General features: G+C 32.8%; 2 protein-coding genes and 1 long non-coding RNA gene across 5 annotated transcripts; 2 read left to right on the top strand and 1 right to left on the bottom strand.

The window, feature by feature from the left end:
- Nucleotides 1–3,781: 3,781 nt before the first annotated feature.
- LOC127723584 (testicular haploid expressed gene protein-like) lies at nt 3,782–70,528 on the bottom strand. Of its 2 annotated transcripts, XM_052230256.1 has the most exons (8): nt 70,346–70,528; nt 68,765–68,817; nt 67,651–67,704; nt 63,037–63,117; nt 30,824–30,887; nt 17,376–17,440; nt 8,974–9,037; nt 3,782–8,070 (listed from the first exon to the last, which is right to left on the bottom strand). In XM_052230256.1, the coding sequence occupies exons 1-8, from the start codon at nt 70,360–70,362 to the stop codon at nt 7,521–7,523; spliced, it is 948 nt and encodes a 315-aa protein (XP_052086216.1). In that variant the 5' UTR covers nt 70,363–70,528; the 3' UTR covers nt 3,782–7,520. The 2 variants fall into 2 exon arrangements, with proteins under 2 accessions (XP_052086216.1, XP_052086218.1); XM_052230258.1 differs by lacking the exons at nt 63,037–63,117; nt 67,651–67,704; nt 68,765–68,817; nt 70,346–70,528 and adding an exon at nt 30,976–31,096.
- LOC127723583 (uncharacterized) lies at nt 36,831–38,817 on the top strand. Its single transcript, XM_052230255.1, has one exon. The coding sequence runs from the start codon at nt 36,836–36,838 to the stop codon at nt 38,777–38,779; it is 1,944 nt and encodes a 647-aa protein (XP_052086215.1). The 5' UTR covers nt 36,831–36,835; the 3' UTR covers nt 38,780–38,817.
- A 429-nt stretch (nt 70,529–70,957) lies between the features above and the next one.
- On the top strand, nt 70,958–111,487 carry LOC127723587 (uncharacterized). Of its 2 annotated transcripts, none has more exons than XR_007992137.1 (3): nt 70,958–71,037; nt 108,901–109,085; nt 111,072–111,487. It is a non-coding gene; the product is annotated as an uncharacterized LOC127723587 (long non-coding RNA). The 2 variants fall into 2 exon arrangements; XR_007992136.1 differs by lacking the exon at nt 70,958–71,037 and adding an exon at nt 90,686–91,036.
- The last annotated feature ends 597 nt before the right edge of the window (nt 111,488–112,084 follow it).

Raw genomic sequence — 112,084 nt, forward strand, 5'->3', positions numbered from 1 at the left:
GCCCCAACTGTTCAGGGTTCGACCTCTGCGGTCGTATCAAGCTGCGCCCCAGCGAAGCATTTTATTAGGACTTGGTTGGGTCCCATGGCCTTCAGATGTTAGAGCAATCTTGGACTATGAACACAGGTACAGGACATTTTTGTTTTTTGTGACCTTGCTTGTTCTGAACTGCCATGTCTTATTTTCTTTGGTTAAGTATTATATTATAGCTACCTTTTTCTAGGTGATATATATATTTCAGTTTTGTAATTATGCCCAGACCAGCAAACTTTCCAGATTCATCAATCATGGGGGATTTCCTCAATCAGACGTCCGGTGTTGACCTGATTCTTGAAATCTTCCACTGTATAAATTAATACACTAAAACAGGCATTCAAGGGAGTTACAATAGCATTTGAAGACAATAAATTACTCATTAAAACCATTATATTAGATTTAAATACTTATGACATGTATAAGAGATTAATGAGTTCCTCAGGAGCTTAATATCCCCACATGAAGTTTTAGCCTCTCTAGTAAGGAACCTTATCAAAGAAGACCATGGTATCCTTGATATGTCATGCCCTGGTGTCATTGTTTGTAGGGTTGCTGTCTCATTTAAGTACACTTCACATCTCTTCTATTTAATAGAAATAAAAATAATAAACATTCAGGGGGGGGGGACAAGATCACAAGATCATGAACATGATGATAGATAAATGTGTTCCTTACACTTGTGGTTCTGAAGTAAATTATGTATTGTATAACAATAATGTCTTAAAATAAGACTGTATTTATTTAATAAATGTTTTAAAGTAAAAGTTATTGTGTTTTAACCTTTTATCCAACAAATTAAAACATAAATGTGGATTCATTTATTTTTTTGTGGATTGATGAAAAAAAAAAAATTTTGTGGATACTTGATTTTGTGATTATGCAAATGCTGCTTACAATTCCTGTCATGTAATGTTGTCATTTTAACGGTGTTTTTAACATTGCCATATAAGCGGAAAGTTTGGCTGGCCATAAAACCAGGTTCAACCAACCATTTTTCTTAAAATATCCTGTACCAAGTCAGGAATATGGCAGTTGTTATCAAATAGTCCGTTTCTATGTATGTTTGCATTTGTTTTGATTGCAGTTCAGTGTTTCTGTTGTTCCGTTGTTTTCCTCTTATAGTTGATGTGTTTCCCTCGGTTTTTATACCACCGCAAAAAAAATTTTGCAGTCGTATATTGGTATGACATTGGCGATGTCGTCGTCGTCCGAAGACACATTGGTTTTCGCACTCTAACTTTAGTTTAAGTTAATGGATCTCTATGAAATTTTACCATTAGGTTCAATACCACAAAAGGAAGGTTGGGATTGATTTTGGGGGTTATGGTACCAACAGTTAAGAAATAAGGGGCCAAAAATAAGCATTTTTGTAACTTCCAGACATATTTTGTGTGTTAGTGTATGGATCTCTCTGACATTGTACCACAAGGTTCCATATCACAAGGGGGAATGCTGGGATTGATTTTGGGGTAATTGCAACCAAATTTTAGGAATAAGGGGCCAAAAAAGGGGCAAAAAACAAGCATTTTTCTTGTTTCATGACAATTACTTGTGTGTAAGTGTATGGATACTAATGAAATTGTACTACAAGGTTCCATATCACAAAGGGAAAGCTGAAATTAAGTTTGGGGGTAATTGCCCTAAACGTTTAGGAATTTGGGGCCAAAAAACAAGCATTTTTCTAGTTTCCAGACAATAAATTGTGTTCAAGTGTATGGATCTCTCTGAAATTATACTGCAAGGTACCATACCACAAAGGGAAGGCTGGGATTGAGTTTGGGGGTGATAAATCATAAGGGGGTTTAAAAAATTTGGGGGGGGGGATTTTTTTGTCCTTTTTTTTTCTTTAAAATTTTCCATTTTAAATTGGTTATTTCTGATTTATATATAAAAGCAAATAATAATGATATGGTTTGAATAGGTAAATATAAAATTTTTAAGTTCTTAGACCACATTCATTCTGTGTCAGAAACCTATGCTGTGTCAAATATTTAATCACAATCCAAATTCAGTTCTGTATCAAGCTTGAATGTTGTGTCCATACTTGCCCCAACTGTTCAGAGTTTTGACCTCTGCAGTCGTATCAAGCTGCGCCCAATGGAGCATTCTATTGGTTTGTGACCTGGATTTGTATTGCTTAATCAGTTTATGACTATTGAACAGCTGTATACAACTGCTGCCTTTATTTATTTACAACCTATTGAAAATTTGTACTTCGTTTAACATTTAAATTTGTGGTTCACCTGAACCCATGAAAATTGGTATCCCAAGAATAATAATGAATCCACAGTAACCTTTAATACAACAACATATTTATATTCTATAAAGACTGTTGCGGTCCATTCAGAATGAAAATTCTGCCTGCTTTATTGACATGACTGATCATGATTGAATATTTAGTCTTTATGGTGACAGTTTCGACAGCTTTCACATCATCTTCACATGATCAATGTAAATGAGGGTAAGGTCAGATACAATTTACCAGACAGACATGTGAACCTAACAATCATTCTATACACAAAATAATGTTGACTTTTTACTTATAGTAGTATCTGAGAAACCGTCTGAATTACAACTACTTAATGTGGACCAGTTTACCATGAAAATGCACTATACCAGCTGCATATGTTCACCTTACAACCATTCCAAACACCAGATATAATTCACTATTGCTTATGGTATATGAAAACAGGAAATGATCAGTAACTAACCTTCATCACTGATCCATGTAATGAGGTCAAGGTCAAGTAAAACCCGACAGACACAGAGACCTTGCAAACGATCCCAAATACTAAATTTAGTTCTATTATTTACAGTATTTGAGAAATTAGCACAAAACTACAAAATAAGCTGTTGACACAGAGATATGTCTCACATTTTGTAATTTTGATAGTATAATGCAAATGTTGAAATAAAAATGGCAATATTTACACATGTTAACTATGCAAATTATTCAAAGTCCATGAACCATTACTGAAGGCGCAGAGCCAAACAACCTCCATGGAAATGAGTAATATCAATGCTTATAAAACTGCATATCAAATACCATTGACTTATTATTAGTTGTTCCCTATAAACAAACCTAAACTTGTAAACTATGTTAAAGTTTCAAAGTCAATGAACCATGATATGGGGCCATATAATCTCCATGGAAATGAGACATGCAAATGCCAATACATCAGCATACCAAATATCATTGACTAAACATTAATGGTTCATCTTAAACTTATCTAATCACAAACTCAACATGTTTAACTATGCAAAACATTGTCTATAGACCATGATTGAGGGGATGGGCCAAATAACCCTCGAGGAAATGAGATGTGCTAATACTAATACATCTGCATACCAAATATCATTGACCTACCACTAATGGTTCCCTTTAAACTGACCTAATCACAAACTAATACATGTAAACTAAGCAAAAGTTTCAAAGTCAATGGACCATGACTGAGGGGATGGGGTCCAATAATCTCCACGGAAATGAGATCACAAACTAATACATTGTTGACGCCACTGGTCTTTGGTGCAGAGTTGTCTCATTGGCAATCATACCACATCTTTCTTATTTTTATAGAGATCACTCTTAATGAACAACTTTAAGACTTCTTGGTCACCAAGGCCTACAAGTGCAGGCTAATAATAGTGGAAACCGTCAAAAAAATAGTGGAACAAAAGATACTCTATGGTTGATGTTTACCACACATCTCATTTATTCAGACTATTAATGAATAAAATAAAGGTCAACATTACAATTTTTATTCTGAGTTTTGCATATACAAACATACTCAAAGATAAATCTCTCTCCATGTAAATGTAAAAACAAATATCACATATACGTCATAAAGCAGTTTCAAGTTTACCACCAAAAGATCTGATGACACAAAGACCTACTTAAATTCAAAATCATCAAAAGAGAGATGCAGAAAATAAATCCTGAATATCAAGTAAATACAAGCTCAAATTGTAGGAATATCTTTTGAACCAGTTTGGTGACATTCGATATCTACACAGTGCATATGCATGTATCTGTTATTTCAATGAAAATTTTAAGCTTCTGTGTTTCTGCATTAAATTGGTCTGCATCAGAAATCATAATTGGTGGTAAAAATAACTACTTAAATGTATTTATCACATATAAAAAAGTTCAATATCCAGAACAACTATAATAGAAATAGACTTTATAAAACAGAAATAATGTATAATACTGTGTGCATTGATAATACTGTGAGGTTCATACCTAATACATATATATAACAGCAATGGTGGAAAGATTTTGACCTTATGCATCTCTTTACAGGAAGAAAAGGGAGGATACTCTGACAGATAAGAAATCTTAAAAAATAAAAAAGTTTATTCTTTGCTAAATTAACCTATTTTAATTATCCTTTTAATTTGTATTTATTTTTAAATATAAAGAACTGCTGTCAATTTCATGCAGATGACTGACTATTTGTTTGTTAACGTTCAGTCGCAAATATTTCATGCATATTTTCATTCATTTATGTGGAAGATTGTTTGTTTGTTGCTTAATGTCAAGTTACAAATATTTCAAACATGTTAGGGAGATTTATGCAAAAGAGACTTATAAATAAACTTTGATAAATTCAAAAAAATAAAATGCATAAGGTCAAAGTTTTGTCCAATACAATTCATTTAACAAAATAAAAAAACATTTGACAAAATAATAAATACTGAATGAAAATAAAGTCCTCTAAAAAACTTAAAAACTCTCTTCTATACATACTTTTTTTTAATAAAACATCAAGGAAATGGCTGACAAGTGATTAGGTTTTTTGATTATTTTTAATACCTATGAAATTTTTTATTAAAAAATTAAATAGTAATCAATGTTTACAAAGTTAATAGCGTACACAAAATCTTGCCATGATATTACAGTACTAATTATGCAAAGAATAGTTCAGTTACATTTGAATAATTTGCAAAAAGCGAAAGCACCAATCAACAACGCTGAAAAACACTACAATCAGCCTAACTAATATTTTCTTCTACAAAAAAGTAACAAAAAAAAATTAAAAAAGGCAAGAAAAAAACCACATAATACTGAAAAACTGAGAAATGAAGGCAGTTAAATAAAATGGTAACATCTAGAATTAAAAATGCTAAATTTCACACACATTTTAACACTTTTAGATCTTTTACATTTGCTTAATATTTTTCATAACTGGTTAAATTTTGTAGAAATCTTAATGCATTAATATAATCTTTGATATGGAATAAAATTTTGAGGAACATCTACTTCTAGTGTAACTGTAATTTTTCATATGTTGTACTTTAAATTAAATATGAAATAATAATTTATTATTTTGACATGGTTTGACAGTTGATCTTCTATATAAAGAAACGTTATGTACAAACTTTGAGCAAATCTCAGGTTAACCGATAGCACATCAAATCACTGCAAATTAAGATATTCAAAAAGATTTTTGACTGCTACTTTACATAATAAACATGATAAATACTATAAGTTGTTGTATAAGAAAAATTTCAACTTTGTTGTTCAGATACTAATTATTTTCTTGTGAATTGTCGAAATACGAAAAGAATAGTACTTGACAAGAAAATTCATATTATTTTTTTTAAATTGACAATATTTTAAACAAATTCAATAAAATTATATTATAGTATATTATGTCATATGCATTATCAAATTGGTAAAATCTGAGAGTCAAATACACAAAAAAAGATAATATAATATTTTGTTTACCCTAGTATTAAACTTAAATGTTATAAATAAACAAATGTCTTAACAATAAAATCTTATTATGCTTAAAGTTTCTACACATTTTCTTAAATCTAAGATTTATTTTTCTAAACTCAAGATTCATATGCATACAAACTGTTTACTATACAAAGTATATTTTTTTTAACAATTACATATCTTAAACTGCATTAAATGCAAGATAACTAAGGACTATTACAACTTTTAATAGTAAATGCTTTTTTATTATAAAAATGTAAAATCTTTCCATATAAGCACCAACAGTCACAGTTTTGATCTAAAAAATAAGCAGTACCCCTAACAAGCAAGATGAGTTAAGTTAAAAACTGATCCAAAAACATACAACATTGAACAAACAATAAAACAAAATACTAAAATAGCAACATGGGTTCACTTATACTTCCAAAGAGATAGTCATAGGATAATTGTTGAGCATTCAAACTATCCATGATATTCACTCTCTACTCCAGTTTTACCTGATAATCCAAATCACAAAACCAGAAAATTTTCATTATGAAATATTTCAACCAGTAAATAACTCAACAAGGTAATAAAGTGTTAAAAAAAAAAAACATGGACCATCCCATTTCAATTTTGGAATTGTGATAAAAAAAAACACGGACCATCCCATTTCAAATTTGGAATTGTGATAAAAAAAAACAAAAAAAACACAGACCATCCCATTTAAATTTTGGAATTGTGATAAAAATTTAAAAAAAAACACAGACCATCCCATTTCAATATCAAAAGCTTGTCACATGATTGTTCACATTCAAAGTATAAGTGATACTAAATACATATAATACTGAGTAAGGGCATCGTCTATTATAATAGTATACTGAATGTCAATATAGTTCTCTTTTATAAAAAAAGACACAAGTTTTAATTAAGAAGATGTCTTTATACGAAAAATAAAAACAGGAATGGGGAAATCAGTGTATCACTAGATTCTTATTCTCTTCATAGAAATTTTCATAAGTGACATAAGTGTGTTCTCATTTATAAAAGACAAAAAAACATATCACAACCTCCCCCTTTTTTTGTGGATCTTTTCTTCTAATTTTTGTATATATGTAATCTTGTGTTCATAAAAGCAGAACATTTTCCCTCTTTTATGCTGGAAATCACTCCTCTCATTTTCAGGCTTTAACTTATTATATTGAGAGTGCAAATACAGCCTTTATGTATTTTTATACATTTTGGCCATGTTACATTTTCAATGATGACTGATATTCAAATGAAAAATTTGGCGAAATTTTAATACTGAATATATTAAAGTAGTTAATTCATGGAGATTTCAACAATGATATATATTTTGTCTTGACAAATAGTTCAACAGTGATCCTTGAAAAATAAATTAAAGATAATCTACTACTGTTGAAGTAGATGCAATAAAACTGTTCATCAAAAATTAGTATCAAGATATGTAAACCTTCCAATATTATACTAATTAATAAATACACAAATCGTGTATCTAGCCAAAACAGCTTCGATATAACTTGTGGAAACTGGCACCCATAAACATAACATGAATTCACAGTTAATAAGATGAAAATTAAGTACAATTCATCATGAGAAAAATATGCTAAATATCGTCAATAAGCTACAATGTAAACAGGCTAAATTCCTTAGCTTCACACTTGTTCTAACACTTAAAAATAAATAAATGCACATTTTAAACTAATGACTTCATTCTTACAAGATGATTAGAAAAAAAATTCCAATTAAAAAACAGCCAAAATTAAGCTGCTTTCTTCGGTCTACATTTTCTTGGCAGAGGTACACAAAGTTCGTCAAGCCTAGGTGTTGCCCTTGCTCTTCTAGCGGCCAGGGGAACTTTATAAGGATCATAATCGTCTTTAATCATAGTACGACTGCGGGGACGAGCTAATTTTTGTATTTCAAGACTAGCGATTGCTTTCATGGCCCCATCATCAACAGGCCACTGTACTGGTTTCTCGTTCTGAAACATTGCATGATATCTTTTAGATTCCGCTAAACTTTCAATCCTTCCAGAGGCTGTTGCTTTTTTCGCTCCTTCAGACACAGGAAAATACTGACCCCATTCCGTCTCATCCATTCCAAAACGATCTTGTCTCATCTTTGGTCTGCTTAGCATTTCTATGCGTTCGGTTGATGCTGCCCTCTTGGCCCCTGGTGAAACTTCAATGTAGGCTGTCCTGTCATAAGCATGCTGTGGGTGGGCATTTTTATGCATGGATAACTGGTGAATTCTCTCTGAGGCTTCTTGTTCTATCGCTGTCTGTTTGACTGGCCATATTGGGGAAGGCCTGAAACATGAGAAAAAGTAATCAAATATTATTTTTTTTCATTTGAAGGGATTCAATTTCCTTAATTGAACATCTATGAATTAAACAGTACAGATCTTGAAATGATATGTTAAATTTGCACAATTTACAATACAATTTAATAACAATTCTTTGCCAAAAAAAGTATGGTATTTTTTTTTGGGAGCTTATACTCTTACATATTTATGTTGGATTTTTTGAAAGAATAGATATAAAATGTTCTGACAAGGGAAAGAAAGGAGTATTCAGAATTGTATAATAAACTTTGAAGAAAAATAAAGATAATAGAATCCCAAAGTTAACTTAATTAATAAAACATAGGTGGTTGTGGTGACAACAATTGAACATATTTGTAATGTTGTCATCTATGAAACAGATATTCTATAATGGTCAACCAACTCTTGATGGCATTCACAAAATTTTACAACCACTGTATTATTAACCTAAGCTGTATTTGGCAAAACATTTTAGAAACTTTTGGTCCACAATGCTCATCCCCTTCATACCTTTTTTGGCCTTTTTAACTTTTGTCACTGATGAGTCTTTTGTAGACCAAATGTGTGTCTGGTATACAAAATTTTACTCCGGGTATCTATGATGAGTGTATTTACAGGCTCATGGCCCAAAAATATAAAGGTAGGTCAAGGTAAATATAACTATTCTAATTTATTTTTGAAAATTTTTACAGATTGTGAAGGGAAATGTTCTGAACTTTAAAGGTATTTACCCAAAAATGTTTGCACTTAAACAGTGCTTACCCAAATATTTCCATAAAATTTGTTAGGGTAGGCATGAAAATTTAGGGTACATTAAGGCAAGAAACAGAGCTATACTTTTTTTCGTCCCAAGCTTAAATCTATTCTACTGTGTAATTATGTTAATTACCTATCTGCTTTATACTGATGAGGTATTCTGTGCTGTGCCAATTCTGATACTCTTTTTGTTGCCACTGCAAAGATAAATTTTAAGCTTAATACAAACAAACAAAACAGATTTGTGAAAGTCGAATAGGTTCTTTTTTTTTTTGTCTTCTAGAAAAAAGGTGGTATACGATAAGTCATTATTTGGCTCCTGAAAAGGTGAAAATAGTAAAATCATTCAAGCCTTTCAAAATTATGAACATATATATTGAAGTATGTCATTAGGACAGATTGATAATTACATGTATTCTTTGTTTTCAAATTTTGCAACCAAAATAAAAGGTCTTTCATACCTTGTCTTTTCAATCTACCCATTCTTTCACATACATGTCTGAGAAACGTGTTAAATTACCTATATGGAAATATGGTTCTTATGAAAGTCCATCTAGGAGGCTATTTTTTCCAGTTACAACATTTCAATGAATAAACTGTTAACAGAGATATGTCTCGCCTATTTGTTATTTGATAATGCAAATGTTGAAATTAAAATAGCAATACTTTAACATGTAAGTTATGCAAATATTCAAAGTCAATGAACCATGACTGAAGGTACAGGGCTAAACAATCTCCATGGAAATGAGATGTGCCAATGCTAATACAACTGCATACCAAATACCATTGACTTTTTCATAAGTTGTTCCCTTTAAACAAACCTAAACACAAAATTTAACTTGTAAATTATGTAAAAGTTTTAAAGTCAATGAACCATAATGAGGGAGTGGGGTCATATAATCTCCATGGAAATGAAACTTGCAAATGTCAATACATTTGCATACCAAATATCATTGACTTTACATTAGTGGTTCATCTTAAACTGACCTAGGGGGACTCGGTGGCCGAGTGGTCTAAGTAGTTACTACTGTAATCACTAGCCAGTCAACTGTTGACACCGAGGTTGTGAATTCGAACCCCCCTCAAAGGTGCACTCGACTCCAATCTTAATTGACTAGGATTGTCAGTTTTCCTATCGAAGGTTGGTGGTTTTCTCCGGCTTCCTCCAACATTAAAAACTGGCCGTTACAAAATAGCCCAAAAGCCGTGCTTAAAAGTGGCGTTAAAACACCAAAAATAAATAAATAAACTGACCTAATCACAAACTTAATACATGTAATCTAAGCAAAAGTTTCAAAGTCAATAGACCATGACTGAGGGGTAAGGACCAAATATTCTCTATGGAAATGAGATGTGCTAATGCATATAGTTTCAAAGTCAATAGACCCTGACTGAGGGTGCGGGGCCAAATAATCTCCATGGTAATGAGATGTGCCAATGCTTATAGAACTGCATACCAAATATCATTGACCTACCACAAGTGATTCACCATAAACTAGACCTAATCACAAACTAATACATTGTTGATGCCGCCATCGCCGGAAACAGCATACCTATGGTTCGCTTTTTTACTCTGTCAAGGCAAGACAAAAAATGGTCACTGAATGTTTGATTTCAATTTACTGACAGACAACATGTAGACATTTAAGTGGGGGAGGGGGAGGATGTCATCCTGAAATCATGGAAAAGAAATACCGAATCAAAAATAAAGCAGTCTTTCCCTATCTCGAAAAATTAGTAATTAATTTTGAGTCCTGATTAAAGTGTAAATACCAAATTCCTCCAAAAATAAAGGCCCAATCGTGACGTCCCAAAAAAGGTCCTTCTACCCCTTATCTAAATATATCTGGGTTAACTAGTTGACAATAATCTCCCTCGTTTTTCCTCTTTAAGCAACATTTTGTTAACATAGCAAACAAAAACTGAAGACAAATGATAAAACCCAATATAGGATCAATTTATGAGGTAATTTTATGTACACAAAAGATGTTCCACTATTAGTCAGTGCTAATTAAGGCAAAAATAAAATGATATTGTTCGAACAAAACTTACTTTTTGATCATCTAAGTCCCTAGTAACATCTAAATCATCTAATATTGAAAAAAAACATTTATATTGACTTCACCTGAAGTAAGTCAACAAATTTATCCATATTATTATATTGATTTTAATCAAGTCTTCCTATTTCAAATGGTCATAATTGGATATTTAAAAGGTTTCCATTTCACACGCTGGTGAATTTTAATATAAATATGTTGCCTTTCGATGATGTACATGTGTGGACATATTTTAATGATAGTTTTAAGTCAATATATTGTTTAATTAATTCCATAAAATATTTTAATAGCTTTTAAATACTAAGGCCATGCAAAAAAATATTGTTGGTTTCACCTTGTTTGGTCTGTTTTTTTCCCTCTGGGTCAATTGTTTTTATTAACAGGTGAAAAAAAGAGCTAGAGACTCTTTTTAAACAATTATCAATGATGTTTTAATTGTCTGATAATTTCTTAAAAAATGTTTCATTTATCATTCTTAAAGTATAAAACAGCTTAAAATCATTTAACAAAATAGATCGATATATTATGTCAAACAAGTTTTTTCAGTGGTTAAAGAAAAAAATCTCTGTAGAGCAAAACTGCATATGCAACTTTTGATTTCCCCCAAAAAATTCTTAAATTAAATAAAAAAGTTTGTCCTGCTTGCCGAACCTTTAAAATTTTCTTGTGTAAGGGCAAACCAACATTCAATTTGACAGCCGATTTCAATGAGTGTGTAGGCAAAGGTAATATCTTTGGTTAGCTTGCTTGCTAGCTGAATTGTGAAGTCATTGTTAGGTTAGGTAAACTACCCTCCTTTAAGAGTAGACTAGTCCGACAGATAATCTGTCTGTTGGACTAAGCTACTTCGAAAGGAGGATAGTATACCTTACCTAACTATGACTTCACGGTTCATCTAGCAAGCAAGCTAACCAAAGATATTACCTTTGCCTACAGACACTCATTGAAATCGGCTGTAAATGGCCTAAGATTTTAATTTGTGTCCATCTGGAAAGCTACAAATCACTGCTAATGGATAGACTGATCAATTGAAACACAATCTATCATTTGAATTCAGTTTAACTTTTTTTTAGTTCAAGGACTTTAAATTATTATAATAATTTTCCACAGGAATTCCCTTTTTAATCAAAAGCCAGTGAAAATTTTCTGGCCACATTTGATGCTTCTGCTCCTATCAAACATGTATCCTCTTTTTCAAGTGGAATTCCTTCACCCTAGTTGACTCACTTTGGAGAGTCAACTATTTGATTTATAATCAACTGGTTCTAGTCATGAATTTGGATGAAAAACCAGTATTTGCCACTGCATGGACATTAAGAAATCAGAAGGTGTTATGTAGATGAAAAAAGAAGATTTGTTCTGACTGGTAGTTTGCACTTAAAAGGACAAATTAATGAACACCATATGAAAAGAATATGCAACAAATATCTGCTACTGGACATAAGTTAAATATCAACCTCATGAGACAAAAAATGCACCAAATATCTACCACTGGACAAACAAACAACAATCAATTCAAACATCTGATTGAGAAGGTGCTATAAGTAGTAATACCACCATTGTTTTACCCTATTAAAATTGAGAATGGAAATGGGGAATGTGTCAAAGAGACAACAACCCGACCATAGAACAGACAACAGCAGAAGGTCACCAACAGGTCTTCAATGCAGTGAGAAATTCCCGCACCCGGAGGCGTCCTTCAGCTGGCCCCTAAACAAATATATATACTAGTTCAGTGATAATGAACGCCATACTAAACTCCAAATTGTACACAAGAAACTAAAATTAAAAATAATACAAGACTAACAAAGGCTAGAGGCTCCTGACTTGGGACAGGCGCAAAAATGCGTCGGGGTTAAACATGTTTATGAGATCTCAACCCTCCCCCTATACCTCTAGCCAATGTAGAAAAGTAAACGCATAACAATACGCACATTAAAATTCAGTTCAAGAGAAGTCCGAGTCTGATGTCAGAAGATGTAACCAAAGAAAATAAACAAAATGACAATAATACATAAATAACAACAGACTACTAGCAGTTAACTGACATGCCAGCTCCAGACTTCAATTAAACTGATTGAAAGATTATGTCTTCATCATATGAATATCAGGCACAATCCTTCCCGTTAGGGGTTTAGTATCATACCATCATAACATATATGAAAAGAACATAACCCGTGTCATGCCAACAACTCGTTTTTAAATAAATGTGTTTAGTGCCGATGCAAAGACCCTATAAGTGAATCAATATTAACGCCAAAATATGCAATCTTTAATGACCCGACAACAGTATCGTAACTATATCCCTTCTTAATAAGTCTATTTAAAGGTTTTTGTTAGCTTCAGAGGTGAATACTGACATTTTTGTGCTTTATAAAGAATATTTCCATAAAAAATTGGATGTGAAATACCTGAACGTGTAAGAAGTCTGCATGTTGAGCTATATTTAAGAATGATGTCCTTATGCCGATGATAAAATTTAGTAAATGTTTTGACTAGTTTGTGATATCGAAAACCCTGGTGTAATAATTTTTCAGTAATACATAAATTTCTCTTGTTAAAATCTAAAACATTGTTACATACACGAGCGAATCGTACAAGTTGAGATATATAAACACCGTAAGATGGTGACAAGGGAACGTCACCATCTAAAAATGGATAATTAACGATAGGAAATGAAAAATCATCTCTTTTATCATATATTTTAGTATTAAGCTTTCCGTTAATGATATAGATCTTTGTTAAATGGGCACTTTTTAAAAAATTGTGCAGAATTTATCCTTGTTTCAAATAAAGAAATACTTGGCATGAGTAAAGTTTTATCCTGTCCAGTACTACAAACAAAATTTCACATAACATATCATTGCATATAAGATAATAACCATCACTGGAAGTTAACCAATCAAATGTTCACCCCTTCTTTACCTGTTTACAAGCATTAGTAATAATGTAACCTGAAGTTTCCAAAATATTTGATAGAAACACCAAATAAAAAAAGAATGGTGCTTTGAAACACCCAAGATATATGTTTATGATTCAGAAATTTTTTACTGCAATGAAATGTTGGATTAATTTCCTACAACTGTCAAATTCAAGGGAATTTTTTTTTTCGACCCTTTTTCGTATGAAACCGGATGTGACGTACTATAATTTGGTTGTATTACACCTATAAAAGATGAAGAAAGATTTATTCTGAGAAGTAACTTTCACTTAAATAAAAGATATTAAACCAATTAACACCTTCTTATTGACAAAGGTGAATGAATTATGCATGATATATTTGCCACTGGACTTCAAAGCAAACTACCATCAATCAATCTGTTGCAAGAGAGTTTGTTATGAAGATTAAAAGATTTGTTCTGACAAACAATTTCATTTAATTAAACATTAATTAATCAACACCTCATTGATGAAATACAATGTTTCCCTACAGTACATGCCCATTAACAGTTGATTAATCTTGTGACAACCATTTTAATTGTGTATTTAATAATTCAGTGTAATGTATTGATTCGTCTAATTCAATTAATCAAGACAGATATTTTTTAGTCTCAATAATATCTGAATCCTGAAATCTGAAACATGCTGCATAAGTGTCTATTTACAAAAAACAAATATTTTTAATGTTTAATCAGATATTGTTAAATATCCTACTGTACACAATTATTTTAAAAAAATCAATTTTTCTGTCTGCCATTTCATTTAATGTACATGTATGCCTTAACAGTTCAAATATTGGACCACTTAAAAAGACTTAATTCAGTAATCTTAAATGGAAAACCTATTGATATTTATCTATATCTAATTCATATCTTTAATTTGACCTGTAGTAGGTATTTAAATAATTGTTTCTTATACTTATCACCTGTCTAGAAATATACGAACACTGTTTGAAATTTTACTGGTGTCATAAGCTGCATCAAAACATTATATATATTCAAGTTCCTGACGCAGATAAAATTGGACCTTAATTAAGTTCAAGTCAGGGTCTACTGGGATAAAAAAGTTAAGCAGGTTAATTCTTGTTTAAAATAAGAAAATTTGGTATGATTGACGATGAGATAAAATATCCAAATGACGTGGATTTAAGCAATTATATATCATGATTATAAGTCATTGAATGGCCTTCAACAATGTTTGTAGTGCAGAATGATAATTATTTTCAGGCCCATAGCCAGAATGTGTCGAAGAGGGGTAGAATTTTCAGACAACAGTAGCAAATAAGTTCAACTACTTCCCACGGTACCTTATTTTTCATAAAGAATCATATATCCATCAGGATGATAAAAAGCAAAGTAAAAAATAAAATCTGAAGCAATCACAGGCACTTTATAAGGATAAAAGAAGGGAGATCAGCTGCGTTGAAAGGGTAAGCATCTCCTTTTATTTGATTGCAAGGTTAGTCAAAATATTGGGAATAGGAAATTTAGACCACCGTTCAATGTGATTTGAGACACAGACACATCGTAATGGGGCCACCCTTAACAAAAAATTCTTTGTTTGAAGTTGCCTACTCATGCCTTATAGGGTTAGGTAGGTAGGTAGGGATTTTATTTTTTTGGGCCAACATCAAAAGTTAGATGTTTTAGACAAGAAAATGACGTTAGAGCACAAAATTTATTTTTCAAAAGTTTGAAACGATTTGTGTCATAAATTTTTTCGGGTAGGCTGCTTTTTACTTTTGGCCTGGTCAACCAGTTTGTGATGATGACAAGACATTTTTCCTCATTACATTCATAAATATAAGCTATCAGAAACCTACAACTGTTACTTCATGATCTACTGATTCATTTATTTTTGTGGATCAAGGAAATAAAATTGAGAAATGAAATGGGGAATACATTTTGTATGTCAAAGAGACAACAACCCGACCAAAAAGCAGACAACAGCCGAAGGCCACCATTGGGTCTTCAATGCAGTGAGAAAATCCCGCACCCGGAGGTGGTCCTCAGCTGGCCCCTAAATAAATTTGTGTACTAGTTCAGTGAAAATGGACGTCACACTAAACTCCAAAACATATAAATGAACTAATATTAAAAAAACATACAAGACTAACAAAGGCCAGAGTCTCCTGACTTGGGACAGGCGCAAAAATGTGGCTGGGTTAAACATGTTTTGTGAGATCTCAACCCTCCCCCTATACCTCTAGCCAATGTAGAAAAAAGAAACACATAGCAATACACACAGTATAACTCAGTTTAAAAAATGTCAGAGTCCGATGTCAAAATAGGTAACAAAAAAAACTAAGCAAAATGACAATGATACATAAATAAACAAAGGACTACTAGCAGTTACTGACATGCCAGCTCCAAACCTCAATTAAACTGATTGAAAAATTATGTCTTCATCATATGAAACTCAAGTACAATTCCTCCTGTTAGGGGTTTAGTATCATACCATCATAAAATATATGAGAAGAACATAACCCGTATCATGCCAACAACTGGTTTTAGAATAAATGTGTTTATTTCCCAAGCAAAGACCCTATGAGTGAATCAATATTAATACCAAAATATGCAATCCTTAATGACTTGACAACAGTATCGTAACTACATCCTTTCCAAATAAGTCTGTGTAAAGGTTTGGTTAGCTTTTGAGGTGAATGCCGACATTTTTGTGCTTTGTAAAGAATATTACCATAAAATATTGGATGTGAAATACCTGAACGTATAAGAAGTCTGCATGTTGATTTATATTTATGAATGATATCCTTGTACCGATGATAAAATTTAGTAATTGTTTTGACTAGTTTGTGATATCGAAAACCCTGGTGTAATAATTTTTCAGTAATTACAGAGATTTCTTTCGTTGAAATCAAATGCGTTGCTACATACACGAGCGAATCCAACAAGTTGAGATATATAAACACCATAAGATGGCGACAAGGGAACGCCACCATCTAAAAATGGATAATTAACAATAGGAAATGAAAAATCATCTCTTTTATCATAAATTTTGGTATTAAGTTTCCTGTTAAAGATAAAGATATCAAGATCCAGGAAAGGGCAGTGTTCATTGTTTGTATTAGCTTTATTTAAAGTCAGTTCGGCAGGATTTGATGCTAACAGTAGCTACAAAACGAGATTTGACGAATGACGATAAAAAATTAAGGCTTATTTGATGCTAATGATAGCGAAAAACGGACATTTGACGATAAAGGGATAAAGGGCATTCCTACCCTCATAGTAGCCAAAATAATTGCTTTAAATTTTAGATCCTTTTATATATGCTGTACTGGAAGATAAAGATCACAGCAGGTAGTTTACCCATGTTCAAGCTTTGTATGTGGATTAGGAAGAGACAAATCAAGGTTACACAAACAAAAACTGAGGGAAATAGCATACACTCAAAAAGGAGTGAGACCAGTTGTGTTGTCTCCGACAAGTAATAACATTGTATGCTTAGGATTCAATGAGTCCCTTGTTCAAATCTTTGTCTGGAGCCCTGTTTCACATATAATTTCGTCTAGAAAGCTTACCTATAACTGTTACTCCATTAGGACCAGGGGTTGGTGGATTACTCTCTATCCAATAAACAGACCGTCTGAAAAGTAGAATAAAATAAAGTTTTAAAAAAGCATGGTGATGGATTTTCATTAAAACTACTAGGAACAGTTAATTCTACAAAATTCTTTTTTATTAAGTCACTATAAAAAGTACCATGTATTTTGTATATATATATATATATCATGTATATATCCAACATCCAGTGGCAAATATTTTATGCAAATTCAGGATGAGAACTTTTAAACATTTATCAAATATGTAGGTTCTCCAATGTAAATCGACTGTTTTAATGGTGGCAAATTTTGGATTGCCACTAGGAAAGAGGGGTCTGAAATTTCCAAATACAACAGGCCAAATGAAATCATAATATATGATAAAGAACTATAACGAAGGGAGTACTTGGAAGCATCTCTGCCAACCTTATAGGCACAGTGTATAATATTATAAAAGGCAAAAGTTTTGCTTTTCTTTTCTTTTTTTTTTGTCTCTTTGATGGTACATGTACAGTGATCGGGAAGGACGTGCGCCTTGCGCCAATTGCGCTTATCGACCAGAAATGGCGCATAGAGTGACAAATGTAAGCGCCCGCGTGGCGCATGATATTTTTCACTTCGTTTTGAAACGTTGAGATATTGTCAAATGGATTTCAGATCGTATTTCGTGCCGCCATGTGTGAGTACACAACTCCAATGATAGGAGCACCTATATATTTTTGGGACGTCTCGGGTGTTTTCCTATGGTAATAATAGCAACATGCGGTATGACTGATTACCCAAAAAACGTAATTAACCATCATTCATGATATAATTTTTTATAAACAACTTTAAATTTGTGAAAATTGGCTAGTACAGTCGATAATTCTTCTCTAATTATAATATTTTAAGTAAGCTTGCTATTATTTCGATTGAAAAATCCAAAAGCCTTTTTATGAATAGCATAGTTACGGAACGTCTGGAATAAGTATGGTATCGACGAAGACCCAAATTTAATGTAAAAAAAACATGAACATGAACAAGGGAACAGTACCAGTTTTAACATTGTAAATAAAGGTTATCGTAAATATTGCCCGGTTTGGAAGAAGTTATTGTATATTCATTGAAATTGAAATAACAAAATCACAGGTACAATTTCCATGATATTAATTAGAATCATACTTGTAAGTACAGTGAAATATACACTTTTTTTAATTTTTTTTTTATTGTTAACGAATGGCCCACTCATTTGACAACATGGCCCATTAATTCTAAAAATGGCCCATGGAATTTATTTTGGGGGGGCCCTGGGCCCACAGAGAAAAAATCCTTCCAGATCACTGCATGTAGCATTTGCCTATATATCTAAGGGAGGTAATAATACAAATACAAAAAATATATTTAAAAAAAAAATCTTTCTAAACTACGAAAATTTGGGATTTTAAAGAGGACTTTGAAAATTTAGACTTACACAAGAACAGTATATCCTTCAGATTTATATTTTTTAGGTACATGCATATAAAGATATCATTTACTCTGAATCTTACCTGGCTAAAAGTGGATTAGCATTTAGATACATCACTTTTAATCCAAGATCTATATAGATCTAAAATTCTTTTTCAATAAAGTTAAAGTTGTTTAAGTATAAAATTTTCCATTGCATGAACTTTTACAATGCGAATTTAGTTTACAAATTTTATGCAACATATCTGTAATTATAAAACGATCAATAAACTGTACATTTTCCCACAGTCATTTAGACCCCACTGTTAAACAATATGTTTATATAGACTTCCCACACATACATGTATGACATGCTAAAGTGATTATAGATTATTAATTTGCGTCAGGGTGTGAAAAGAGTTTACTCTAAATTATAAATTGAAAAGACAAAAACATAATCATAGGCACATATTTTTTTCTCTCAATATTATCACACACCATTCTGAACCAATGACTTTCTAAGAAAGATTTATTCTCATACATTTATTACAAAGAGAACTTATTTATGGTAACAAAATCCTAATTGACGCCCCATAAAAATCAATTAAAATTCAGTTACGAAATAAATCAGACACTTTAATTACATACAACGTAAAGTGTTGAACATGCTCTGACAATTATTCATAATCGGTTATTTTATATTAAGAGAACAAAAGCCAATCTCCCCACATCACTTTATTGCTTTGATTCAGAGATAAAATTCTGCACTTGTTTATATTACAGGTAATTATATGTTAAATACCCTGAATAATACTATCTGGCTAAAGTAACTCATTCAGAAAAATATCAACAGGTGTTAACATTGGTATTTAATTATAAAGCCTGTCAACATTTACTAAGGAGAACTGTTCTTTTTTAACTACTTACATGAAAACAGAATTTTTTTTAACTACTAACATGAAAACAGAATTTTCTACACTTAATGGACAATCAAATGTCAGTCCCAATAGACCATCTGGTCTCATGTGCAATAGGTTGTCAATATTTGCTGCTTGTCCATTAAGGATGCTGCATTAGGCATTTACATGTAGCAAAGACTAGTCAGCCAAGAGTCAAAATAATGTGACTGGGTAGGATGACATGTTCTCCTGCAGATTGCTACCTTGTGAACTAGCACAGTAAAAATCTGACTCACTGTGTCAGTCTAGTACAAAGCAGGGTTAAAACAAACAAACATGTTTAACCCCGCCATATTCTTTCTGTGTCTGTCCCAAGTCAGGAGCCTTTAGTTCAGTGTGGTAGTTGGTTCATGTCTGTAATATTTGTTTTTCGTAAATTGTTTTGTTATAAATGAGACTGTTTTCTCAATTGAATTGTTTCATATTTTTCATGTCTGGGCCTGTTATAGCCGACCATACGGTATGGGTTTTTCTCATTGTTGAAAGCTGTATGGATGCCTATAATTGCTTACATCCACTTCATTTGAACTTTGGTGGATAGTTGTCTCATTGGCAATCATACCACATCTCCTTATTTTTATATTTCATATCACATTATCATTTTTTTGTCCTGAATATGGATATAATTTGCCACTGGATGTTAAACAGTCCTCCAACCATCATTGCCCATCTATCACAATAGGTGAAGGGGATTGTTAAAATTATTATTGGTAATGTTGGTAGAATCACTGCAAAGCTTGGTGATTGCTGGTGGTTGGAGGATATCATACTCTGATTTAAAACTCTCATATATTACCAATATTGCACACACAGAGTTCTAGAGTGATTCACACACAATCAACAGCATTCACAAGGACATTAATTTTAATCTGAAACCAATTAGGATAAAACATCTTAAGTTTTGTTTTAATAGACAACTTTCGAGTTCATTGCATTTCCGTCAAAAACTTTGGTTTTAGTGAACATCATTTGTGCGTTTAGGGGCGTCGTCACTTCTGCTCCCATGTTGAGCGATCTGTTGAAAAAAAAATATGATGCTATATTGCACGAATTGGTCAGCAAAGTAAATTCTTATAATTGATAATCAGCACTGCTGTCATTAGGGAAATGTGATTAAGTGCCTACGGTACAAACAATGTTTCTAGTTTATCCTGCATAATGACGATCACGAAGACACTTGATGAACTTTAATAGATACAGGTGATCCCCTCGATCTGGTAAATGACGTCATAAAGGCACACATAATTGACGAACTTTTCCGGTGAAGGACATAACTTGAAACTTGAAAGTGGTCTATTGGTTTAGTGGTTCGGAGGAAAGCATCTAAGAAAGTAATTACTGTGGATTTATTTTTGTGGGAACCAACAATTGTGCATGGAGGAAAACTTGCATTTTAGTAGATACTTGATTTCGTGGTTTTGCCAAAATCTGCATACATGACCATAGAGAATTTGTAATTCGTTGAACATTTAAATTTGTGGTTCCCTTAGGCCAAAAAAAAATATATGTCTGTTTAAGGTTACATCCTTTAAAAAAATAGGGTAGGTAGGTAGGTATTTCCATTTTTTTTTTTTTTGGCGAGATGTGTGATGTTGTTACATGTTGTTTTAACTAATATTAAGTGACTATATTAACTTTTTACTGTCATATAAACTTAAAATAAATTTTGTCCTTTCTAATATATAGGTTTATTAATGTACATGTATGCAGGCATATATGCAGAAATAAATTCATTATGCTGTACTGGTGTATGAATAATCAATATATATAAACAAGACCCATCAGAAACGAGGAAAGATGACAGAACCTGCACTTATACATATGAACGTACTGGTTCAAGTTTTGGGGGTTGTACCAACTCCTTGTATTAAAGAATGTTTCTTTCACTTTTGCAAATTTGATGCATTTAACTTTTAATAAATTAAATTCTTTTATACCATAATAAATAACCTTCCCAGGAACATTGCTGACAATTTTGGTGCTGTTTTTTATTTTTAGAAGACAAAGAGTAGACACCCCTGCAGACCATACATGTTATTAAATATGTGGTATTTACATTTATTTATGAGAGGTTAGTCTGAAATTATCTATCTGTCAGTATTTGGCTAACCTCTACAAGTACTGACACTTACCTGCAAAATTAATAAATAGAAAAAGAACATGCCTGTTTTAACAGGTTCAATTCCTGGTTTGAAATATATTTGCAGGGATAGGTGTCAAAAGGGTGTTGTCAGATGACTTTTAATATTTAAAAAAAGTTGGGTATGCTCGTTCTCCAGCCATCATAACTTGAAAAACATTTATTGCAATGTTGGTAGCATTGTCTGCCGCTGTTTGGACAATAGATACCAAATTATTGTTGATTTCCTTCTCTCATAAAATATCTATACATTTAACATTGAATTTATCTACAACATCTCCAACAGTTAAGTTCCTGTCAACAATAAAAACGTCACCTTGTTGAATTTCAGTCTTGCAAGTCACTGTTACTTTGTATGTTTTTGCAGGTTGTTTACTATGGTACTGATCAAACACATCGGTACCAATTATTAATTTGTTTGGTAACGTTGTCATAATAGATTTTGTAAGCATGTGGTCGCATTTTTTTAACTTTAATGTGAACACGCTTGCTGCCTCAGCCTGTTGGGGCCATACAAGCTGGCCCGAGAACACAGTTATTTCGTAGTGCATTTCTTTTAGACAATAAATTCAAATTAAAAAAATCGCACCTGCTCTATCTCAAAAAGATTTTTACAGTGTAGTGTACTACTATTGATACAAATAATATCAAAATTATAGAAACTTCTACCAGCTCTAACTCAAAATATTGACAGTTCTGTGTTAAGGGGGGCTAAAATTCAGTTTGACAGCTTCACACATTCTAATTTTTGACCTTTTTTAACTGGACCAAATCACTACTAAACATAAAGATTCAGCACCCAAATTTTTTTAACATGTAATTTCATCCCCTTACTTAATATTTCATGCATAAAATATCAAGAAATAAATTGGGAAAGTGTATCAAAAAAAAATGCAAGTTATACACAGTTCACACTAGGGACTATATTTGTAGACAACGAAAACCAAAGGACGACAACTGTGTCCTTGGACCTAATAGGATAGAAAGACTTGACCAATTTTAATAAAACTTTGCATGACCTAAGCTTAGGCAATTATAAGATAGTTGACCAAGTTTCATGGCCATAGGATATATATTATAGAAACTAGGGCCATTTTAATATTGAAATTTGTATGTTTATTTTTGACGTTTAAATCAAATATTTTCAACTGTCAAGATTTTGGCCTAAAAAATTTAAATATTGCAAAAATTTGCTTTTTAAATACTCTTGAATTTAATATAATAAGTATTAAAAGCAACGGAACACTCATTTGATTTATCAGATTTATTACAGTTATTCAAAAGTCAAATTTATATGAGCCTGTGCCTGAAAATAGAGAATTTCGAATTAAGGGAAGTCTTACATAAACATGCATGTTTTTCAACCAATTTGAAGTTTTGACGTTTTTTAACCATACATTATTCTTCCATATATATTAAATGTACTTTAAATGTAAAATAAAGTTACAAAAAGCATACCACATGAGTATAAAATGGTCTTAGGCCATGTAAGACTGAGAATTATTTAGAGTCGATTTAGGCCGTAGCCCATATTTACATATAAAAATGCACACAGAGGCTATAAGAAATTGAAATTTGTAACTTTTTGCTCATTTCTATGCTAAGATGTCATGATACAAGAAGTCTAATTGCAAAAGGACTCTTGAATTTAACTTTTTTTGGCAGACAGTATGGTCTGATGACCAGTTTTTCACTTTTCAATGGAAAACTTGCATGTAGTTTTAGTCTCATTTGGCATATATTTGAACCACTTACTATCCTAAAGAAGAAAATTATGGTAGCATATGAAATGAATAGGGTGTACTGATCATTGTAAAGTGTTTTTTTTACAGATTTAGTGAAATATTTGTGATTGACTACAGATTTTATGTACAAAGCTCTTCACATTTCACATACATCTAACAGGCCGTTTAACCAGGGACATAAATACAAATATTCTGCACATTTTTTCTGTGATAATCTACTTTTCTCTAGATTCCGAGTTCACAAATGGTTAATTAAATTTGATTTAAGCATAGAAACACAAATATCAGGAACATAAAAAGCTGTCAGATGGAAAGTCAGCATGGCTCTTAAGCATAAAATGGAAACTGCTTTAAAATGCTTATTTTAGCCGTATAATGCCAAAATGGGACATTTTAACAGAATTTCTGTCAAACAAAGATGTAAATCCTTTACTTTTATTGAGTTTGACAAATTGAAACCAGCAAACCATTCCGGAAAGTTGCCAAGTACAGAATCTACATTTACGGAATTCATCTCTTAGGCCCGAGAACAAAGTTATTTCGTAGTGCATTTCTTTTAGACAATAAATTCAAATTAAAAAAATCGCACCTGCTCTATCTCAAAAAGATTTTTACAGTGTAGTGTACTACTATTGATACAAATAATATCAAAATTATAGAAACTTCTACCAGCTCTAACTCAAAATATTGACAGTTCTGTGTTAAGGGGGCTAAAATTCAGTTTGACAGCTTCACACATTCTAATTTTTGACCTTTTTTAACTGGACCAAATCACTACTAAACATAAAGATTCAGCACCCAAATTTTTTTAACATGTAATTTCATCCCCTTACTTAATATTTCATGCATAAAATATCAAGAAATAAATTGGGAAAGTGTATCAAAAAAAAATGCAAGTTATACACAGTTCACACTAGGGACTATATTTGTAGACAACGAAAACCAAAGGACGACAACTGTGTCCTTGGACCTAATAGGATAGAAAGACTTGACCAATTTTAATAAAACTTTGCATGACCTAAGCTTAGGCAATTATAAGATAGTTGACCAAGTTTCATGGCCATAGGATATATATTATAGAAACTAGGTCCATTTTAATATTGAAATTTGTATGTTTATTTTTGACGTTTAAATCAAATATTTTCAACTGTCAAGATTTTGGCCTAAAAAATTTAAATATTGCAAAAATTTGCTTTTTAAATACTCTTGAATTTAATATAATAAGTATTAAAAGCAACGGAACACTCATTTGATTTATCAGATTTATTACAGTTATTCAAAAGTCAAATTTATATGAGCCTGTGCCTGAAAATAGAGAATTTCGAATTAAGGGAAGTCTTACATAAACATGCATGTTTTTCAACCAATTTGAAGTTTTGACGTTTTTTAACCATACATTATTCTTCCATATATATTAAATGTACTTTAAATGTAAAATAAAGTTACAAAAAGCATACCACATGAGTATAAAATGGTCTTAGGCCATGTAAGACTGAGAATTATTTAGAGTCGATTTAGGCCGTAGCCCATATTTACATATAAAAATGCACACAGAGGCTATAAGAAATTGAAATTTGTAACTTTTTGCTCATTTCTATGCTAAGATGTCATGATACAAGAAGTCTAATTGCAAAAGGACTCTTGAATTTAACTTTTTTTGGCAGACAGTATGGTCTGATGACCAGTTTTTCACTTTTCAATGGAAAACTTGCATGTAGTTTTAGTCTCATTTGGCATATATTTGAACCACTTACTATCCTAAAGAAGAAAATTATGGTAGCATATGAAATGAATAGGGTGTACTGATCATTGTAAAGTGTTTTTTTTACAGATTTAGTGAAATATTTGTGATTGACTACAGATTTTATGTACAAAGCTCTTCACATTTCACATACATCTAACAGGCCGTTTAACCAGGGACATAAATACAAATATTCTGCACATTTTTTCTGTGATAATCTACTTTTCTCTAGATTCCGAGTTCACAAATGGTTAATTAAATTTGATTTAAGCATAGAAACACAAATATCAGGAACATAAAAAGCTGTCAGATGGAAAGTCAGCATGGCTCTTAAGCATAAAATGGAAACTGCTTTAAAATGCTTATTTTAGCCGTATAATGCCAAAATGGGACATTTTAACAGAATTTCTGTCAAACAAAGATGTAAATCCTTTACTTTTATTGAGTTTGACAAATTGAAACCAGCAAACCATTCCGGAAAGTTGCCAAGTACAGAATCTACATTTACGGAATTCATCTCTTAGGCCCGAGAACAAAGTTATTTCGTAGTGCATTTCTTTTAGACAATAAATTCAAATTAAAAAAATCGCACCTGCTCTATCTCAAAAAGATTTTTACAGTGTAGTGTACTACTATTGATACAAATAATATCAAAATTATAGAAACTTCTACCAGCTCTAACTCAAAATATTGACAGTTCTGTGTTAAGGGGGCTAAAATTCAGTTTGACAGCTTCACACATTCTAATTTTTGACCTTTTTTAACTGGACCAAATCACTACTAAACATAAAGATTCAGCACCCAAATTTTTTTAACATGTAATTTCATCCCCTTACTTAATATTTCATGCATAAAATATCAAGAAATAAATTGGGAAAGTGTATCAAAAAAAAATGCAAGTTATACACTGTTCACACTAGGGACTATATTTGTAGACAACGAAAACCAAAGGACGACAACTGTGTCCTTGGACCAGCTGCCATTGAGATCTAGATCGTAAAAATGCTTCAATATCGAGTCCGCGATTTTAAAATTAAAGCGCTAATATGATCATGCACCTACTGTCACTTTTGTTTTAAACTGAAAGTATGTATTTCCGGCTTTGTACTTTCACTTTCAATTTCATTTTGAAATAAAATGACATAGGGTCGGCACCCCTAAATAGGGACGATCCGGCAACCGTAAACAGACATATATTTTTTTTGGCCTTACACAAAATTTAAGTTGTCAAAAGAAACAACTACTAGAACCTTATTTAACATGTTTCATAAATTCCAATATTCGAGAGAATAAACATTAGAAGACAACAACCAGAGGTTACCCAGTTTTGATTGTTTGTTTGATGGTGTTTAATGCCACTATCAGTGACCTTGGCTATATTTATAAAAAAAGATATAAATTGTCAAATGTCCAATTTCTAATCTATAGATTTTTCATTAAAAAAAACATCTTGTTGATGTTATGCTTATTTCAACATTTTGTGGTATTTTTTCAAACTTATACATCTTATCATTAAACTCAATTTTAAATTGAGATAATTTTTTTTAATTTTCTGAAACATTTATTTAAGTCCAGATCTGTCTGTAACATATGTATTGTAAACACAGCCACAGTTGTCAAACTAGTACACCTTATCGCTATTTTGTCCATTCTGGAAAAAAACAGTCATGTAGACGACTTCCTGTTTGGGTCAAATATTGCAAAACCAAAGGTCATCAGCAATGAACTGTCTAAGCGATGAAAATATTTGGAAAGTGAACATTTTAAAATTTTCATAGTTTTACTTTATGAAGCAATTTTTAAAAGACAAATTACAGTCATTTAAAATGTTTTGTTTGATGTATTTACGATGGTTTAAACATTGTCTTTATGAAAAGTTTTATGCACAATATATACAGTCCGCCAAAAGTTAAGCACCACCTATTTTTATTGCATCGAAATTTTTTTCATTTAAAAAAATCAGATAATCCTTGAAAAAGAGAAAATATTCATGTAGCAATTTTGCTAACATATACCATAAACAAACCATAGACTTAAGTTTGTTCACTTATGCAGGTTCTATGCATTTGAAATTTGCGTTCATAGAAACGTGAAAATTACACAAATCAGAAACGGAATTTAAGTTTCACTGTGTCAGATTTAATTTTTTTACAACAATAAATCACCCAATATCATTAAAAGTCTCTACAAATAATCTTTGGTATGTTCGGCAAATTTAATGTCAATATTTTAGTCAATAGGATGTTTAACACCCTCTCTTCCGGTACAGTTCCATAACACGGTGTCTCATACTCTATCTGTACAAGCCTTCTGAACTTTAGTTGAGCAAATTTATTCCATTCAGCAACAATTGTGCTTCTTAAATCGCTAAGATTTTGCAACGGTGGATCTCTGCGATTGAGATTTCTGCCAATGGCATCCCAGACATGTTCGATAGGGTTCATGTCTGGAGACATGGAAGGCCAAAAGATAGTGTCAATGGCTTTTTGCTCTTTGTACTCTTTGTACTCGGTTACAATCCTTGCCCTGTGTGGTCTAGCATTGTCGTACATGCACAAGGGTCTTGAAGCAAGTGGATGATTATCAAAATGAGGGACTACAATGTTTCTAAGCACCAAATCCCTGTATGTCTGTCCGTTCATGTTACCCTGCAGAATATGCATACCCACCGTACAACAGTATGAGAAGAAACCCCATACTGTAACACCACCAGCAACGTATGCAGTCGTTGGGCAAATGTTGTTTTGGTCATTAGCAGTTTTATTTCCACGACAAACTCGTATTCTGCCGTCTATTGGTCGTAACAGAAACTGACTCTCATTTGACCAATGAACATTTTGCCAGCTTCGATGGTCATTAGCCCTTTGAAACCTGATTATATGGTGCCTGGTTGTTAGGGCAAGTCTCTTGACAACACGATGTGCTCTTAGGTAGCCTCTATGAAGTCGACGGACCAATGTTCGAACACTAACATGACCACCTTGACACCAGTGGTGTCTAAGTTGTGGGGCAGGAGTAAATGGTTTGGCTTTAGCACAACCAATAAGGAGTCTGTCATCATGATCGGTTGTTAAACGGGGTCTTCCGGACCTTGGTCTATCATTTACAGTTCCTGTGTCAACATGACGTTGTAAAAATCTGACAATGACAGGGTGTTTAACATTGAAATGGTTACCTATGCAACTAGTGCTCCTACCGGCATTTGACATGTCAATTGCTTGTCAAGGTTCAGTCACATATAACTTAACCCTTGCCATATTTCACAGTGACTTGGTGAAGGTCAAATTTCACCTGTACGCGGGACAGTAGGAAGATGATTTAAAGGCATCGAAACAGTGTATTCGAAAAAGTGCAGATGACCTTTAATAAAAAATTGCTTGGCGTGTTTATCGGAGTTTATTTTATTTTGTCGTGATGAATTTTCTTAGTGTATGTTATAGGCAATTCATAACATCAAACATAAATATTTTTTTTCGCAATAGTTGAAAAAATATTGCCAGTTATATTTAGGTGGTGCTTAACTTTTGGCGGACTGTATATTATCTATCAAGATGCCAGATAGCTTCAACTGGTTAGAAAAAGATGTGTACTTTTAGAACTTATCCAGATTGGCATATCAATAGCGATAAGGTGTATTCCTAAAGAAGCTTAAGAGAGGGTTGGAAGAACTTTTTTGGGATCGTCAGCATTAGACCGGCTTATTGAAACGGGAAGTCAGGATTTTCCCTAATTAGGATTCTGGAATTCGGATTAATTTTTCAGAAATTCAGGATGACACCCCCTCCTAAGATCACATGCACTTATGTTAAATTTATCTGTAATGTCTATCAATATTTTAATGCATTAAATACCAGTGAATGGCTGGTAATCGTTTCTTCATCCTCTGTTGATATCTAATGAGCACAGACAACAATGAATTGTTATGCAAAAGGAAGTCTTGCTCATAGTCATACCAACCTCCCAAGGTAAGGGGACGACCATTTGATATTCTGGGGGGGGGGGGGGCCAGGGGGATTTGTTTTGGATGGGTTATTTATTTTTGTGGACCAAAAGGACAGATTATCTATTTTCATTTTGGCCGAGCGGAGCGAGGTGAAATAAATCAGCGAAGAGTGTGGGGTTCGCTGCAGGCCCCAAGAAGCTTTAGAAAAAATGGCGCAAAATCATGCATTGTGCGCGTTTCCCAGACCCTTTCTTAATCTGATCGCAAGTTCTGTTTTAATTTTTTGACAATATTCTGGTCTCAAAGCAAAATATTTAGATTCAGTGTAAGACTTTTAGTTTTTAGGGACAACATCAAAAAACCAAAATGTAGGACAAAGCAAAAAATGTTTCAGCTTGCAGAAAACCTTTTATACATGTACCTGTCAATTATGTTTTTTTTTCAAATTAAGTTAAGAGGGGGCTGATTATCATTGATACATGTATAACTATGTCAAATCAGTTTTTATAACACATTTTAATTACAACTTGATGTAGTTCCTAATTGGGATACAATTTAAAGTAGTTTGTAATAGACAAAAGGTCCTTAAATATAATAAAACTCAAGTTTAAAACATAATTACTAAATTACAAATAGAATGCAACACTAAGAGAATAGTCATAAAGAAGGGCAATCAATGAACAAAAGACGAACCCGGGAACAGATAAAACACAAAACGACAAACATTATAGACAATCAACACTGAAAAATAAAAATAAATGAGAAACATGGATCTAAAAAAAAACAGGGGCTACGTCAGAGGGTGAACAGAACTTGCTTCTTGCAAGACACTTGCCATGAAAACAATTTGATATGAAGACAAGCTTTTGTTTTGAAATTTCCAACATGAGGCATTTGCCTCAATGTAGATACGACCCTGTAATAAAAGTGAGGTATATGTTCACGAGAAAATATACCTCAAGTGAAATGAAACCCATTTTCAAACATTTCAAATACATTAATATTTATATTATTAAAAGATTTGGGAAGTTTTTCCGGAAAAAAATATGAAAAAAGACGAATTTTGGAAGAATCTGGTGCCATCTTATACTTCAGAATAGCATTTATAAAATGGCTTAAAAGACCTGCCAAGTTATTTTCAATACATTGTAAGTCAGGTTATTTATTTTCAAACTACCACAGAACAAACCATTCATTTTTGTTATTATCAAGGCTGAGTTATTTATTTTCAAAATCCTCCTGGCCCCCCCGGAATATCAAATGGTCGTCCCCTAACAATTAATGGCTTCCCTTCAAGTCTGTATGCTCAACTCCCCCTTTCAATCTTGTCTGCAAACTCAGACTTTCGAATCTGTGTTCAATATTACGAAAACAGACAGTTTCTGCAATTATCTTTTGATCGAGGTTAACATTGTCGGTTGAGACTGTCAACAAACACGTGGCTTACTTCCCCCTTTTTTGCGTGTTTACATCTTACCTGTCATCTTGAAATTCACTTGGTACACGTTTTGGCTTTGCCAAGGTTTCTATTCGCCGTTCTTCTAAAAATAAAGAAAAGCTTTCATTTAAAACCGATATCTTATTGTTGAATTTTAGAATAGTTTAACATTAAAATGTGTATTTACAAACCTTTCGCTGTATCCGACATCTTTTCCCGCGTTGTTGTCAAGCCTCACGTTGTCAATGACTCGCTTTCGATTGTTTTCATTGGCTAATTTCACTTCATTATCACTAAGCCGTTTTATCCCACAATCAATCAATCAGCTGATCAAGTGACACAACCGCACAATGATTAAAGCCCTTTCAATGTTTAAAAGGACTCATAATCTTTAACAAGTTTAATAAGAATTTATTTTCATTGTGTAAATAGTTGTTTTGCGTTGACATGTTAGCTAATACAGAAAGTATTGATCATTAATCTTTATATTAAAATTGATGGGAAAATATGGATTGTTCCAACTTAATTGTTCAAAATAACTGGGACTATTATAATATATATTATGTCCGAGAAAATAAATAGCGGCGGACCAGAGACATATACTTTTGTATTACAATTGTATTTATATTTCTCTGGCTGGGCTAAAAGTGGAGAATATAATATAAAATTTTAAACAATTGCAACTATTTGAATTTCCCCCTCAAAAAAAAAAAAAAAAAATAGATAAATAAATAAATATACATTTATAAAAAATATTGAAACTTCTGTTGGAAAACTGAAGTTAATATCGCTTAAATATATATTTGTATACAATTTTTGTGCTATGTTTTTTTAAAAAAAAGTCAGTATACCATGTATATTAATAAGTAAAGAGTAATAATTAGGTTAAAATATTCAGAGAGCGAAAGTGTTTGCCCGGCATTGAAAAATAAAAATTCACTGAGATGGCCAGCTGGTCGGATTGATATACCCTCAACACAACATCTCGACATGTCGAATAAAACAAATAATTATTTCTTTATCATATATTAGTCAACAAAACTGGGAATAGTTTACTAAGTCAATATCAGGGAATAGTAAAGTATTATGCCCCACACAAAAGTAACAATACATAAGTTGAAATCCAATTTATCTTACACTATTATAAGCAGAAAAGGTGTTAAATTATCTAATGCGCGGAAAATCACACAATTGCAAAGCAAAAACATACGTTTTAGAAAGGAATAAGTTGGAAATCCGGGGAGAATCCATGGCCGTATAAAAAAAGGGGGGGACTTGAAAGCTTTTGAACACAGGTGTCAAATCTATTTTGCAGAAAATGCCGGATCGGCACCCAATTATAAAGATGAGAATTAAGTACTTAGTATTCAAATATCTGCGGGGGCATTCAAAATTTTAATCAGACCATGTTCATGTTTCAATTTTTAAGTGCTAATATTTCCGTTTTTTTTTTTGGATTATAAAAGAATCTGGGATAAAATAAAAAAATGATATTAAAAAAATAGCACCTTTGTCGTAAATCATTTGCTTTTATAAGAAAACGACATTTTGTAAATATTAGACCAATTGAGCAATTTTCTTTAGCTTGGTATCGCGTGTATGCAATTTTATTATATACGGAAAATGAGTTGCACATCATTCAAGAAACAGGGGTCGATCCAAAGGAATTGTGTGAGGTTGCCGGACTCTCCCTTAATTATAATACTAGTAGAAAGTTTGTGTGTTTCGATTATTTTTTAATTTCTGACTCCCGTCGGGCTTCCACTTATTTGTCGAATGCCCCAAGCCCCATCCCAATTTTGAAAATCCCGGATCCGCTATTGGTTGCTTAATGATGCAGCGTTTGATTTTTTTTATGGAGTCTGAAACTCCCATATTTTTGATGTTGTTCCGATGTTTGATGCAATTGGGTCCGACTTATGGACAGTTATCAATGAGATATTTGTTTAATTGATTTTTTCAACCCACTAGCACAGAAGGCTGCCATGGCTACCACTAGATGAGGCAATGCATATCAAATAAATAATATGAATAGAAAATGTCATGACAGTTAATTAAAAAGAATGGATGGGACTGAAAAGGAAAGGAATTTTGACCGCCACAAGAAATACACGAAGAGTCGAGAAGGGATGAAATCTTCTCCCTTATATAAATTCACGTGAGCCACCATGGCATCTCAAACAAAACAAAAAAGATAACCCAATCTAATCTGACCCCGATCCCACCAGGTTATGCTCTTACTCTTGAATACCGCAATCTAAGCTGGCGAAGAAGCAGCAAATACCAATTGCCAAGTCTTTCGTATGACCTTGTGAAGCGAAGAATCAACAACCTACTACTTATTCTAAATACTAGTAATACAGTTTCAAAGGTTTAAACTATTCAACAATATGATATGTCTAAATATCAAATAAAAGTATGACAATCAGTACTATTATAAAATGTTTACTTATGGCATATCGCGTCTTTATTATATTCAATATAGTATTTTTTAAAGATTTTTTCTCATGGTACGTGCTACACCAGAAACATTACACCCAAAAACCTTCCGCAAAAGAGAAACAGTAGTAATAACTAAAAGAGCAAGGTCATAACATCAAAACTAACAGTAATAACCAGATAACGCAAAGAAAAATTACATAGACGCAATCATGTCGCATAATCCATTTCGTTGATCTAGATCGTTGAAAAGGTGTTGTCACAGGCAATATATATAAAAAAAAAAACCTGCATTAGAAGTCAAGGTTCGATGATGTCATCAAAATGTAAAAGGTCATATTGTTTTTACATGATCAACCCACATGAAGAATACCAAAAGCCTGTCAAGATTAAATAAAAAGAGAGTAACAGCCTGGACAAGATCCTGTCACTGGAAAATGTGGCTCTCAATTGATTTTTTTAAAAGATTTTCATATTAATTTTATATTCATTTCTTATTTTGATGGCGGGCATGCTAAACAGTGTTTGGGTCATCAAATTGTATTAAAGAATATCACTTATAACATTTTTCGTAAAGAACGGTAGAACTATATACCGTCAATGATTTTTTAGATTTACTTTATAATTCATCAAACACCAATGATTTTGTAACGGGTTAGGCAAAGTTTACTCGAAACAGGGTCTTCTAAGAATAAGATTTTTTTGAAAATCTTTTTGTTTTCAGAGGTTTTGATTGAAGTTATTCTATTCTGTTTGTAATTATCATATAAGAGCATGATATTTAAGCAATGTTTTATTTGTAGCAGTCCTATCAATAAGTTTTGATATACACCAATTTAGATTTAATTTAATCAACAGCCGTGACAATTTGCGTTGAACTTTACGTCATCAGACAAAATTCTTCAAAAGGATCTCAAATCTATTATTTTCGTAATGTTGCGGCTTTAATATGCTCTTTACATGAATGTACATGTTTCATGAAGGTTTTATCGATTGTGAACAAATTTGTTCTATATAAAGTAACAACAGCCATCTGTGTTGAGTGCAAGAACATCGCAATTTTTTTTAAATGATAAAATGAAAAAAAATGTTTGTGAAAATTTTGTTGTGCCAATTACATGATCTAGTAGCTTTTTACAGAGGGAAATAAGAAGACGATGGGCTGATAACAAGTATTGTCAGCACGTCTTTTAAAATATTGTATGTAAAAATCTACGTCATTTGGTCTTTGGTTGAGAGTATATACCATATTTTGTTAATTGTGGTATGCATACAAAATATCACTTGACTACTTCTTATGTACGATTACTTTAGTATTGCGAATCTAGTGTAGATAGGGAAAAAAACTTGTAGAAGACTCAGGCGAATGTTTGCGGAACATTCAAGTGCAAATATATCTTAGTAATATTTTTGGAATGTTTTCATGTATTTTGATCCTGAAACATTTGAAAAAAAAAACACTTGAATAAAACCTAACATTCCATTGTCCATTTTATGGGAGAGACCTATCAGTTCAAACGGTAGTGTTCCGTTGTTTTCATTTTCTGAAATAGACACTTCCATTTCCATTCTCAATTTTGCTGATGAAAACAAAGCCGTAGGTGAAATATGCGATGTGCGATGAAAATAAATTCACTCCATGTGATTATATTGCAATTAGAACATGTGCAGAAGTTGGCATGAGTACCATTTAAGAAATAAAACAATAGGAACACACAAATTAAATGAAAAGGTGAACACATAATTTACAGTAAAATGTAACGAGCACATGAAGTCCTTTTATTTACTGTAAGTTATGCAATTTGCCTTTGTGCGAAGTGTGGCAAAAATGAAAACATACTGGCCACACAACCTGTCATTTAGATTAAACTTTCAGAAACATGATCTCAACTTTACACCAGATATATAAGTCTAATATAAATAAAACACCCTTTATGTTCTAGATAATACAAAAATGCAAAAGAAGAAGAAAAGAGATACTTCCCATACATTAGACAAACAAAAACTGAACTGTAGAGTGTGGCTTCGAACATGAAAGAGTCGAATGGTATGATATTGTTGGACACTGTAAACAGCTAAACAGCTATGAATATTCTCCCAGCTCAGATAGGAGTTCAAATTTATATATCATGGAAGAAGCTGAAGTTGATCGTGTTGCCATGAACAATGCAGAAATTAGAGAGATCTAAATTAAATCTGTTATCCCATCTAAAATAGTCAAATACAATAGTGATCTATGCAGACAGTCAAACATGTACGGTGCTTTCATAATAATTTAAATTCCACCACAGAAGAGCTTGCTAGACAAGCAAAAGAAGCAGCAGTAAAGGGCGAACAGGGAAAAATTTATAAAATTAAAGACCAATCTGTGGCACATTTCGTAGCGCTAACGATGTCCCTATAAAAGACAAAAATGGAAGGCTATTGACAACAGAAGACGAGCAAAAAGACAGATGGGCCGAACACTTCAAAGAAGTACTGAACAGACCACCCCCAGATGACGAAGCAATAATAATTGAAGAAGTTCAAGATTTAGAAATAAACATTTACTTACCAAACAGGCAGGAAATAATAACAGCAAAAAAATCATTAAAAAATAGAAAATCACCATGGCAGGATAATCTTAGTGCAGAACTTTTCAAAGCTGACCCAGAACTTGCAACTGAAATTCTTCAATTACTATTTACATCAATATGGGAAAAGAAAATCATACCTGACTATTTGACCAAAGGTGAATTGATAAAGTTAGTCAAGAAGGGATCTCTTAGTGACTGCAACAACTGGCGAGGTATTACCTTCTTGTCAATTTCATGTAAAATCATGGCCAAATTTATTATCCAAAGAATAATTGATGCAAATGATAAACAACTAAGAGAGGAGCAAGCAGGATTTCGTAAAGGTAGAGGATGCATTGATCAAATATTTGCTTTACGTAACATCATCGAACATACAGAATGGCAAAGGCAGCTTTACATCAACTTTGTGGATTTCCAGAAAGCTTTTGACAGCATCAACAGAAAGAGCTTGTGGCAAATACTTAGAGAGCATATTTTAACTGATCCTATCTGCTTAGTGTCATGTGTGATGGGAGAAAAAATGTGTTGATAAAAATACCTAACTCCAAAGTAAATTCAAAATAAGGAAAGTCCCTAAAACATAACAAAACCAAACGCTCGACAAAACCAACCAACAAACCAACCAACCAAATGCCATATTCCTGACTTGGTACAGTACAAGCATTTCTAAACACGGCGAAAATGATAGGCTAAACATGAGAATGTCTGTAAAAAGATCGTCTGCTTTGACAAACATATATGAATACACCGTAATTTGAACCCTTACATGTTCTATCTATATTAGAGTTATATCATTGAACTTATTTCAGAATGATATAAACATAAAATTCTTTTGTTTAACATTTTTACGGATTCTACGAATGAAACATTTTTAGAAATAGTTATTTGCACAGTTTAAACATGCCCACCCATAAACATAATGATCTTCAATCAGGTAACCTTGAAATCAGATATGATAAAGACATAAGCTATTTAAATCTATTTGCGATTATCACGTGACTAGCTCTTGCACACGTATAATTGATCAACAAGTGTCATGGCGTCTAGGCAATCTGTGGAGGCCGAGAATTTTTGTGGAATATGTAAGTCTGCATATACATCTCCAAGAATTCTGAACTGTTTTCATGTATTTTGTACACCTTGTTTGGAAAAGCTGATAGAAAATACTCAAACATTCCGATGTCCGCTTTGTAGGAAAGACCTGCCTGTTCCAATAGAAGGCATTGAAAAATTTCCATTGTGTCCATTCATGGAAATATGTAATGAAGAAAAAACATCTGATTGTGAAATAACTTGTGAAATGTGTGACGAAATCGTAGTTCACTCCAAATGTGTTGATTGCGATCAGAACATGTGCAGGATTTGCCATGAATACCATTTGAGAAATAACACTTTCCGAAAACATAAATTAATTGAGAAAATGAACCCAGAAATACCTGTCGAACAGTATACAGGGACACAGGACAACGAACAATGCAGTGAACACGGGAAGGAATTTTCAATTTACTGTAAGTCATGCAATTTGCCTATTTGTGATGAATGCACACAATCCAAACATGCTTGTCACAAAATTAAAGATTTAGAGTATACTGTCAAAAACATGATCTCATCTTTGGACATGCTAGTTATAAATCTTCAATCAAAAATACCTTTTATGGACAATATAATACAAAATGCAAAGGAGGAAGAAAAGAAATACTGTACACATATTAAACAAACAAAAACTGAACTGAAGAGTGTGGCTTCAAACTTGAAAGATATGATGTGCAAGTCAATTGATATGATGTTGTCGGAGAGCATATACGACTTAGAATCTTTTTCCAAAGCAGATAAGAAAATTATTCAAACATTCATAGAAGACTCTGAACTGAATCGTATTGCTATGATTAAATTACTAAAGACAATCGAGGGAACTATCAGATGTGGCGTCGCATCCAAAATAGTTGGATATAGTGGTGCTCTAGGACGACAGTCAATCATGTACGATGAACATCTTTTTCAGTTTGAGATGAAGCTAAGTATTCCAAAATTTCATGCGGGCACGTTTTCCCATCACCAAATGAAAGATTTTTTTGGGAAAATTAAGCGAGAAAAAAGCACAAAAGTCTTAACAAAAACACAATTGCCATCCTTCCAAATCCCCGTCTTTGGAAACATCTTGAAAATGACAAAAGTGACGAACTTTCAAAGTGAATCTGACATGAGAAGTATTATGTCTATAGGCGATTCGCATGTGTATGTTACTCATCTGAAGTATATCCGTCGTCTGATTCAAAATGGCGGCCCTTACTATAATGCCAGAGTTATCAAATTTGATCTAAATGGACAACAGAAAGAGGAATCAAACACATTACATGCAGAGGGAACCAGATTTACAATAATTGGAATGAATACCAAAGGTCTCTTCGTTTGGTGTGACAATAACATCAAATCAGTACCAATGGAAAATGGAGATATTATTGGCGCGCCAATAAATCCGTGGGAAAATGATGTAGCCGATCATTGCCAAAATAGAATTGCATGCTTTATGGATAATGGCAATATGTTTATTATTTGCGACAGCAGATTTTTTGAAGTCAATGAAACTGGTAAAACAATCCGAACTTTTATTAGTGCGGACATTTCTAAAAAAGGGAGTAGTTATCGGGCAAATTTTGTTCTATTTAGTAAGGCAAAAGTCTTTCTTATTGCATATTCTAAAGAGATATATACAATTTCTTTAACTGGGGACCTAAAACATTTGCATAGAAATGAAAACTCCGATTTTGTAGCAATGTGCGAAGATCGTCATGAAAACGTGTTTGTGGCTGATAAGAAAAATAATAGCGTAGCGCTTTTTACATCAGACGGTCATTATGTTCGTGACATACTGACCTCAAAAGAAGAAATTGATGGACCAAAGTCTCTGACCATTGACGGAAGAGGTAACTTGTGGGTTCTTATGAATGAGGATAAAATTACGGTGAACTCATATTTGTAGTGAATTTTGACTTTACATTGTGATAATAAAATTAAACATTTGAAGTATTGAATTCCAGTGTACAATCAATGTTTTCTTCCAGTTAACTGTTGATAATTAAGGTATTGCAAACTTAAGTGACATACATTAAATATTTGAGGATCCAAGCTCTTTTCCAAGCTAATCTAAAAAAAATCTTCATCCCATTATAATATAGGATAAGGTATGATAAGGCCACTGTTTTGGTCCCTTGAAATAAAAAATCAACCAGTTCTATGAATCCATTAATTTTAAATATTATCAATCATTTGTACAGACGATATTAGTCTGTCAGATATCAGTATTTATATTTTTAATAGCGTCTTAATTTATTTGCATTAGGGTTTCGAACGTCTTGTATTTAATGTAAAGCGGCAAAAATAAGCCCCTATACAGTTCCTGTTTTTGCGATTGAGATATAAGCCAAATTAAGACTACGGTAGTTACCGGTGTTGATATCCCATAAATTGATTAAGAAGACAAATCAAGGTAACACCAAAAACTGAGGGAAAAGTAAAAGGAGCGAGACCGGGTGTTTCAACAGGATAATCGTCTCCTGCTATGCATCACCCGCCATGCAAATTCACACTCTGTCAAAATGTCACAATCGGTACAATAACAGATTCGATGACTCTTCTGGTATCTTAAGATCTAGGACAGCATCAACATATCGCTAGTGAATTGTGACATATGCATATCGTATAGGCGATCCAATTCGCGATGGAGACCGTAAAGGTTATGCAGTGTGGATTAAAGTCCTTATTCCTTATAACTTTGTTACAAAAAAGCCTTTTAAAATCAGATATTTCACTACAAGATATCTTATACTATCGTACATCAAAGGGCAATATCCCATTATATTATACGCAAAAATACTACTAATGAGAACACCACCGCAACAAGGTAATGAACTCCTATGGATTGTGAAATTAAAAGATTCTTATTGGTGTTAAATAATTTTCAGTGGCAAATATAACATGCATATATCAGGACAAACACATGTTAATGTTATTGGAATATGAACCCTGCTTATTCTAGACAGACATGCTTAGCCAGATTTTAACGTTCAAGTTCAAAAGGTAACATTCCGTAAGAAAATATGACTCTATTCCCGCGCACAATATTCTGATTCAGGGTGGGATCCAGTCTTTGTTCTAAGACCTAAATGCCGAGTTATTAGCTACAAATACCAATTTTTAAGGCCTTTGTTTGACCCGGCAGGTAATTGAACCAACAATATCATTCTCTCGAGGCTACACGTTTCCATCATACCATCGATGCGAATGGTGATAGTAAAGATATTATGATAAGAGGGAGGGTCGACAAACATATTTAACCGCCACATTCTTTTTTTCCTGTAATTAAGTGGTTGTCGTTGATTGTTTTCTACCATTTTCCCCGTTAAGTTTGTTTTAGTATAAATCAGATCGTTGGTTTTCTGAGTTGAATTGTTTCAAATTTCATCATGTAGGGGCTTTTTATAGCATAAGAGTTTTGATCATTGTTCAAGGCTGCACGGTGACTCATAGTTGCTTACATCCACTTCTATTTGTCTATTGTGGATACTTGACTCTTTGAAAATGATATAACCTCTCCTTATTATTATATAGAAAGCTGGCAATTTTAATTGGTTTTTAAAAAATGTAATACATATACACTGCTTACCAAAATCCTGAGAGTGAAACAAATTCAACCTCTTTTAATAAATTTGAAATATTTTACAATGTGAAATTTTCTCCAGTGTCAATAGAAAAAAATCTTATTAGTTCAGTAGCACTATTTGTCCTAAATTTCCCCTCGACAAAAGTTCATTGTAATTAGCATTGTGTCCTGAGATATAACACTGACATGCTTTAATAAGAGACTTAACTTACAAAGAGAGCCGAAAGATACATAGGAAAATTCAAACTCATAAGTCGAAAACAAACTGACAATGCCATGGCAAAAAACGAAAAACGACGACAAAACAAACAACAGTACACAAACACAACATAGAAAACCAAATACTGAGCAACACGATCCCCACCAAAAAACCGGGGTGATCTCAGGTGCTCCGGAAGAGTAAACAGATCCTGCGCCACATGTGGCACCCGTCGTCTTGCTCGTGCAAGTAAAAACCAGGTGATAAGTATAATTAGGTAGACCACATTCGAGGAAAAGGGAACGAAATTGTGGTTACAACAATTGGCTCATTGTCCGTTATCATCTATGAAACAAATATTCCATAACTGTCAACCAACTCGTGATGGCGTCCGTAAAATTGTCGCAGGATGCTTTCAACCTCACCTATTGAATCTCTTGGTTCAATAGCTTCCTTTAAAGCAGCCATCCTCTATCAAGGAAATCATGAGAGGAAATGCAAATTTTGGAATATCGTATCAACTGGGAGATGTATACTCCATATACAGGCGCTACTGGAATGTTGCTACATATAAATGGAAAGTTCACAACTGGGAAGCTGAAATCATCTTTTTTGTTGAAAAGTTTTGTTCTCAACGGACCCTCATTGTCAATTTCTAGATGCAAGTCAAGATATGTGGCAGACTTAACTGTATCTGTTGTATCCTTTATTTCAAGTTCGATGGGATAGATGCGTTCAACAAAGTCACCAAACTTTGAAATACTAGTATCTAGTGAGAGGACATCATCTATGTAGCGGAATGTAAAGTTAAAGGATAATGCCTGCTTGTTTTCATTCTTCATAAGAAGCTCCTGTATGATGTCATCCTCATATGAATAAAGAAACAAGGCGGCAAGAAGAGGAGCACAGTTGGTTCCCATGGGAATGCCTATGGTTTGTTGAAAAACACGTCCTCCAAATGTAACAAATATGTTGTCAATCAAGAAATCAAGCACCTTGATAATGTCAGTTTCAGAGAATTTTTGTTTGCATCAGAGTGATTTTTTGGCAAAGTACGATGTATCCCTCCCTGGGGCAAGATACTTGTATCTACGTTGGTCATTCTTTTTTATGAAACAAAGCAGGACCAATACTTTAAATTTGTCTTTTAGTTGGAATGGGGAATACTTGTATAAAGGGTAGAAAATATGAAAACGAACATGTGTTTATTATTTTGAAATTAGTTTATAATGGCAAGCAAACAACATAACAATTCTCTACAAATCAGATATCACAGAGAAAATTAATGATTGAACAACACACGCATTACCAAAAATTAGGGTGCTACAGGCGATATATATTTTCTGTTCCGCTATTTCAAAATGCTGTGATAAGTTGTATTCGATGAGAAGTTATGACTCAAAAGAGGGACCAGGATTGTGACTACAACAAATGGTTTCTGTGACACACACATGTTATCATAACGTTTAAACATGACACGCAGGCGACCACGAATGTTTTCAAGTGATGACAAATGGAAACAAACTCGAGAAGAATTTTTGGAATAAGCATACATGATAAATCTCGTTCGTTGTGTGACAATACAATAACACCTTATCAGTGGAAAATAAGGAAATAAATGCATTGGAGAGCTTACGTGTCATATCACGCCTCTATGATAGTGGGGTGCTATTTACAAGAAAGCTTTTGAATCAACAGTTTCAAGAAGCAAAATTGACGTCATCAGTCGCAAGATTTATGGACGCCATCATGAGTTGGTTGGCCGTTATGGAATATCTGTGTCTAAGATGACAACGGATCTGGCCCAATTGTCGTAGCCACTCTTCTGTCATCTTTAAGATGTATTCGCATTAAATTTATGACTAGAAAAAGGGACCAGTATAGTGACTACAACAAATGGATTATTTGACACATGCACAACAACGTTCAAACAAGACGCACAGGCGACCACGTGTTCATTTTGAAGTGATGATCATATTTTTATATAAACGGGAAAAGAAACAATAAACAAGGTCATTACCATGAGTCCCTTAAAAATATGTACAATTATTGAACACATGGTAATTTTTTTCGTAGGGTGACAAATCAAAGACATTATAAATGGAAAATGAGACATTGTTAATGTTTGAATGCATGGGAAAATATAACTAATTTTGGTCGTTTGGTTGCTGTCTCATTACATCATATATAGTTTACTGCCCATAGCTAACAAAAAACAGATTTAAGCGAAGTATATACTTAACAAATTAGAATATCATAACCAAAAGAGAAAGATAATATCTTCAGTAGGAACCATACATACATATTGTACATAATGTAGTTTAGTATATATAACCATGTAGATTCTGAAGGAATTTACCCTTTCCACGACTTTTAATATTTTCGTAAATTATTTTGAGTTAATTTCCAAATTTTGATGATAATGATGTCCATCAATGACGGCAGTTTAGGGCAATCAACCAAATGTACCATTTAGTTTGTACAAAGAATCGTTAAGTTTTCTAAGCGACTGGTAGCAATTGAATGTGCCATGTCAAATGGTAGATTTTTGCGTACGCTACTTGAGGTCCTTTTTCGATTTAGATCATCATCCTAAATACTTAGGAATGCCAATGTCAACCAAATGAGTCATCAAGAATCATCAAGCATAATATTGAAAGGGAATCACCAATCAATATAAAACGTAACGATTTGCTGCTTTTTATGTACATTTATGAATTCTTTTTATTGGGAAAGCAAAAAAGCAAAAAGTGGGGTACGTCATAGATATATTAATACAAGGACAAATATATTTATTTAGCCAAACTGGACCTAACAATAATACTTTTCATTCATTTATTTTCGTGGTATCAATTTTCGCGGATAGAGAAAAAAAGACATTTTGTGGGATACGTAAATTCGTGGATCGCTGTTTCAAAAATGAAAAACAAAACAAAAGTTACTGATACTCAATTCGTGGATCTCTGTTAGAAAGATAATAAAACAAAAGATAAAAATTCATTGAAAATGTTTTAAAATGTCAAGTCAGCGCTTGATCATCCTAGGTTAAAGTGTTCATTTAAAACTTGGATCGCAAGCGAGGACAAAGGCAACTAATTATTTGTTTGTTTAACACTTTATATTTCCTCAGATAGAATGTTCTTATAATTTGCCAAAATGGAGATTTTGCCATGCGTTTTTAAAAAAATATAATCAAAAGTATGGGTCACCGTGAATAACAAAAGAAATTTATGAGATAGAATTTTGAAATAAATTACGACAAGATAGCTTTTATAATATGCTTTAAGAAAATACCAAGAACAAAACGGTGTCTTCGAACTTCTTCTCCGAAGTACGAAATGAAAATTTCACTATCATTCCAATGTAAAAATTTTCAATAATCACCAATAAACCAAATTATGACAAGGTAATTAACAACTTAGTTATTTCCCATGAACAATTTTAATTGATTTAAAAAAGTAATTTCTCATTGATTTTCTAAAGATTTCAATATTTATTTAATCAAAATACTTTTATATTTTATTTCAAAAATACGTTTTATGTTACTATGTTTTCGCAAGTCAACACTATACTAGAATTGCACAACATAACCGGAAATAAATATCCGACTCAATACACATTTCTCGGGATTATTCTTCCTTGTATTCTTAATTTTGTGGTATTTTGTGACCCACGAAACCCACAAAAATTGGTTTACCACGAATAAATATGAACCCACAGTAGACGAAAATTTGCTTAACTACTGTGACTGAGAACATGATGACGACTATAGTAATTGAAAAAAAATGAAAAAATATTTTCGTCTGAAACTTTGTCACAACGTACGGAAAATTCATGACCCTGACTATTGGGTAAATGTTTGCCAACGGCCATATTTTAAATTTTTTCATATTTATTTGTAGTGGCCATGTTAAAACTATTTTACGAAGACATGTTTTAAGGAGAACCGAAACCATATTTATTCGGTACTTATAATTATAATTATTGACTCTTTTCATAATTGTATAGATTTTAAAATACATGTATGTTGTATTTTAGTGTAGCATCTGATTTTGTGTTGATGGCGCATAGTTGATCGTCCCTGTTTAGCTTGTTAGCATCAATAGAAGTTGTCTGTAGTTGTCTCAAAATACTGTGGATTCATTGATTGTCGTGGGTACCAATTTTCGTGGATTGAGAAAGCTCTGTATTTTCGTAGATATTTGATTTCTTGGTTTTACTAAGGTCTGCATACAAGCTTATAGAAAATTTGTACTTAGTTGAACATTTAAATTCGTGGTTCACCTGTAACCACGAAATCAACGAAAATTGGTTTCCAACGAATAATAATGAATCCACAGTAGATAACCTGCTTTCGCACATTGACACATGTTTAATTAGTACTTTTTACTTTTGTATCTGTATCATGTTCATATAATGAACTATTATAGTTTAAATATTAATTTGATACGGATACCAATTCTTTTGTATCTCAGATTATACGGATAACTTAGGAATGACGTAACTTGTGAATGCCAGTTAATGAAAGATTACAATATTTTGTAAAAATGCAGATTTGGCAATATGTTTGGTAGAAGACAATGCATTTGTTTATCCTCATGCTTGTTATGTTGATATGGAAGCCTAGCAACCATACAATGCAATTTCCGCGTGACAACCTCTTGCATACTGTTATTGCAAATCAAGAGTAAAGAGTAAATATGGCGAAAAGACTACTGGCTGAAGAAGAGAATTTTTGTGCAATATGCAACTCGCAATATACCTCTCCAAGACTTTTGGACTGTTTTCATATATTTTGTACGCCTTGTTTGGAAAAACTTATAGAGGGTAAGCAAACATTCCGATGTCCGCTTTGTAGAAGAGACCTTCCAGTTCCAAAAGAAGGCATTGAAAGTGTTCCATTTTTTTCCATATACGACGAAGAGCAACAGTGTTAAGACAAACGAAACAAAAAGAACATGCGAAATGTGTGATGAAATTGAAATTCATTCCAGATGTATAGACTGTGATCAGAACATGTGCAAAAGTTGCCATGACTACCATTTGAGAAATAAAACTTTCAGGAAACACAAACTAGTTGAAGAAAACACAGAACTTCCTAAAAAACAAGATGGAATGCGACCGGGAGACATACAATGCGGTGAGCATGTGAAGGAATTTTTATTTTACTGTAAGTCATGCAATTCGCTTATCTGAAAGGATTGTAAAGAATCAAAACACTTCCTTCACAAAACCGAATATTTAGATTTTGCTGTTAAAAACATGACCTTATCTTTGACTACGTTGATTACAAGTTTAAATTCAAAAATACCCTTTTTGGACAACACAATAGAAAATGCAAAAACAGAAAAAAAGAAATACCAGACACACATAGAACAAACAAAAACTGAATTGCGGAGGGCTGCATTCAATTTGAAAGAATGGATGTGTACATCAGTTGATATGATTTTATCCGATTCTTTGCAAAACCTAGAATCTCTTTCGCATACAGATAAGAAAACTCTGCAAACCTAGATAGATGAAGCTGAACACCACCGTATTGCTATTATAAAATTCAAAAAGACAATAGAAGCAATTATTAACTGTGGTATCCAATCCAAAATAGTAGAATTCAGCAGTGCCATTTGCAGACAATAAAAATGTACGATGAAAACTATTCACTGTCCGGGATGATGTTAAAATTCCCTAAATATAATCCAGACACGTTGTCGTTTAACCATATGAAAGATTTTTTTGGATCAGTCGAAGCAGATGAAAACACAACAGTTTTACCTACAGTGCATTTCCCATGTCTTCAAACTATTGGTTTTATGAGCATAATAACTTTTAAACAAGAATTTAAGTTTAAGGTCGAATATGGTGCATCAAAATTGATGACAGCAGGCGGACCTCACGTTTGTGTTACACACGAAAGTTGTTCTCGTAATGACAGGAACTATCTTTGTAAAGTCACAGCTTATGACTTAAGAGGTAAATCAAATGTAATTTCGACACAATATGTAGACATTGGAACCACACTTGAATTCATTTGTTTTAACAACGGAAAATTCATTTTATGGTTCGGACCAAAAATAAGAACCTTAGATGAAAAACAAATTGGAGGAGCAATTTCCACAAAGTATCTTTCATGGGAAAATGACCTACCTAATCTTTCCGAACAAGGCTGTGCATGTATAATAGACAACGGAAACATGTTATTTCTAATAAACAACACATTTTACGAAGTTAATAAAACAGGTAAAACTGTTCGAATGTTTTCTTGCGCCTATATTTTGGAACGCATTCATAATAAGGCAAAGTGAATTTTATATACACAGACAAAAACAATTGTAGTTGCTTATAGTAACGAAGTATTCGCGATTTCTTTAAGTGGTGACCTCAAACATTCGCATAAATATGAGAAAAGTAACATTGCGTCAATGTGTGAAGATCGCCATGTTAATGTTTTTGTGGATGATTCAAACAAACACCGTATATTCTTGCTGAGTTCAGATGGCCATTATGTTCGAGATATATTATATGAAGATGTAATTTTCAGACCACAATCTGTAACCATCGATGGAAGAGGCAATTTGTGGGTTCTTATGGATCGAAAAGCTATTGCAGTATTTTCTTACTTGTAGTGAAAAAGTAACTAGCGTTTTGAACAGTTCAAACTTTTCCATTTAAAATCGTTTAACTTATAGTGCCTCAAATGTAGAAAAAAGAAGAAAAAAAATTTCTCAGATATATTTACCCTACTCATGTTACTTGTTGCTGCCAAAATATGTTACATGCACAGATTTTGATTTATAAATTTGAAATATTTCATGTCATAGATTATTTTCATGTACATCAGCCGGTTGTCTTCTTTCAAACTACTTATTATTATACAATTTACCAATTGAAGTAAACAATTAACTGATTGTGCCCTATTCCCGATTGTGACAATATGACTGATTAAAACATATATTGTAATGCCGTTTAAGAACTTATAAAAAAAACTGCTTCCAAAATACGCAAAATACCCAACATGGAGGGAATATAGAAGTGATTATAACATTTTGCTACACAAAAATATTTTTCAAATTTTCGATATGTATTCATATACACTTGTTAAGATAATGAATAAGATGATAAAACTAGCGTTCATCCTCCAATTTCATCATGACGATTGAAACAACAATTTTAAAAGATACATAGAAAATGTAGATTATAAATATGTTCAGAAAAGCACTTAACTCTGTGATGACACAGGCAAACAAAAATTAATAATTACGCGTATCTAAGAATGCTATTTGATACTGAAAAAGGTTAATTAAGTTAATCTGTTGGTACATAAATCTCACCATCCTACACTCTAATATAGGCTACTCATCCTTTACTTTAAATAATTATACATGAAGGGTTTTCAAGATCTGATATGACCTTTCGCACCTTTTGTTTTCATTGATCTTCAACGTCTTAATTGGTTATGCCTTCGATTTTAAAGCAACTAATTAGTCTTATGAAGACTGAATGGCCAAGTTATGCCAAATTGATATTACAACAGTATATTTATACTTTGTCTCAGTAAATCTATTATGCCAAAAATTAAGAATACATTAAGAACAACTTACAGTTATCGTTACCATAAAAACACAACTTGTCATTGAAATGCTGCCAGTGTACTCACATCTCCGCTGTACATCAACATTTACTTAAATATTTGACAAAACATATTATAAGTGGTGACCATTTACCTGCTGAAAGAACTTATATTTACGTCATTAAAAAGTCAAGTCAGTAACTTTTCTTTTGTCTTTATGTTATTTATTTTTGCGTTCCGTTCCAATTTGATGCGTCCAGGTATTTCTTACTGATTTTTACAGAGAATGAACATTTTCCTAAGTTGCACTTTAAGCGAATGGCCAAGGTCGAGGAGTGATCAGCACTCACAAACATATTGAGGACCACCCATTCTGTATGCGCCTGGTCAAAGTCAGGAGCCTGTAATATCGTGACTGTTGTTAGTTGCAGTCTGCCGAAATTGCTTTTTGTTAGTTGCAGTCTGCCGACATTGCTTTTTGTTCAATGATTTTAGCACAAATCAGCGCCTTTAGCTTTCTGTTATGTTGAGCCCCACCCCATTCTGTGTGTGCCTGGTCAAAGTCAGGAGCCTGTATTATCGTGATTGTTGTTAGCTGCAGTCGGCCGAAATTACTTTTTGTTCAATGATGTTAGCACAAATCAGCGACATTGGTTTTCTGTTATGAAATGGTTCCCATTTTGTAAATTTGGGGCATTGTGTTGGGCTTTGCTCATTGTCGAAGGCCGAACGTTAATATGTTGTTGTTAAAATCAGAAATGGATCAAGGGGTGTCACCGAGTACACGCGATTGAGGCTGGCAAACATGGTGCACCATATAGAGTATGATTGAAATATGTATTTATTTACCAATTAGTCTATCATTGATAAACTTTTCGTTCTAATACTAATACAATTGATTTACCTTGTTATGTACCTTGACATATGTTTTTATATAAATGATTTGTTATCACCGACGTTCATTGCTTATTCTGTTCTTTTTATATGCAGGCGTGAAAATGGAGAGACGATTCTCAATTTTAAACGTTTTTCGTTCTTCAATTTAGATATATTTATATTTGAAATGTTTAAACGTTTTTTTCCAAATTACTATTCGTTCTGATTATAAACGACATCAACAATCTTATACTCTACCCTTTATGAATAAAGGCAACAGTAGTATACCGCTATTCGAAATTCATAAATCGATTGAGAAAAAAACAAATATTTTAAATTTAGAATTTTTTACATGTTTTGAAATTTTGTACCCTTAATAGGTTGCACAGCTGATTCAAAAAACCACGCATCTTTTGGGGAGATATTTGATATTCATAGATATTTTGTTTTGTTTACCTAGTGGTTCTTAGATATGATCTCTTTGTTTTATAGAGACACAACTTGGGAATTTTACCAGTAAAACATGCAGTTAGAAAGCGGTCAAATTGAATTCTCAGGAAGACTCAAAGTAGAGGGATGGGTAGCAAAGAATTTAGGTGTAAGCGTACAACCTTGTTCGACCTTGAAAAATAGTAGTGCATGTGATTTTTCCGTTCCAGGATATATTTTTTAACGAAACTTCATAGTGAAAGTGGCACAATTTTAGCCGTAAAAGGACTTCCTATTGGAAATTGCATTGTCTGTATTTATAAAAGTGCAACCTTTAGTCAGGAAAAACCACAAATCAGCCGAATTCTAAGTACCAACGAACCTTAATGGACCTATCATGTCATGAATCGAAAGCATACAACTGTTCTTGAATTTTATAACTTCGACAACTGGGCATTCTTACAGAGTAAAAATGTGGTTTCATTTCTGGCAAAATACAAAACAGACCATGGCAAAGTTAGAAACTGAAAACCTTAAGACATCCATCAAGTTTGACCGCCTGAACATCGTTATCTTCTTAGAATTGTTTGCAGGACAGTAATCAGTTGCGAAAGTGAGCGATCAAAAAGTTTCCTAGTGTTCATGAAAATCTGTTTACGTGCAACAATAGGTAAAAAATGACTACATGGATTTGCGCTGATGCATGTACATTATGCTTTGCACTTTTATAAGATCTTTTAAAATTTTGCTCGCAGACATCAAAGAAAAAAAAAATGATGATAATGATGATTTTGATGGAAGATTTTTTTTAACATCCAGTGGCAATTTAAATGCATATTCAGGACGAGTATATGGTCATGTGATATGCATATACAAACTGCTTTGTACTCAACCAACATGTAGAGTCGGGTGCTAGGAATTAATCCACAGGAAGGCAGGCTACCCTATTAGGATACATTATTCAGCAAAACAGTCTTTGTTCTTTGTTCTTATTTCTATATGGCGCGAACAGAGCAGAGAAGCAACAAATACCAAATATCATTGTTTTCGGTTTGACCCGCCGGTGTTCGAAACCACGACCTCCCGCAGTCGAGGCAAGCTTGCTTCTACAAAACTCCAAAGGCGGTCTAAGAAAAAAGAATTTGCCTTTTGGAATCAATTTTGTACACCATGTGTTTCAATTTTTTTTAGACCTTAAAGACGTTAATTTGAATGACAAAATGGAAATATTTTGAAAGTGCGTTTTGTTGACTTAACCCCACACCCGCCCCCTGAAAAATTTCTAGATCCACCCTTGAACATCCTTGTCCTTTTATATCTTTCGGTAGTCATGTATAAATAAAGATAAAATTGTATACAAGACAAAAGGAACCGTAAATTGCAATTTGAAAAAAGTGGAAATGCAATTTTTATGCAGCAATTTTATTTCATTATCATTAACGGCAAAAGAAATCATGACTTTTTCTAACAATACTTTCGTCATTGTAAGCCATATTGGATATGCATACGGATCTATGATAAAACGCCTATACATGAAGGTTTGTAAGTACAAAGAGCAAGAAGATAATTTTGAAGAAACGCAATACCGGATCGATATCAGTAAAAGGTTTGATAAGGGTATACGACATAACTAATATGTCTCTACATTTGTTTTATGATACAGGTTTAAAAGATCTTAAAGGCCTGTGAAACAATAAGAACAACATCTTTCGGTTGAATTAATATTTCAATAGACCAATATACTATGTATTTTTAAATATCACGTGACTACCATCACATACATTGCTTTTATTATTAATGCATTAAGTGTCAATGGCGGAAGGACGACGTCTAGAAGATCAGGACTTGTGTGGAGTTTGCAAGTCAGCATACACCACTCCAAGACTTCTCGACTGTTGTCATGCTTTTTGTTCACCTTGTTTAGAAAAACTTATTGAAAATGGGCAAATATTTCGGTGTCCACTTTGTAGAAGGGAAATGCCAATACCACAAGGAGGCGTTGATGGATTTTCTTTATTTCCATTCATCGAAATAAGCAATGACGAAAACAAAACCAAAAAAGAAAGAACTTGTGAAATGTGCGATGAAACAGAAGTCCATTCCATATGTGAAAATTGTGAACAGAACATGTGCAAAAATTGCCATGAATACCACTTGAAAAACAAGACGTTCAAAAATCACAAAATAGTAGACGACAAAAATAAGGAAATGTCTGAAGACAAAACTGAACGGATATAAAAAGACATTCAATGTGATGAACATACAAAAGAATTATCTTTATATTGTAAGTCTTGCAATTTACCTATTTGTGAAGAATGTCATGTCATAAATCCATACATGCCTGTCACAAAACGGAAAAACTAGACATTGTTATTAAAGCCATGAAATCAACCTTGAACACTACGATGATAAGCCTTAAATCAAAGATACCATTTCTTGACAACATTGTAGAAAATGCAAAGTCCGGGGAAAATAAATACTGGAAAGATATCAGACAATTGCAGGCAGAAGTTTGGAATGAAGCTTCATCCTTAAAGGAACTGATGTGTAAATCAATTGATATGGTCATGTTCGAAAACTTAGATATTTTGGAGTCATTTTCGCGTGTTGATAGGAAAACAATTGAAACATACGTTGAAGAGGCTGAACTAAATCGACTGTTTATTATCAGATTAATCACAGCAATTGAGGCTACCATCAAATATGGCCATTCAAAAGAAACAGTAAGATTATGCAGTGCTTTGTGCACAGACACACGTATGTATAACGACGAATATACTGGTTCTGAGTTGAAATTACATAGACCTATGTTTAAACCAGGAACGTTGATAGATCATCAGATACATGATTCTTTTGGCATAATTGAACGAGATAATAACATCAAAGTTTTACTGAAACCTCAATTTCCATGCCTTCAAATTCATCGCGGTCCAAATGTTAGACATTTTACGAAGGAGTCAAGTTTTCAGAGCAACACTGGTCAAACAGGTACAATAGGCGATTCCCACGTATGTGTCACAAATATGCTTTCGCAAAATTATGGATATACTGGAACTATTAATATTTTTGATATAAATGGAAAACCAAAACAACTACTTACGCCCAATATTAATGGAAGCAGGTTTGACATCATTGGGGTAAACGAAGGAAAAATCTGTTTGTGGGATAATTATAAAATTGATTGCATACAAATACAAACAGAAGAAAAAATTTCGACAACAATCGATTCATGGGAAAATGACATACAAGGTCTTTCTCCGAAGGGTCGTGCTTGTATAATGGACAATGGAAATATGTTGGTTCTTTTAAAAGACAAATTCTATGAAGTTAAAGACACTGGAAATACCATGACAAAAATGATCTTAGAACATTGTCTGGAGACATACGATATTCACATAAGTTTAATGGTTCGATCGTTAATTCTATGTGCATTGACCGTCACGGAAATGTATTTATGGCTGATGCAAATAATCATGGCATATAGAGGCTCACTTCTGATGGTCGCTTTATTCGTAGTGTGTTGACTTCCGAAGATGGTATCACTACACCCTCGTCTTTGACCATCGATGGAAGAGGAAATTTATGGATACTAACGAGTCTGTATAATGGAAATAATAATATCGCAGTGTTTTCGTATTTGTAGTGACAAATATCCAACTTTCAATTATGCATTTACAAAGTACTGCATGAATACTCAATAATATTCAATGCACTTAGTATTTTAAGGAGAACATATATCATATATTAGAAAGGTTATTTTTGAAAAAAGGAAAACAACAATTGTCATACTAATTTGAACAAATATTATAAAATCAATGTACAAACCAACAATACAAAACCCTTTAAATCTGATTTACGCAAATAAATATATTTGACTTCCATTGTTCTATTAGGTTTTGTACTATATTTATGAGATAAGCCAGTAAATAAGAAAATAGAAAATATCTATTATTGTTGTTTGATGGAAGTACAGTGCCAAATATATCATGCATATCCAAGTCGAAAATAAATACAATAAATTAGTTTGGGAGGTTTTTCAAAGTGGATTAACTGGTATAAATCGCGGTGGATTTGGAAATGCTCTTAAATATGTTTGATAGGTTTACGAATCAGTTGACCGATACTACATGTTGGTGTCTTAACTCATTAGCCACATGTTTTCTGGTCAAAGATCTTTAGATACCACTAAAGTCGACTGATCTGTAATTTTACTGATTGTGTCCTATTCCTGATTGTGACATTTTTACTGAGGTGAATTATCATTGCGGGTAATGCAAGAAAAGCAGGATATGCTTATTAAGTCGACGCAAATGGTGTCGCCTCCCATGGGCTTTATGCAATTCCCCAAGTTTCTGTCTGTTAACTAGATTTGTCTCTTCCTAATCGATTTATGAGTGTTGACGCCTTATGTTATACCACTTACGGATCAAATAGATCTGTCAAAGAATCATTAACACACTAGGCAATGGTACTCTTCTAACTCGAAAAATCAATTTCACGTTCATATATCGACCGGACGTGGCTATGTACTCCTGGAGGGAGAACTTGATTCCAACTGAACGTCGAAAAAGTCCCTGTATCTTAGACGTCAAAATACAAAAGAATACACAATGCAATGTCTATATTATAGGACAATCTCTAATATCGTCCCAAGTATTGAATGAAGACTACCAACACCAAATTCGGTATAAAACCACAAAAAAAAAACCAACAACAAACGAAACAACAAACGAAACAAACGACTAGGAAATAAAAAAAAAAAAAAAAACAGGAAAAAACACATAAACAATTACCAACTGGCTAATTATAATAATCCACTGGTGAGGACAATATTTTGGGTCTGGCATTTGAATATATTGTGATGTTAAAGCATCTCGTAAGTACCGGGCCTTTTTATTTTCGCGCATGGAGAAATAAACGGCTCGTAGAAGGACGTACATTAACAATCGCTTTAAGAAAACAAAGCTTTATTATAGGAAAAACTTGGTAAAGTAAAAGTAAGCTAGGTTCATTGTCTTAATTTGCTGATACAGAAACCATATATGTTGCTTCAAAGTAAACGCATAAATGAATTAAGCGGCAATAACATTTTGTATTTACATACCTTTATACAAGCTGATGAAATTTGGAAAATGTTCCAAATCTGTACAATTATTGGAATTTACATGATAACTCTTTTTTTCTTTATGTGACAATACCATAAAACCGTATCAATAAGAAAGGAAGAAACAACTAACGGGTCGAATTTATTGGGCAATAAAATAATAAATAGAGAATATCATATGGCTTTTTCAGTATCACATCCGCATCAACCCGAGACACCAATATAATCCCAAGAGCTCTGAACGAGAGTTTATATTGGTTGAGGGTTGATACGGTGTGATATTGAAAAAGCCATATCATATACACTTTATTATATACCTCTGGTAGCTATTTTTCACGTGACATGACGTAATACAGATTAGGGGTTTGATAAATCCTTTGCAACCGTGGCTGATATCGATGACGTGACGTCATACAGATTAGGAATGTGATAAAGCCTTTGCAACCGTGACTGATATCGATATCATCACGGACGGCTGATACAGCATGATTGCCATTGATCGTATTACACATACAATTTATCTGTATTTACTACTAAGTATATTATAAAAGACAAAGGAATCGCTGTTTATAATAATTTGGGTCATTCGAATCACAGATTTTTAACTGCCCCCCAAGCGTAAATATTAAAAGGGTATGTATTAAAGTAAAAATCCGATAACCACAAGAAAACTAAAGATGATTTAAAACCAATTGTTCTCAGAAGGTCTTTCCACCCAAGTTCACTTAAAATAAGAAAATTTGGATAAAAAATATAACTGTGGTGTTAGAGGATAGCTCATCTCATACTGAGTCCCAAAATACAATGTTTAACTCACTTTTTTCATAGTTATTGGAGATAATTAGCCACTTCTGGTCATATCAAAGTCACTTTCAGTGTCAACTAATAGCTTATATTACGCTGATTCCACATATATATGGTTTCGTTGTATACTTGCTTGAAATAAGGGAGATAAGGTAATACTTCCGGTTTACAAAAATTCACTTTCGGAATCATCTAATAGGTTACTTCGCATTGATTCCAAAAACATATTGTTCTACATGTTCTAGGTAGTACTAAATGAAATAGGTGCAACAAATGGTTACTTCCTGTTTTCATAAGGTCATACCTGGCTGACTTTTACAAGGTCATATGTCTACAAACCTAATGGGAAAGATCTATTGTTTAATCATGTATAAATATCTCTGTTATATATGGTTGATGATTTATATCACAATACAGATTAGAGAGGAAATTCCAATTAAATGTCAACGCGCCCTTTTAACCAAAATATATATGTAACGACATGTTGCAACTAACAGTTAAGTAAAAACATTTTGTCGATATCTTATACGGTATCTGAGGAGAAGCAATAATAAGCTAAACTAAGAAAAATTAAAAACATGAGCTTGACCTTTTGATTGACCTTATTTTCTTTTTAGTGGACCAAGAACCTCAAAACTATAGACCTTGGGTCTCTATCAATTAAGGTTTACCAGTTACAAAAACAACTCACTTATATCAAGTACATAAGGGAAAATAACTCTTATATGGAGTCTACGGACAGCTTATTCGGTCATTTTTCCATGGAGAAGTGGAAAGACCAAATAACTTAAGAAAGAACCTTGCAATAATATGGCAGTTTTAAATCAAAATTTGCATTTACTAGCTTTCTATATTTACACAATGTGGAGAACCAAATATATGGATCAAATTTGAACTTGGTTGGTTAGAACTTCACTTTTGTGCGAAAAGAAAGATGTGTGAATATTAAAACTCGTAAAATAAGTAACAACACGTTTTTAAAGTTGATTTCAGTCTGATGTTATCAATTAGGATAGCATTAATCAGTGTCGTCTGAGTTGTGGCTATTGTCAATAAATCCGCTAAACTTTTCCTTACAAAATAAGTAAAGATAATAGAATAACTAATATTTTTCAATCTAACAATAATTCATGGCATCAATATTTTCTTTTTTAACGAAGCAAAATGTTCAAGCAGTCTTTGATCCTTTTGAAAATGCTTCAATGCACAAGGTCAACTACGCATGTTGTTGATCATACAACTATTTGTTTGATCAAATGTTGAATTACACCAGTAGGTCGGATTTCAATAACATATTCATATAGTGTGAAACCATGATTTTTATAGAGAAGTGCTGTAAAATTTGAAAGCTCATATTCTATTTAATCTTCTATGTTTTCCTACTGACCATTTCATTTTATAGTTAAACAAAATGCGAGGTTACATATGAAATGCTATATTCTTATATCATATCATATTCTTACATTGTATATCAATTACGGATACAGAAATGACTTGTTTCTTCAGTTTCATTGTCTAACTATTGATATTAATGTTTATGTTTATATGGTCGTTGGCAGTCCTCGTGTGTCACCCCGATGGATATTTAGATGGCGTATAGTCTAAAATACGCACAAAATGATGATAGATTGGTAAAAGTTTCTTTTGGGTTTTTTCTAATTTTGATATACGTTTGAGTATGTGTTAAATAAAAAATAAAAATTTGGGTTAAATATGTTAACCTGAATTTTACAGATAATGCCCCTTTTAATGTGAAACAAGATCCGTGTTGATCAAGGTTGAAATTGATGTCTTCCTTATGAAAGTTATCGACGTTGCCGTTTTCACTAGGAACGATTAAAGCTAATTTTTTGAAAGCGAAAAATGTAAAGATCCGATTCGACGTGTCTATCTGTTACAAAGAAGATTTAAAGGAACAGCACATTTAAGATTTTCTATTTCTTTGGAGAAGTTTGAAAAATATAAGTTGCTTGACGATATTTTACCTTACAATCATTATATCTATCTCCTAGTGTACTGAAAAGGTGCCATTAACAGGAAATGAGCAGAAACGTTGCATTTCGTTTCATTTAATATGCTTCGGTGTTAATAGAAAGTTACTGACATGCGGAATACAAAAATAAACACCAATCTATTTTTTGTAGCAATGGAATTCTCCCTCGTTAAAAATGGTAGAAAATCAGGACGTTTGTCGAACATAGCTTTGTCGTTTTGCTTTTTTGTTACACCGGGTAAGCTATATTGGATAGGAATATGGATTTAGTTTTAAGACGAAATGCATGTAATTGCCAGTAGATATGAGAGATAGATAAAAACGGTTATCAAGTAGTATAAGTTACTGGAGGATGAAAGTTTACACTTTGTCATATTAAACTGATATTATATTCATGTAAACATACGGAGATGAATACAAATAGTTCGTCAAGTCATATCAAGACCCAGTAAACGAGCATATACATATACATATATATGTACAAGTATGAACTTTAAAAGTATAAAGTGCAGGAAGATGAATTTGGAGGAAGGATCGCTTCTTAACTATAACAAACATAACATGAAAGGATATACGGGATTGTTTGTATTAGAAAAACGAATGTTTCATGGCACAGGTCTAAAACTTTAAAAAGACTTATAAAACAATTCGGAGAAAATATTTGTCTGTATAAACTAAAAATTAATAGATACCAGACAAACCTGTTTGTAAATATCACGTGTCTCTCACTATCAATTGATCATTATCAATACTTTAAATATGACAGTTGTTTTCCAATTGTTCCGTCAGTTGATAGAGTCTAATGTTTGATTTTATCATGTTTATGGTCCTCTCCCTTTTTGAATTTACCTTTGAGTTCGATATTTTTGTTAATACTTTTTTAAGCATCAATGGGAGAAGGACAATTGTCAGTACGTGAAGTATCAATTGCAGAAGAACAACAAGTCGAAGATCATGATTTATGTGCAGTATGCAAGTCGACCTACCGAACTCCAAGACTTCTTGACTGTTGTCATGTTTTTTGTTCACCTTGTATAGAAAAACTTCTTGAAAATGGACAAACCTTACGGTGTCCACGTTGTAGAAGGGAATTACCTATACCAAAAGGAGGCGTTGATGGACTTTCGTTATTTCCATTCATCGAATTATGCAATAATGAAAAGAACTAGAGTCTCTAAAGAGCCTGTGTTGCTCACCTTGGTCTATGTGCATATTAAACAAAGGACACAGATGGATTCATGACAAAATTGTGTTTTGGTGATGGTGATGTGTTTGTAGATCTTACTTTACTGAACTTTCTTGCTGCTTACAATTATCTCTATCTATAATGAACTTAGCCCAGTAGCTACAGTGGAAAATATTTTGTAAAAGTTTCAAAAATTTACAAAATTTATGAAAATTGTAAAAAAATTACTATAAAGGGCAATAGCTCCTTAAGGGGTAAATTGACCATTTTTGTCATGTTGACTTATTTGTAGATCTTACTTTGCTGTACATTATTGCTGTTTATAGTTTATCTCTATCTGTAATAATATTCAAGATAATAACCAAAAGCTGCAAAATTTTCTTAAAATTACCAATTCAGGGGCAGCAACCCAACAACGTGTTGCCTGATTGGTCTGAAAATTTCAGGGCAGATAGATCTTGACCTAATGAACAATTTTATCCCTGTCAGATTTGCTCTAAATGCTTTGGTTTCAGAGATATGAGCCAAAAACTGCATTTTACCCTATGTACTATTTTTTAGCCATGTCGGCCATCTTAGTTCGCGGGCGGGGTCATCGGACACATTTTTCAAACTAGATACCCTAATGATGATTGTGTACAAGTTTGGTTAAATTTGTCTTAGTAGTTTCAGAGGAGAAGATTTTTGTAAAAGATTACAAAAATTTACGAAAAATGGTTAAAAATTGACTATAAAGGGCAATAACTCCTTAAGGGGTCAACTGACCATTTTGGTCAAATTGACTTATTTGTAAATCTTACTTTGCTGAACATTATTGCTGTTTACAGTTCATCTCTATCTATAATAATATTCAAGATAATAACCAAAAATGGCAAAAATTCCTTAAAATTACCAATTCAGGGGCAGCAACCCAACAACGGTTGTCAGATTCATCTGAAAATTTCAGGGCAGATAGATCTTGACCTGATACACAATTTTACCCCATGTCAGATTTGCTCTAAATGCTTTGGTTTCAGAGATATAAGCCAAAATCTACATTTTACCCCCCCCCCCCCCCTGTTCTATTTTTGGCCATGGCGGCCATTTTGGTTAGTTGGCCGGGTCACCGGACACTCTTTTTAAACTAGATACCCTAATGATGATTGTGGCCAAGTTTGGTCAAATTTTGCCTAGTAGTTTCAGAGGAGAAGATTTTTGTAAAAGTTAACGACAACGGACGACGACGGACGACGACGGACGACGGACGCCAATTGATGAGAAAAGCTCACTTGGCCCTGTGGGCCAGGTGAGGTAAAAACGTAAACCGCGAATTTGTGATATGTGCGATGAAATGGATGTCCATTCCAGGTGTGTAGATTGTGATCAGAGTATGTGCAAACATTGCCATGATAACCATTTGAGAAACAAAACGTCGAGAAAACATAAAATTGAAGATGATTTAAATAATAGAGTAACCGAGGAACACCATGAACTGATATTGGAAGACGGTAAATGCGATGAACATTCAAAGGGATATTCTTCATATTGTAAGTCATGCAATTTGCCAATATGTGAAGAATGTAAAACATCCGACCATGCCTGTCACAAAACAGAAAAACTAGATATTGTTATTAAAGCCATGAAGTCAACACTGAACACTACATTGGGAAGTCTGAATTCAAAGATACCCTTTCTTGACAACGTTATACACAATGCAAAGTCAGAGGAAAATAAATATTGGAAAGATATTCAACAAATAAAGGGTGAACTTGAAAGTGTAGCTTCGAACTTAAAAGAACTTATGTGTAAATCCGTTGATATGGTGATGTCAGAAAATTTAGAGATCTTGGAGTCATTTTCATGTGCCGATTATAAGACATTTGAAACGTACATTGAAGAGGCTAAACAAAATCGGCTCTCTATAATCAGATTAATCAAAAGTATTGAAGCTACTATCAAATTTGGTCAAACGGCTGAAGTAATTAGACTATGCAGTGTTTTGTGCACAAAAACACGTATGTATAACGAAAGCTATTCTAGCACTGAGTTAAAATTAAATATACCTATTTTTAAACCAGGAACATTATCCTATCATCACATGCTGGATTATTTTGGCGTCATTAAACGAGATAATTACACTAAAGTTTTGCTGAAACCTCAATTTCCGTCCCTGCAAATTCAAAGCTTTCCAAATTTTAGGCATTTCACAAAGGAGTACAGTTTTCAAATAACCAGTGGTCTTACAAGTACAAGTATAGTAACAACAGGCAATTTTCACGCGTGTGTCACGTGTGTCATGAGTGAGTAATGGCACGCTCACAATATTTGATATGAATGGACAATCACAGCAATCACTTTCACATAAAGTACAAACAGTTTGGCAATCATTGGTGTAAACATTGGAAAATGTTTTATTTGGAAAGATTATGAAATTGATAGTATACCACTCCAAAGAGAAGAAAATTTTGAAACGCAAATTGATCCATTGGAAAATACGTTACCAGCTTTTCCCCAACATGGTTGTGCATGGATTATGGACAATGGAAATATGTTGGTTCTGAGGAATAACATCTTCTATGAACTTGAAGGAACTGGACAGACACTTAGAACTTTTACTAGTGCAGCCATATCACAACGAAATGCTAGGAGTCAGGCAAAATGCACCTTATTTACAAAGACAAACATAATTTTAGTTGCATATGACGATGAAATCTTCGCAATAACCTTGTCGGGTAACTTTATACAATCACATAAACAGAATGGTTCAAAATTTACCTCCATGTGCACGGACCGTCATGGAAATATATTTGTGACAGACTCGAGCAAAAATTGCGTATGCTTATTGACATCAGATTGCTATTTTATTCGTAATGTTTTGTGTTCTGAAGACGGCATTGACAACCTAGTATCTATAACGATCGACGGTCGAGGAAATCTATGGATTCTGATGAATGCAAATACAATCACGGTGTTTTCGTATTTGTAGTGACAAATGTCAAAATAACAATTATGTAGTGACAAAGTACTAGATGGTCTATGGTTTTCAATGGACTGAGTGTTTGTAACAAGAAAAGAAATTTAAAAAACGTCCTTTAACATTTATGTTTGTTTTATTAATTTCATTTTTTTAATGATGTTGATGCAGCATTCAACATACTTTTTATACAGTTTTAATTTTGCCTATGCGATTTGAAAATATAAATTGTCTCCGATAACAAAAGAGAGGTAAAAGATACCAAAGGGACATTGAAATTCGTAAGTCGAAAATAAACTGTCAACGCCATGGCAAAAATAGAATAAAAATCCTTAAAAAATAAGACAGAAATTGTCAAAAAAAAAGCACTCTAAGAAATTTGATTCACGAGACGTACATTTGACTCACAGTGTACAGCTACATTTCAAATTGTACCACTATATAAATGAAACAATATCACAATAAAACCAGGAAAATTAATTGGTTTGCCATTTACTTGTCGTCTAATGGCATATAGTTTAGACATACTCAAGACGGGAACACATCAATAAGAAAGTCAGTTGGTGGGTTCAGCAAAATGAATAGACATGGATGAACGGCGAAATTTTTGGCCTTGAAATGTAAAAACATATATTTTAATATAGACATGAAATTTTGCCTTATGAAATTTCTACTCTAGTACGTCACAAAGTGTGATTGGAAGGGCTATACCCATTCAGAGATATTCTCCCTACTACAGGCATCGGATTTATCGTCCTTAATCAGACAGGACGTTATTGCGTATATTGTACTTAAACATTATGCCCGCCAAACCAAACAGTCTACCCTCCCCCACATTTCCCACCCCTGCATACAGTTTACTTTCATGTTTACCGAGAAAATAATTCTTATGGTTGTGAACAATGGCTGCTTACTCGAGACACAAATAAAGGCAAGGATCATAACTAAGCCGGACGGGCAAGAGTGCATAACGTTTTTTCATGATAGCTATTCAATCTATTTTCTCTGCATTAGTGGAAAAACGAAGAGTTTATAGAAAAAAAACGTACAGTAAAAATTAATTAAACGAACAACCCTACAACAGACGAACAACAGCAAAGGTTCACGTAAAATAATTCTAAATAATATAATGTCAAAAATAATTCTTTGTTATTGAAAGATAACTAAACTGATTTATCTGATGCAGATATCATATATGTTGAAGTCAAAGTACATCTCACATGTTAATCTGAAGGATATATAACCATTGATAACACGAATCGCCAAAAATGTCGAACACTACAAAAGATGACATTAGCCATGAATACCCGACTCCTCCGAAACATCACACGTACACACAAAGCAATAAACATTGAAGGCAACCATTATTAAATGAATCACAAATGTAACATGTAATATTGCTTTCGATTTATAATCTGCTGTACTTAGAGAGTTAAGATATTAGAATTTTCTTCAATATTACTTACCTGTATACGAACTGATGAAAGTTGAAAATTTTTCCAATTCAGTATCTCTGTAATCTCTTTCTGGTGGCTTAAAAGTTTTATCTAAAAAAAACATTAAAATAGATTTAAGATGGAAAACGAATAATTGAACTTATTCTGAATTCGCTGTTGCTTATCTTACTTGTACATGTATGTCTATCTATTTCGAAAAGTGAAAGATTTTTCGGAAAATGCCTATACCAAGTCAGGAATATGACAGTTGTTTTCACTCGTTCCGTTGGTTGATAACGTTTGATTTTGACATGACCAGTTTTTATGGACTTTATGGTTGAATTTACCTTAGAGATTGGTATTTTTTATGCATTTTATACCAAAGAGATGTTCTTACTAATAAGTCGAAAACAAACTGACAGTGCTGTGGCCAAAAACGAAAACAAACAACAGTATACAAAACACAGCATAGAATACAAAAGACTGAGCAACACGAATCCCACCAAAACACCGGGGGTGATATCAGGTTCTCTGGAAGGGTAAGCAGAACCTGTGGCACCCGTTGAAAGTTTACGGCTCAGATTAAGGATTTGTTTTGTCTGTTGTATCCTCCTCTTTGTTTAGTTATTCCTGTTATCCTTTGTATGTATTTTGTACTTAGAAGAAGTCGTAGAGTTGAATCCGGATTTTTGCTTAATTGGTTTGTATTGTCCAATCTTGAATAATTTGAGTGAAGTTTCCGTATTATTTTCGGTCATAGGTTTTTCTGTATTTCTCTTACTTTTTGCTGCTGATCAATTTGGTATATTTTTTAAGAGTGATTTAGAAGTATAACCAAAGAAACGGCATTTAGTTTTATTATGTGCAGAGGGATTAAACATCATTTTGATTGAAGTGAAGACTGATTGATTGTTGATGATTTTGGAAGTCCGTGACTATTTAGGACGAGAGTAGCATAACAACACATCATTATAATGTGCTGAAATGTTGGCTGATCGAATAAAGAGGAGATACTTCGGGCTTCACGTGAAAAACGAAATGGTCACGACATTTTAAAATTGCACATAAAGTGCATGATCATGCATTTTAAAATAAGTCTGATTGTTTAGCGTGTCCTTATTAATACATCTCTCGCAACCATGGGGATCTGGTATAATTGATGAATTGATAAATACAGCTTAATTCAAACTACTTATTTTTGTGACGATCGTGAAGAATATATGTAACAATAAGCTAATATATCATGTTTTCCGATCATGTATAATGTTACTTCGAGGAAGTAGTTTTTGCAAATTGAGAAAATGTACATTCAACAGACGGATTCGTTTCTTATAGATAAGTCATTAGGGGGTTAGCTTTTTCCGATCTTTTTGTTTTTACTGTATTCCTGTCACGTAGTCTTGTCAGTTTAGCGGTATTTTTAACATTGTCATATAAGAGGGAGGTTTGGCTAGCCATAAAACCAGGTTCAACCCACCATTTTTCTTGAAATGTCCTGTTCCAAGTCAGGAATATTGCAGTTGTTATCAGATAGTCCGTTTCTATGTATGTTAGCGTTTGCTTTTGTTGTAGTTCAGTGTTTCTGTTGTTCCGTTGTTTTCCTCTTATAGTTGATGTGTTTCCCACGGTTTTAGTTTGTTACCCGGATTCGTTTTTGCTTAATCGAATTATGACTATCTAACAGCGGTATACTACTGTTGCCTTTATTTACATTATTTCCGCAGTAAAACTTTTACTTCCCGGATCTCTTATAATGTTGAAGTAAGATTATATTTCAATGACAACTGTTTGTTCAAAGGAGTTATACAGTTTCTTAATGTTCATATCAAAAATGCAATGTATTGGCATTTTTTCTTTCAGACAGTAACCTTTTATTCCTGAAATATAACATTCTATTGCTTAACTTGCCTCTGTATATTACGAGAAAAAAATTAAAACAGCACGTTATAAATGTTATGCATCCGAAGAGCTTTTCTGGATCTATCTTCATCAGGAACACCCAAAGCTGAATATTTGAAAGCCAAAGATGTATAAGAACTGAAGAGCTATATGACCAAAAAACACCTAAATAAATAGCCAAATCAATCGAAGGTCAACGTTGCCTTAAGGATTCTTTGTATTGTCATTAGTTAATGTTGTTTGCTTAACGTCCAGTGACTAATATTTCATGCATATTCTGGATCAGGACTTATACAAAAGGTGAATGTTCTGCAAGGTTAGTCGGATTGAACTTAAACCGCCAATGGAAAACGAGAGTATGTTGTATAGCAGCAGAAAATTTCATTTTGCCTTGCAAACAGGCCACCTACACCACCTTCAGTGTTCTCTAAAGACCAGAGACGTGGCACTCTCCCTACAAGAGGCATCAGGTTTAATGCTCCAAAATCCGACCTAACGTGACTGCGTATTTATACATCCCGAACAACCAAATTGACGCCCACGTAAGCTAGTGATTTACTGATGGGCGGAAGAAGTCTAAGGATGGTCATGTTTCCATGCCCCAGATTACATTACATTGTTCTGTAAATCAAGCGATTCTATAAATAGGAGGTATATGTATGACCACTGATTCTCTTTTCAATATATTAAAATAAATCGTTCGTTGGTCATGATGTATATTGGTATGCAGGTGGAATACCACATACTTATGACGTCTGCCGAGGGTATTATTCGATTTTGATTTGCATAGATTCCATATTGACGACGTCAAAGCAAACAAAGAAAATAACCTTCAAACATGTCAAAAATATTTTAACTTCCTGCAGGTCAGCTTTTACATGTTTTATACATTTATTTATTTAATTGTGATTATCTCCCTTGCATCACTCATATGCATTCTTTAGTTATGTTCTGTCCTCAGTTCTAACGGTTTATTCGCAGTTTTTGATGGGGTTCTTGTTACTCAGTCTTTATATAGTTTTCTATCTTGTGTTTTACTGTTGTTGTTGTCTTTTGGTCGTTTTTCCTTTTTTGTCATGGCATTGTCAGTTCGTTTTCAACTACTGAGTTTGATTATCCCTTTGACATCTTTCGCCTCTCTTATGAAACATATATAATTTAATAACATTTCAAACTGTAAGGTACGTTTCTTTATGTTGTCCCAAATAAAAACTGCGAGAGTACACTATTACTTAATCAATGTGAATTTGCATTGAGAGAGTTATAATTTCCACGAGTTCGACAACATGGAAAAATGGTACAGGGTTTTTGTTATAATGATGAAATAACATTGAACTTGACCATATAATTAATGATTGATAAATGCATGTATGCAAACTGTATAAACTTAAGGAGATGTGGTATGATTGCCAAAGAGACTACGTCCTACCAGACACCAAACGAAGATAATGTAAACTAATATAGGTATGTCCTTCAAAAATAAGTAAGACCCAAAGCGTTTAGTTAGCTTTAAAGGGTCCCGACATGACGAAATGTGTAGCAATTAAAAGAGAAAGCCAACGGTCTCAATTATGCTGAAAACGAAATACAAATATAACGGACAGCTAACAATGCATGATAACCACTGAATTACAGGCTCTTGATTTGGGACCGGCAGTCACATTAATGATGTTGCGGCGATAAATATGTTTGCGAGCTCTCAATCCATTTGCAAGCGCTCAATCCTCCCCTAACCTGGGCCAGTGTTGTAATAGCACACCTTAAGACCAGACTGTAAAAAACTAGTTGTTTATCTTCGTGGACTTAAATTTCACGATTTTTACGAGGAAACCTGTTCGAGAGTTTTTATCACAAAATATACGCTATTGGAAATTATTGCAATCTTAATATTAACTCTTGCAAAATTTTCCGTATGTATGCTATATGCTGAAAAATTCACATATTTTCACCATAAATAGAACTAACTTGTCCAATTTTTCATAATGGTAGATTGCATAGTTGGTCGACCATTTTGTTTTAGAACAGATTGAATCCAATTGATATTGTACAAAATTAAAACAGATACCGAAAAGAACATCTGTTAAAAAATCATTTACAATAGGGACTTGGTTCTTTTTCTAATTTTGATCGTCCTGAACATTCATGAAACTGGGCGTAAAGCAAACACCAATCAATCTGTCTTTTTTCTTATTTTAAAAGCCTGTGAAAAAATTTTCAACCACACGGGATTTGCAATTAGGACTGGTATTGAACGTTCAATCATACTTTTAACCCTATGCAAACATTACGATTTTTGGGGTATCGTCGATTAAATAGCAGAAGGTTCGTCCGTCCGTGCGTCCATACGTCACAAATCGTTTCCGATCTCTAATTTTCGGTTCGACCCTTTCAATATATGCTAAAATGATCTCCGCTTCTTAACTTTAACCACAAGTAATTGGGTACTGAAACTTGCCACTACTTAATGATGTGTCGGGTAAAACTGAGGAAGAAAACCTTACATTGAAAGTCATTTTCCCTGTGGATATGTACAAACAATTGTTTCAGTCCCCTAACTTTAAAACACCCTTGGAGTTTTAAGGGTGAATAAGTGGCGCATCAGTAAAATGTTTACCTTCTTTGGGTATAAGTTACTTTAAAATGGAATAACCTGATTATTTCTAGTTTGCATTACAATTAACATGTGGAATCGAGCGAACCCTTCGCAATGGAGCCATCACTATCCTCTAGTTATTAGCTACTTACAGTGTTCGATCTTCGGAAGTTTCTTGTTCTTCGATCGTCGCTTTTTAGGTTGTTCTAAAATAAATATATAACCAATAAACATAAATGTTGTTTCCTTCTACATAAAATACTCTAAAATCTCAGGTAGGTTGCTCAAAAACACAACTTTTTATTTAAGAAAAAACATATACAGAATATTAATGTTTTGATAGAGGAATAAGGGAACGGTAGATAATGAAAAGAAACCATGTTTTGTCTAAGACATGAATTTACCTACAGGATTTTAGTATGTATCTCCTTTTTTTTAATTTCTTCTAACTATTATAATTTTCTCCTGTATGCAACTATCTATGTGTAATTGTACACAAACCAGCTATACAAATACGTGTTTGCTTTACTTGTATAGTATGTACAAAGAGTCCCTTGATGTCCTGATTGTATGTTGAGCGATCGGTATTGTCAAAATACTTTTTTCCGTCATAGTTTTTTTGGGGGTCATCCTCGCGGTGGCGGTAAACCATGTCGATTTCCATGCGATTTCTATAAAAATCAAAGACAATGCTATAGAATGTTAATATCAAGGTTGAATTGCAGGATTTGAAAAAAACAATATACGTACATTGGCTAATATATATAAATGTATTTGCATATATTGTATAATGTGAACTAGGAAAATTATGGACACCACTAAATACCAATTTGTACTGTAACATATATATATATACATGGTTGTCCCCCCCCCCCCCCCCGCCTCGATGGAAAACCTAAAAACAGGTATGATATTACTGGCGTTGAACCTGGGGTGAAAGGACAATTGCCACTCTCTTATAAATTCTAAGGGGGACCATAATATCCATTTAAAAAAAAGAAAGAGTACTCTGATTAAATTATATTAGACTATAATAGAAAAGGTTTGTTTTAGTTTGTTTGTCACTAGACTGTAGAAACGTTTTTTTTTATTGTCGCTCTCCAATTTGTCACTCTACTCCTTCGCCACTAAAACTATTTGTAATGCTAGGGTCGTTGCTAATCAGGTACTAATAGCAAACATTATTTATTTCTTGACGAATGAAATTTTACGATGCTACAGCGAAATCTCTGTTATAACTAAGTTAAGCTGTTCTACAGTTCTTACCTGATTCAGCCTGCTTATATCCCCTGTCAATAGGTGGGAAGGTAGTCGGTGTTCTAATAAACAATAAAAACAATTTACTTTATTTACTTTATTCGGGAAGTTATCAGAACTGTATTTATAGTTTATCTGTTAAGGTTTTTAAATTATTCTATTTTATGGCTGTTAGATCTGTATCAGATTTTTTTTGTGTAGTGTTTTAAATAATCTTGTTTTGTGTGTAGTGTTTTGTGTGTAGTGTTTTAAATCATCTTGTTGTCTGTGTATTGTTCTGTGGACAGTTGTTTGTCTTATTTCCTTCAGTGGCGGATCCAGGATAGGGCGTAAACTCCCTTTTGATAACCAAAAACAAAATATTATGTTTCTCACGATTTACATGAATTGTTAGCATAATTGTTAGCATACTACGCAACCCCTCCCCCCTTTTCAAAAATCCTGGATCCGCCATGTCCTTTGTTATCAATCTTTCTTGGTTTTTGATTGTCTCCTTGGTATCTTTCTCCTTTTTTATCGGAATAAATATTGATGAGATGGTTGATTATTATCTTATCCATTCATAATATCAAGTGCATAGAGTTGGAGGGTCTGGATGAGGGGTCCTTCATTTTTATAATTCTTAGGTAATTTTTCTCTATTATTTATTTTTTGCCCAGTATTCTCTATTCTTTATTTTTTAGCGCCCCATGATTCTCTATTTATTGTTTTGTCCTATTTTCTCTATTCTTCACTTTTTTGCCAATTACTCTCTATTCTATAAACCCCTACCCTCATTTTGCTATCAGTCTTTCTACGATTTTTGTTTTTTTAATTATCTCCTTGATATCTTCTTTCCTTTTTTCAGATGTATAAATATTGGTGGTTGATTATTTAACATCATCCGTTTATAATATCAAGTGCAAAGAGTTTTATTTTCAAAAAGGCACTCAAGCGTAAAGAGATTTAAGAATATGTGTCTTTATAAAAAACAAAAGTAATACATGTCTGGTTAACTCGTGTTGAGCTACCTGAAAGACTTTTCTCTAGTGTAACCTACATTGAATATTGCAGGTACCAGGCGGAATTAAAGTTGCATCATACAAATATTATCAAATATACTATGTCAGAACATAGTTTATCTTATTGCTAAACTAATTAGTACCATTATATTTTATTAAGTACCATTATATTTTATTAAGTCTCTGTTTGTCCCACAAAGGCTCCGAATAAATAAAATATGTTTAATGTGTACAAGGAAATCAGACTTCCGATACGTTCAAATTATAAAAAAAACAAGTATGCTTTTATCCTTTCTGATGGAGAGATTTGTGAAAGGTTGTTTGTCTAAAGCCAGACTTTTTCATTGGATTATATGTCAGTATTAGTCATATCTTAGACATAGTTGCATTGTTGTAAACAAATAGGCTTATTTTAGTTTTTTTTTCGGTCTCGAATTTGCTTTAGCTTATAGTTTAAGCTTCTATATGATTAAGAAGTATTCGCATTAAGACACACCTTTAATATTTATATTTATTTCTCTGTTTTCTCTACAGTTGTAAGCTTATCTTTTTAGCGAAATGTTAATGTGAAATATAATTGAGTACTTACGCGGCTATCTCCGACATTTTTGATATAATTCCCTCCTCATGAGAATACAGAATAATTCTTCAGTTGCTCCCAACAATATTAATTATGAACGGAGTGTGATGTGGGGAGTTAAAAACCGTTTATCGAATTATAATTTAAAAAAATGAATGATCAGATTATGTTATAAATCTAATAATACCACTAAAACAATTTTTTATGGAAAAAGAAGAATTACTAAAGCGGACACACAAGGTCGGAAAGTAATTATAATTTACACCTTACAATGTGCCTCTTAATAATATAACCAAATTAAATTTTATTAGTCTGAGGTTAATGGGCCATTGTCTTCTTTTATTTGGTTTTGATGTAAAAGATAACATAATGTATTTAAAATGCGTTAATAATAAATCTACATTTAATCTAAAGACCTGTTGATCTTGCACATTCTTCAAAGGTACAAATAGATATTTCAGGATAATTATAAAGGTACATATTAGTATTCTCAGGCCATTTTTTATGGTGTCACTTGCCAAGTTTCAGTCCTAAACTGTCTATCAAGTCTATGCATGGGAGTTTTGATTAAGAGATTGTTTGACTTATTTTTTTAAATATACAATATTCGTACAGTGTAGCAAAATATAAGATTTATTTTACGAGCTCTAGAAAAACAGAGAAAACCAGGCTCACCGAGCTTTCCTCCTGTTTCGAAGCAAGTATACATTGTAATACATTTTATATTTTCCTACACTGTACGACTATTGTTTTTATCATGCAATTTAACATTGAGTTTTGTTTTCCATCCAATTCGTTGAATTTGTTTTTGAATGAAATAGACAGGATTTAAACGCGTACCACAATGAGGACCCCAAATTGAACTGTGATGTAAATAGTAATTTGAACATAACCATTCGCTCGTAACAGAAACAGGATACCAGGAGACCATCAACGTATGCTAATATACGTTTATCGCTTCGTGTTATCTGGAATAATATAAAAATAAGAAAATGTGGTATAATTGCCAATGAGACAACTCTCCACCAGAGACCTAATGACCGTAGAAATGTCGATTGCAAGATAAAAGTCAATATCTGATTCGTTGCTAAACGTTTTTAAAAGTGATTAGTTACAATTTTTGTGCTTTATCACTTTTTGACGATTTGATTGTTAGTCGAACATGGAACACCGTACCCTCAACAGTACCCGAGTTTATCCTCGAGTTTTGGTGCAGTTCATATCACTCAGTTTGCAGATTTCTGATGGGTGTTTTGTGGGTTTTTCTGTTGCCAGAGGCGGTGACACGAGGTGCTATCTTCACAACTATTTTTGTAATTGTTTCACACTTCCCCTCTTTTGTTCATATCCCACTTGTTTTACCCCCTATATCCCACATCTCAAAAGCGTGTCACCCCTCTCTTGACTGTCTCTCACCGAGTATAAATGGTTTATGATTTTAAACTTGGTATCCTCCCCTTTTTTCATCCCAATATTGCTCTTTGATAATAGGATTACTGTTATAAATATTCTGTGATTGTTTGATCACTGAAACCCCTTAATGCAGTTTCTCATTATTACAAAAAGAACCCTTTGAATAATTGAAATGATAAATGCGTACTTTGTTTTAAGCTTAGCAGTAATTCGTAAAATAGCCGCAGAAGTTCTGACTAAATCAACTTACGGTGGTATCAAACACCTTGACTAAAATTAATTTGGCTCGTTTAATTTTCATAAAATTTTGATAAAATATTTACTTAAACCCTTTGACAAAAATATAAAAATTTCAAAAAACTTGAACCACACACTTTATCGGAAAAATTTCATTGGATATATAGCAGTTTGACAAACACTAATTTTGATCATTGAGAAGCTTAATATTTCCTTAACAATAGAACGTGATTAAAACGTTCAGCTGCTTTTTACAGAGTTATCTCCCAATTGTGTTATGTACCACATTTAAAGGTTTTTATTTTTCAGGTGCTGGAAAGATGAATTACATCATGCAATAATTTATTCCTGATTTACCAATTCTAACATTTTGTAGAATTACATATAAATGAGAGATCATATATGTGACCAGCTATGAGATTTCAGGCTTATGGAGGTACTTGGGTCAAAATGATTTTTTTGGCGCTTTTATGAAGTATATATAGATTCAAAACACCTTGACAGGTTATTTTGCTAGATTCTTCAAAATAACAGAATTATGGTCATTTTTGTTAGTTTCGATTTTATTAAAACTTTTCTTTTTTTTTAAATTTTTCACATGTATGTTCATCTATTATAGTTGCTATGTCATATTGTGTTTTTTAAGGAAAAAGGCGGGGGGCAGTCTTTTTTAATTAATCAAAATGTAGATTTTTAGAATAACTAAATAATGAGGATCTGGATAAGAGCCCTTAATTTCTGAATTCTTTTATTTTCTATGGCATTTTTCTTCATCGTTAATAATAACCCTTATTCTGTAAAATTTTCATGAAAATGATTTCTTTATAACTACATTTCCTGTAAATAGAAGATTTTTTATTCTGCAAATCGTTCATTCTGTAATCAGTATATCATAATATCTCTTTATTATTTTATTTTTCAAAATCATTCTTTATACTTTTTAATTATTCTTTAAACTTTATTTTTAGTTCATTTTTTTTCTATTAATTACGGTTGAGAGCCATCATTCTCTATTCCTATTTTGTAAACCCCATCCAGACCCTCATATCTTATTCAAAGAGGGTTTGAAAACTTATACTTGGCGTCCGTTTTTTAGCAGTAACCTAACCTGCATCAATATGATTGTTAATTATTTTAGTCCCAGATTGATGAAACGTCACCAATGACAACAAGCTCTTCGTAGGTAGGTTTATAGATCATTTGATATATGAAAAATAGCGTGAACCGTGTTCAACTTAATTATAACTTGAAAATGTATATTTTGTTGTCATATGACACCCGAACTAATATTTCGTTCGTCAACTTTTGCCATATACACTTAGAAGATAGTTGGTCACATATGTTATAGCACTTTGATAAAACAGTTGGTCATATTACAAAAATCATTATTCTATATATCAGTGTATTTTCGAGATTTGAACATCGGATAACTGATATTCCAACCCAAATATCAATAACTCAAGTTACGAAGTGCATCTATGTATTATCTTTCAATCGCAAATTCACATTTACAATCGAGTTTTTATTTAATGCAAATTTTTTCAAACATGCAAAATTAGCTTCATTCTATCAACATTGCCATAACCAGCACAATTTACAATTAATTGACATACGATAATTCACCAGTTCAGAATCTAACGCATTCTGTTTAATATTTTCAAAAGCGTACACCCAAACGTGTTGATTGGTTAAAATGTCCTAAACATTTGAAATTTTACCAATGACGTGACCTATAGTGCCTAACAACATTTTGTGAGGTAGACAAATCCGGCCTTTAAATGATCAAATTGACTTTGTATGAACAAAAATAGGCAGATCGGTCATATAAGTTTGACTTTATCAAGTCACTGCTTTCATTTGGATTAAATTGGACTGGTACCGGCTTAATGAGACTGAAAAATGCTATTTTCTGTTAAAACACACAAGCGTTTTACATTGCGTAGACGTGCATAAAATATATGTCACTGTTTTTCATCAAAATGATATATGTTTCAAAAAATGAAAACGCATGATTTGTTAACAGTTTCTGAAGAACACTCTTTTTCAATAGTGTAAAAAATTACTGTAAAAATCGAACCTTTCCTACCTTTTTAGCATTCATAAAAATATCATGAACTCGTCCAGTGTACAGTTTAGTGGTCATTTGAACCACACGTGTGTGTGAAAGGAAATCCAAATTAACCAGTTTTCAGAAATTCAGAATATAATTATACTTTTAAGGCCTGTATTGGGATCTTTATTTCTATATTCTTTAATTTTTAAGACATTTTTCTAATTTCTTCACTGATGTTGTCCATTAATTATTCTAAAGACTGCCGACTGTAACATATACAGGCTATAGCTGATGAACATTGGTTTTATCGTTTTTATTAGAAGAAAAAAATAATAATTCAAATTCGACTTGACAGTTTTTTTCCATTCGTTTGATGGGATTGAGCTTTTGATTTTGCCATTTATAAGGGTCTTTCCGATTTGAATTTTCCTTGGAGTTCGGTATTATTGGTATTTTACTTTTTAGTACAATATTAGGACAGAAAACTAAAGACAAACCATGACAGTAATTGTTAATCCACAAACAAGAGTAATTTTATAATTTCTTAAAGATCTTTTAACTTCGGAGCTAGAGTTGCCACCCTTGTCTCCATAAACAATAATTATTGTTACGTAATAAAACGTCGTGTGCTTACAGAATACATACAGGACAAATTTGAACAGGTAAACAAATAAAGGTGAAACGAATTTGTTAGGGGTAAATTGGGTAGGGAGAAAATGAGAGATTTTATAATACAATTTCTATTTAATACTACAAAATATTCATCACCCAATTTTTTTGTTAGAAGTTCAAACACTTATATGTCTGTATTGTCATCGTTTTCCGATCTTCATTGGTGTATTTAAAGCAATAGAAAGTTTATTGACTTTATACAGAAAATTAACCTTCTTAAAGCGTTTATTCATTAACATGTATTACACGGATACATGGCAAAATCATTTTTAAAAATACTGCAATTCTGATTTATTCAGCGGGATTGTCATGAAGTGCGTTTAAGTGCACCATGGTATAGCAAACATCGAATTCCCTCACAAAATCTTACCACACACTATAATTCATTTTCATTTTGTGGTACGAACAATAAAATTACCCATAGTCCTAAAGATTCTTAAATGGCGATTACAGAAAATGTAAAAATAGTCAAAAATCCATCATGTATATTTTATTCAAATTCTTTATTTTTGATTTCTCTTAGTTTTATTTCGATAGTGACCTTGAGAGAAACCGTATTTTGAGGAAATTGGTCATACCTCTTTACTTTTCAACATTCGCATTCAATTTGTTATTTCTTTTATGTCAGACATTCTAATGGACGGAACAATGATTTAAATAGTTGAAAATAAAGGTCTGCTGGTCGACGGACACGACTCCAGAAAACAGTTTTCAGCCATGACATCTATCATGACTGATTTCACCACAAAGGATAGAATACAATTTTACTCTAACTCTCAAAAACAAAATAAAACGATATATCAAGACAGACCACAATAACTAACACAATTAAAGAATTGTATTGTTTGTTTTTGAGTATAAAAAAAAATTCCTTGACTGTGATATGTATTTTTTTTTTCAAGGCTGCAAAGATGGCAAAATAAACAACCACTCCACTCAATTACACAGTTTAAATCAAGTGTTGTTGTGCATAAATCTATTGTCCCTCCATTGTCCATGCCAACCAATAGTTAACTACCATTATTCTACAGGGAAATTATCATGCCTCTTTCACAACTTAGTATTTCCTAGTACCTTCTGTAGGAACGAATATAAAATGCACATCAAAATCCAGACAAGATATTAATGTTCTGAAACATACAATGCGTTTTATTCTTCTTTTTCTCTAATTTTTGTGCTAATTTCACATTTCTTGAGCGGTGTGAGAAAAATATATCTCCTCACTAGTGAAATATCTGTTCTCGGCAAATGATTAGTCGAAATTTGATTATGACGTCAAAATTTCTTGTTTTCTTCTAAATTTTCCTATTGTGACGTCATGAAAAAAGGCGACCATGCCTGATGACGTCGAAATAAAGAACACAAATTTCTGAAAATCTTTGAAAAAAGAAGGAAAAATATCATTAGAGAAACAGATTCCGACACTATAACTCGTGTATTACGATATTTCTCCACTCTCAACCGTTAAATTTCAGTTATTTAAAAAGCTCGGCAAGCCTCGCGCTTTAAAAAATAAAATTTAACTGTCTCGAGTGGAGAAATATCGTAACACACTTGTTGCAGTGTAGGATTCTATATTTTTTTTATTATCTTAGTACTTCCATACTTTTAAACTTTTCCAGGTGAACATGTTTGTCTGAACTCAGAGGAGGTCTCATTGGGGGATTCTGATCCCGGATCCCGCTTACTGTTTTGTCAGATTCCCGTATCCCGCTTACACTATGTACGTAAGCAATTCTCATTTTTTTTGTAATTTCCCGTGTCCCGCTAGACTTCATTTCCCGTTTTCACGGCACAATAATTTGACTTTCACGTGTCACGCTTACAAAAAATCGGCAATCCCGCGTTACGCTTAGACCCCAATGAGACCCACCTCAGAGTAAATGTTGTAGTGTAAATACTGCGATACTTGCCAATTCCTTCTGATGAACCTTAATAGAGATAGCAAAATATTTGACAGAACAACAATTACAATTATAGTATACATCTATTCTTTACAATACGACAATATTCTTCATTTAAAGAAGGGCCTGGGTGACCGTGTGGTCTAAGTAGTTCATCTACTGTATCACAAATATGAAGATAAGGAGATGTGGTATGATTGCCAATGAGTCAATCATCAACCAAAATTCAAATGAATTGGATGTAAGCAAATATAGGCAACCGCACGGCCTTCAACCAGGAGAAAAACCCATACCGTATAGTCGGCTATAAAAGGCCCTGACCTGAAAAATATTAAACAATTCAAAAGAGAAAACTAACGGCCTAATTTATAGCAAAATAATTTACGCAAAACAAATATGACAAACATGAACCAACGACAACTATTGAACTACAGGCCCCTCTTGGGACAGGCATATAAAGAATGTGGCGGGGTTAAACCAGTTTGAAGGCGAAAACCCTCCCCAACCTGGAACAGTGTTGTAACAGTACAAAATAAGAACAAACTATAAAAATCAGTTGAAAAGGGCTTAACTCATCAGATCGATACAATGCAGAAAAACATCTAACAAAAAACACAGACCGGACATGGCAGGGTATTTATACATCCATCACTATACAAAAGACACTAAGTAAAGATCTGACAGTACTCGCGCATTCTTTCACATATTTTCTTGAAATTAAGATTGATTTATTAAATTAAGGTCCAAAAGAATTAGTAAAAAAAAATAATGTAAATCAATATATCTGTACTGCTTTGATAAAACATCTCTTTATAGTTTATTTAATGATATATGTTTGTATATATTATCTGCCATTTCCATTTGAACATATGTAATGAATTCCTCTTGTAACACCATGTTTATGTGTCTGAGAGATTACAATACAAAATTTGAACTTAAACTTGAAAAAATACATTTTTATTGTCTAGATATTCAATCGAGCCTGGCGAGACATTTTTCTGAATCCACAGCAGGTAGTACATATGTCCATTAACTACGAACAATAAAAAAAACATTCTTTGTTACCATGGGAACAAGTGGTGGAAGTTCATTGTGTTCTTTAATGAGATGTGGTCAAACAAAAAAGTTAGTGGTTTAAGGTGGTACATAACACTACAGGGAGATAACTCTGTAAAAATCAGCTGAACGTTTCAATCACGTTCTATTGTTAAAGAAATATTAAGCTTCTCAATGATCAAAATTAGTGTTTGTCAAACTGCTATATATCCAATGAAATTTTTCCTATAAAGTATGTGGTTAAAGATTTTTGAATTTTTATATTTTTGTCAAAGGGTAAAAGTGATTATTTTGTCAAAAATTTTTTATGAAAATTATACGAGCCGAATAGATTTAGGTCAAGGTGTTTGGTACCACCTTAAAGGTTCATTAAAAAAATTAAGTTAGATAACAAAGCAATGTATACGCAACAGCAAATACGGTTAACGGATCAAAGTGAAAGATCTGATTTTAATCGGATTGTGTAGCAAGGGTTTTTTTCTTTTATTGTGATCATTTTTTTACTGGAGAATCTTGCAATTGTCTCATGATTAACAACCAAAATAGCTTATAAGAAGTTTCGGGTAGGCATTTCAAGCAAAAAACTATAGATTAGGAAGGAAACTCTTCAACGCAAGTATTTTATTTTATTTTGGCCTCGTGAACTTTTAACAGTAGATTTATACTAGTTTGACTAACTACTGAAAATCGATCAATAAACAGCGCTGTCTTTTGTTTTTGACATTATTGTCTATTTGTCTTAATCTGTGTCATCAAGTTTCAGTCTGAAAAGCCGTTAAACAAGTCATGCTAGACAGAAAAAAAAACGTGTGTTCTTGTTATAAAAAAAGAATTAAGGTGGTCATTGTTTTCGGGAGATGTGAGGTGATAGAATTCAATGTTCTATCGAGATAATTTATTGTAGTTAATGAATGATAGTTAATTTGTAACGCATTTTGTTTTTAATTTTCACTTAATTTAATTGACTTTTGCAACAGTGCTACGGTACTATAGTGATTATCTAAATGATCCTAAATCGCTTTCCTTAATATATGTCATGTAGTGAAACCTTTGCTCTACCAAGTTCTTTTATTGAAGTCAATGAATAATTAATACGGGGTAAATAGTTAATTTAAATCACCTTTTTTTTTTATTTTCAGTTAATGTTTTTGGACTTTTGTTGATCTTTAAAAAAAAAAACTCATCAGCGTCAAGTCTATTTTATTTATTTCAATATAAGTTATGTAGAATATCAACAATGAGTATATATGTAATATTACCCGATGTGAAGAACATATTCCGGAAAAAGGTAGATATAAACACAAACCATGGGCGTGTAGGATTTAAAAAAAAAAAGAGACAACAAAGCCTCGACCTATTTTGTATAAAAAAAGACATTGCTGTAAAAAGACAGACAATTTTTCCGAACCCAAACCCCCCTTTTTCCCCACTAATTTTCGACACACCGTTTCTCCTTAAATTAATTAATTTACTAAGGAAGACGATAAAAGCGTAACTTTCGATATAATTTTGGTTTTTTAGTTTGAGCCAAATATATTGTTAACATTTTCCAATTACCGACTTTACTTCCGGTTTGAGATTTTTTGGAGAAAGGTTGGACGCCACCAGAACAACTAAATATAAATTTACAACATCATGCAATTACTCTTATTTAATTAACCTGTATAAACAACACTTTCTTGTATCTCGGCTGAGACTGATTACTTTGTTTTTGTTTAAAATCAAAATCATTTTTTATAAATAAATGTGTGCTGTTAATGGAATAAGGTGGTCATGCATGAGTACCCACGAAGCAGAACACAATGAACTTCCGTTGGAGTTGTGGGAAAATATGTCACAACGTGACAAATACGAATTCCGTAATGTCGTGCAAAAACATTGGATTTTAATAAGATTAATCTTATCCGTTTAGCCCTGTTAGATTCGATAGCCAACGAAGTCTTCATCCCATATGTACAAAAGTAAAATCAAAACTGATTAAATGGTTTTACAGATATCTTTGGGCGACATTGACATATTGCATCGTCAATGCAATAGATCAACTCGACTGACTTCACGGAAAGTGCTTTTAAATGTATAAATTTAGAACAATCGTCATTCTATTTGTCAAGAAAACAGCAACGTTTAAAAGAATAAAAATAAATTACTATCTAATGTAACCTATCCTGCAATTGTTGTGTATTTTAAAACTTAGCAATAAAAACACTCAATTAGAGTTACTTAAACAAACAGATATTTTGTAAACTCTAAAAAGATCAACGAATCGTGTTTGCGTGCGTGCGTGCGAATACAAAAAAAATGCAACAACAAAAACAGACGGGAACAGCCACTTTTTGCTATTAATCTTACACAGAGACCTGCTTCAGTAAAACGCTGCGAAAGGAAGTATTTTTTTGAGAGAGACAGAACAAAATCCAACAATTTGTCAATTTTGGATTGCTTTTCATTTCTGACTATATGGTTTTTTTTTTTATTATAAAACATCTACCTCCTGGCGGCAAGAGCAGAACACATCTGTTAATTATTCCATTCATTTATATTTGAAACATGGATGATGACAATCAACCTTATTTTCATTTGATTGCGGTTGTTTCAAACTAATGCCGGTTCGAAATAACATCTGAAAATATTCGAATTTCCCTCTTTTTTTATTTTTATGGTCTTATAATTATTTTTATGTTTTATACTGTAGTATAATGAGCAACATGGCGAGTTTCCCTAGTAAAGCGGGATCATGCGCAATTCATTCTAAAGATTCTAAGTTGGCTTACGCGTTGTGGACCGAGTAACGCTGTGTGGACTATCATTCTTCTTTTCTTTTCATTCTTACTTGTTCTTTTCTTTTCATCCTTACTTGATCTTTTCAGCCTTTCATAGACTTAAGAATTTTTGCCCTGTTTGTATCATCTTGTTTTTCATGATATTTTTAACTACTAAAATATATTAAAAACAATACATAATTCAGAAGAAAAGATAAATTCTTTGACTGTTATTCGAGTATTGATTTTTCATAATATTTCCAAATACATAAATTATTTATAAAACACCCGGCTTACTCTTTAAACGCTTTTAATTTTTAATGCTATATTACATACATTTATAAAGAACCAGGTCCTTAACTCGGTCTATATTTGAACAAAATGTTCTAATTATTTTTAATAGTAAATAAATTGTTATTTTATGTAAATGTGACAAACTAAATGGTTAATTTAAGGTATTTTAATTGAATTGATTTTAGTAAAGATGCATTGAAGATGAAGAACAGCAATAAAAGTGCTGTTCCTTTGCTTTTTGTGTGTTTTTTTGCTGTGCAAGTAGTGATTTTTGTGTCGCGAATGGATACCCCATGCATATCCTTTGTTTTTTCTATTGTATTGAAATTCTTTACATATCAACATTTCCTATAGATGTATACACCCTCGTCCTTTGGTCTCTGGTGGTAAGTTGTCTCATTGGCAATCATACCACACCTCCTTATTTTTGTATTTTCCAAATCATCCGATGTTTTCTTCAATCGTTCTTAATCTAATATATACAACTGCGCTCTTAACATCTATGGTTTGGTTATTAAGTTCACCAAAGAATATAAATTGTCCATGATCAATATAAAATGCATTTGTCGATTCTTATGACTATCTAGTGGATACAACATGCAATGGGAAACTGTGGGTGGATCTTACATAAACGAATCACGATAAACAGAAACAATATAATTTTTATATAATCTATCAATTGACCTGCATTGTTGTTTTCCTCGAATTCCTGGAATACATCGAATACATAGTTTTATGTCTCTCTTCACTATAGTTTCACACAATATTCTACGTTAAATATTAAAACAAGGAGATATGATATGATATCATTGCCAATTTGTCATTTATCCGACAGTGACCAAAGGACGAGAATGTAAACACTTTTGGCGAGCTGTACGGCCTTCGACAATGAGCATAACGCATACCGTATAGTCGGGTATAAAAGGTCCCGACATGAAAACTTTGAAAGAATTCTATTGAGAAATAACGGCATAATTTATAACAAAACAATTTACGAAAAACAAACAGACATGAACCAACGATAACCACTGAACTACAGGCTCCTGACTTGCCGGGACAGGCACATAAAGAATGTGGCGGGGTTAAACATGTGTGTGAGCGCTCAACCCTCCCCTAACCTGGGACAGTGGTGTTACAGCACAACATAAGAACAAACTATAAAAATCAGTTGAAAAGAGCTCAACTCATCAGACCAATACAAACAGAAAAACATCTTACAAAAACACAGACCGGACGAGGCAGGGTATTTATATATCCCTAACAACAAAAAAGACACAAAGTACAGATCTGAGAGTACTCGCAGTTAACGACAGACATTTTAGACTCAGAAACCAAATACAGGATCCACAAACACTACTTTAGAAGAGGGGCGAAAGATACCAGAGGGACATTCAAACTCACAGATCGAAAACAAACTGACAACGCCATGGCTAAAAAGAAAAAGACAAACAGACAAATAATAGTACACAAGACACAACATAGAAAACTAAAGACTGAGCAACACGAACCCCACCAAAAACTTGGGGTGATGTCAGGTGCTCCGGAAGGGCAAGCAGATCCTGCTCCACATGTGGCACCCGTCACTACTATCAAAAGTAGTAATATAAGTGAAACAGAAACTCTTTCATCTATTTTGGTAAAGTCGAATAATAAAGTTAAAGGAAAAAATGAATATGCTTGACACCGATTAATAGCAGTATGATATAAATGCACTAATCAAAATTTATCGGCTATTCAAGAAAGTTTCCTCGTCCTATATTTCAGCGTTTCCTTAAAATTTGTTCGCCTCGGTGGTCTCGTATTAGCGTGCTCGCTTCGAGTGCGGGAGGTCGTGGGTTCGAACCCTGGCGGGCAGGTCAAACAAAAGACTTGAAATAAGGTATTTGCTGCTTTTTCGCTAAGCACACGGTATTTAAGAGTAAGAGCAATCACCACTGTTACGCGGATGACCGTGAGAATTTATGCTGGTATTTTAGCCATGTTTACAACCAAGAATACATATTTTCGCTGTCCCAAACTAAACCCCCTGCTTTTCATGTGTCATTTGTTGTGCGAGGTGAAATTTCTAAAAAAAATAGTTGACTATAATAATATTCTGCTAAGGGCTAAATCAAAAGTAAAAAATTGTTGAAAATAATCAAATAATCTTGATATATGAGACAAAGAAATTTATTGGTTCATTCAACCTATGCCAACAATTTAAAGGTTAGGTATTACGGGCATAAGACATTTAATGGAAAAGTTATAAACTACTAGAGGACAATTTAGCGCGTACAGTAATTACACCCAATTTTAGCGCCGGATTAATCCAGTCACTTGTATTTTCGAAAGCCCATTTTAGCGCCGGATTAAATCAGATATTTTATCGATAACTTAACAGAGTTGAAAAATAATGACTATATACTTATAACTTTAGCAATACTGTATGTTGATTTACGTTTGAAGTTAGGTTTATTTATGTTTGGTCAAACATATGAATAGATGTAAATGAACAAACAAAGGAAAATGTGTAACGTATATCGTTGTCGGATCGACAAAGTAGTCAAAGGCAAAAAAAAAAAACAAACAAAAAAAACAGCATGCTAGATGTTCGATAAACATATTTTATTTTAAAGATGCTTAAATTTAAAGTGCGCCTAGTAGTCAGCACTTCTTTGTTGACATACACCATTATTGATATTTCTAAATTGAATGTTACAAAACTTTGAATTGTTCGAAATTGTAAGGAATTTCCAACCCAGGAATAGATTACCAAAGCTGTATTTGGCAAAAAATCCTTCGAAATTTCGGGTTCTCTATGCTCATCAACTTCGTACTTTATTTTTGCCTTTCACTTTTTTTTATTCGAGCGTCACTGATGAGTCATTAATAGATGAAATGCGCGTCTGTCGTACAAAATTGTAAGTCTGATGATTTTTTTTATATATGAACTGCATATGATACTTTGATGTTTTTTTTTACATACGAACTTCATATGATACTTCTGATAATTACAGTTTTGAAACAGATGGAAACCATGCAATTAGATGAATGATTTTTTTTGGTGCAAGAAATAAATTCATACTTTTCATGTATTTTTAATGACATAGAATTTAATTTTGTGCTGTTTTGACATTAAAATCTATCAATCTACTATTTTATGCAATAAATAAGTAGAAACGGATAAAATTGCTTTCGCTAAAATGCATAGGCATTGACAATTTTAATTTTTGCTAAATTGGGTTAAAAATCTTGCGCTAAAAGGTCCAATATACAATGTACAAAATATGTTGGCCTAGGTGTGGGACAATCAGAACTCTCAAATTTAAAAAGCGGGACAATCGGGATAAACCAGTTGTTGATTATACAAACAGCTTAAATATTATGAAAACAGTGGATATAAGAATCTAATCAATTTAACATCAGTTTAAACTTAGCTTTTACGTGTTTCTCTAATTACAAATTATTTTTGTTATATGAAACGGTGCAAATGAATTATCTATAGCATATATCTTTTTATAAAAAAAAGGGCGAAAAAAGAATGTTCTCATATAATGATTAGGAATAATCATCCCTCAGTATGAAATATTAGCTATGTAATTTGAGAATCATAAGATATTTGAAGAAACCGTTTAATGAGAATGTCAGATAACCCTTCAAAAAGAGGCGGAGGATACCAAGAGGACATTCAAGGCACAACATAGAAAACCAAAGACTGAACAACACCAATTTCTCCAAAAACTTGGGGGTGGGGGATCTTATGTGCTTCGGAAAGGGTGAGCAGCTCTTAAAGTACGTTCACGCATGAAATACTGAATATAACAAATTTCAATCTGATATACATTTATTTTTAAATACCCAAATGTTGCAAAACACTTGTCCTACCTCCATGACAAATATGTTGTTGTCCCCGCAGATAAAGCCCCAAACAACATCGTTTTTGTGTGTAAATATCATTACATAAACTGCTTGATAAATGAATTAGGTATTGACAATTCACTTGGAAACTCAACATATACCCTCACGACACTTACAAAAGAAGAAATCCTGGATAATCATAGGTCTGTTCTATGTTCCTTTGGAATTTCAACCAAAGATGAAGAACTGGATCTTCCATCACTGTATTGGATACCTAAACTACATAAGTGTCCTTACAAACAACGGTATATTGCTGGGTCTTCCATGTGCTCCACGAAACCTCTTTCTAAATTATTAACATCTATTTTATCAGCAATCAAAGCGGGGCTCCAAAGTTATTGTGAAACTGCCTATTCTAGAGGTGGCGTGAATCAGATGTGGATACTAAAAAATTCCAAAGATCTTTTAGAGTACATACAATCTAAGACTCTCTCATCTTGCAATAGTATTAAAACATTTGACTTTTCTACACTTTACACAAGTATTCCCCATTCCAAACTAAAAGACAAATTGAAAGAGTTGGTTTTACTTTGTTTCATTAAAAAGAATGGCGAACGTAGATACAAGTATCTTGTCTTGGGGAGGGATAAATCCTACTTTGTAAAGAATCACTCTGATTCAAACAAAAAATTCTCTGAAACTGACATTATCAAGATGCTTGATTTCTTGATTGAAAACATATTTGTTACGTTTGGAGGACGTGTTTTTCAACAGACTGTCGGAATTCCAATGGGAACCAATTGTGCCCCTCTTCTTGCCGACTTGTTTCTTTATTATTATGAGGCTGACTTCATACAGGAACTTCTTAGGAAGAAAGATTAGAAGTTAGCAATATCCTTTAACTCTACGTTCCGCTATATAGATGATGTTCTTTCACTAAATAATACAAAATTTGGTGACTATGTTGAACGAATCTATCCCATCGAACTAGAGATAAAGGATACTACAGATACAGTTAAGTCTGCCTCATATCTTGACTTACATCTAGAAATTGACAATGAGGGTCGGTTGAAAACAAAACTTTACGACAAAAGAGATGATTTCAGCTTCCCAATTGTGAACTTTCCATTTCTATGTAGCAACATTCCAGCAGCGCCTGAATACGGAGTATATATCTCCCAATTGATACGATATTCCCGGGCTTGTTTTTCCTATCATGATTTCCTTGATAGAGGATTGCTGCTCACAAGGAAGCTATTAAGCCAAGAGTTCCAAATGGTGAAGTTGAGATCATCCCTTCGTAAATTTTACGGACGCCATCACGAGTTGGTTGACCGTTATGGAATAACCGTTTCACAGATGATATCGGATATGTTCCTTATGTCGTAACTACAATACCCTTCCCTTTTCACGAATGTGACTTACCGAATTAGACTATTTACCGGATTTGTAATAACATAAGCAACACGACGGGTGCCACATGTGGAGCAGGATCTGCTTACCGTTCCGGAGCACCTGAGATCACCCCCAGTTTTTGGTGGGGTTCGTGTTGCTTAGTCTTTAGTTTTCTATGTTGTGTCATCTGTACTATCATTTGTCTGTTTGTCTTTTTATTTTTGGCCATGGCGTTGTCATTTTGTTTTCGATTTATGAGTTTGACTGTCCCTCTGGTATCTTTCGTCCCTCTTTTATGAGGGAATACACAAAATTATTTGGTTAAATTTTTTAAAAACTTAACAACGTGAATACCTTATTGCCCCAACAACACATGTTTACTTAATTCTGTTTATTCTGCATGTCAACTAAATCAATCTTCTTGAATATGAAATACTCGTCACTGGACAATAAGCAAACACCATTTAACCAATCAAACTAAATTGATGCATAAATGTCGATCACTTCCCATAGCTAATCTTACCAACAAAAGGCTTTTTATCAATTGTTTAAAATAACTGGCGACATATATTTCATTTACATACATTATTTTTCATGTTAGGTCTGAAATTTAGAATAATACAGGGATGATTATAACACATGAAAACTATGAAATAAGTTTCGACCGCCTGTATCAAAACATATTACAGTAACTACAAAATGTAAATAATACTTTAATAATGCATACGAAGCATTTATTCTTATAGGAAACTTTGAATACATTTTATATATAGGTAATATCAATAGTAGAGTCTGGTCTTAACGTCCATACATTCCTGGAATTTTGCCATCTAACAGTAAAACCATGGATAAAATGGGGAATCCGTCTTGGCTGTACATGATGTATAATTCACAACCAGTTTCGGTCAGAATGAAGACGTTATATCTTATGTGTACTAAGTATTCTGTACGATTAAAAACTCATGTTTTGAGATTTCCGTAGGAGGCCTGTTGCAGAGCAAAATGTCCGTCCCTATGTCCAATATACCCTAATTTTCAAGTGGCAGCTGACATTTACCACCCTCCATCCCGGTGAACCTACCTTGCAGAACCTACTTATTGTTAATGCGTTCTCGTCTTGAATAAGCATGAAATATTTGCCACTGGACGTTAACAAATTAACAACAAACCGATAAATTACATCCATTCGTCAGGGGTTTATGGTTCCATAACTGTTCATCACAGTGTACATTTGGCCTATATATTTAATTTTTCCCATTAGTTTTTGTGTTTTTTTGTTGTGATTTTGAGAGAAAACGAAGTATTCATTTTTGTTTTTTTTCCAGATACTTATTTTTGGGGTTTCAATTTCAATTTTGTTAATAATATGATACAAAATGCGACGTAACAGGGAACAGGGTGCGTTTTGAGGGTCACGAATAAGAGACTGTAATTCGAAAATGTAAGCGGCTTAATACTTATTAGAAGAAGGAGGTTATATTAGGATCTCCTTAATTATACTGACATGCGATAATGTTTATTCTGACTGAATACTTTACTCTCTCTAATGATTAAAAGTATGTTTGTCAGGTACAAGTAAATTGATACTCTTGACTTTAAAATCATCATACAACGTACATAGCGAGAGTAACCAATACATGGATGCTTCAAATGTATCACACACAGGAAATATTGTGAATACAACTAATCGTGTCATACATATCAAAGCAACGGAAATATGTTATAATAAATGTATCATTTTTGACTATCAGCGCTTATCCAATAATATATGATCTTATAGCAACATATTCATGGATCTTGTCTCGAATACAGACCATCTGTTACGGTATATAATTTCTTCTCCCCTTCCTGGCGTGTTTCCAAATTTATAACCCATTCAAGCCTCACAAACATACAGCCAATCAGAACTAACTGTGGTTTAGTAATGCTTTGAGCAGTTCAGTTCAAGAAGGCAAGTATATCGACTGAAACTAACAGCTTCGCGCCGTGATAAGGACCAAAATCCTAATACACAAGAAATCTGAATGTTCAAAATGTAGTTTTTACCTTCGATCCTTCGTGGCACGTCATCGCCATAAAATGGACCAATAAACACATGAAGTTGAATAAAACCGGTTTGAACTCGGTTGAACATTTTGAATTGGATATGATAATGTAAAACAAAAAACAAGGATTCACATGGCTTTATGGAACGCCAGTCTATAAATTATGGACAATCCAGACATTATAATCTATTTTTCTCATTGCAAAAAGTTGATAATAATGTTTCATATCAGTTTATCATGTTTATCTTTAATCAAATGATCTACTCTCTACGGTATTTTTACACTGATAACACTGACCATGTATCGCTGCCATCTAACATTAATAGGCGCCACCGTATATGTCCATATAGGCCCTAATGTGCATATACAATAAACCAATATGTATCTACTGCCTAGAGAAAATCATTATCTTGTCATTGTATCATTGACAGATATAATTGCCTTTCTCCTTCCTGGCGTGTCACCAATTTTATAGCTCATTCTCGCCGATAGAAACTTAGCCTTAATTTGGGTAAATAACTGTTTTGAATAGAAAACGTTACATCGTAAAACAGTTGGAAATATATTAAAACAGTTATTTATCATAAGTATTTATAGTGCTATACTTCATCAGAAACAATTTTCAATATTATTCCATATTGGTATTGTGTTAGTATTTTTTTCCATATGAATTTAAATTTGAATAACACAGCGTATTCACCTGAAGAAAGGCCACCGCGTGGTAGTCATCGCGCTAAACGCCACTTGCTCTTACATGTATAATTATGGTAAAATGTTTGATGTAAAATTGGTCATGGTATAATATTACATTTTATACTACAACCATTTTATTAAGAGTTACATATAGCACGTGCAGTCATGATAGCTATTGTATTGTATACGGAAATACAATTTGATATTGAAGTACCTCACGATTGTTGTCAGCAATCAAAATAACGGATTATAATGAAACATACATGTAATATAATTATTTCGGTTTAATCATGGAAGTATTATATTTAATTGATACCCACATTGATTATAAGTTTTTGTTCAAACGTCAACAAAACTAATATTTATTTCATCAAAAGACAGTAATTGTATAGTATATTTTATTTATGGTTTTCACCGTCGTCCACGTGCAAGTCAAACTATCTGAGCCATGCATTATTCGTGGTTACTAGATAATGGTGGTTGCTGTTGCACTGGTCAATAGTTTTGGTCATTCCTGGTATCCTTTACATGTTTAATTTCTTTGACTTTTTCGTCGTTAAACATAATTTTTTTTATTTGCATCTCTGCATTTCTCTAAAATGCTTCGGAAAACATATATTAAAGATACATTTCTGAAATAATATAGCCTTATTTATGTTATTACCTTATTTTCAAATAATTTCATAATCAATTAACGAAAAATTTAGAAATAAATGTTTCATAAATCGTGTTGACGACCATTTGGCTTCTTCTTCTTCCGGAGCCTCGGTGGCCGAGTGGTCCAAGTAGTCGAACTACTGTATCACTAGCCAGTCAACACTGAGGTTGTGAGTTCTAATCCCGCACGGGGCAGGTGCACTTGATTCCAATCTTAATCGACTAGGATTGTTAGTTTTTATACCGAAGGTCGGTGGTTCTCTCCGGCACTCCGGCTTCCTCCACCAACAAAAACTGACCGCCACGAAATAGCACAATAGTGTTGAAAGTGGCAATGTACACCAATCAATCAATCAATCAATCAATCAATTTTCTTCTTCCAGTAAGCGGCCATCGTCAATGGATTGACTATCCTGCCACATTTTGGCTTGTGATACCCTAGGGGACATACAGGCCCGTCAGTTGCGGTTGTCGACACAGTGATTGACAATTAAAATGATCATTTAAGAATTTGGTATGCTAGAAGCGCTTTTCTAGATTGACCTTCATCAGAAACTCTCAAATCGAAAAAAAAAAATTCTCCGTAGATATGCATACGCCCATGAAGTCTATATTTCATAAATGAATTACGACCCTATATGACAGAAATGAAGTGTTAAATCTAGTATTTAATTACATCAAAATACAATTAAAATTTATGGTTTATTCATTCCGACTTAACTGTCTACAGATTCTCCAGAATTTGATGAATGCTATGACATTTTGTTAAAGGCATTAAAAAGACAGACGACTACAGTCTTAGTGTTTTTTTTTCCAATACGGGTTTCACGTAAAATACACTCGTCTGATCAGTTATTTGTTAATTTATAAATCGTTAAAGGTGTAACGTTACGTGATTTGTCAAGAGTCAATAATAGAAAAAAAAGAAAGAAACAATTCGTCGTTGTTTAAATCGTTTTTACCTTTTGATCGTTAATAGCGGCCTATTTTTTCAGAAATCTTTTTTTTTAAAAGTTTTTGATTAGTAATATTTCAGGCATAATTTGTGTATACCTTTTGCTTCTTTTTACCTACAAGAATTAGGACCCATTTCTCTTGTATTTTTTTACTCACAGAATTTAAAAAAAAAATAAATGTCGTCAAATACTAAGAAATTTGCATATTGAAGATTCTATATCATATACTTAAAATCCTTCAACAATTTTGCATATCCCCCGTGAAATTAAAATTCATCTAGCGATATGTTGATGTTGTATGCATTTTTGTAAATGTAGTAAACACATACATGTATATATTTCCATTCTCAATTTTATGATACAAGTTTTTTGCAGACATAAGTGCGTGCAGCTTTCCAAGTTATATATAATATAACCAATCATTTAAAAATGATAAACTGCTAACACATATTAATTAGATGACAATGGAGAAAAGATGTTGTGCTTACTTATCTTTGGTTCTTTCCAAGCTAAACAATAACTTGCTACTTAATTGGAGAAATTGGTATTTCATTACATTGTAATTTCTCGACATTAGTCACAGAGGCGGAGCAGAGGTTAATAATTCATTCGATCTTCAGTTACGATGTGTGCGCCTACGGATTTCCAGTATTGTTTATAGTTGAATAAGAGGGCTTGAACGGTCTTTGAGAATCGGGTATTGAGAGCAAAAGTCAAAGAAACTAGAAGGTAAGTTTTGAACACTATTTGACAATAATTCTTTGAAAATACTAGAACATAACACTAAATGTCTTGAAGAAAAAGAAAGTGTTTACATATATCTTAGTTTTTATATTGAAAAGAAAATATAATAGTTTTTCCCCCTTTATATATCAATGGGTTGATAAGCAAATACTTTTTACAAATGTTTTGATATACAAAAACATATCTATTTGAATTTAAATTTAAAATTTAAAATTGAAAATAAAAAAAAAATACGTACCAAATTCGTTACGTCAAAATTATCGGTGCTAGATGATTGAAATCTAAGATGAATTATAGATATATACAAGTATTTTATATAAACTGATTGATTGAAATATACTGCTATTATTTAAAAAGTTAATCTGTATTATTGGGGCAAATGACATATTTTATTTTGGCGACACAAGTGATATATGGTTCAGCGTGATGCAAATGAACGAGTTATTCGACGCATATGAAAAGAAATATAGACGGCTATATGTCAACTGATGAACTCTTAAGTCTGTATGTTGCCCATAGATGTTTTGCGGTTTTTCTGTCGTTAAGTTGGTATCTCATTGACATGTACAAATGTAAATAATAACTTTTTTCATATTACCGACTTTTGACTCCGGAGTATGTAAATTTTCGACCGGTTACCTACTCTTTGGTAGGACATTCTGGTACTCGGTCAAGTAAGAGCAACTAAAAGAAAAAAAAGAGGCGTACAATCGGTGCAATTTTTGGGGAAAATTAACTGTTTTATGTTTTCTATACACGACAAATAAATCGGAAAACAGTTAATTTTTCCCCAAATGGCATCGATTGTAAGCTTGATTTTACTTCTTAAAGCTACTCTCACTTGACCGAGTACCTAAATGTCCTACCACCTAGTAGGTAACCTGTCGAAAAATCATATACTCCGGAGTCAAAAGTAGGTAATAAGAAAATAGTCTATTGTTTCATTTGTGTTCCGGATTTGTGTCAATACTAAATCTACAAGATACATAAACAATTTGCAATATTGTATTAATGTTGTCGCATTAATTTAACACAGATTTTCAAAGGTTTTCTATAATATAAAAATCCCTGGAAAAACACAAACATCCAGATATAATCAAAGAAAAAACCACCAATGAGTATCTTGGCTATTTGGAATTAAAACAAATTACTTTAATACGTTTTTTGAACTTTCCGATTTTTAACCTCGTGAATTAAAAATATAGGGTATCAATTAATCATACCTCTTTGATATTTTACTGCAGGATTTGTTTTATCATCCAAAAGGATAATTTACAAAAGTGTGGAATTTTAAAACCTTTTTCATATATAAGGGCACAAATAACACTAACGGTATCAATGTTGCTGCACCAGATGCACATTTCGACAATTAATGTCTATTTAGTGATGCTCGAGACCAAAACATTTGAAATTTCAAAACTTATTAAAAAAATGAAGAGCTTATAAAGCAAAAAGGACAAAAAATATATCCAAAGCAAGGCAAGGAATCAGAGCTTTGCGTGATGGATATATATTCCTTAATATGAAATAATTTCCTAAATTATGTTATATCATATTTTAATAACACAATAATAGCTGCATCATCATGCCAGTACCGAAGTACTGGCTACTGGGTTGGTAAAACTCTTGGGGACTAAGGTCAAATGATAAAAAAATGCCGACACTGATACAAATTGTTAATAATTCATGTATCTTTATTACCAGTTATTGTAGTTTATAGTACGCAAACTCATAAACTATATGAATTAATGAAATAATCTCAAAAATTACCCTACATAATTATACATATTTCCAGAAAAATGAATAGGTGAACAGGGGAAATAGTTTTTGTCTTCATCTTCGTTATAGTAGTTAATAAATGTATGTATTAATAAAATATAAAAGTGCTGAATTTGGAGAAGATTCAGAGAAATACATTTTGATATACTTATGAGTCTAAACAATTTAAATAATACTTTTTGTTTTGACTGGTCTCATGTCCAATATTTTGTTCATGTCGCCATTGTTATCAATTATAACATGTGTTTCGACAAGGAAATATATACTCCCTAGTAATCTCTTGGTAGAGTTCTCGTATCTAGTGCAATCGAGTCAAATAAAAAAAAACATTGTAATTAATTACTTCTCCTCAAAGTGCTTGGCATTAAGGAGTAAGGACGAAGCTGACTCAGAGTCAGAATGACGTATCCGGGTAGAGTGGCATTTCTTCCTGCGGACAACAACCTTTTGAACTAGCACGTTAAAATCCAACTCAGTATATCGGTCTTGTACAAAGCAGGGTTCACAAGGGCGGATTTTTTGAAAGGGGGCGTAATTCCATAAAACGGATAATATACCGGCGAGCAAAGCATATTTTTCATGATTCTATGCCTTAAAATCATATAAATCGATCGTGAAAAACATGATATAACTATTTTCATGATAACTAGCAATCAAAAGTGTGTGTGTGTGTGGGGGGGGGGGGCGTACGCCTTCTACCCCCTGGATCCGCGACTGGTTCAAATTTATATTCGTGCATGGAACAAATTAGCCTATTCGTCATTCTTATTTACGTATAATATTTCCTGTGATCTCTTTACACCAAACACCCACTCTGTAACGCGATACAGATCCAGACAAACAAAACCAAGGACATTTTGTAAAATTGTAATGTCACATGGACAGTGATATAAAAACATGATCCATAAACGTGGCAAATGAAAGTCTGGTTCTAATTACTTATTGTTAGTTTTCCATTCAAAAGTTTATAGAATTACATGTATACTTAACGGATGTTCATATCGAATTTAGCTCGAAAACATGCTTTGCTTATATCTGCAAAGTCTGTTAATACCTTAAGAATAAGGATTGAAAATAAACAAGAATAAATTCAGGGTATATGTACTAGAATTAATTACAAACATATCCAATGCTAAAATTACAGTATTTTTCTTTCAAATAATCTATAATAAAATGACTCCATTGTTATAAGTAAAGTCTCATTTCATTGTGTGCGTCATGGCAACACCCCAAAAAATAATAATGCATGTTAAAGCCCGTTTCTTCACGTCACACCAGTTTTAATTTCTACACAGACGAATTATACTTTTGCAAGTGTTTTGAATTATATGTCATTGGTATTGTAAGTAATAAATGTTATTTTGAAAGGTTTGTTGATGTATAAACTCGATCACAGGCTGGTCAATGACAAGAAAGGGACGTCGCATGTGAACCCAGTTTCTGTACTTTAAAAGTTTCCAGAATATATCAACCGGTTCATTTATAATTTTTTTTAAATCGAAAAGTTATTTTTGAAACTTCAATGGCCAAATTATTGGCATTATTATACATCCTCCATTTGTCTACAATTATAAGATCCAATATGTTAAATAGTTGTTACTTAACAAAACAACCAGTGAGAGATTTTACATTGGATTCTTGCTTGTGTTGAACTGCGTTCTCGTCAAAATTGTGTTTAAAGCAAGTGCTTTAACTGTAGTTGGAAACTAGACTTTTAACACAAATTGCTTGATTCAACAGATAATTCCGACGATAACAATGGCCATAGATTACCGACGTTTACTAAGTCCAAGATAGATGTTTGCCAATGATTAAATGCTTTTTTTGCTGGGGTTCGTGTTCCTCAGTCTTTATTTTTCTATGGTGTGTTAAGTATACTGTTGTTTGTCTTTTGACCGTTTTTCGATTTGCCATGGCATTGTCAGTTCGAGTTACGAGTTTGAATGTCCCCTTGGTATCTTCGGTCTTTTTTTTAACATGATATACACGACTCTAATTATGCGGTATGGGTTTTGCTCATTGTTGAAGGTAAAAGGTTAGCAACTATAGGTCATCCTACGGCCTTCAACAATAAGCAAACCCATTCCGCATAGCAAGCTATAAAAGGTCCCTTATCGACAAATGTTAAACAATACAAACGAGAAACTATGTACAAAACAATAAAAGAAAAACCAATATTATAAACAGTAACAAACGACAACCACTGAATTACAGGCTTCTGACTTGGGACAGGCACATACAGAATGTTTGGATATCGGGTACATACAAAATGCAATGTATTCATCTTTGTACTGTAACATGCGACATGACAGCTGTTAGCAATCTACAGCTCAGTTAAAAAGACATCTAAAATATCGTTTGTCCAAGAATATATATCGTTTGTCCAAAAATAGATATCGTTGGTCCAAGAATAGATATCGTTTATCCAAGAATAGATATCGTTTGTTCAAGAATAAAATCGTTTGTCCAATAATAAAAATTGATTGTCCAAGAATAGATATCGTTTGTCCAAGAATATATATCGTTTGGCCCAGAATAGATTTTCGTATGTCCAAGAATATATATCTTTTGTCCAAGAAAAAAATTATATCGTTTGTCCAGAAATAGATGTATGTTGTCCAAGAATAGATATCGTTTGTCCAAGAATCAAATGATATCGTTTGTCCAAGGAAAGGTATCGTATGTCCAAGATAAGATATCGTTTGTCCAACAATAAATATCGTTTGTCCAAGAATAGACGTCTTTTGTACAAAAAGAGATATCGTTTGTATAAGAAAAGATGTCTTTTGTTCAAGAATCGGTACGTATAACAAAATATATAAGTATCAAAAACATTTAAAAGTAAATCTGTTCGGTTCTACAGATATATCTATCAACGACTACTAAAATAACGAGATCCAATTTGTTAGCCGGCATGACGTAAAAACGACAAAACAAAGAATTCAACTTTATATATAACTAATATAGGACAATGGTGGTGTTTCAAAATTACACCATTCCAGGTCATTTTGTTTTCCACATAATTAATATTACCAATAATTAACAAGTTGCCGATACGGATACCAAATAGTCTATGTTACATGTAGTTTCGTGTTACCTTCTGTAAATCACTCCTGTATCAGGAGAACCTGGGAATCTTCCAGTAGTTGTTTTATATCTATGTTACACTATAGTACACTATTTAACAAGTCTGCTTTCTTCCACCTCAATACCACTATTAAATTTAGTTTATAGTAAGTTTATAGTAGAAAGACAACCAGGATGGGTTCAAACAAAAAGATTTTGAAAGCAGAGAAAACTGTGCACCTTACAATCAGCATGACTTTATCAGATGATAATACGAATACTAAAAATTCAGGTTACAAATAAGTCATAGGTGCTTTAATTCATTCACGGACCCGCGATGTCGATGAAGATAGAAAAAGAAAAACGAAGAGATAACAAACGAAATCAACAGTAACTGTGTCTTTTTATTTGACTTATAAGTATACCTTAGGGTCTAGATGGAGTTTACAGACTAGAGAATAAAGGACAAAACGTGCAGAATAAAGGAACAAAAAGATAAAGAATAGAGAATACAGGCCAAAAAATAAAAAAAAGAATAGAAAATAATGAGGTGCTAAAATATAAAGAATAGAATACAATGTGCAAAATTATATAAAGAATAGTGAAAAATGGAATAAAAAATTAAAGAATAAAGACATGAGAGATCCCCTATCTAGACCCTCATACATTTCAAAACCTGTCTGCGAACTATGACCATTAATAAACACGTCGTACTCTTGGGTTCATATTGTTTTCGTTAATCACATGATCTAGTAATCTTATTACAAACAAGTATAATTACTTTGTCCGTGATAGAAAAAGATAATAAAAATAAAGATTTAAACCAAAGACAAATCTCGAGATACTTCAAATAAGCTCAAGCTCATTCATGAAACAGAATTATTTGCCTTTTAACTTAATATCCTTTAAGTTTTGTATTATTAAAAGAGATGCAGAAGATCCCAAAGAGATATTCAAACTCATAAGATGAAAACGAACTGACAATACCATGGCAAAACACGGAAAACGACTAAAAAAAGACAAACAGCAGTCTACAAAACCCTGAAGCCTGAAAAACATGAACCTTACAAAACCTGGGTTATCTCATTTGCTCCGAAAGGGTAAGCCGACCTTAGTCTACATGTGGAACCCGTCAAAAAAACGTCCGGACTATTTTTTCTTATATATCATCAATAACAATTATATCTATTAACGAAAGGCTTGATTAGTAATTATATGTTCTATTCATTTTCTAATGAATGTTAAAGAGAGACGAAAGATACCAAAGGGAAATTCAGACTCATAAGTCGAAAATAAACTGACAACGCCATGGCTAAAAAAGAAAAAGACCAACAGACAAATAATAGTACACAAAACACAACATACAAAAAACTAAAGACTGAGCAACACAAACCCCATCAAAAACCGGGGGCGACCGGGGGGCGGTGGTGATTTGGGGGGGGGGGGGGGGTTGTTACTCTTTTTACAATTTCAGGGGCCAAATAATGGCTCTATCACACACCTCCTCTCTTTAATAAAGAAGAAAATATCAAAAGTTATCAAAGATGTTAAAAATAAGTAAAAGTACGTCCTTCACAGTATTGGCAAAAATTGCAGTTACTCTATAAAAAATTAATATAGTTTACACATATAACAATGTATAATTATTCTCGTGTGACAGAGTTTTCCCGAAAGACAAAAACACCATGCATTAATATTATTTACAAAGTAATAAACAGTTCTAGTAATAAATGATATTGTTGAATCGTGTTTGTACTTTTAGTTCAAATAGCATATGCTGTAAGGTTTATTGTTATTATATAGTAGCGCACTGAAGGTCTCGTTATTACATTGAATTAAAACCTAATAAATATAATAAGGTAATAGTTTATGATGTATCCGTGATTTATTCATCGAAACTATGGTAATGCTAGACGAATATGGCTTATTTCTTTTTGATAAAAAGTGCATTCCTCAATTAAACCATATATTCTTTACAAGCATTTCAAAGCAAACAGTTTCCTATCCAAAACCATCAAATGTTGAGATCCCACCCTAAAAAAAAATATAAATAAAAATAATAAGCCGCCACAACGAATCTTGTATGAGTACTCCAAGATACATGTAGTTGCTTTGTGTCTTTTTTGTTTTTGTGCTAAGTACCACTCTGAAGAATCAAAGCCCACTTAGACTGATTTTTACAGTGTTTTCTTAAGTTGTCACACCATTGTGCTAGGTATGGGGATGGCTGAGCAATCACAAACATGACAAATCCCGCCATACCTTTAATGTGCCTGTCCCTCACAAGACGCCTGTAATTCTGTTGTTATTTTTTGCGGTCTGTCATATTTGTTTTCCGTTCGATGTTTCATCAAAAGGCACGAAGTTGGTTTTCTCTCTTGAATTGTTTCACATTTTTTCATGCCGGAACCTTTTAAAACATACTATACGGTACGGATTAAGCTCATTGTTGAAGCCGTATATTTTTGTATAGTTGTTTACAGGTATGGGTTAAGCTCATTGTTGAAGCCGTATATTTTTGTATAGTTGTTTACAGGTATGGGTTAAGCTCATTGTTGAAGCCGAGTTGTTTACAGGTATGGGTTAAGCTCATTGTTGAAGCCGTACATTTTTGTATAGATGCTTACAGGTATGGGTTAAGCTCATTGTCGAAGCCGTACATTTTTGTATAGTTGTTTACATATATGGGTTAAGCTCATTGTCGAAGCCGTTCATTTTTGTATAGTTGTTTACAGGTATGGGTTAAGCTCATTGTTGAAGCCGTACATTTTTATAAAGTTGTTTACAGGTATGGGTTAAGCTAATCGTTGAAGCCGTACATTTTTATAGTCGTTTACACCTCGTCCTTTGGTCACTGATGGGAAGTTGTCTCATTGGCTGTCGTTCCCATCTCTTAATTGTTTAAATATTTATATTTAATGTAGAATAATCGATAGAAATAAAATTTTAAAGAGATATGAAATTATGATTTGATGAATTCTGAAAATACAAAAACCATGTCAAATGATAGATTATGTAAAAAGTTATTGTGATTCGTTTATGTAAGATCCCACCCACAATTTCCTACTTCGTGTTGTATCCACTAGATAGTCATAAGAATCGACACATGCATGTTATATTGATCATGGAAATATTATTGGTAAATATTCTTTAATAAACTTAATAACCGTTGCTGTATTTGTTATATTAGTATGTGCACTCATCCGGAACACATGATATAGTAGTCTCAAACCAACATTAAAATATGTCGATTGTTTTCTCGTTTGAATTGATTCACATTTTCATGAAGGGGCCTTTATAGCTGACTATACGGGATGGGTGTTTCTCATTGTTTAAGGTTCCTATTTAATCATTGCTTATATTCACGTCATTTGAACTCTAGTAAATAGTTGTCTCATTAGCAATCATACCATATCTCCATACTTTTATAATGACTGTATACACGTACAACTATATGGAAAATGTAAACTAACGACCAAAAAGGGAATCGTGTCTTCTCAAATGTGTGGCCGTCCTGATAATACATGATATATTTGCCACTAGACGTTAAGCAACCAACAATCCATCAATCAAATGTGTGGCCGTCCTGATTATACATGATATATTTGCCACTAGACGTTAAGCAACCAACAATCCATCAATCAAATGTGTGACAGCTTTAATATATATTCTGAAAAAAATATATCTAATTAAATTTAAGAACAAATTTGATAATAAGTAAAGTATTAGATAATTTTAATGAATATTTTAAAAGCAATGATTGATCAAAGATGTATTTGGTGGGTGACGGAAGTGTTACGATGTGGACAGCAATATCCTTCAACAACATAACAGACCTAGTGTTTGTCCAAGGACATTTAACGGTTGAACATTGTAAAGACGATATTTTGCAGTCACATATTCTAAATATAATTGACCAACATATGTTGATGTTTCCGCAGGACAATGTCCGGTTCCATACATCTAGGGATATAATTCTTAATTCAGAACGAAATTAATGTATTCCCACGGCTCTCAGACGGTCGTCGGATTTGAACTCCTTAAGAGAATCTTAGGGACGAATCTGATAAACACGTCCATCAACAACAACCCCCACCCCCTCAATCATTGGGTCAGCCCAGTCAAGCATTGCAACATGAATGGCAAAAATACAAATTTGATTCAATATATGCCAATTAAATGCAGAACAATGTTAGCAGTACATGGTGGTCACAATAGAAACTGATTAAACGTCACCAGAAATGGACTTATAAGTTAATTTATCGTGTGTGACTCCCTTTCTAAATCTTTATTCAGCTGTTTAATATCTTCACATCTATGAAATTCGTGTGTGAAATTTCATCCTCATATGCATGACATTCCTGTGTGAAATTTTATCCTCACATGTATGATATTCGTGTGTGAAATTTTATCCTCGTATGTATGACATTTGTGTGTGAAATTTCATCCTCGTATGTATGACATTTGTGTGTGAAATTTTATCCTCACATGTTTGACATTCGTTTGTAAAATTTTATCATCACATGTATGATATTCGTGTGTGAAATTTAATCCTTACATGTATGACTTTCGTGTGTTTAATTTTATCCTCACATGTATGACATTCGTGTGTAAAATTTTATCATCACATGTATGACATTCGTGTGTGAAATTGTATCCTTGCATGTATGACATTCGTGTGTGAAATTTTATCCTCACATGTATGACGTTTGTGTGTGAATTTTTATCTCAATATACCAACATTATCGACATTGTCAAATTCCAATTTTATCCCAATGTAATTTATTTCGTTCAAAAAGAGAGAGTCGTTACAATTTTTTTTACTTTTTTAATCAGAAAACTTACAAAGTTAAAGTTAATAGACATGCGAAAAAAATGATTACAGTAATTCGTGTTTTGTTTGATCATATTTATGTTCGAGTTGGACATAACATCATATTTATGTTCGAGTTGGAAATAACATGATCTCAATTTGTATTCTCTATCTTCTGCCAATCTAGGCACACCACCACAATTGGAGAAAAGGCAACTATCCACCAGTATATTAAAAAACGGTCAACACAATAGAATTATTTACAGTTCTATCACCAATCCTCCACCAATAAGACACATTGTCAAGGTTTATTTACAATAAAAATGTTTGTATCTGCTATAAAATCTAAATGTCAACTAAGCATAATGTCTCATATCTACTATAAATAAACTCAGAATCACGGAGATTTTGAAATAGTTAAGATAATTTATACTTTTAAAAAATAGATAAGATAATTTATAGATCATATTTATGTTCCGAGTTGGAAATAACACCAAATGATTGGTAATCTTTAAGGGACTTATTGTGCTCTGCCACTGCAGGTTCATTACTTTACTTTTAAGATCCACAGTTTATTGGAAAGCTTAAAAAAAAACGATCCAAGGAAACACTACTTTTGATATCACACGATTTTATCCCCATGCCGTATTTTTAACATGCCGTATGTTTTCCGTTAATAATCCTTTTTGACCTATTTACTAAATACGTTAGTTGATGCATGTCGAAATATGAGAGAAAGACAGACAAATAAAGAAACTCATTGCTATTAAATTAGAAAATGAATAATGAAGTCTTCATATGAACACACATTATTCCCAATGGCCTCGTTTTGATAATAATTCTTTAATGGAGGAAAAGTAGATTTGTTAAAACTACGCTGTTTAATGTGTTATTTTAAGAAGCATTATCATAATCATAGACATTTTTTTACAAAAGCATACAATAAGATTTAAAGAAATCCTGTTTTAAAGGATAAAACTGTCATTCTTTTAACCGCCAGAGGGCAAATTCTCCTCCACCAATATCGCTATAAAATATGGTATATCTTCATTGATGTAATTTTCTGTTTTTTTTTTTAAATAGACTATATTTGTCTTTTGTTTTTTTTTGCATCACAACAATATTCTCAGTGATGAATCCAGGGTTCGCGGAAAAATGGGGAATGAATTATCCGTAATGGTTAAAATAAAACAAAACACAAATTTGAAGATTTTATAGTATTTTTTCGACCCCCACCCCATGAATCCGCCACTGATACTTACAATCTGTAGTTATTACTTTGGCATAGCAATGAGATTGATAGTTTAAAAGTAGTATTTATTATCTTTTTTTATTTTTTCGAAAAATAAAGATTCCAGGAAGCTAAGGCAAGACATATAGTCAAACAGACTTAAAAAATTCTTAGAATATATTTTTCTCTAAGTCATCTTTCGCTTTTCAGACTAAAAGGCCGTACGGTGACCTATAGTTGTTAATTTCTGTGTCATTTGGTCTCTTGTGGAGAATTGTCTCATTGGCAATCATACCACATCTTCTTTTTATAAAAAAGTGGCATAATATATAAAGGCTAATCAAGAACATGAAACTGAACCTCATAAAAGTCTAACATTCTTGGAAAATGATGTACCCAGTAGCGTCAATTGAGAAATTATATGTAATATATCTCTATTCTTATATAAAAAGTTGCAGATTTAATGGATATATGATAGAAAATTTTCCAATGAAGGAACCGAAATTTCTCATTAATATAATATATTTTAATCGAAAATATAAGAAGACACGAAATTTAAATGCTCTAACTGTTAATCAAAATTGAATAGAATTTAGAGCACTTCGATTGTTCTATATTTTGAGCTTTCACGTATTGTGAAAAGGTGAGCAATATCAAGTGAATAAAAATAAAAGCCAGATAGCCCCCCCCCCCCCAAAAAAAAAAAAAAAAGAAAAGAAAAAAAAAAGATTAAAAACCACTGAAGTAATAATAAATAAAGGATTACCCATATCGATATTTAGCAACTCCCGAATCATCGTTATCATGATCTAATCATGCAATTGAAAAAGTAAATTCATTGATAATAATGATGAACAATTTTGCTCAAAATACACACGTTTTCATATTGCTAAGTCGCTTTTTGATATAAATTAAGTGCCATTAGAATCCTAATTTGACAAAAAAAATAAATATGGATATGATTTAAATTTGTTATATCATATTGTTTATTAATTTTGGATTTTTTTGGGTTGATTCATTCCTAAAATGATCAAAAGTGTTTGTGTGAAAAGTGTCGCAATTCGGACACTAAAACGTTTAGGAGCATTAATACAAAAATGACCGAACTGACCTACTCCTGTTGCAGTTACACCACACGAGTTTAAATAATTTCATATTTATCACACTTGACATTTGAAATAAATATTTATCATAAAAATTAGCTAACCCCAAAACAAACAAAAAAAAAACAAGATACAAAGCGTAACAAAGCAATGAAGTGTATGTACATAGGTAATTTTAAACAACTATATTTTAGGAAAGTATATAATATATTGACCTATATAGTAAGTTGAGTACCTCCCCCTTTTTTATAGGTTAAACATAAACTGTATCTCCCTCTGTCAACAAAGGCGAAGGATGCAAACTTCATTGTCAGCACAATATATTGTATTAATAATTTTTGATCTTGTTTATTGCTAAAAAAAAAATCGATGAAATATTGTTTTTTGTGTAATATGATATGAACAGTTTAACTGTGTAATATTCCCAATTCTGGACTGCTGGATTTGCTCAGAATTGCTCATAGATTGAGTTCAAACCATGAAAACAATTTAAGCATAGTACTACTAAGATAATTTTGATAACAATTATTTTAGAGCAAAAATACCTAAAAAGTGGAGATACAATGCTATAAAAATATTTTTTGTGAACTAACTACATGGATAAGCCAATGAGAGTGTCGTTCTGACAAAAACTCGTAGGATGTAAAAATCTCCTATCATAGTTGTATAGGGAGATTGACCATTGCCCTTGAATATCAAGTATATTGCAATGATATATCTCCGTTTTTATCAAAAGTGGACATATGAGGATGTGGATGGGGGTTTACGGAATAGAGATCAATGGGAAAAAATATATAGAATAGAGAAAAATGAACCAATAAAATTAACAATAGAAGAATAATGAGGTGCTAAGATATAAAGAATAGAGAATAATGGTCAAAAAGTATAAAGAATAGAGAAAATGGCCTATAATATTATATTAAGAAATCAATGCAGAAATGAAAGACCCCATCCAGACCCTTAGATATAGCACTATCATATTCAGGGACGAATAGTTAACTGATGTTAAGATCTCATTATCCTTAAAGATACAAATGAAGGTTAAAAACAAAAAAATGAAGGAATCGCACGAACTTAAAAAACATGGCCACAGGGTACGTTTGTCTACCCTACAACGTCTGTTTTCTCATTACGATTAAAGGTAAACATGAGAACTATATAATTATTATCGTTATTACCTGACTTCCAGACTTAATAATTCTAGTTGTTGGACATAATTTACACGTTTGTGACAAAAATAAGTATACGATATTGAAACATTGTGATATCTATAAGACAACATATAATTATTTTGATTTTGTCAACGTTGAATGATATGACGTACGATATGACTGGTATGATTTAAGCAGGTGTTTCGTGAGATATTCAAGATAGAAAATAATTAAAGTGAAAAGTTGTATCATTTTGTAATAAAAACAAAATAATTGTGTACCATTTGGTTGCATGATAAATCATTAATGACTGATTATGAGGTTAATAGCAAGTTTGTTGTCCCTGAGTTATGAGGGATATAGCAAGTTTGTTGACTCCGAGTTATGAGGGTAATAGCAAGTTTGTTGTCCATGAGTTATGAGGGTAATAGCAAGTTTGTTGACCCCGAGTTATGAGGGTAATAGCAAGTTTGTTGTCCCTGAGTTATGAGGGATATAGCAAGTCTGTTGACCCCGAGTTATGAGGGTAATAGCAAGTTTGTTGTCCCTGAGTTATGAGGGTAATAGCAAGTATGTTGTCCCTGCGTTATGAGGGTAATAGCAAGTTCGTTGTCCCTGAGATGACACTGCTTGGATGGATGAACTAATATGCGATTCAGTTGTTGCTATATTTTATAAATTAGTTTTTCGTTTATTGTTTTGTACATAAACCAGGTTGTTTGTTAGTTCCCGTTCGAATTGTTTTACATTTGTCATTTCGGGGACTTTTATAGTTTGCTAGGCGGGATAGGTTTTGTTTATTGTTGAATGCCGTACGGTGACTTACAGCTGTTAACTTCTACGTCATTTGGTCTCTTGGTGGAGAGCTGTCTCATTGGCGATCACACTTTAATTTTTATAATATGAATTGTTATATATTTCTCTTCTGAATCTGGTTGAAATGATATGATTTTGACAATACTCTCCTTTTGAGAACATTCTTTATTGATATTGTTTGATATGAATATAAAATGGGAATAATACAATACCCCAGGCAAAGTGCACACGACAGTTGTCACATATGAAGCCTACGTCTACGCTTACGGTGCACCAGAGATCAATTCCGGTTTTTGTTGTTGTTTTTTTTTTTTTTTTAGCTTTCTACGTTTCTGTTTTGTAGACTGTTGTTTGTCTTTTGGTCGTTTTTCGTTTTTCCCCATGTCGTTGTCAATTTGTCATCTACTTCTTATGAGTTTGAATACTAGCATCTCTTTTGATCTTAGGGAAATTGTCTATTCTTTTACGGTACTTTTTAATTATATAGCTTCTCAATTATTCAGATATTTAAGCATCCTTGACTTTCAATTTTTTCGGGGGTTTGAGCTATCCTGATTATGGTAAATCAAGAAAAGCGTTGCGCACGCACTCAATTTATTAAGTGTTATTTCAATTTGCATCTAATTTTGTTGTTCAGAACATACTTTGAAAGGATAAACCTGTTTAATTCGAAAATGATTTCTACACGCAAGATCAATCTTATTCTGTAGATGCATATTATTATATTTCCGAAGATGATATCGGATAGGCCTAACTTTTGGGAGCATCATTGTTTTCAAGAACATGTAAAGGAGCAACCATTTCACTTCAGGGGGGATGGGGGGGGGGGGGGGGGGGGGGGGGTTATGGTTTTTTGTCTGAGTCAGATTTTTTTTTTAGTTTTTCGACGCTATCAATCAAATTGTTTTGGATTCAGAATATTTTGTTTTGTCATCTGCTTGACCACAATATTGTTTTCATCAAATACTCATAAGAAGTAGATGACAACGTAATGGGGAAAATCGAAAAACGACCAAAAGACAAACAACAGTCTACGAAAGACAACATAGAAAACTAAAAAAAAAAAAAACACCAATGGGGATCAGAATATTTTTTTAGGAAAAAACCATACTCCCCCCTAAACTCTTGGAGTTAAATGGTCGTTCCCTAATAGCTCATTGAAACTTTTTCAGACTAATATGAATTATTTGTTTGACTTAAAAAGTCCACGTTACAGTAATACCTAAATCGAGAATTTATCTTTAATCATTGATCACAAGCAATTAATTAAATTGTAAGTAGGTTCATAGCCCGAAGAAACCTCATTATTCATTAAGAGTCAATTTCCTAAATATTTCATGGAAATTGACACTGTATACTGCTGATTTTAATGACTGACATGTCTAGATGAAATGTCATTGTTTGTCGATTTCTCTATCACGTGATCCCTAAAGAGAAAACGCATACAAATTCCAAGCACTTTTTTATCTACTGGGACCAATCTACGACAGAACAATGCCAAGAGTCATTTTTATCTTGTTACGTGATAATGAATTGTTAAGTCAAATTCTACCATTCACTTTTGTCTTATTTGTTTACGCTAATGAAATAATATAAATTCAAAAGGAAACATATGGCGTGTCGATTTCTGAAACGTATGTGAATTGTAAATGAAAACAACATTTTATAAAGCTTGTGCTCGAAGATCTTTTTGGATTTTAAAAAACATCAGGAATGCTTATTTCAGACATTGAATACCAGGGATGTATAAATACGTTTAAATGTTGGGGATCAAAATGGACCTAAAACAAATAGTCAAATTCATCTAAAGTAAACTTTGCCTGAAGGAGTTGGAACCTTTGTTTCTGGGTAATTTTTCAACGGGGAATTTTAGAAAAATATATTGTAAATCATGTCAGTACCGAATCACTGACTACTGAGCTGATGATACCCTTGGGTAACAATAGTCCACCAACAGCGATATTGACCCAGCAATAGGAAATGAAAACAACACTATGTTAATTTCGTGTAATGTGCTATTTATTAATACGTCCATATTTAACCTATTTTTCTGTGTTTTTGTATTGGCTTTTACGATCATTTTAAAATACATCAACAATAAACCCATTTTTTCGAATTTTTGTTTTATACATATTTTTTAAGAATTTTTGTTTTGGTTTTTAACCATCATTAACACATCCATAGTAGCTTGTTTTTAGAATTTTTGTTTTGGCTTTTTACGATCATGGAGTCATGATATAGCAACAAGGACCAAGTTAACGATGGATCTAAGTTACACCAATTTTAATTGGTTTAAACATTTTAAATTTAAGATTATGCAGTGTAATGAGTGTTAAGATGAGCATAACACCTTAAGTTTGAGGAATAAAAATGAAAGAAAGAAAATGATTTTTTAATGATAACCATAGTTATATCCATTGTTTGACTGTTTACAATCTTAACACTTGATTAATTTTCTAACACGCACAACCGCACACACACCACACAGCACAACTCCCTGAAAATAAAACGATATGTGGGGTCACTATTTCTAAAATACTGATACTGCAGTTATATTATAAAGAAGTGGAAAGGGCACGCTTTTGATATACAACTCAAATATACATGTACCATAAAGTTAAAGTTTAACAAATTTATTATGATGCCTGAATTTTTTAAATTACATCGTGCGAATATAAAAAGAGGCATTTTATAAAAAGATTTATTTATGTAACAAAAAATATGTTTACACTTACTTGCAGTTTGGCTCATTAACGGTACCGACATCACAGACGTTCCTGCAAAAGTTTGAAGTCGCAAGAGAAAATGTCTGACGCCAAAGTGCAAAAACGATTGTTGCATAACCACATTAGGTCAATAGAATATTTTTATTCACCAAATTAGGGTCCCAGAAGGGCATATGACATATAGACAATATTATATTAAAATTTGCAGAATAATAATATATGCAGTCAAGACGACAGACATGCAATGATAACTAGATCAATAGGTCAAGTATCAAAGAGCGATAAGGTTTATCAAATTTTATTGAAAGTCGGTCAAAAGGAAATTATCGAACAGAGTAAATGAAATGAAAACTAACTTTTTAAAAGAATAAAGAGATAATATGAATAAAATGGAATGCAAGTTAAGTTCTTTCCTTTAACCTACAGCAAACTCAAATGTGAAGTCATAGCAGTCAGTAGTTGAATCAGTGGAAGGCACGCTTTGATTCGTTCATTGAAGGAAATCATCTTTTTTAAATTGTGATGTTGAAGGATATTGCTGGCTTCTGTTTTTTTTTTATTATCGATGGTCTAAAACATCTTATTTTTTACCAGCAACGAACAATTGTTATGAGGTTAAAGAGTTGCATTTAAATCTTTCTTTTATTTACGTATTTGAAATTGCTTATTTTCTTTCAACCTTTCGTTCTCTGAAATTTTAACAATCCTTTAAACAAGTGACAAAGACTAGCTGTAATAGGACATATTTTCTGTGCTCATAGTAAAGTCTTTCCCTGTTCCATATGCGTTCTATATACCTAATATGCATTGTTTGTTTTTTGGGACAGTGGATTCTGAATTTTGATGTTTTATCATACGGATTCCGAATTTCGATTTATCATCCCATGAACTCCTTCATTTGATGTCAAATCTTCTGAACTCCGAACCTAGATGTAGTATTCAATGGATTCCTGATTTTGTTGTGGTACTCTGAATTCCTAGTTTAGAATCAGAATCCTATGGACTTCTAATGCTTATATATTTTCCTATGGAATACGATTTTCGATTCTCTTGATTCCGAATGTTCTACATTTTCGCATAGCAAGTAAGATACGTTATAATAGGTTTTAAAGTCTTTGTGTTGCTTCTTCATGACCTTTAACCATCAAATGTTCTTTTTTTCAGATGAAGTCCATTTATTGTCTATATGCCATTATGCTAGCAGTTGCTACAATTTCAGAAGTTTACAGTGGAAAGTGTGAATTTATGTGCTTACGGAAAGCTATCAGATGTAAACGACAAAAGAAAGATTATTGCTGCGAAGAGTTCAAAAAGTGTGGACTTGAGAAATGTGGGGAGCCAGACTTAAGGTAACGGAACATTTATTATACTTTTAAATCACATGTTTAAGCGAAAACTTTCATCAGGCACGTTCCATCAAAAAAGATAAAATGTTAAGAAAAGAAAAAAATACCAAAAGGCATAGAAAATAAAAACCAGGATATCTTTAAAACTAGTCCGAGATTACTCTGTCCTACGGTCACAACAAGTCCTAAAGAAGGGAAAAAATGAAAAAAATAGTCGGACCAAGCAAAACTAAGACACTCGCACGTGAAACGAAGGCACTCGCACGTGCAGAATGATTTTTCCAAAACTGAAAATAAATATACTTCAAAATTTGACAATTTGAAAATTAAAATAACACTTGAAAATGTATCTGAAGCGCTTTTCTGGGTAAAGCTTTATCAGGAACCCTCAAACCCAAAAATATATGAGGAGCTATATAACCAAAAAGTGACCTAAAATAGCCCAAATCCAGCTAAACTCAACTTTGCCTAATAATTATCTTTTTTCATTATTTTACCCAAGCCTCCCATATCTGTTTTCGAATTCTTAATAGTAAAAAAGGCTTTTGTTTTATATTTTTTTTTATCTAAATAAGTATTTAAAGCGTAGTTTAAAAGTAGGAACACTATGTAATAATCCATAATTCCAAATTCCTTAACACATTTAACAAAACCAAAAGATTAGTTATTGGTGTTTAACGACACTTTCAGCACTGTGTCTAATATCGTGGGGCCAGTATTTTTGTTGGTGGAGGAAACCGGAGTGCCCGGAGAAAACCACAGACCTTCAACAGGAAATTTGGCAATCCTAGTCAATTAAGATCAGAGTCTAACGCACCTGCCATGTGTGGGCTTCGAATTCACAACATCAATGTTGACAAGCTATGGACTTCTTATTTCATTCGGCCAACGAGGCTCTTTCAAAACAAAAGAAAAGGAACAGCACTTTTCGAAACAATTCATTTCTTGGTAGAAATATCTATACGATTACAATTATTAAGAAATTAGTTACAAAGTACTTTATACTGAGTAAAAAAAAACAACAAATGGTTATATAATTTTATGCAATGGGAGAAAAATGCGTATTATTTTATGAAAAATTATTATATAAAAAGTGGGTCTGGATGGAGGTACAGCATTTCTTTAATTAAAAAAAAAACATTTCTTTCTATTCTTCTTATTTTAGCACCCGATTAGATCTATTGTTTAGTTTTTTTTTGTCTATTTTTATCTATTCTTTATATTTTTTACCAATTTTCTGTACTGTTGGTCCATTATTCTTTATTTTATAAACCCGATCAAGACCCTCATATATGTTCTCTTGGGCTTTCGTTACAGTCGTATTATTGAATCATTTTTTTAATCGAACTTGATAGAATATATGACACGTTAAGGTCAAACAATTACGCGCAATATGTTCTCTTTTACCGAACTGCTTGGGTTGTCTCTGGTAGCGTGTTCGAGTACGCGAGATAGTAGGTTCGTTCTCTGACCTGGTGAAACCAAATATTGGTATTTCAGCTTCTTCAGTAAGGACGTATCACTTTGGATTAAGAGCAAATACTGGTCAGCTCGATTACGTGTCTGGGACTGGTGACATTCCTTCAAATCGATTGTTACCTTGTGAACTAGCACATGGAAAATCTAGCTCAGCGTGTCTATCCAGTACAAAGAAAGATGGCTTGGTTCATAATTGTGTAACATCGACGTCCGGATATGCATGGAATATTTTTCACTGGACATTAGATACCAATTCATCTATCTATATTTCTAATCGGAAGGACAAGTGGCGAAAAATACAATCGCACACGCTGATATGTGCAATAACTTGATAGATAAAATTCATTGAAATATCAGTAAACATATTATGATTATATATATTATATATATTATATGATTATATATATTATATCGTTATACATATTATATCATTATACATGTCATATTATCACACATATTATATTATTATACATATCATATTATTATACATATTATATGGTTTCACTGTAGATGTGCAGATAAAAGAGGAAGCTGGAACAAAAGATATTACAATGATTTCGAATTATCCCAAGAAGAAGATGATGATATGTCATTGCCTTACTTTTAAAACATCAACACTTGTGCAGCACAAAAATACATGGTTATCATCATCATTCCCATTTAAAATTTAGAACTTCAAAAATCATCTTATCAGCATTTCAATTGATATTTTTTAACGAAATATTTAACATATATTGGAGTGGACACAACAATTGGGATGTGGATGCTTTTGCTATTATATAATATATATAACGTGCTTAAATTTTAAGGTGGATCATTAAAAACTATCGAATTTCAATTACTTTATAGCCAATTATATGATATGAAAGCGTAAAATGTTAAACATGGAATTTTGCTAGAAAAATAAAAATGGTTAGGAAAATATATTCTATGTTGTAGTATATTTATGAGGGTGTTATGTATGGGTTTTACAGAATTAAGAATAATGGGCAACACACACATATTGTTAGAAAAATGTACTGAATATATGCAGTGTTCGCTGTTTTTTTTTAACAAAGACACCTTTAGAGAGACGAACAAGCAATGATAATTTTCGTGTTTTTCCAATTTTAGCAAATTAAATTTTACCGCAAAATTTAACATAGTTACGCTAACAATTGAGCTGCATCGTATGGAATTCGATATTATGCAAACAAATATTAATACACCTGTAATCCTATGCCGGGTTGTAAAAATCTCTATGCAAAGAAGAGAAAAATTGTAGAAGTCGGAAAGAAGACACATGTATTTACAGGCTAACAAATACCAAACTCGATAAAAGTTAGACAAACACGACAAGGAAATAAAGTACAAACAGACCACAAAATCACACATAAAATTCTGAGAAACAACAGCATAATAAAAAAAAGAAAAAAAAACAGGCTTAGATTGAGTTTAGCCATTTAAATTGATATTTTATAGTGTGTATTTCTATGTTGTGATGTTACACTATTGTTTCAGATAAGGGTGAAGATTGGTACATA

The sequence above is a fragment of the Mytilus californianus genome, unplaced genomic scaffold (genome assembly GCF_021869535.1).
Source record: "Mytilus californianus isolate M0D057914Y unplaced genomic scaffold, xbMytCali1.0.p SCAF_13, whole genome shotgun sequence".
Lineage (NCBI taxonomy): Eukaryota > Metazoa > Mollusca > Bivalvia > Mytilida > Mytilidae > Mytilus > Mytilus californianus.

Bases quoted from the DNA above. Each gene is read 5' to 3' on its own strand.
- LOC127723583 (XM_052230255.1), top strand. From the start codon at position 36,836: ATGGCGTCTAGGCAATCTGTGGAGGCCGAGAATTTTTGTGGAATATGT.
- LOC127723584 (XM_052230256.1), bottom strand. The intron at 63,118-67,650 runs GTAAGTAGCTAA...TGTTTTTTTTAG, and splicing joins ACTTCCGAAGATCGAACACT to ATAAAACTTTTAAGCCACCA. The intron at 17,441-30,823 runs GTAAGATGTAAA...TCTACTTTTCAG, and splicing joins AGTGAATTTCAAGATGACAG to ACGGTCTGTTTATTGGATAG.